The 144179-nt window shown below is 46.5% G+C and overlaps 1 protein-coding gene across 3 annotated transcripts; it reads left to right on the top strand.

Annotated features, from left to right (window-relative positions):
* Positions 1 to 50855: 50855 nt before the first annotated feature.
* Positions 50856 to 112200, top strand: LOC124231264 (claudin-14). 3 transcript variants are annotated; one of them, XM_046647950.1, is made up of 3 exons: positions 50856 to 50966; positions 73482 to 73619; positions 111142 to 112200. In XM_046647950.1, the coding sequence occupies exon 3, from the start codon at positions 111189 to 111191 to the stop codon at positions 111897 to 111899; it is 711 nt and encodes a 236-aa protein (XP_046503906.1). In that variant the 5' UTR covers positions 50856 to 50966; positions 73482 to 73619; positions 111142 to 111188; the 3' UTR covers positions 111900 to 112200. The 3 variants fall into 3 exon arrangements, with proteins under 3 accessions (XP_046503906.1, XP_046503905.1, XP_046503907.1); XM_046647949.1 differs by lacking the exons at positions 50856 to 50966; positions 73482 to 73619 and adding an exon at positions 96288 to 96745; XM_046647951.1 differs by lacking the exons at positions 50856 to 50966; positions 73482 to 73619 and adding an exon at positions 96288 to 96756.
* Positions 112201 to 144179: the final 31979 nt, after the last annotated feature.

Here is a 144179-nt window from a genome sequence, read left to right as displayed (position 1 = left end):
AAATCCTTTCTGGAACAAGGCACGGTACAATAAATAATCTATGTTTTACAGTTAAATCTGGAATATATCACAGTAAGCCAGCTAGTTGGGGCCCGGGTTTGCCACAGGTGTTCAACAGAGAACCTAGAAATGTTTGCGTCTGTGTGGTAGGCGGCCTGGTTTACAAATTTTTTTAAAAAGGACAAAATATGGTTAAGATTTTACCCAATCCGTTTGCTTTCAGTCTTTAGAGAACTCTGTTTCTAACTCTCTGGCTCCCATCTCGATCAGATGACGTCCAGAAGACCCCAAAAGGAGTCTGCTGATGGAATGCTGCAGGTATGCAGCCATCAGGGCTTCTGAGGCCTGTCTGGTCAAATCCATTCCCTTAGAAACAAAGCATCCTACTCTTCTGGGTCCACCTTCCACCAGAGCCAGACTGTGGCCCTCTGTGTGAAGAAAACCTCCACCTCGCCATTGCCTGAAGGGTGAAATTTTGTTGGAAAGTCACAAGGCTAACTTCATTCTGTGTCACCGGGTGACAGTATTACAGGGAGAGGCGTCCATGGTCAATGCCAGAGCCATGGGCACTGGGTTAGATGTGGGGCAGAAGGCAGAAGGAAATAATCTGTGTGTTTTTCAGCCAAAGCCTAAAGCTGGAAAACCCATCCATTGGTAAGGGATCCTAGGTCTTGATCATGGCAGAAAGTGGACAGTTTCATCCTGATCAACTTATGCACTCACGATGAAACAACGGAAGCAAGGGCATGGAATTCCACAAAGACAGAATCCAATGACTTTTCATCTGCCTAACCCATGCTTTCCTCCCAAAGGGCTCTAGCCTACGCCGATCCAACAGAAACACATTTGAGAACACACCAGGTACCACTTAAAACGACAAAGGAGGCAAGAAAATTGGAACATTAAGGCTTAAAATAAATGTTGGTCTGTGGAACCATTAATAAAAAACTGACTACCTTTGGCGTGGATTTGTCCCACTGTCTTATTCTGAGTTGAAAACACTAATAAAAAAATAATATAGCCTTGAATGTAAAAACCATATTACCCCAGTCCCAAAGATTTCTCCTGTCAAGAAACCCCAGGGAGTTGTCAAAAATAAATAAAATCTAAGCTGAAGAGAAAGTTATTGAGAGGGTGGGATACGGTAAGAACCTTGTCTGTGGCACTCAGGAATGCTGGGTTGACAGATGTAGCTAATTCTGAAAGAAAACCTTCCTATTTGAATAACAAGTAAAAGGTGTTTAAAGGGAGAAAGGTGATATTTTCCTTCAGCAAGTACAGCTTGTGGTGAGTGTTACATAAATAGTGATTAAGGGCCCTGTGTCATTTTCCTTCCCTCTAACAGAGAGAAAGAACATGAGCTCATCAGAGTCTTTCCTCCTCGGCTGGTCCATTGCAGAGGTCAGATTGGCCAGAGCTCCTCGGCCATATTCAGGGGAAACCAGGAATTTCGATTTTATGTTATTTTAATTCAAAAAGTAGAGGGTGCTTGTTAGTTTGGCATTTGGTTTCGCTTGCTTTTTGCAGCAGTTTTAATGATGACTGTGGGCCTGGCAGTGTTTACTGTATGTGGAGTTTCATATGTTCTTTGGGGCCGGGTCACATCACATGAGTTAATTTGCTTGGAGAATGAGTCTGGGAGAAACGGTTGACAGGAATATTTCTGCAGCTTCTGAAAGGGCAGTTGACCAGCCAGAGATGGTTAGTGCAAAACTCAATGGAGAGGCCATACCAGACAGTGGGAGGGATGACCAACCCAGGAGACCACGTGTGTTCGTAAGTCGCCTGGTCAAACTCTTAAATCTCTATCCTTTATTTCCTGCTCTGTTAGGAAGGCACAATAGTAGCTTAAACCCTTTCTAGGTAAAAGACTGCCTTATTAGTCTTTTAATACTGATACTGATAATAGTGGTGACAGTACTACTAATAAGGTAATTATACTCATAGTGTTCCAGTTCTTTTTTTTTTTTTTTTTTGAGGAAGATTAGCCCTGATCTAACATCTGCTGCCAATGCTCCTTTTTTTGCTGAGGGAGATTGGCCCTGAAATAACATCCGTGCCCGTCTTCCTCTGTTTTATATGTGGGACACCTGCCACAGCATGGCTGGATAAGTGGTGCATAGGTCCACGCCCAGGATCCAAACTAGTGAACCCCAGGCCACCGAAGAAGAACGTGCAAACTTAACTGCTGTGCCACCAGGCTGGCCCCAGTGTTCAGTTCTCCATTGCCATGTAACAAAGTACCCCAGCACCCTGCAGTCTAAAGCAATCATTTAATTATAGCCTGATTTTGTGAGTCATGAATTCAGGCAGGGCTGGGCTGGGTGATTCTTCTGTTGCACACTGTGTTGAAGGATGGAGGTCCTTGGTGGCACTCAGCTGGCAGCTTGGCTGGGCTGGAGGGACTATGGCATCTGGCACCTTGGCAGGGATAACCGGAAGGCTGGGCTTGGCTGGACTGTGGACCACAGCGCCCCCACATGGCCTGTCTCTGGGTAGTCCATTTACTTATAAGGTGGCTCAGGGCTCCAAGAGCAAGCATCCTCTGTGAACAAGGAAGAAAGGACATTGGCTTTATGACTCAGCCTCATAAGCCACAGTTTTTCTATATCCTAGTGGGCAAGGCAGTTGAGAGCCCACCCAGATTCAGGGAGAGGGGGTGTAGACTTGCTCTCCCCACCCCCGCCCCTGCAAAGGGAGGAGTGAAAAAAAATGGCCGCCCTGTTTTAAAACTACCACAGGCAATGAGAGTGAACATTTGGTGACTATTTCCTGTGTGCCAGGCCATCTCTATGAACTGTATTTGTATTAAGTTGTTTCATCCTTACCACAATCCTATCAAATAGGTAGAATAATCCCCATCCTATTGATGAAAAAATTGAAGAACAGAAAAGTTAATTAATTTGCCAAAGTCACACACCCAGTAAGGGATGGTGCAAGGATTTGCACTCTTATAAGGTTGTTTTGAAGTTCAAATAAGATAATGTGTGAAAGCCCTTTTAAAAAATATGATTTTTTTAATAACCACCTTGTCCTGAAAAGGATTTGAGGTGACTTTGTCAAGGGCAGAAAGCGGTATATGGAAGCAAGATACTACTGTCTTGCTACTGAGGCCAGAATGACTTTAAGACACATTTCTGACTCCCTCGCTCCCTTGCATACCACCCTCAACAGTTCCTGTCACCTTAACTACAAAGCTCATAATCGTTTGCAACAACACGGAGGCAACTGTCTTCCTCAGGTTCCAGGGAAATTGAGCATGGCTGACCTGCCCATGGGAACACCCCTTGGGGACAGGCAGATGGCCCAGTTGTACCTCCCTGGGGACTACGGTTGGCAGAGAGGGACATGGGGAAGACCACAAAGGGTGTTCGTGCTGTGCGACACAGAGGACACATCCTTCCTGCTGCCACACAATTTGCAGGAAAGTCTGCATTGTTTGCTGAGCCTCCCTGGCTGCCTTACATATCATTTCAACTTCCCATCCTTATACTTTTTTCCTTGGCGCACACCAATTCTTTCTCTTTTTGGACTGTCTCCAGCAGAATGTAAGATCCATGTGAGCAGATATTTTTGTCTTTGGCTTTATTCCCAGCTCCTGGAAGAATATCCAGAACATAGTAAGGACTCAGTAATTAGGTGGATGATTTCATTGTCCACTGAGTTGTTCACGGCCACAGAGGCCCTGTGTGGTTCCACAGTCTCATCAATTATTCAATGACCATAGGAAGGACTCATTGGTTAAATGAATGAGTACTTTAATGTAGGTGGATTTCTTATCCTGGTTGAGGTTCAAGGAGAGTCCCATCCTAAATTTGAAGGCAATTGAGGAGATTGAAGGTAAGATAGAAGAGTAGAGATCTTGGAGATGGCCATTCTTGGTCAAAGTTGGGGAGGATGTGAGCAGCAATGAGCATCCAGAATCAGACCAAGGCCTTGCTATGCAAAGCGTAGTCCCTGGACCCACTGCACCAGCATCTCCGGGAGCTTGTTAGGAATGCTCATGCCCCAGGGGATTTATTTGCACCGTAGAGTCTGAGAAGCACTGGGTGAAGCACTGGCAGCCCAAAAGAATCCAGCTCACAGGATGCAGGCTTTTAAGAAGACGAGAGGGAGGGAGCCAAATGCTCTGGGAACTCTCTCCTCCGGGGGAGAAGAAGGGAGAAGGGCGAGAGGACAGGAAACCTGGGGGATGGGGAAGGAAGGCGTGTTCTGCAGGAGGCTGGGGAGTGAGACGGCGCAATGAAGCTGCTTTAGGTTGAGGCAGGCGGAGGAGAACACACCCAGGGCCCTAGGTAATAGTTACCTAACCTGGGCCCTCTCTAGTATCCTCCAGGCCTCCCTCCGGGCGCCTTCTAGGTACCTCGAACGTAAAGCCGTCCATCTGCCACCCTCCCACGCACCTGCTTAGAGCAGGGACCTGGCCCTGCCCTCTGCAGCAGAAGCTCGCCTTCCCTATATTTCTTCTCCTGCCTCCTTTCCCTCCCCATCTCCTAGCAAATTCTATCCACCCTTGAGGTCTCCACTTCATGGGTCACCTCCTTCAGGAAGAGCATCCCCCAACTAGTTAGCTCCCCTGTGACATGGTCCTAGAACTCTGACGCCTGGAAGTACTCATCACACATGAAATTACATGTTCGTTGTGGATACTTCCTCGCTTTGCTGGAAGCTTCAAGAGAGCAGAGACTATATTCCCAGCACCCAGGGTAGGGCCTGACATAGTCGAGTTCAACACATATTTGTTCAGGGATTGAATAAGTGAATGGATGAGTAGTCCATCAGACTTTGCTCAGTTGGTAAGTTTTGGTTAATAGGAAAATAACACTTTTTCATGAGCACTCTGGCAGATGTTTGGTTCCTCGCTTTCTTCCTGGCTAATAGAACACCAGCTCTGTTGAGTGTTGGGCAAGCCCAGGAGAGGCCCTTGCCCAGCTCCAGGGGGTGAGTCATGACAAGGATCCCAGGCCTCTTTGCAGCCACTGGCCTGGTGGTGAGGGTGTGACACAGATCTGGTCGGAAGACATAAGGGAAATGTGCTGGGGCTTCTGGAGGAGATGTCTTTCCCCACCGAAGGAGGGCCATAGGGTGACCAACTTGTCCCAGTCTGCCTGGGACCTTACAGAAATCTCCCCTTCAGTCTTGGGCATAGGGGGCTGGTTGGTCACCCCAGGCATTGACCCTGGGCATTCTTTCCTGTTTGAGACATCCTTGTGTCTGCAGCTACAGCTGCAGAGGCATCTTATGACCATGAAGTGATGAGTTGAAAGATGAAAATCTAACTTATTGAGAAGACCTGAGCAGAAGAAGAGTTCTCAATGATATCACTGAGCCACACAAGAAGAACCATGGAATTTTCTACTTCTCACTTCTTGTTACACAGCACAGTCGATTGTCTTTGTGGCTTAAGCCACTCTTGGCTAGGTTCGCCATTACTTGCAGCTGAAAGCAGTCTAACTGATACAATCCATAAACTGCAGGGGAAATGCGCCTGCAAAAATAAGACCAGTGGAGTATAAGTAACGCAGAAGGCAAGGTCTCTGCATGCTCCAAGTTCTATAAACATTATTGGCCAACAACGGGACACATTCGGATCCGGGTCTCAGGCTGGAAACCACTCGGGCATCTCACTGTCATAGGTGCTGCCACACACACCATCTGTTCAAATATTGTCAAACAGAGAAATCCTGTGTTGAAAAACTCCAGCACAATTCAGCTACACGTTTTACCTGCAGCAACAGGCAGAGCCATTATTTGAGAATTTCCACTAAACAAACAAGCCTTCCCATTTCATTTGGTAAGCCATGTGTGCGACGCGCATGAAAAGCAGAGTCACGAGCATTATTTCGCCTCCTTGATGTGCACATTTTTCATGGCCCAATAGAGGTGTGTGTGGTTTGGCTCCACTAAAAATTCTCTGCCCTTCCCCGTAAGCTTCAAAACAAAAGTGCTCTCTTTACGTGTCTTTCAACAACCTTTCGTCTGCAGCCTTCCTGTGAGCTGGATTGACTGACTGCTTGGAATTTCAAAGGAAGGCTCCCCGAAACGCGCTGGGACCTCCTGCACCTCCCTTCACTTTCAATTACGCTGGGTGTCCTGTGCCTTTTGGTGCCTCTCCAAGTTAGAAGTCTCCTGCGGTTCTTCATTCCTCTGGAACAGTGTTGGCAGCTCCCCCGGGTAAGGAAGAACAGCTGGGGGTCTCAACTCACAGTTGAAATCAAGTAGATCCATCTAGCATCTAGAGGATGCCCTTGGTAACACATTCCTAACCGTCCCACAGACCCTAGCAGGGCACTCATGCTCAGCGCTGCTGACATTTTGGATCAGATAATCCTTCGTTGTGGGGGACTGCCCTGTGCACCGTAGGACGTTTATCAGCACCTCTGGCTTCTGCCCGCTAAGTGCCCGTAGCACATTCTCCTCCCAGTTGGGACAACCGAAAATGTTTCCAGACATTGCCAAATGTCCTCTGGAGGGCGAAAATCACCGCTGGTTGAGAACCACAGGTTTAGGGGAACACAGGAGTTATAACAGAAGTTACGAGGTTCACGGACGCTCACCAACTCCTATTCTGGGGCTGGGGATGCGCATTTGGGAGAGCTTGACGTGAGTGACGACATGGGCAGGATGTCAAATCGGCTCAACTTTCAGTGACTGTGGGGAAAAGGTGGAGAAAAGGAGAAATCAATTTGCAAGTCGTCCACTGTGTTGCATGAAAACATCCCCATAAGTCCCAACCCATTTATTGCATTTGATTTTCAAAGAGCTCTTCTGAGCCAACCCCCCATGTAACGCTTGGCACAGAGGAATCAGACACCAGTCACCGTGAGGCTCAAGTTCACCAAAGCCTCTTGTTAGGCTGGCTTCGGGAGCCCCACATGCGTCAGAGTCTCAGCGGTATGGGAGCCTGGGGGGTCCCTGCAGGTTAGAGGAAGGCCTGGAAGTGAAAATAAGGAAGGCTGGCTCTGATCAGTAAAGGGAGTAGATTCCAGTGGGCTAAGCACCATTGGAATGCATCTGTCGCCCAACCATTCTATCATCCAACAGATGCACATACTGAGCACTGTGTGAGCGTGATGTGACCCTAGGTGCTTGGCCCTAGACCAAACCAGGAGCCCCTTGGAGTTCACAGGTTGGCTGGGGAGCCAGGATACAGAAATGAGGGGAAAGCTGATGAACTGCAAACGCAATCAAATGGCACTGAGGGCAGGCACTGGAGGAGTTTGGAAGGGAGGCAATGGTGAAGCTGGAGGGGGCTGGGCAAGGATGCCCAGAGGAGGGGGGAACTGAGTGAGTGAACCCTGGAGGCCGTGTAGAGCTGGAGAAAGTGTGAGTAGGCTGAGGCCAGCAGGAAGGCTGGGGCAGGGCAAGACACATCGGCCAGGCAAAGGGACTGAGTGGCGGGTGGCATTGTCCTTTCCAGAAATGGTGGCAGCGCTTGAATGCAGCAGCGTGTCAGTTTGGGGGACTCACGGGAGATGAAATGGAGAGAAGGAGCAGGGGTGGCATGGGGGAGCCTTGAATGCCAGGCCAGGAGGCCAAGGTCCTGTCCTGTGGTCAGGGAGGGAAGCACGACGGGGATCTGCACAGGATCAGGGATGCAAACACCCAGTGAGTGACTGAGTGAGTGGGGTCTGGGCCATATGGCGGGGGTCCCACAGGGGGCCAGGCCCGAGCTCAGTTGACACCAGCCCACTGCCTCCCTGAGGAGCCAGCCCCTGCCCCCCATCAGCCCCCACACACTCCCTGGTGGTGTTCCTTTCATTTTAATGGCCGTAAACAAAACCCTCCTCCACAAAGGCCCAGTGTGTGGAAAGCGAGGGCCTGCACGTTTCTCAGCGTCACACCCCATTTATCCCACACGAGAACTGCACCCCCACCTGGAAGTGGGGAGTCGGGCAATTATCAAGAGAATGTGATCGATGGAGACAACCAGTTGGAAATAATCGAGTCAAAAGCTCCTCTGTTTCCTAAAGGACCAGTTGGCTGTGGCTGAGTTTCTGCCGGAATCATCTGGAGATCGACCAGGACTCTGCAGTCCCCTGGGCGTGGTGTGGGTGGGCCTGGGAGCCCACACAGACCCCCTCGGCCCCTCCTAGCTCTGGGGAGGCCAAGGTGGGGCCTCTGAGGGCGGGCATTCTGCAGGACAGAGGGCTGGGAGGCAGCTCTGCTCCGCATCCAGGAGTCGAGTCCTGGGGGCCTGTGTGGAAGGCATCTGCTCTGTGTCCTTCCTCCACGTCCCTGGGCCCTCAAGGTGCTAGGCTGGTGTGAGCCAGGCTGGGGCCTTTCTCTGGCAGCAATTTGGGGTTTCTCACAGCCCCTCACTGTGGTACTCGGTGTGAGGGACAGGCAGGAGGGCACGTCGGTGGGACAGGTGCCCAGGATCACCTCTTCCTCTGATGCCCAACTTTGTGCGTCAGATCAAGAGCAGGTGGTCCCTGATTCCCGTGTAGGAGACGCTTCTTTCTAGGGAGGATGTTGAGCCCCTAGTGCTCAACCCTACTGGCTCTCCAGATGTGAACCGAGCAGGGTGGGCTCAGTCTCCATTCCCTGGGACCGGCTGTCTCTGTTGCAACCATGTGGAGAGGATCTCCTGCCTGGGGACGGAAGCCATGCTTGCCAGGCTGTGGGTTTGGGGGGTGTTTGCTCTGGAATGCCCTCCTGTGAGCAGATGGGCCGCCTCCTTAAATCCTCCTTATGCAAAGCAAAGGTTTTAGGGCCCAAGGGCCAGACAAGGCCCTAGTGGCTGGGATATGAAGACAACTGAAACACAGCCACAGGCCTCTCTGAGTGAGGAATGAAGTGGGAGAGAGTCGCGCACGCTAACAAGAAGCCATCATGTTGGCGAGTGCTTCACGGCTCAGGGGAGCATCCACCCACCTGGGGAGTCAGAGCCAGCACCCGGAGAAGCAGTCTGCAGGCTGCATCCGAAGGGAGGACAGGAGTCTTCCTCACAAAGAAGGGGGCATCGGTGGAGGAAGAGTCCAGACCTCACGTAGCTGGGAGAGGGACTGGTGAGTGCCTGGAACCGTGTGGGGTGGGTGGAAGGGGAAGAGCAAGGAGAAGGGGCCCAGTGTCCATCCTGGAGCCTCAAAATTCAGATTTGCAGAGAAAGACTCCAAGGGGCCAGCTCTGACGCATCCTGTGCCCAGGATGCTGGTTACTTTGACCAGCAACCGAGGTCACATGCATAGGTGAGGGTGGTTTCCCAGGAGGAACAATCCAGAGTGCTGTTGGTGAAGGGGGGAGGTGGATGGAGCACTGGTCCTGGTGGGGAGCAGAGAAGGAGAAGTTTTGTCCTCCAGTCTAGGTTGGCCTGAGGAGCGAGAGGAGATAGAGAGTGGGCAGCCCTTGCCCATACCAGCAGGAGAGCCCAGGAACTAAGGAGGCAGGAGCCGCTGGTGGGGGTGGCAAAGGCCTGGCTCTTCCTGGGGTCCTCCCCTCAGGGTGGCTGTTGGTGTTGACTATCTTTTACTGGGAACAATCTACTTTGCTAAGGGGCTTTCCTACACTGGCCTGTGATTCTTCACATCCCCCGAGGCAGGTGATATTTCTTCATTTTATGGATGAGGAAACTGAGGCCCAGAGACTCCTAGTTCCTTGCTTAAGTCCACATGGCTCTGAGGTCCCCTTGACCCCCACGGTCCCTGCTGAAACTATGGGCTGCTCCTCTGGGTATGCTCTTTAACAAACAAATCAGTAAACTCAAATGTTTCTAAAAGTTTCATGATACCCTTTACGGGAACTGTGATGGGTCCAGGCAGTGTCTTAAAACCAGAGCCAGGACACACCTCATTGGCCAGGGGCACTGCTCTTCACCATGATGCCCAGCAAGGCCTGTGGGTATCATCAGCACCGGAGTCTCCCCTTGGCCAGGACAGAGGAGGAAGATCAAGCAGGTGGCCACGAAACTCCGGTGGGCTGGAGATGCAATAAACAAACATCATCCATATTATATTTTTAAATTACCTTTTTTTTTTTCTTTTTAGTCTGGGTACTACAGTCACATGGTTTAATAATCAAAAGAATACAGAAGGTACAGAGTGAAAATTTGGCTCCCTCCCGCCTGCCCCCTCTCCTCTCACTTCCTACCTTTGTTGAGTATCTTTTCAGAGTTCCATTAGAAAGCATCATTTACAGACTTTTCACATTTGCCTTCACGGCTGTCTATCGCCCGCTCAGGAAACGCAGCGTGTTTAGTGAATGTCGAATACGCTCTTCAACTCAGAGAAAAATCTCTCTCTGAGCCACTTGAAGGAGTTTGAAAATCCTGTTCTGAAGAATCTTTGCTCTGAGGGAAAAACATCAACTTCATAGCTTTGTACATCGGATAAATTAAAGCAAGACCCAAACTCTCCTTGAAAACATAATCTATCATCTAGGAAGAGATCCTGTGTTTCTCTGGCTTGGAAACACTGCTGCTTTGTCTAACACTCAGAAAATACGTTAATAAAGCCCCAGGGATCCTTTGCATCTGGAACTGCCTCTGTGATAACAAGATCCCCAGATGCCCTGTCTCCTTTGTCCTTGGTGTTGAGTTAGACACTGGAGCTGGTCTTCTTGGGCCACTGAAGAATGCACCAGAATGGAGGAGGGCATGAGCGCTCATCAGGCGAGAGATTGTTCTTTTCTATAAAGCCAAATGAACAGAATCTCCTCTCTCTGCGTCTCCACAGGCTTGGCATTTGCTCAGCAAGAGGTGGTAATAAAACCTTCTCCAGTGGGGCCAGTTCCTGAGAGTTTATAAACAGCACATCAGAGAGGAGCAGATTTCCACCAGGAGGTTCTGGATTTTTAACGAGCAGTGGTGTGCTCTGAGGAACTTACAGGGGATGAGGAACGGCCAGTCTTGCCAGCATTCAGGACTTGGAGGGCCCGGCCCTGTGGCCGAGTGGCTAAGCTTGCATGCTCCGCTTGGACGGCCCTGGGTTTGCTGGTTTGGATCCTGGGCGTGGACCTACCCACCACTCATCAAGCCGTGCTGAGGTGGCGTCCCACATAGACCTAGAATGACTTGCAACCGGGATATACAACTACGTACTGGGGCTTTGGGGAGAAAACAAAAAAGAGGAAGATTGGCAACAGATGTTAGCTCAGGGCCAATCTTCCTCATCAAAAAGCATACCTTAAAAAAAAAAATAAAAGGCTTGGAGGCCACTGTGACTGCAGAGCGGCGGAAGCGCCCGCTGACTTCCTCTGGATGTAAAAGTTCGGTTCGGAAAAGCCCCAGAGGCCCAGCCGGGGACATGGAAAGGGAGCCTGTGTTGTTTTTCAGGGACTCCAGCAGGAAAGCCTCTGCTCTTTCAGATCCCTTAACCTCCTAGGCCAGGAGTTGGTGCACTCTGACCTCTGGGCTGAATCCGGCCTGCTGCCTAGTTTTATCAATACAGGTTTATTGGAACACTGCCCACATACTTACTGTCATATTAAGCAGTTGAGACAGAGATCCCCATATGGCCTGCAAAGCCAAAAATATTCACTATCTGGCTCTTTACGCAAAAAGCTTACTACTGTTATAGGCAGCAAAGAGGGGCATCGCCTGCAAAGGAAAGACATGAGACATCTTCCTGGGCTGTGAGTTTACTCGAGGAGCATGGACAAAAAGAAATATGGTAGGTCGTTTCCACAGAAATAGAGAGGAAAGGAGGCAAGAACACAGCCCCACAGGCACCCCCCCCCCCCCCCAAGCTGGGCTGTTGGAGGAGCTCCAGCCCGTCGGGGCCTGTGGTTGCCAGCGTTGCCCGGACGCCGGGGAGGGAGTTGGGAGTTACAAGAAGAAGAGCTGTCTCAAGGACACCTGGATCAGAGAACCCTGAGAGCTGTCAGGTCTCAGCGGAAACTCTATGATATGTGGTCCTTTAGTTCCAGCTGCCTGGGGGTCATCAGAAGATGGGGTGCTTAGGTACCAAAGTCTCGGGCAAGGTCGGCCATACACCATCCCCAAACAAGCAGCTCCTCGTCCGTCCAGAAGCCTCAGAGTCTGAGGGGACACTTCTCACCCACAGCTGACCGGGGGTCTCTGAGGTTTCACCCTCTGCCTGGTAAGGAGGAGATGGCCCCTTAGGCAAAGAGAGGCCAGCAGGCGTAGCCTAGCTCTCCCGGGGAGGGAGGACACACCGCTGAGTTGATGACCCCCCCGGGCTGGGTCTTCCAGCTGTGAAGACCATCCCCTCCTGGTCTCACCCCCAGTCTCAAGCTTCTCCTATTTGAATAGTTACAAACTCTCTCCTTTTCCTTTTTTTTCCCCTAAAAAATTAACTATATATTTATTTAATTAAACTTTATGCATAGCATTATTACCAGGTGCCATGCACTGTTCTAAGTGTTTTACTGAAAAATAACTAAATCAATCCTCTTAACCTCAGGGTGAACAGATGGCGTTGTCTCTGCTGTGGGATGGGGAAGGGGGAGGGCGGCAAAGAGGATAAAGCGAGAGAGAAAGGACAATGAGGGGTACAGAAGAGGAGTGAAGAGGAAAGAGTGGAAGAAACAAAAATCCATAAAGAGAAGGGGGAGGGGAGGGAAAGTGTGTGCTTTTCACCAAGGGCAACCATGAGACCCAACTGTGAAAACTGTGAAAACTCTCAAAACCACAGACGCCATGATTTCTGACACAGCGAAGATCTTTGGTTATGAACAAAACAAGATACAGTCTTCCCTCCATTTATATAGTTGTTGCATTCCTGGAAAATATAGTGCCAAATTCACCTTACACTCACATGGAATTAGTTTCCAGGCTCAGACACTCATAAGCAGGTTTTCACTTACATCAGCGGCATGTGGAACAAAGGACAAGTTTCTGTTGAGAGCTACTGTTCTGTGCCTGGCCTTGGCTTCTGTCCCCTGGATGCCAGAAGCCCCGGTTGCCCACTCCACCCTAACCGTGCCAATCCAAAATGCCTCCTTCAATTTCCAGAACAGCCCCTAGGGGGCAGTCCCACCCCTGTTGAGGACCACGTATCTATTGGATACTTACTCCTGTGCCAGGCGTGTGCCAGGCTGTGGAGGCGGAGGGGCCTGCGAGCAGAAATGAGTCAAACTTGGAGTCCAACCCCACAAAACATGTCCTTTCATTAAATTAGGGCTGTCAGACTTAGCAAATAAAAATATTGCGTGAGACATACTTATGCTACAAATTACTCGTTTATTTGAAATTCAAATTTAACTGGATGTCCTATAATTTATGGGGAGCCCTACTGATTATACAAAGACCATAGGAGTCGTGGTGGGTGGGCTGGCATAGGGACTGAGGGCACTCAGAGGAGGATCTGCAGGAGGGGGCTTGTTGGCTGTTTCTGGCACTGGAGTGGCCCCTTCCATTTGCAGAGTTCTACATAAGCAGCAAGTCCCTGAATGCTCACACGATCCATGGGTTGGCCATCATTATCCCCAGCTGGCCAGTGAGGCCATTGAGGTGCTGAGGTCATGTGACTCCCCCCCAAACACGCATCCCATAGAGGCAGGAGAGGGGAGGCTGACATAAAGCTCCCCACAACTGTCTGCAGGAGGCCCCACACCCTAGGGTTGGCTGAGGTGTGTTAGGAAGGGCAGGCGTGGAGGCTCGTGGTGGGAAAGCCTGCCGCCAGGTGTGGCCTTCTCAAGGGAAGAACCCAGTGTCAGAGAGCCTGGTTTAGATCTGGGGTTTAGCGAGAGGGGCTTGGAAGGGGTGACGGTCTGCATGGCTGCAGAAACCAGAAGCTGCCTGGAGCGTGAGGAGAAAATTGTTTGCAGGTTTTCTTGTACCAGGGAGGCCGGCCCACCTGGAAGGGAAAAGGATAAGAGATGTGTACTTGTTCCAAGGAAAAAAGCGCAGGCCTCCCTTTGGCACATGGCTCTAGCCCAGCCCAGCACCCACAGTCCCGCACACTCAGCATCCCGGCCCTGTCATCACCACCTTTGAGCCTCAGCCTCAGGACTGTCCAGGAAGCCACGGACCTGCTGAAAAGTTTGTCCCTTCTGAGACCTGGGTCTACAGCTGGCTCCTCACCAACAGGGGTGCTCTTCCAAGGGTGAGGTGAACAGGGACGGGGGTCCCCACTCAGTGGGGTGCCCAGTGGCCTGTCTTCAGGACAGGGAGGAGAAGGCCCTGTTAATGCCCAGACACATAGCGACACACGGCGAGAGATGACAGGAAGACGCTGGACGTGGCAGGCTTCATTCTTAGCTTAGGTGTGTTCTTATTTATACATGGCTTAACTGGACCGGTTTTCACTGAAACTCAGATTCCATATCTTTGGGGGATGAGTTCACAATTGGTCATGGAATAGTCTCTCAACAAACAATAGCAGAGAGGCTGGCCTGGGACCTGCTTCGTGGAAACCCTTTCTACGCCCGTGGGAGCTGGAGGCCGAGTTCTCCTGCTGGGAGCAGCCTGGGTAGGTTGCTCAGAAGATCGTGTCCTGTTGTTTGTTATTAACATACACACAGTTTATATACAAACAGATGCAAAGCTGGTTTTAAAAGTTTCTTGAGAACGTGGATGTCTCCTTTTAGTCTCTCCTATGAATTTCCTTGTTAAGCCTTTTTCTTAATAGATGACCTAAAAGTAAACTTAGTTCAGCTCTTGTTAAAATAATTAGAAAGTAACAAGGTCTTGGGCCAGCCCCGGTGGCCTAGTGGGTGAGTTAGGCACACTCTGCCTCAGCAGCCCGGGTTCGGTTCCCAGCGCAGACCGACATCACTGGTCTATCAGGGGTCATGCTGTGCAGCAGCTCACATACAAAATAGAGGAAGATTTGCAACCGATGTTAGCTCAGGGCGAATCTTCCTTGGCATTAAAAAAAAAAAAAAAAGCAATGAGGTCTTGTCTTGCTGTATGAATCCTAATGCAAGGCTGGATATTTCAAAAACAGATCCAAAGTTGCACATGACCAGGTTGGGAAGAGCTGGGGGTAGAAAAAGAAGCTAACTAGTAGTCATTCCTCAGCTTGCAAATGTTAACTGACAGGCAGGACATTTAAACCTCTGAGCCTCAGTTTCCCTTTCTGTGAAATGGAGGGGTGTGATGCATCAGCATCTCCCACCTGAGGATGTCCATTAGAACCACCCTGGGGAGCTTTCTAAAATACTCATGTGGGGTCCCCACTCTGGTCCAGTGGACCTCGGGCAATTGTGGGATGGGGAGACAGGGATGGGTCTTCGGTATTTTTAAAAAGCTCCCCAGGCAGTATGTCCTGGAGCGGCTTGTTCCAACTTGAGCCAATTTTTAAATTTGGGGGACTTTTGTGAGCTTGGGGGTTAAACAGTCACTATTAAGAATTTAAAAATATAAACTTAGAATTAAATGTTATATTTAAAACAGACGTAATAAATCCTCAAAACTCATCACTTCCTCATTATTGTAGTATGTTTCACTGCTACCTGTGCTCAGAGGTTGTTTGTGTCTATTGTGGCTGTAGAGCGGAAACATTGTATAATGCAGCAGGCTGCTTCATACCTCTTCCCAACTCCCCCTCACTGAATCACATGGTAGCTTGAAATCAGCAGCTGTGGGAGCGTTTACACCACAGAAATTGGCAGATGCTACAAATCCGTGTTCTTTCCCCTGGAGGATCCAGCTGGTAAACACGCCCCAGCACACCACTGTCCCCAGTGTGGTGTAGGGTTAATTCAGACCCCTGATAATACAGTGATTACTGGCTCACTTTTAAAAATTTTGATCTGAAGATTAGGCTGCTGAACTTTCACTTGCTGAGATGGCAGCACCTCCTGGGGTGAGTGGCTTTGTGGCCACAATGTCTCTTTGGCCACACATTTCTTTTAAAGGAGAGACTGTTTGCTCTGCTCTCCCCTGGCGCTGAAGAAGCAGGTGTGTTTGTGCAGGTCTTTAAGGCATCGTGAAAGCAAATAGGCTTGATAAAATCTTTTCTTTCCTCTTTTCTTCATTCTTCTGTTACTTGTATTGATCCAGGTCTTTTCCACAGGCAGAGAGTAGGCTGGCTGTGTTTGTACATTTCTGCAAATAGTCGTGGAAGCCTATTGTATAGAAACAGGCTCTGTTGCAACGAACCACAGCCAAGCGGGTGGCTGGCAACTTCCTCTCCTTTGAGATTTTGGTGTTTGGAAGATTTTCACTTAAACTTTTTTCCACAACTCGGCCTGGCTCCTTTGTTGCCTTATTTGGAATGCATACCAGCTATCGGCAGGGTAATAATACCAGCAGAGAAATCAATTCTCTCGCTGGCCTTTCATGGAAAGTTCAAGCTTGCCTTGGGTTGGGCCCTCTGCTTTCCAGCCTCAGTATGTTTTGTGGCATGTTAAGGGAATGAGGCTGATGTGAACAGATTGTGTGTAAAGTGCTGAGAAGTTAGTTGGTGTTAAAAGTGAGCCCTGTGGGCTGCTGAGGTCTTCGAAGTGCCCAATAAATGGCACGCTCTTCCTTACCAAGTTCCCATCCAACTGAGAAATGAATTGAGGGAGTAAGGTGTCCCGAAGATCGTAACTGGTAAAGTCTAGGTGGGAGGATATGGCTTATATCTGCAGACAAATAAGCCCCCAGACACCGAACACCGAAGCCCACATTTAGGCAGAAGGGTGTGGTGGACCTGGGACCCCACTCCCACCCCCACCCCCACCCCCACCCCACAGGGAAAGCCCATCTCTGGGGGTACAGGTCACTCCCAAGAGGAAACCGACAAGCAAGGGCTCACCGCTGGTAAGCTGTTTCCCCTTTCAGACGTACCAATCAGGAAGGAGGAGTGAGTGATGGGCAGAGAGAGACGGGAGTTACGCTAATGAGCTGCCCCCTAAAAGGAATCCTGAGAGGCTTCTCACAGCTGCCCCAGCCTGCCCCAGCCAGCAGACACTGCTAACACGAATCCTTGTCATTAGTAGCTCTGGAAAACTCCTTTGTTTGAAAGCTGAGCCCTGCCTGTATTATAGCAGGTTTACAGAATGGAAAAGAGAGACCCATCCCATGGTCATTTCAGAGTGCTTTCAGGAGGGAAACAGGATCCTATAGTTGTCTGTCCTCACAAAGTCAAAAGTTCTGGCGCTCTTTACCCTTAAATTACTATCCCAGATTGAGAAGCATTCTTCCAAAATTCATGTCCACCTGGAACCTTGGAATGTGATCTTACTTACAAATAGGATCTTTGCAGATGTCATCAAGTTAAGATAAGGTAATCCTGGATTAGAGTGGCCCTAAATCCAATATGACTGGTGGCCTTATAAGAGGAGGAAAATGCAGACACGGAGACTCAAGGAGAACAACGTGTGAGGACGAAGGCAGAGACAAGAGTTACCCTGCCATAGGTCAAGCAATGCCAAGGATTGCCAGCAAACAGCAGGAGCTAGAAGAAGCAAGCAAAGATTCTTCCCTGGAGCCTTCAGGATGGCAAGGTCCAGCACGTGGCCACCCCTGCGGGCCGCTCCAGGCTGGAAGAGGTAGATTGTCCTTGCTGGAGAGAAAATGAAGGAATGGCAAAACCCAGATGTTGTTGGACCAGTACAGGTGATGGCAAGGATGGGGTGCCCTACGGCTTAATGTCTAGTGAGACCCCACATCTCCTAGATGCTCACCTCCCCCTCGACCCCCATAGTCCATTAACCGAATCCCCAACTAGAGCAATTCCCCACCCTCTTCCCAGGCTTCGCCTTTGGCAGGAAACAAAACCTGGCAAGCAACTCTGTAAGCAACCCCACCTCACAGTGGGCTGGGAAGGGGCTGTGAGGGAAGGCCCCATGTCGGGCAGTAGGGTTTTGGGATCTTTGGAGGGTCACTATAGGATGCCCCTGTATCCTTCCGGATGCTGCTGAGGAGCTGACAACTCCTTCAAGGCCTCAGCCAGGTACTCTGCTGTCGTTCTTGACATCATGGAGGGCTGGGGACAGGAGAGCTGAGCTGCAGGTCTTTCTATGTCATTACCAAGCTTAATTTTCAAGATAATGGAATGTACTGTAATGAGAAGCTCCTGCTCCTGGAGATTTAAGATCCTTTCCAGGTGGTACTTTGTTGTAGGTAGAACTTGCATCAAATTCCCGGTTTGAGGCAAAGAGGTGCACATTGGGTCCAGAGTGGAGATTTAATGGTACACCCTGGCAGGCCGATGAGCTGCCTCATGGAACCCAGTCCTTGTGTAGGGGTGAAGCAGAGAGCAGCAGACTGACTCTGACCTTGGACATTTGCGTTCTCAGCCCCCAGCACTGGTCTGATTCTCATCTCAGCTTTATCCTTTCTCCTCCGGGGAATCAATGCCTGCCTTTGGCATCTGTTCTCCATCCTACTTCCTGACCCCTGAGATTGAGGCCATTTATTAGGTTTTCCCCCAAAAAATGTCTGATTCTACTGCTGAAAAATTGCCATGGCCATTCTCAAGGAGGATATAGTCCCTGTGCGAGTTCTTGCTTCTTTTAGTTCAAGAAGAAAAGTTGCATTTTTCTACCTAATCCTGTTGCGGTATTTTTTCCTTCATTCAATGTATTCATTCAGATAACAGCTCTCAGCCTTCTCATTTCTCATTCCTAATCTTTTCTTTCTCTTTTCTGAGATTTATAACTTACATATGCATCTGACTCTCTCTTTAAATTTATTACGTTGCCTCATTTTCCTTCCCATCACACCTCTGCATTCACCTCCCGCCTGCCCGCTGTGGGTCCTTGGTGGAGCCCAAATGCACCTGATGTGTGCTCTGCTGCACACTCTCTTCCTTTGCCCAGTACATTCCATCGTTCTCATCAAAATCTGCAGCCTTCTAAAACGTCTTCACTCTGCTCAAAGATGATGTTCTTTTTTTTTTTTTTTTTTTTTTTTGCTGAGGAAGATTTGCCCTAAGCTAACATCTGTTGCCAATCTTCCTCTTTTTGTTTGAGGAAGATTCACCCTGGCCTAATATCTGTGCTAGTCTTCCTCTATTTTGTTTTTGGGCCACTGCCACAGCATGGCCACCAACAAGTGGTGTAGGTTCATACCCAGGAACTGAACTTGGGCTGCTGAAGTGGAGCATGCAAAACTCAACCACTAGACCACGGGGATGGCCCCAATGTTCATTTTTTTATTCACAACTTCTGATGAGGATTGAAAACAGCAGATTCTAATCTTCGTGAAAGAAAAAACACTTGCTTTTCCTGCATCTCTAATCAAGGGTGTTTACCTGAAACAACAAAGAGACAATGATCTTTGCATAGAGACTTTTTTAGAGTATTAGGCAACTCAGCAGTTTCACCATCACATCTCCCATTGAATCTGCAATATATGTTTCTCTTTAAGACTATTCAATTTTGTTAGAGACTGTAAGAGAAACGAGTAAGGAGGACAAATGAAGCCATGTACAGAAGCAATTAGCTTGAGATCCGTCAGCATAGATAAAGGAAGTACAGTGTTTGTGGGTTGAACAGAGTTAGAAGGGATGGAAGCAAATACACTCGAGGAACTCAAGATTCACGAAGTCTTAACTCAGCCCCCATTGGCGCCACCCATTCTGGCTCCACAGGTGCTCTGCCCAAGAAATGTAGATGTGTGGGTTGACAGCCCCTGGGTCTGTCGACCATCAGCTAAGACTAGCAATAGGAGGGTCATTGTTGACATGTTCATGGATATTTACAGAGGACCTCTCAAAGGTTGTCTTCCCTTAGGAGGGGCCGCTGGAGCAAGTCACCCTAAACATGTACTCTATATGAGGAGAAAAATGCTGGGTAGTTTAGGCGTATCTTGTCTAAAATGTGAAATAGGGAAACTTGGCACATGTCATCTCTTGTCTAGAAGCTTCTCTCTCCTTTTGCCCTCTGGGGTCTTCAGTAGGCATGCTTAGGTCATTCTCACCTTCACTGGTTCTCAACCATAGTGCTGCGTTTTAGTGGAAAATTCTTGATAATAAAAGCTCCTTTAACGTCCGAAGAAATGGAACCATTCTAGCAGAAAGACTGGTCCAGAGTTTGATGGTCACCTTATCTAGTGGCAACTCACTGAATGAGGCTGAGGAGGAAACTTGATCAAATCACCATTCTCTCCAGTGTTGGACCACCGGCCAATGCTGAGAACAGATGTAAGAGACACCTTTTGTAAGAGCACTGTTTCTGCTCTAACAGAAGCATCGAGGACATTGTTGCATCACATTTTATGAGAACGTTCATGGAACCCTGTCTGGGCTAAGTGCTAGCAGTGAGGTAGTTCTGTTTTCCCTGAGTTTATGGACAAAATCTTGTATAATTGTCCAAGTTTCCCTTTGGGTGTTGGCTGTGGAAAGCTTAGAGCAAATTGGTTTTCCACTGCCACAGGTTGAATTATGTCCTCCCAAATTCATATGCTGAAGCTCTGACTTCCAGTACCTCAGAAAGTGACTGTATTTGGAGTTAGTCTTTAGAGAGGTAATTAAGTTAAAATGAAGTCATTGGGGTGGACCCTAATCCAAAATGACTGATGTCTTTACAAGAAGAGGAAATTTGGACACAAACACACACAGAAGAAAGACCATGTGAAGACACAGGGAGCAGACGGCCATCTAGAAGCCAAGGAGAGAGGCCTCAGGAGAAACCAACCCTGCTGACACCTTGATCTTGGACTTCCAGCCTCCAGACTGGGAAGAAATAAGTTCCCATGGTTTATACCACCTAGGCTGTGGTACTTTGTTATGACAACCCTAGCAGGCTGATATGCTGACACATAACCGTCATATAGATATTTAGTTTGCTTGTGTTTTCTCCTTTATGCTTAGTTTCGTTTTATGTCTCCCACACTTGCATTTTCTTCTTTTTCACCTACTTTTTAACTTAGACTGCTCAATTGTGTTTTAGTATCCTTTTACACTTTCTGGACTCAGGCACATTAAAAATAAATTTTAAAAATTCTTAAAATATATCTACTGGGCATCTCTTGTGTTTAAGTTTCTGTCCTGGGTACCAGGGAGATCCAGCTTGGCAGACTGGGATGTGCTTAGCAGAGTGCCTGGTGTTAATAAGGTCTCAATAAATGTTGGTTATTATTACCAGCTAGGAGTTGCTGTACCAGTTAGCTTTTGCTACGTAACAAAGTACTTCCAAATTTAATGGCTTAAAATAGCAAACATTTATGATGTCTCATGATTATGTGGACTGAGTGAGCAGTTCTGGTCTGAGTCAGCTCAGTTGGGGCAGGGTGGTCCAGGATGGCCTCACTCCCATTTCTGGGACCTCAGGTGGAAGGTCGGGACGGCAGAGGCCTCTCTCCACATGGTCTCTCACCCCCCAGGAAGCTAGCCTGCGCATGTTATGTGGTGGCTAATGGATTCCCAGCAGTGGGAAAAGGCAAGCTCCAGTACACCCACCCTTCAGATCTCTGCTGGTGTCACGTTTTCCAATGTCCCATTGGCCAAAGCAAGACACATGGCCAAGCTCAGATCAAAGGATGGAGACATAAATTCCACCTTCTAATGGGAAGCTCTACCATGTACACTGCGAGGGCATGGATGCAGCGAGCAGGGAGAATTGGGGGCTGTTTATGATTACTGAGTCCAAGGCACTGTGCGAAGTACTTCACACCTGTTCTTTTACTTGATCCTGCAGATATATCCAACCTCATTTTAAAGATCAAAAGAGAAACTCAGAAAACATGTGGTGCTCATGCAAGGCCACGCAGTTAAGGAGTAGCAGAGCCGGGATTCAAACCCAGCCCTGTCCACCTCCAAGACCAATTTTCTTCCCAGTCAGCATGCTGAATTGCCCTGGTGCCCTGGACAGAGTCTTACGCACTAGAGGTGCCAGTATGCATTATATTGTTGGTCAAACTTGAATTGAAGGGGAGGACAGACTCTGTGAGGAAGGAATGAACAATGGACTAGGAGGAGCACACCAAGCTTTAGGGTAAGCTCTAGAATAATGTAGGGCCTCCTAGTGGGCAAGATACCCACTTCTAGACCCCAGGCTTCAGCTGAACCCTTGAGACCATAATGCCTGCCTGGTTTGCGTCAATTGGATGAAGCCCACATGGGAAAATGGAGGTGGATTTTGAAAAGTTACCTGGGCAGAAAACACACGGAGGGAAGAAATTTCTTTTCTCTTCATCTTTCCCAGACAATAAAACAATTTTAACCCTAATCTTCAAGTTCCTTTTTTTTTTTTATGGTCTTGTCTTTTTCTGGCCTTTACCTTTCCTTAAGGAGTCACTTCTGTATATATTTCTCCTGGCCTCCTGGCCTTCACCCTCTGGCCACCTCTTCCCTGTCCTCTGCCCTCCTCCCAGGGCCTCAGTGCTGGCCTTCCTGCCATATGTATTTCTTCCACGGCCCCTCTTCATGCTTTTCCTCGGAATATCTTCCTGTCTCCTAATGCTGTTCTTTCTCTGGACTTTCTTCTGAATTTGAACACCAAGAGGCACCAGCAGTGACCAGCAACAATGAAGCCTAAGAAAACAGGTCATTTGAGCCGGGAGAGACGTCAGTGAAACCATCTTAGTATTTGATTGGCCTTTTGTTAAGAGAATAGTGACTCTTTAAGCTGCGCCCGAGAGACACTGGCCCCTTTTTAGAGTGGACAGAGTTGGGATGGCAGGTACTGAAAGGGCAGCGTTGATAGCTGAAACTAGGTGTGCCAGAAGCCTGGACTGTGGCGACAGTTGAGAGACAGCCACACAGGAGCGAGCTGGGCACCAGCTGAGAGTCCAGCGGCCCCAGGAAGGACGAGCAAAGTGAAGCCCAGGTGAGGATTCAAGCTGGAGGAAGCTGCTGAGGCAGCGCACTCGACCCAGCCAGACAACAGTCAGGAGCCAAGGGGCACCTGGCAAGAGGCTGAAGAAGATGTTTAAGAGGAGCCCAGAAATGCTTTCAAATGCAGCACCAGACCACACTGGGGACACATCAACACGGTGAGTTGCACTTACGCTTTGTAAATTACGTACCTGCTTCATTTTATCTTGAGGTCTGCGTCTCTGCCAACCATGGAAGGTTTAAATAATTAGACAGGCAGGTGAGTTGGGAGTAGGATGGGCAAGGAGGTAAAGGAAGGAAAGAAAGATGGAAAGAAGGAAAGGATGAGAAATTTCTACACTTCTTAACTAGTACGTTGGGTGGTCAATGATTAATTGACCAGCTTGTTTTATTAAGTGACTCTCACTGCCTAGAAGCTAGACAGATGTATATATTTGGACTCTAGAGGATGTCAGCAAAATATATTCCTATTCTTACCTTACTGCAGTAAGAAGGGATGGTTTGTATGCTTTTGAATCATTGAGTACATGGAAATGGGATGGTAATTTTGAGATTCACAGACTGTGTGCTCCTGTAGCTTAATGGCAAGATCAGTTTCCATTCCAAAGAAAGATAAACCCCAGTGCATTTCTGGACTGTGTGGGGGTCTCCAGGAGAGCCACTGAAGAAATGTCATATCATTCTCCATTAAGGGATTCCAGGCAGCCTTGTGCTGTCTGTGAGCTCGTCTCACTGGAAAGGTTGGTGATGTTCTTTATGGTCCAAAAGCAAGATGGCTGCTTCTAGGGAGTAAGTGAAACCAGGTATAAATCCAGAGGAACTTGATCAACAGCTGCAATGTTATAAAGTTCAAGACCATAAACGTCTGTGAAATCTATGAGATTTGGGTTTGGGAGGGTCTGTCTATGTCAATAAATAGTGTCCGTGCTTCCTGTGAACAACGGACCCACTCCCCAGACTGTCTTCATTATCAAATACCACACACACAGCAGCAGCATCTGCTTATGGTTTTATTTGTCCCTTTTTGTTAAAGCATTAGTGAGGTTGCATGAGATGGTGGCTAAGAACATGGACGCTGGGGACGAAGCCCCTGGATCCAGACCCCAGCTCTTCCACTTACTAGATATAAGTTACATAAGCTTTTTCTACCTCAGATTCCTCAGCTCCAAAATAGGCATAAGGATAGTCCTACCTCCTAGGGCAGTCGTGGAGATAAATATTAACGTAAGTAAATACCTGGCAAGTAAGGGTCAATTCACATGATCAGTTATTCTTGGCTTATTATCACCGTTCGGCATCACTAAGCATCAGGATCAGTTAGAGCTGATAGACCCAAGGGAGAAGCCAGGAGTAAACAAAGGGGCCCCTGCACATTGCCTGGTGGTAAATGAGACAACAAACAGACAGAATGACCGGCATTAGCAATCTGGGTTCATTTGCAAAACAGAAACTTCAGTTCTATTAAGAAGAGAATACGATATAGAGAATTCCATTACATAATATGTTGACGTGCTCTACCCACTTTTGTCCTTATCGAGAGACGGGGATGTCTGTTTTTCAGTTTGATTTTTCTTGCTAAATATGAGTTTATTTCTTAAAACTGTCTCTACCAGTAACTAAAGATGAAGGGGTGGGGAAGGGATGGCGGGGAAGGAAGCAAAACATTGGGAACTGGCTTTAATTTAACAGGAACATAAAAAAAAAAATGCAATCAAAGCCTTGTCATTTAGGTTAAGTGGAGAAGATAGTTTCTTTGTTAGAAATTATTCTGCCACAAACAGTACAAAGTATTCTATTGTTTTCACTACTCAAAACAATTTCATGTGAAAAGAATTCTAAACATTTAAATAGGGCTACAGTTTGAGAAGTCACGCAATATGATCCATACGGTAACAAGACACGTATTCTCGAAAAAGCATGTAGAGAAAAGCAGAATAGAGGTAGCAGGAGAGCAGTTCGCTAATTAAGCATTAGTTTAATTAATAATGATTCATTAATGATGACGATAATTTAAAATTTTTCGTTTCTTATTTTAAAATATTTTATTTAGATATAATTAACATAAATACAATGTACAGATTTTCGGTGTTTGGTTCAGCAAGCTTTGAGGATTGTATATACTTTGGTAATCACCACTCAAAACAAGATATAGAACATTTTTTATCACAGAGAAATTCCCCTTGAGTGCTCTCCAATCTCCTTTCCCCCATCACTTTCTGACTTATTTGTAGATTTATATAGAGAGATTAGTCTTGTCTTTATTTGGATTTCCTATGAACAGAATCAAATTGTTTGTACTCTTTTGAGTTTAGCTTCTTTTGCTTGACATATTGTGTTTGAGAATCTTCCATGTTGTATCTATAGTTCATTATTTTATTTATTGACAAATAGCATTCCATTGTATGAATATGGCATATCCAGTTCTAGCAATATTTATTACAGACTTTTCTGTCTCCATTAGATTACTTTGGCACCTTTGTGGAAAGTCAATTGACTGTCTATGTGTCAGTCTATTGATCGACTCTCTATTTCATTCAGTTGATTTCTGTGTGTATCTTTCTGCTGATGCTCTACTGTCTTGACTACTGTAGCTTTATAACATATCTCAGAAGCACATAGTGTAAGTCTTCTGAGTTTGTATTTCTTTTTCACAATCATTTTGGATATTCTGGGTCCTTTTGGAATCAGCTCACTTATTTCTTCAAGAAAAGCCTGCTGGAATTTTCATAGAGATTGTGTTGAACCAGTATGTGAGTTTAGGGAAAATGGACATCTTAACGTTATTGAGTCTGCCAACTGATGAACACGAAAATATTCCATTTATTTAGATCTCTTTCATTTTTCTCAGAAATGTTTTGTAGTTTGTATGTGGAAGTCTTACACACTTTTCAGTAGATTTATTTGTTTGAAGTTTTGAATGCCTTTGTAAATGGTAGTGATTTTTAAATTTCATTTTCAAATGTTTGTTACAGGCATGTGAAAATGCCACTGATTTTTGCATATTGACTTTGTATATTAAGACCTTGCTAAATTCATATAATTCTAGTGATTTTTTTTTGTATCTCCTTAGGGTTTTCTCAACATAAAATAAATAATTCGACAAGTTAAATAGTAAATAAATTAAGAAAACTAGCAGCAATAGTTTTAACCATCTATTAATATGCCTTGCTTCTAAAGGTCTTATTCCTGTGGTGGTGGTGGTAGTTTCAATGGGGAAGATTTGTACAAAGGAAAGTTGATAGAGCAAATTCTTCATATCAATTGAAAGATTTCAAAACCCCATGCAGTTAAGCTTCTAAATAACACCCAGACACACACGGGCACCAGGACTTTGTAACTATTTATAATTCACACCTTTGTCTATACACCTTTCAAACTGCAATGACTGCAGTCTTAATACCTAGTGCTGTCATTTTTTCTCCGATTCTTACAGTGTATTTCCTGTATATGTATAGTAGACAGTGTTTTGAAATCCCCTCTGATTGTCATTTGGTAAATCACATCCTCAGTTCTGGCATGGAGCAGGAAGGAGAAAGATTGGAAATTATAATAGCTATCTTTTAGGGAGCACGAAATATACACCAGAAACAGAGGTAAGCAATCTATATGCATCACTTCATTCATTCTTCACAAAGACCTTATAAAATTAGAATCACCATTAGACCTATTTTACAGATGAGGAAACTGAGGCTTCGATTCAGTTGTTCACCAGGTCACACAGTTAGTGAGTAGCAGAGTCAAGATTTGAATCAAATTTCTTGACTTTGGAGCCCACAGTTTTGACCGGTTTCTTCCAAAGCATTTGTTTAAAAAGCAATCGTAATTCTTTACACTCACTGGGTAGAGAAAAAGGAATGTAGCCGGGCTTAAAAATTCTTAGGCTGATAAGAAATGATACCAACTTTTATTTATTACCATGTAATGGTTGAGGGGTGGTAATAAGTCTCCAGTGCAGCTAAGTGAGATGCTCAGAAGTCCAAGCTCTCCTCTTCAATCCCTGGTCGCCATGTGGAGCCGTGTGACGGGTGTGGAGCTCCATGGCTGGAGAAACAGCACCAAGCCCAGCCTCTGTGAGGGCACGTCGCCCACGGCGCTGTATGCGATGGGCCACATCAAGCTGAGTTAGGAGGCTGCGTGGTGCACCTTGGGGTGCTCCCTGCTTTGAGGAGCACATCCAGTTCACACGCACGCACACAACCCACAACAAGCCCCCTGTACAGATGCAGACGACGCCAGGGCTGGAATTACATAGCGACCCCCAAACAAAACAAAACAAACCCAACCATGGGCAGTAAAAGCCTGGGATAACAAGCCCAGAGAGCATCGGCACCAGCATTGCAAAAGATTCCCCAGTATGCTGCGGATTACGGAACCATAAAGGGATGCTTGTAAAACAAAGCCTGTTGTGCTTCTGCGCCAGCCGAACTTGGCAATCCCATTGCTATATCTGATTTCATCCAGTGAGGAGGGCGCCTTTAAGATTAAAATGGGCTCGAGATGATTCAATTGGACTCCATCCTTTGCAGATTCTTCTCAGTTAAATCCACAGCGATGTTTTTATGATAATTTAAATTTTCTATATGTTGACCTTTACCCTTCATACCTTAGACACGTAGGCGTGGGGAGAGTACTTTATAACTCCTGGGGACATTCCAAGAAAATGTCACTCACCGGTACCAGCACTATCCTGGAATTTCCAGTCTGCAGAATGGAATTTGGCAGGATCCCTCTCCATCAGTCAGGGCACCTGGAGGTAACGGTATGTTCCTCGGCTCCAAGCGGCATTCCATGCCAAGAATCTCCATCTCCTCAGTCTGCGGTTGGGTTAGAAATTCACTCCTTTACAGGCTTCTCCCCCTTTAAACGCTGGAAACCTTCCAACCTGAAAGCCTGCTCTGAACTCTGGGGTCCGTAAACTTAGATGCGGAGAATGAACACTGCTCGTCTCTAAATGCTGAAGGGCACATTCTCCTGGGATCTTTTATGCCGCTCTGAACACCATTGACCATGTGGTGGACAAAGAACATAACATAGAAACAACAGTTAGCAAAGCTTCTCATTTCATCGAATAAACTCCGCATCTCGTGCAAGAGATTGAGGAAGAGGTTTTAAAAGCACTTTAATTGTGCTGCCTTTTGTAATTTTAACCACACTCAACACAATTACTTTTATGAACATACTGCAGTAAGGATGGTATAGGGAGCATGCTGTGCATTTCTGTTCTCTGAATGGCTTATTTTTCCAACTTGAATTGTTTCTAAACTGGCCCGGTAATATCATCATTTTCACAACCCCCCCGAGCCTATGCGACTTTCTACACAGAGCCATTAAAATACTTGGTTAAAAGTGGGTGTATTCTCTAAACGTTTTCATCTAAAATTTTTGTCTACCACGATCTCCCTCTTCTACTTTATATTGTGAAAATTTTCAAACGGACAGAAAAGAAGAGAATATAGTATAATGAACACTCACCTACTAACCATCCAGATTTAACAATTGTTAATATTTTGCCATATTTGTAGCTATCTGTGTTTTTGTTGTTGTAATTTAAAATGTTATAGATATCACTATGTTATGTAATAGTAATGACACTATGTTACTATGTACATTAGTAAGTATCTCTAAAAAATGAGAAAATATTCCTCCATAGCCTGCACCGCATTCCTTGTCTTCACTGGTAATCCGCTATCCTCTATTACTTCCTGTACACCGGCAGTTACATCTTAAGGATTGGTTAATTTCGGGTTGAACGGTTTCTGCCAAGATACCTTCCCTGCTGGTGCTGTGCACTCCATGTTCCATCACATCAGTGCCAGGTTGTCCCACTGCTAGTGATGTGCAGATTTATGCCTGGGTTAACAGGGTATACTTGGATCTCTCTCTCCATTATGAAGTTATCTCTCCAGTCTTACAAGCAACGAGTCATTTGCGGGGCAAGACTTTGTATCTGTGAATTATCAGGTTTCCCATCAATTCTTCCCTGAACACTTCCAGCATCCACTGATGACCCCGATCCACTCAGTTGCTTCATTCAAGGTTACAAAGTGGTGGTTTTCTAGTTTGATCACTTATTTGATATTTATTAGATAATATTCTTTCATAATGAAGAGTTTTCCCTCAAAATCGGGGCTATTTTATAACCCTGATGTATGGCCTAATACTTTCCCTTTAGTTACAAATTTTTAGAGTAAGTTGCTTAATATCTGAAACCTTGGAAATAAAATAATTCGCTGTCCTCTATTGTAAATGTCATATTATTTGTGATTTACTAGTGTAAATGGCTTTAGCATGCTAATATAACTTCAGGTCTATAAGACACCAGAGCACCAGTAAACTCAGTAGAAACACTTAATTCAGCAGTAAACAAAAGAAAACGTCAAATTGGCTAATCGAGTAGGTTGATTGACTATTGGCCTCAAATGACAGAACTTCCATACAATGGCTTGTCCAGTAGCATCATAGTGACACAGGCCCAGTCTGAATTTTTAAAGGAAGAGTAGGGAGGGTGTGTTTGTGAGGAAAGGAGAGAGAGTATAGAAAGATAGATTTCGCCTCTTTGTTTCTTTTATTAGGATTTCAAAACTTTTCATTGTCATCAGCCAAAAGCATTTGAGTGGCCACTCAGTCCAAACTCTCTCCACCCCCATGCCAGGGGAGCCCAGAGTGTAGACTGTCTATTAGGGGAGCCCCAAGTCAGGTGGCAACGCCTGGGAACTTCTGCCTTCTTCCTGCTCAGCCGTTGTCTTGGGCAACCCCAAGGACAGCATGACCTTGCCTTGAAAGCTGAGGAGACCCAAACACAGGGCAGTGAGACCTTTCTTGAAGGGGGTTTGGAGCAGCGCATCCCCTGTGGCATCCTCGGCATGTAGGACCCTGTCTACCTCACCAGCACCGCTCCCACCACCCCGTGCTCCCTCCAACCCCGGGCCACCTGCAGGTTCTCCAAGAAGCACAGTTCCCCCACACGTCCAAGCTGGCTCACCTCGTCCACTCACTAAACCTTCACTTGTCCTTTAACATTTGGCTCCAGGGTCCTCTCATCCTGGAAACATTTCCTAGAAGCATTTCCTAGCTGTCTTTTCTCTAGGCCTCCAGCTCGACTGTAATTCCTGATTTTCTCATTGTCTCCCCTATTAGACTGCAAGCTCATGTGAAAAGGGGGAATCTTATTTCTCTCCAAACCTCTCTTGCCTAGCATTGAGCTGCCACATAGGAGGGGCTAAGGAAGTGTCCTCTGAGTGAAAGAAACGGATGAGCAAGAACAATGAATGACTGTGGTTTATCCCAGGGCATGCATAGATTTCCCTCCTTCCCTTTTCCATCAACGAAGTGGTGAGCTGATTTCGCTCAAACCACGCTGAGTTAAATACACCTGGGTTGGAGGTGCATTGAGCCTGAACAACTTCAGGCTCAACGAAGAAAATGTTTTGCTTATTAAGAGTAGCCATGGAGGATATAGGTGGGACTAGAGAAGTGAGAGGCAGAAGGGACTGGATGGGAACTGTGCTCAGATTACGAAATGCTTTCACCAAGAGCATTGTTATAAAGAGCTAAGTTACCAAAGCTCAACGAAATAAACAGACCCCCCCCCCCACCCCCATCCTCCCAAATGAAAGTGGTCACATAATCGTGCTGTGATTAAGGAATGCCGTGAGTCAGATGCTTCAGAATATGTGAATAGTCATAAATCAGCGATTCCCGGCTTCGAAAGAAGCATTCTTGAACATCCATTAATCTGCGGTTGGCTCCTCGCGAAGCTCTTGGGCCCCTCTGGGCTTCTCTATCTCTTAATTGAAGCGGTGTGCCTTGGAGAATTATTGCTTTCCTGCATCAACTTTCCCTTCCAAGGGTGGATTGCAAAACAAACACAGGAAAAAGAAACTGGATTCAATTTCAAGGCAAGAACCTTCTCTGAGTGCGTCTATGTGGACGCGCACGCCCTCGAAGTTCCATCCCGAGGCAGGATGGGCTCTTCGATCAGGCGTCCTAATTGTTGCTGAGTACAAGATGTCAGGCTGTCTTTCCCGGCTGACTTAGAGGTATATCGCAGTTGATGAAATCCAGGGCTGCAGATCAATTCACAATGGGATGAAGATGTGCTCTGGAAAATGTAGCTCCAGCATCTTTAATGTCCGCCTGCTCCTTTCATGCCAACCTTCACACTCCTGGGAGCTTAAGTGTTTGTAGTCAGCCCAGTGGCTGCAAGCACCTCCTTCTTCCTGCTGACAGACAGATGTCTTCCGGCCTCCTTGCCCATCAGCATGAGGCCCCTGATTTACAATCCTGAATCCAATGAGCAGGGCCTGCCGGGGCTAGACCATCACCTGCCTTTGGAATTAATCTGAAAGGGAACATGGCCCAGAATGAATGGGCCACCTCATTTAGGTTTGTGGTGTGCGAATGAGAAAGTGCTTTTGCACATGGCAGCCTGCTGGTGCCCACATTTGGAAGGGGTGGAGCCAAGGCCATTTAAATCATACACAGAGAGCAGCTGCATGAAGCAGCACCTAAACTGTAATTGCAAGAGCTTATAGGGATGGGCTGAGGCAACGGTACGGCTGTAGGAGCCCAACTTAGAGGACAAAGTCACTCTGAGTGTTGAGTTTCACTGGAAAAAAAAAAAGCTTCCGTAAAAAAATGCAAAGGAGAAATTATCTGGTTAGGCTGGGATTTGTGTTTATAGTGGTGGGTGATATTTAACTTCTCCCAACTCGAAGACCTCTTAAGTTCTCAATTTTAAAAAATAATAATTATTTGTTTATATTTGTTTAACACTGTGAGCCTAAGTGCTTTATAAATATTAGCTCACTTCCTCTTTCTAACGATCTTATGAGGTAGGTACCATTATCACCCTTCTCATATACCTGATTGCAGGTCAATGGTCATATTGTTAAGTACACGTGATATCTCCAATAAGTGTGTTAGAATTCCACCAACAAACTGATTTAAGCATTTCATACCCAATTACTAACTAATGGGTCTTAGGAAGGTCAGAGATAGAAATGAGACTTACTGGTTCGCTTAGGTATGATGGATAGAAAATGAGACATGCTAATATGATCAAAGGTCTCTTAAAAATTTCCCTGAGAATGATGGTTTCAAGTTTCAGTGGTTTTCAAATAACCTTATGGAATCAAACTAGACTGAAAAATAACCATAAAAAGGAGAAAGGAATTACAGAAAGCACACTCCAGAGTTAAAACTAGTCTTGACCACTGGTAACCAGTGTCCGTAATCAACTTGTGGCCGCTGTGACTCTGTCCTTTGTCTCTTCGGAATTTCCATTGGTCTTCAGCAGCTGCCGCAGGGGGATGAGGAAATTTAGTTATAGGATCAGCTGTAAAAAGTTCAACTGCTTTGAAAGACTCCACAGAGTGGTTTATGCCCAGTGCCAAGCTTCTGCACGTGTGCCGTGCTTTCTGAAGGCCTCGGGGCTCTGCAGTGAAAACAGTCCTCTTGGGGTGTCCAGACATTCTTCGGCGTGCACTGGAGCCTGCCCAGTCTGGATGGTGGACATCTCTTCCCACCACCGCATTCAATGACAGTAGGTTGGTAGCTTGACCTCAGTTGTGGTGGCAGCATTTACACCACAGAAATTGGCAAATACTATAGCAGGACCACTTTTCCACCCCCAGAACCGGCTGACACCACACCACCGGGGAAGGAAGTCTGAAACTTTATGGATCTTTCCAACGAAGCAGTATAACAAAGAACTATTAGGAAAAATGGAAACCATAGTGCTCTAAGAAGATTGCAGAGTTGCTTCTGAAGAACCAGTGGCGCTGGTGTTCGAGATGGCCATCTTTCAGAAGACCCAGGGAGAGTGCGTGGGGTCTGTCCTTACCAGCCACAGGAAGAGAGACAAAACCGCTTACCCACTCACTACCTCCATTCCGTCCTGAGCTTGCTTTTACGCACGTGCTGGGCATAGCGACTTCTGCTCTAAACCTCTGTTCCCACCTGACTTGCTACAATTCTGAGAACAGCAGAATTAATTATTTTGTAACTTGTGTCAGTCAGAGGAAAACACTGAGGCAACTGTTAGTTTCCTATGGCTGCTGTAACAAATTATCACACGCTGAGTGGCTTAAAACAACACAAATTTATCCTTTTATGGTTCTGGAGGTCAGAATGGGTCGGCAGGGCTGCATTGCTTTCTGGAGGCTGCAGGGGAGTGTTCATTTCCAGCTTCTAGAGACCGCCTGCTCTCCTTGGCTCATGGTTCCTTCTTCCATCACCAAAGCCAGCAATGGCTGGTCCAGTCTTTCTCAGGTCGCATCACTCTGACATTGGCTCTGTCTCTGTCTTCCGCACTTAAAGAGTCCTAGTGATGACAGTAGGCCCACCCAGATAATCCACGATAATCTTCTTATTGTAAGGTCATCTGGTTAGCAACCTTAATTCTGTCTGCAACCTGAACTGACTCTTGCCATGTAACATTCACAAGTTCTGGGGATCAGGACGTGGACATCTTTGATGGGAAATTATTTTGCTTTATCACAGCAACTTCACCTAAGGTCACCTAAAGTCTTCCATGAAACACCCTGGAAGTGACTTCAGAATTCCATCTATCTTTTTTGGAGGGACTTAACCAAAGTGACTCCTCCCTAGCCTCTCTCCTCAGTGATAGCCCAGGAAATGTGGGGTGAAACCATATCTGTTCTAGATACTGGGAGTGGGTTTTTCTGCTGTTTCTGTAGTCTTAAGAACCAAGATTGGAGGTGCTGGTGTTTTCCTTCCCCAAATGGTTACTCTATCCGAACTCCTTAAAACCATGTCCTTAGTTCTAGCTCTGCTTGGCTTAGATATAACGGGAAGTTCTCGGGTGCCTGACACCCTTGTACACATGCTAAAGCCCAGCACACAGCAGTACGCCTCACTTAGAGAATCAGGCATCCTTCTTGACATAGACCATGGAGTGTGTGATTGAAGATTTATCTATGAATGCAAAGAAGTTTAATTGTGCCGACCTCAGGGCACTTAAACACCAACCTGGACTCCCCCGTTTTGTGTCAGGCTTAGCCCTCAAGGAGGTATGTTCCCAACTTCGCATTTCCAAGGACCCCACAGAATGGGGTGCAGACAGCTGGGGAGCAGGGAGGCCAGACTTAAGAAACGTGGACTTTTAGGTCATCAGATGCGCTTTCCTGCCAGGGAAGGAGTATGTTGCCTTAGAGTTTCGGGGACCGGAATTAAATCAATATCTGTCTTTTGATAACATAATTCAAATGGAGTGTAATTGCATGTGGGGGAGAGGGAGTGGATTTGGGAATAGGTCCCAGAGGAGCCCACGCAGAGGGAGACCCAGCCCAACAAATTGCTGAACCCCTTTGGGTTTGCAGAGCCCTGTCAAAGGGCCCTGAGTGTCATCCATATCGTCACCCCCCCCCCAACATAAGGCCTCCCCACTAAACCTCTAAGCCACCATGTGAGCCAACATTTTCTAATAATCATTTCCTACATAAAATCAACAAGGGGGAAAATTCCTCTTCAAGCACATGTCTAGATGGTTCCATTTCTCTTTGACAGAGAATTATCAATGACGGCCCCATGGCTCACAAGACTGTAGCGATTGTAAACCTCTGATTAATGGGGTAAGACAGATTGTTGATATTCGTGGAATTCAATATTCTAACCTCAGACCCATGTTTATGGCACAGGGACTTGCAACTTTGAAAAAAGCTCTACTTTTCTCTGGTTATTAAGAGAGAGCTCTAGAGCAAGAAAGCCAGGGCCAACAAGACTCTTTGGGTACCCTAACCCAGACCATGCTTTTTATGCAATAATTTAGGATTTAAAATCCAAATGATGCGTAGAGATCCTCTGGCCACAATATTTTTCCTATTGTACCTGTAATTGGGCCTCAAGGAAACCCTGCAAAATCCTCTAGGATTAACTTTTCAGAACAGTGTGACACTTTTCTCATTCTCACAAGCAGCAGAGAATGTAACTCACGTATCCCAGGCTGCCATAGTTTATTTTTTTTCTTTACTTCTTTTATTTCTTAAAAAACTTAGTGTGTAAGACACAGAGCTCTTCACGAAATGCGACTCCTCTGAAGAATGATAACATTTCATTTTGAATTTGTGCGGCACCCAAGTTCATGGTGAGATGAAGGTGACCACTTTCATTTCCATCATCTTGTTATGGCTTCAAAATCATGCTGTGTTATTATTTGCCCCATTTTGCAGAGCAGCTAAATGAGGAACGGAATGAAAAATGTACCCCAAATTACCCATGAAGCCAGGGTTATTAGAATTCCCAGGTCACTGGGCTCACCACAAAACTACCCCACTTGATAAATAAACGCCGTGAAGAGAACAAGGCAAGCCTCCGTCCCACACGATCACTGGCTGCTCCTCAGGCGGGGAAGAGGCCAGATGCAATTTGTTCCTGCAGAAAGAGCACAGAATGAGCAGGGGGTCATTTGAATATTTTAGAGATAAGACAGAAAGTATTTCTTTAGAGGTTACCAAAAATTATTCTTTCAAGCAAAACTGACGAGTAAATCATAAATACAAGGTGACATGTGGATTGGAAGTTCTCCACTATGGAGAACTGGTGGGGCTTTATACGAGGGAGGAAAATGGGTCTTTTTCTTCAGGAATACTCCAGAAAAGTTATTGTCATGTTTTTAGAGCCAGAAAGTGGGAATAAGCTTAGTATTTGGCTGAAGGATGAACTGGAGCAGAATTGTGAAGGGGATAAATTTATCTTTATTCTTTTCCTATTTCCTCTTGGGTTCCACTTCTTTGCTGCAGCCTACTTCCTGTCTCTGGATTGTCCTGGTGACTCATGCGTGCTAAAAGGGCCCTATGATGAAGGCTCACCAATCCCTACCGAAAGCCCCATGGTCCCAGACATCCCACTCCCATCCAACATTATCCATCCTAGTCTCATTCCTTCAGAGTTTCTGTTTTCCTACATGCAAATGGATGTGGGTGGGTTTATCAGAGAAATTATCCTTAGGAATACATTAGCTAGATGGTATGTCACCTCTCGTAGATGGTGGTGATGATGATGATGACATTAGTAATAATGGTAATAATCTTCACTGCATTTTCATGCATCAGGAATTTTGAGTATCATGGAAGGAATGCACAAAAAGTGAAAAAATAATATTTAGCTTCTGTTATTCAAAATAGGATTTTGCAGCAAAAGAACACACTTGAAAATCATTGGTTTTTGAGAAAAAGGATTTCCTCAGTTCTTTTCTAGCCACTGGCATACCCAGAGCCAGGAGGGGAGGACTTAAAGCGTAGAGTTTTACATTCAGAAAGAAAACGAGAGTGGCACCTGCTCCTTCCAGCCCTGGAGGATTGTGGGATGCAGGCAGGCAGCCAGCAGAAGGAGATAGTGGTGAGATGTGTGGGTCCCAGCTCACGTCTCCAGAGAGAGGGAAGTGCATTTACTAAGTCGAAGAAAATATACAAAGCAGAGGGGTTCATGTTGTGCTCTCTATTTGGGGGACATCACTCTGCTGAATGGTTCCTCACCAACTTAGAGGGCCCCCGAGAAACCGAGAGGATGGAGGGCACTGTCTGGCAGAGAGAGTCTTGCGGCACTAGACTGAGGCCACCAGATAGCTAAGCTGACTCATAGAGGGTCTGCCAAGTGGCCACCCTGGTGGGCACCACGTGACCTGCACCAGAGGATGTCTAGAGGTAGATGGAGGCCACAGCAGAATCCCAGGGGGACCCCTGCCCTATAGGACAGGGCACTTAGGATGGAGCCATTTGGACCTAACTTGTCAAGACGGTTTCATCATCCATGGACATCAGCTGGCCAACTCGACCCCAAGGGGGGACAACCAGGCCTACCCACAGACTGTATTCGTACCAGGTTGTTTCCCCCCAGGCCCCCAGAGCACATAAACCCTCTCCTTCCTCCATTTGCCCAGATGCCACCCTGGAGGGGGCAACAGGATGAGACTTGGTTTTACACCAGACTAAATACATTTTTTCCCTTCAACCCAGTGACTAGAGACTTGTAGAGGAAGATCAGATTCGTTTTGGAAAAAATAAAGAAGCAATATTGCGACATTTCCTGCCCCTCTGAATTGTAATGAGAATTAATATTTTCCTGTTTTTATCCCCACTGCATCTTCCAAGTCTTCCTTTTGTCCCCCATCCCAGGCTGTGTTCATCCCCAGAGGGCCATGTCCTAAGGGTAACTAGTGTGGGGCTTCGACACAGACAGGCTGCAAAGGTTGACTGTGAAGATGTGAGAGCTGGCTCAGCTGGAGGAGAATGTTAGAGGACCTGAGGCTGGTGTCCCAGCAAAGTGCAAATTTATGGAGAAACCAAGTTCTGAGTGTAGGAAGCTTACGTTCCAGGGCAATGTGATGGTGATCTTGGCCTTGTCAATGGCGATCATTTTAAAGATAAATATCTGTTCACAGATCCCATAGAGAAAAATCCACATTTACAAAACCAGTGCACTATAGAGGAATATTTTTGAATTTTGAGGATGCTTCACTTTCAGATAGATCTATTTATCTCAGGTTCCCTTAAATAGTGACCTCCCCAAACATGTGCAAGTCACGTGTGGGGGATAATTAGCTTAATTACCCCTGAAGAGAGGGAAAGCATAAACACAGAGCAGGAGCTTCTTCAACTGAAAATTGGTCGGAAACAAGGGAGATATTTGTCCAAAACTGGTGTAAGTCAATGGGCAATGAAATTGCATTTACTGAGACTTTTTTTTCAGGCAGACAACTGTGGGTAAAGAGAATTCTTGGTAAGTGGTACCTCTCCTTCCTGTGATGCTGTGCTCAGTACTTTCGCAGTGGTCATCCCCTTTGATGCCAACAGCCAACTACTGAGGCCAACATTACTCTCAGCTCAGAGAGATGAAACCACAGAGAGTTGAGATAGGGAATCTCCCTGAGGTCACATGTCTGGAAGGGGCAGAACTGAAATTCCAAACCCATACATTGTACTCAAAAGCTGTGATCTGCCAACCACATCCGTAGCCTGTTGGCCATGAGACCTCAAGAAAAGGGACTCAATTGAGGGGACCACAGGGTCCATGGCCACATGGGCAGCACCCTCACTTGCTTTTCTGTCTAGGTGTAGACTTCTGACTTAGGTCACCCCTGACTCTGGGCGAGTGTGATACAAATGGAAGCTTTTCGTACCTGTAATGTAGGCCGGTTTAACTAGAAAATACTGGAGGACACACTTTGGCAATTGAGGACTCTAGAGAAGTGAAGGACAAGTCCCTTTGCTCTGAGAACTGCAGACTGGAAGACGAAAGAGTCCCAGAGGCTGAGCTGTAGCTGCCCCTCTCATCCGCCAGCCAATAAACAAGGGGGCCACACTCAGCATCTGGAAGAGAAGTAATAAAGTTACTCACCATCAACCAGAAAGCTCAGACCCCTGCAAAGGGCCCTTAGAGGAACACAGAGATTTAGGGCTGACGTTTGCTGAGTGACTTCTCTGGGGATGCTACTGGCGATGCAGGTTGGGAAATGATCAAAGTGAAACTTCCTAGAATTCGTTATCCTAGGGAAGTGGAACCCAAATCAGATTTACCGTGCAAAGTGACTGAGTACACACACACCCACATGCACACACACCCCTACAGAAAAGTAGAAGATCGGCCGCGTGTGTCCACATTCGCAGTCTCAGAAGCTTCCGTTAAATCTAAAAGAATGCCAGGTGGGACCGACAAATCTTTGGAGAGTGTCACGCACACCCACTGACCAGTCTTCACTTAGGAAAGAGAAACCCCCTGTCTGTGGCCCACGGAGTTGTAATGAGCTGGCTTTTAAGCCGGCCTGGAAAAGCTCCTCACAAACTGCACATATATCCATCACCCGAGCGAGCCCCAGTGGGCTCCTGCACTCTCCGTTTTACAAAACATTGGAAACGTTTGAACCTCTGAGAAAACTTACGACCTTGGAACACGTTACCTGTTTTCTTACAACTTAATGAGACTAAATCGTTGATAAGTTCTGTTTTGAAGCCCAAGAGTGCACCCCCCCGGGCGGAGCTGGGGGGGCCGCGTGCTCCTTTCCAGGGATGGATTGCTGGGCTGAGCAGCGTGCGGGGCCGTCAGCCTGCAGCCCCCTCCCTTGCCTCGTGGTCTCCAGTGATTTCTGGCGAAGCCAATGCGGTTTTAGGCTGTTATAGCTTGGCAATTTGTCTGAAACCCCTCCTAATATATTCCAAATACTGGAAGAGCAGCACTCTCTAACTCAGGGAGGGTTATTATGGGTATTCTAGCACAGCAGCTCTGTGAGCATCCTCAGAGTTAGGCAGAGCTAACGGCATCCATTCCTTCATTTGCCAAATAAATGATGGCTCGTGGCCTGCCAGGGCTCTGGCTGGCCCGGGGGAGCCCAGGGGCTGTAAGAGAGGTTTAACTTTGCTCTCAGGGGGCCCCACAGTGTGCTGGCATGCCCAGCAAATGAGGAAATAGTTCTATGACCATTAAAGAGCTGGCAAAAGGCATTTGTGGCTGTGATTCGGCGGAGACTTCAGAGTTGGGGGGGTTATGAGGAGACACATCAGATTTTGCAATTCCCTCCCAGGCCGCCCCAGGCCCCTCAATCCTGCAGAGGAAGGGGCAGAACACAATCAGTATTTGTTAAGTACCTCCTCCATGATAATCCATCCTGTGGGGATCAAAATATGGTCCTCTGCCCTCCAGGAGCTTACCACATATGAGGGAGGTCAGTCATCCTTAGGCCTGTATGGCTGGAAACACTGTCACATAGTGGGTAAGGCACCAGAACATCGGCTCTCTCCTCAGATCTCAGGTTTGTCTCTCGGTTCTGCGACTTTGGGCGAGTTTTTAACCTCTCTGTGCCTCCCTTCCCCCTTTGTGAAATGACAATAATAACAATATCTACTTCTGTGAATGTTGTGAGGAATGAGTAGGTAGAACCCTCAGAATGAGGCAGGTCTGATCCGCGCTCAGCCCTTCTTGTGTGTAGCCATTTATATTATCACCCTGGCCTTTTCTATGTCCCCTCTCTGCCCCGTGGGGCACCTGTAACCCTGGATTGCAGTTCTCTGTGCACAAGTCCATCTTTCGGGGCAGGGTTTGTGTTGCTGGAGTGCCAGGGACCAGGAAGTAATCAACAATCTCTGAGGGAAGGACTGAGCAGAAGGAGGGCTGGAATGACCGTGATAGGTGGAGAGAGAGGGTCTGGCTTCAGTGGAGAGGTGTATTCTGGCCACAGCGCCTCGCCCTGGTCAGGTGCAGGTGACTAACTGGGACCGGAGTGAGAATCTTGTCTGCTAGGTGCTGTTGACTATAGCAGGGTCCTGCCAGTGGCTAACCACTGAGGCCAGCGTCCCGTCCTTGGGGAGGGGAGGCTGACTGACCACGAGGAGGAGAGGTGTCCTGCTTGATCACCTCCCCTGGCTCAGCCAAGCCAAACCTGGCCCTTCCTGAGGAGTCACCAGGGCGGGCCCATAGTGGGCACAGGGCTCTGGGGAGGGTGGGGGCAGGAAGCGGACAGAAAGGCTTGGGGTGCTGAGGTTGGATTTGGGGCTCCCTGAGCATGGGCGCGGGAGGGGAACCCAGCAGAAAAGCGTTGGAAGGTGCGTCCTGTGTGAGCCCACGAGCAGTAGCTGGGCTGCAGACCCACAGGTGTCTGTGCCATGGAGGGGGCCTCACCTGGCTAGAGCTGCTGGCCTCTCCCGTGTCGAGACATACCCCCCTTCCCACCTGCACTTCCACCTTCCTCTCACCCCTCTTTCATCAGAAAGCAGGAGTCCATGGAAGGGACTAAGACCACCTGAGGCACTGTCAGTTCGCTCGGTCAGCTCGAAGGGAGTCCTCCATCAGAAGGGTCCTCCGAGGCCACAGCAACCTCCTGACGCTCTGTCACAGCTCAGCAGCCTCTAGAAGAGTCAGTGCACGTCCTACCCATGCAGGAACGGCTCCCATTTGTCGGGCGCTGTCTTGTCAGGCCTGTGCCCAACGCCTGGCGTGTCCCATCTCAGCCAGCTCCTGGGCAGCAGCTCAACCGAGGTGTCCTCCTTACAGACGAGGACAGGAGGGGCCTCTGCACCCCCAAACCCGGCAGGTAAAACAACACTCCCGGGAGCCAGCCGGAGAGTGCCAGAATCAGTAGGAAATCCCAAAGCGGGGGGCGCTCCAGCTCAGAGCCCGGAAGAGGGATGAGCAAGGCTTCGTTCCAGAGGGAAAAAATCGAGGTTTCAGGCAGAGACGGCGCCGCTCGGCAAACGACGGGCATTCGATACACTCATTTAGGAAACGGAGAGGCCCTTTGCAGTTCAGTAAAGAGTTTCGTTTTTGCCTCATTTTGTGATAGGGATTCAATTTAGTTTACTTCCTAAGTCAGTAAAAACTAGTTTGGCCAAAAGTAGCGGGTTTTGGCTCAGGTATGAGGCTTAATCCAATTCAATCATGGCCATTTCTAGAAGGCCCGAGTGAGAGTGTTAGAGGCAATCACTTCCAGCAAATATCATTAGCGACCCTTTTAGGATAATGAGGCCTCGAGCAGGTCATCTCAGTTCAGCCATGAACGTGACCGAGCGCCCTCAAGGCCCACGAGTCCAGCCACTCGACACAAGCACCTCCCTTTCCCGCATGGGACATCCTTTAACAAGGACAGGGATTCAGAAAGCCCACTCGGCTGTTAACATCGGCAGCCAAAGCACAGGCATCTTTGCAGTTGCTAGAACCATCCTTATTTTATGGTCATTATTTTTAAAGCAACACTGGATGTTTTGCTGCTGAGTAAAGCAACTACTGGTCTCCATATCTTTTTTATTACTTGGGAGAATTTTTCTTCTGAACGTGTTTCAGAGGTACCTTCTGGTTTTCCTGCATTTGGCTCATGCCAGCAAGTCGCTTACGAGAATCCCTCATGACTCCGTGCCAGCTCCGAAGCACGTAATCAGTTGCAAATGTTTCGAGGCGGATGACCGATGAATGCAGTAACTTTATCACTTCTCGCATTTTTTACTGTTAGCAAACTGTAGAAATCTCACAGGAGACAACCTCCTTCCCTACTTCCTCCCCCCTCCACAGTCCTTTAAAAATGATGAAAACAGCAGCCAAGAAGGATGGCTTGTCTGCAGCGAGGAAGGGCAGGACTGACAGGGTCACGCTCAAGGCTCATCTCAGCCGACAGGACAGAAACAGTTGAACGGAGCTGCGGTTTGTCTCAGTGATTGCCAACAGCGAGTGAGAATTCCACTTGACGTTATTTTTCTTTTCATGTGAAATCTGTCCCCCTGGTGTGGTCCTGCAGCACCGTCAGCTGAGGGATCGCGCGTGGCACAGCTGGGGTCTCTGGGAGGGGCTGTGATGACAGAGCTGGTTCAGAGGCACCCGCCCCCAGGTTGTGTCTCAGACCCAGACCAGAAAAGCAGCTTCGCTGATGGCTAAGACCCGTCTCCGCTGTAAATAATGTGCAGGCTACAATCCAACAGCGATTTGTGGCGCCTCCGCCCCGTGCCAGGCAGTCTGCCCAAAGCCGGGAACAAAATGATGATGGAGCCCCCCAAAGAGCCAGTTTGCGGGCTGAAGGGGGAAGTCAGACAAGAAAACTGGGCAGTTAGAAAAAGCGCTGAGTGCTGACGTGGGACTAGACCCAAGCTGCACTGGTCAGCTCGTGCGAGGATGCAGCTCTGGGGATGAAGCCTGTCTCAGCATAAACAGCGTGTTTGCTTGGCAGTCTCCCTGGGTCTGCTCCTTCCTCCCAGCCGAGAGCCCCGAGGTCGGCCGGGGCATCCTGTCTGCGTGAGTTTCCTAAGGGCTGGTAACAAAACCACAGCCTGAGCAGCTTAAACAACAGAGAGTTATTGTCTCACAGCTCTGGAAGCCAGAAGTCTGACATCATGGTGTCAGTAGGGTTGCTTCCTTCTGGAGGCTGAGGAAGAGTCCCTTCCATGCCTCTCCAGCAGTTCCTGGTGGTTCCAGCAACCCTTGGCTCTAGCTTGTAGATACGTCAGTCCAATATCCGTCTCCATCCTCACGTGGCCCTCTCCCTTTGTGTCCCCATGTGTTGCTGTGTCTCTACAAAGATTTCTTCTGAGGACATCAGTCATATTAAATTAAGGGCCCACTCTACTCCAGTATGTCTTCGTCTTAACTAATTATATTTCCAAACAAGGTCACATAATGAGGTTCTGGGCTGACACTTCTCAACCTACCACAGTCTCTGTAGAGAGCTTGGCTGGCCGCACGTGCGTCTCTCACCTAGCACAGTGGCTGTTGCTGGCGTAAGGAATCAAGCAGAGAGAGAATTTGGGGGGATGCAAGTTGACTCAAGTGGAGCAGGGACCTCTGGACAGCTCACCAAGAACTCGAGAAGGCCAGGAAGAAGGACCGAGCCCCACAGAGTGGAACTTGGAAGAACCAGGAAGTGGGGGCAGATGATCCAGGCCCATGTTGGAGACAAGTTAAGAAATGGCGCCAGCTGTATATAACGGGCAGAGATGGAACAAGCACTGGGCACTCAAATGCCATGGGCCTAACTTTTCAGATACCACCTGAGAAATCCTAGCAAAGAGATGGTTAGGCCATTCCCCTTTGACCTCACTTGATGGGATGACCCTTAGCAAGCCAGTTCACTTTAGGGCCCCTCAATTTCTCCATTAACTCATAATTATTAAAACTCTGCCCTGAAGCGCTTTGGTGTAGAATAACTGTAAAGTGAAGCCTACAGAAGTCTCTATCCACTTCCACACCCATGAAGGGAAAAGAGTTTACCCAACCTTTTGCATCCCAGTGAGAGGACCTAAGTGGAAGTTGTTGCTGTGACAATGGTCAAACTTCCCAATGCAACGGCAGCATTTATTGGCTCTCTTGGGGTCACTTGAAAACCATGAAAAATATTTTCAGAAGAAAATTACTTAATTCACTGAAATTTAAATATAGGTTGGGACCCCCTAGTGCATCGGGGCATTTAGAAAGGCCATGTCTTAAAATGCGTCAGAACACAGGGCAATCACCATTCCAGAAGGAAATCTTTGATGACTCCCAGTTCATTCATTCTCTCGGCCAATCGCTAGATACTGATTTCAGACCGTGTAAGTGCAGGCAGGTTCTAGACACCAGGTTACAGTCTGGGGAGGGAGAGAGAGATTAGAGAATCGGCAGCATGCACTGGCTTTGGAGAGCCCTCCGTGCTCAGGAGAAAAACGATGTACAGCAGGGGTGGGAATGTGGGGGCCATGAGGCCAGGGAGGGATTGGATGTAGGAAGCTGGCCAGGGGAGGGCTCCTGGAGACGGTGACACTTGAGTGAAGACCTGAGGAGGACCGGAAGTTCTCCAATTCATGTCCCTCCTTGGCTTCAGCATCCTTACCTGGGGCAGGTGACTTCTTCCTCGAGCTGCGGCCAAGAGCCTAGAGTCCCTCCCCCACCTCCACCCCGCCCCCGGGGTGCTGCTGTTGGCTGGAGATTCTGAGAGCAGCCTCTCCTTTCCCCACTCAGCCTCGTGGCGGGTACAACTCCCAGAAGCAATTCCCGCTCCACCTCCCCTTCTTCCAGGAAGCATTCTAGAGGACATTTGGTCTCTGCAGAAAGGGAGTGAAGACCACTGTCGCTCAGGGCCTCTGCAGGGCTCTCCCAGACAGACCCGCACACCTGCCAGTCCGTCTTCGGCTCCGGCAGGGCCCTCTGTGTCTCGAGGGCGGCTCGTTTTACCAGGGAGCCCACGCATTACTCCTCCTCATCAATTCACTTTTCAACACCAAATACATCTTTCTCGTTTTACAGCATTTTCTTACACTTCTGCCACTTTTGGCTTCAACGAGAATTCTCAGTAGCTGAGAGGTATGTGTGTGTGTGTTTAACAAACATCCAAAGGAATATAAAAATCTTGTTTGAAGAAAATACCCTTTCTTTTGGTCTCCATTTCTGCTCATGCCAACAGAAATCATGGCAACATGGACAAGTTTAAATTAAAAAACACCAAAAATTAATTCTCTGGGCATGGTGACATATGATAAAGTAGGAAGCTGATTTTGTTAACATTTACTGAGGACCTTGATAATTGAGGCTTTGTGCATTGTTTGGGGATCAAAAGGAAGAAAGTAAAACTGACAGTCCTTGCCCTCAGGGGGCTCACAGCCCCAACCGGACACATAACAAGGTCACTATCACCATCACGTAGCAGCTGGAATATGCCCAGGGCATTATGAGAGGCCAGAGAAGGGGCATCCAATGCAATCTGGGGTCATTGTAGTCAGGGAAGCCTCACTTTTGTAGAAAGGAGAACCCCTCATCCCTCTCCTGTGTCATCCTGGAAGGATTGTCCTGAAGAATCTCAGCTCCTCTTCCCATGGGTTCCCACCTCTACTGACCAACCTCGGGAGGTAATTAATTCATCACTTCAGCACCAATGAGGTCCACCTCACTCCATCAGGACCAGGCAGGAGAGGGGAGAAATAGAAGAAGCTGAGGGGTGGTCAGGGCAGTGATCCAGGTGAGCTCTGTCAGAGATCAGACCTGGCCACACACAGGAACCCACCCTTGGTGAAGTCACAGAAGATTCCACGGTGCCCAGGCCCTGTTTTCCTACATCTTGGAGGCCCTGGTGCTCCTCCCATCTGATCTGCTCTTTCAGGAGAGTCTTGACCAGCTTTTGGAGGTGCACACCTCTGAGGCAGGGCCGTTTCTATTACTCATTGGTCACTTGGTCAACAGATACTTCTTGATTTCCAAGAATGTGCCAGGTGCTGCTCCAGGATCAGGCAAACAAATTAGACTCAGATCCTGCTCCCATGGAACTTATAGTTCAGCATGGAGACAGACATTTATCACATCATTGCACAAACCGTAAGAAGATGCATCTCTCCAAATGCTGGGAGAGAGAGGTCCCAATGACCTAATAGGGGAGTCAGGGGTGCTTCCTGGAGGAGGTGAAGCATGTGCAGACATCAACCAGGAAAGAGGGGAAGGAAGAGTCTGCTTGGTAGAAGAAACAGCATATGCAAAGGCCCCGTGGTTGAAGGGAGTGTGGTGAATATTAGGGACTAAAACAAGGCCTTGGGAGCTGGAGTTGAGAAGGCAGGGGGGTCATGGAGGAAGGGAGAGGTGGGAGGGCCTGTGAGCCTACCCAGAGCAGCAGCCTCTTTGCCAGACCTATTAGAGAACTTTTCTCTGCGAAAGAAGCAAGGGGCCCACCTCACTTCCATCACCACTTACAACTCATCACGGCTGTCTCCTCTGGAAGATCAGGGCAACGGCCAGTGACTTCCCTGGGGCACGTGGCCACTAGTCGGCAGAGGCAGGACTCAACCTCGGAGCCTGGGGCCACTCAGGGCTGCAGGTGCCCCCACCCCTCCCTGCTTTCTGAGCTAAGGGCTCATTAGTGTCAGAGGCTTGGCATGGGGACCGTGTCGTTTTCCTTCGTTCTCCCACAATTGATCCATCATGCTGGGACCAGACAGCCGCCCCTCTAAGTGTTTCTGATTCACTTAATGGCCCCTGGGCTCTGCTGTGCTGCCCTTGGTGTCTGCCAGACTCACCGTGCTCTGGAAAGCCCTTTCAGAAGGTTCTTTTTGGTCTCCTTACCCAACCATTTTAAAAGTGCTGTTTTTAAATAATAGTTTTGTGTTGTCCAATTCTTTGACAACTGTCATGTACTCCATGTTATTGAAATGTACTATTTCAAGTACATAACACACACACAGTATAAAACATAAAAGACACGAACGGGGATATGGTAAGTCTTTGTCCTGCTCCATCCTCCAGCCACGCAGCTCCCCTCCCCAGACACAACCACTGTTAACCAATGTCTTAACTGGTGTTCTAGCCTGTGTACCATGATTTCACTATTAGCCACCAAACCTATTTAGAACACTTTTCAACTTGAAAATGCCGGTTTGCTTTATTCACGGTTTGCTTTATTCTCAATTTCCTAGGAATATTCTAGCTTGAAAAATGCTCCTTTTCATTTAGCGCAAGGTTTCTCAACCTCGGCACGATTGCTGTTGGGGCCGGGTCAGTGTTTGCTGTGGGGCCATGCTGTGCATTGCAGGATGCTGAGCAACTTCCCTGACTCTACACACTAGATGGCCAGGTAACGCTGCCCCCCTCCCCCCCCCCGCCCAGTTGTGACAACCAAAAATATCCTCAGATGTTGCTAAATGTCCTGGGGAGGCGGGGAGGAGGGCAAAATCACCTCCAGATGAGAGCCACTGACTTATTGTGGTTACTTGGAATGTACTCTCCATCTCGTTAGAAAAAGGACCTGAGGACTTGCAAAGATTCAAAACTCCAAAAGGAGTAAAAATAAATGTTCAAGATCGACTCTAAGTTGAACATGGTTGAAGCTTGGGGAGGGGTATAGAAGAGTTCATTACAGTACACTCGTTCTTGTGCATGGTTGACATTTTGTATAAGAATGAAGATAAATGTTTACATTTTGTTTGAAATTTTTCATAGTAGAAAAGATAAGTGTCTATGTGGAGGAAGTGCGAGAGAGGAGGACAGCAGAGCCAGAAATGAGAAGACGCGCATAGAGGGCCTGCGCTAAGATCACGTCCATTTTGCTAGCGGTGCATTTGATCTGAGATTCCCACAGTCAACCAGAGATATAATGTGATCTGTTAGGAGCATCAGTGTCTAGAGATAAAAAATAAACCAGCTGCTCAGCACAAGCACGGCTCTTCCTAGCAAAGGGACCTGCAAGATACGTTACAGGGCAGTTGCCTTGATGCACAGAATCAGCGAGGGGCAGCTTTCTAGAAACGCTGAATCAGACTCTAGGGTGGGGCCGACAGTGTTTTCTTAACCAGTTTTCTTTAGAAGTGGGTCACTAGATAAGACGAATGTGCTATTTAGTAAAAGCAATTCAGCAAGGCATGAGAACAATGCACCCATGTGCAGATCTCCGAAGATCTAGATGAATCCAAGAATAAACTTCAGAGTCGCTAGAGGTTGGACGGCCTCAGAAATACTACTTCTCTCCGGACTTTTAGTAAGTCCTTGTTATAACCCCTGACTGTGCCCGTTCAGGGAAACCCATTTAGGCCGGCCCCGCCGGCTCTCGCTCTTGCAGCTGGAGCGAAGTCTTAAGGTCTCTTGGAAAAACTGACCATCCTCAGTGAGGTCTGGCATCTGAGAAGTGTTCAAGGTGTCCCCTCCCACCCCTCCTCCACTCAGCCTCCCAACAGGGCCTGCCACACATCTCCTGGGGACGTGCCAGCAGAAGCAAACTTGGTCCTTAAAACTCTGAAAGTTCAAGGCATGATCATTTTAGTTGGAAAAACTGCTCATTGCAACTATAACAACACTCCCATAAAGTGCCAACAGCAGCCCCAAGTTTCATAAATGCAACATCTTGCTGAGATATAGTTAAATATAGAGTGGAGGCAGATACAAACGTAGTTCAAAAAAATACTTTGGCCTATTTTTTTAAATATTTCAGAAAGATTGAAAAAAAAAAGAAGCTTGAATAATTGAATGATGCAAATCCTTGATGAGCTGGGCAACTTGAAGAGAAATGTAGGCACAAAGAGCCTGCCTCCTTAGGGAAATTACAGTGCTTTGCATACCGGTGACTTATTGAAGCTGACGTGGTTGATGGTTGTCTTTGATCTTCTGGAGGGATAAGGGTCCTTCTTGGCTCCAAACAACCTGCATTTCCCCCTGATACCAGGGAGCAATACCTAATTTCTGATGAAGAATCGTCTCTAACAAGAAGCCCCCAAAAGGCTCAGGGACCCAGAGACTGAAGGCTCTTTACCCAACCCAAGAATGGGTTCCTACCTCTCCTTATTACCTCACTTCTAACCGTTCAACCTCAAAACTCCAAGGCTCTTTAAAACACTGCATTTGGATCTCTACTTGTTAAAACTCAATTCTTAAGCCTCCAAAATCTGAGTAACTCCCGTCGCTCTAGTTTAAATGGAGAAAGTGCAAAAGGTGGTGGAGAACCAGAGAGAATCATAGCAGGCGAGGGGGCCCTGCTCCATTCCTTTTTTTCTCTCCATAGGTTTAAGAAATACCTCAACCCCCTCGGGCCCTCTGCATTAGTTTGAGGCTGGAGAGTCGCTCACTTTTCAATTACCAAAAGCCATGCACTCTTTTTCGCTTGATGTCCACAAACACAATGACACTGGCCTGATATTTACAACCCCTCCAGCAAGCAAAATGCAATTGGCACACGCTGCAGTAGCAAGGATTAATAGTGGAGAGCATTGTGGTTTTGTTATTAAGTTACTTTCAGCAATTAGTAAATTTATTGTCCTAATTGTTTTCACATGGCTGCTCGATGCACATGTCTTACTTCACCGATGTCCTTACAGTCTTGGCCCTGTCATCATATTTCAGCGTGATCGCTGCCCGTCTCTCCAAACTGTCCAACCCCATCAAAAGCTGATTTGCAGTCAGGTCAGCAGGAAAGAGGAGTAAGAGTTCATTCCAAAGTCCAAGGCATCTTTGGATAAAACCTAGAGAAATTTCGTTTTGGCTCACGGGGCGTCTGAGAGCGTGCTGCGGGGGAGGGAAGAGCTGCCTGTGGTTAATGCACAGGAAAGTCCAAATTCTCCCCAGCCTCAAATTTGCTGCTCCTTCCTAATCCAGACTCCAGTTCCTCTTAATCCTCCTATGGAAGCAGTCAGGTGGTGGGGGCAGGGATGACATTCTGGGGACTGGGAGAATTTTGTTCCAGTCTCGAGGTCTGAGCAAGATTTCTAGGGTGCCCAGAATCCAGCCATACCTGCCCTGTGGATGGCGTCTGGGTGCCTGGGAATCTTGGCTGGTTCCGCACTCAGAGGCTTGATTTCCCAGTACCCTTCTGCCCGGGAATGGTCATTACTCTTGGTGCTACCCTCCTTGCAAAGAGGGGTGATGGCAGCAGAGTGGGGCCCAGGGTGAGGAACTCACCAGGGCATGGTGTGATTCTGCCTGTCTCCCACTGGTTCCTGAAGGGCACCCACTACCCGCCCAGCTGGCAGGCAGCACCCCTGTAATGAAAACCTGGTTAGTGGGAGCCAGGAGCTGGTGTGACTCTTGTCTTCTCAAGTGTCACCCACCGGGTCCCCAAATTGAAACCTGGCCACTAGTATCACAGCCAGAGCAGGTGCAGCCCAGCATAGCAGGTGGAATCAGTGACACAGGTGCTCTGGCTGCAGGCAGCCTGGGGGGCCCCTTGGATGACTCAGTTTCCTCACCTTGTAAATGGACCCTATAATCATGCTCACTTTAGGAATCAACTAGAAATTTCGACAAGAACAAGGAGAAATCCCAGGAAATGGGGTGGCCCTTGACTTTCCATAGTGCTTTTATGCAGATTAGGTTATTTTTGGCCTCATCACACATCTGGAAAGAACGGAGAAATATATATATTAACTATAGCACAGCGCTTCAGAGTGGGGCCCTGGAGCCAGCTGCCTGGGTTCAAGTCCTGGCTTGATCATCCATTAGCTGTGGCCTTGGGACCCATCGCTTCAATTTCCTCCTTTGTAAAATGGGCACAATAAGATCCATGTCACTAGGTTGTTTTGACAATTACATAAAGCACTTATCATAGTGCTCGATAAGTGCCATCAGCAAATAGTAACATAGTTATTAAATTATAGCAAGAATCTGAGAATAGCTGGATGGAAAGGCACCTCTTGAGCATCTTGAGTAACTTCTCCATCCCTCTCCTCACCCTTGCCGGTAACTGGGCTAATCACAAATCCCTCCACCCGCCACTTTGTTATTTCTCTATTGTCTGTCTCCCCCGACCCAAGTGGAGGCTCCATGAGAGCTTTGTTCTGTCCACTGCTGTATCCTCCCACCTCACACCGTGCATGGCACAAAGGCTTGATACATATCTGTTGGGAAAAAATGAATGAAAAAAGGCAGAATGCTCTCTCTGAGCATCTCTGGCTGGAAACTGGGGCTCCCTACACCTCAGAGGACAGCCCCGGCCCCAGCAGATGGGTCTCTCTGCCTTCCCTTGGGGTGGGGGGCTTGTTGCAGCCTGCTGGGGTTTTCACACCCCTGCTGCCAGCCAGGAGGGGCACATAGCCAGGTTGTGCTAATTAAGCCTCTGTTTTATGTGCACACGTTTGAACCTGACCCGGAGTATGCAAATGTGTTCCCAGCCAGAAGGCAATGTGTTCTGCTGGTGCTGGCACGGGTGTCGTTTCTGAAGAGAGCAGTGCTCCCCGGGGTAGCAGCAGCGGCAGCCACAGGACAGGCTCAGCTTCGGGAGAGACCGGAACCCGCAGCGGTAATTCCACTCCGCTGCTTCGATTTGTCAATTATTCATCCCACGCTGCGCAACGGGCGTAGCGCTCTGCGCGGCCACCTGCGGGCCACTGAGGCCCCAGACCGGCTCAAGGGGCTTCCAAGGAGAGAAAGGGGCGCCGCTGTGCCTCGATGAGCGGCCATGAGCTGGTGTGAAGCCGCCCACGAGGGGTGAGTTCACGGGTTGCAGGGCTTGGCCATCCCAGGGATGCTTCCAGCTCAGCCAGGGGCGCTTCTTTCTAGTCCCAGCCTCGGGGACATTTAGAATGGGCTCAGGCTAGCCCCAAGGAGCTGACAGTGCTCGGTTCCCCGGTAAGTAGGTTATGAGGTAAGAGAGGCCTCCCTGGCTGCCTGTCACAGTGGGGTGGGCTGATCAGGGGGCAGAAACTAAGGAGTTCTTGTTGTCTTTATTTTCATCGTGATGTGAACAAGATCTGGAAACCATTGTGTGAGGCTGGTTCTCCCAAAGAAGTGGAGTCAGAATTTTCCAGGCAGGGGGAGGGAGCGTGTGAGGTTTATTAAAATGTCTTAGAAAGTCTGCAACTAACTCTCAGATGGTTCACACACACACACACACACACACATCCACACATCCACAGAGAGAGGAAGAGAGGATGGCAAAAGAGAGGTGCATCCTGAGACAAAAGAAACTGTAGTTCACAATTAGAAGTAAAACCAAAGAAAGAAAGACACAGACCTGTGCTCTTGACCCATGCCCTCTATGGTCCACACTACTGGGCATTTGGGCCATCGTTTTTAGACTTCGTATAGAAGGCCTTCATATTTGCTGTAAAATTGTCACTGACTGAACTTTTTGCCATTTTGGTCATTTGCTCTTAGAGAAGCTATGTAGTGATAAAAATGCTTTCAAAGTAGAGAATAAGGACAGTTTTATTTCTCCATGTAAGCCAGCATGCTTCCTGTTCTTAAACAATTAGCTCTATAAAACTCACATTTTCCTTTTTGCTTTGGCTGCTGGGAAGCTCAGAGCTGTGTTTTTCACTTGCATTGTAGCAGCTTCTTTTAGAAATAGGACTAGGATGTGATTACTTCCATCCTTTTGTTACTTGGTTCTTATAACATACACACATGCGCACACATACTCCTTTTCACTAGTTTTCTTGTACCTGTGACTTTTATTGCAAGCTCTTTCAAGTCGTCTTTAAAAATAATATTGTCAAGGCAAAAGTGCAGAGCTTCATACATAGTGAACCCTCAACAAGTACCAGGTTGATTAACCGACCTACCGAAAGGAAGGAGGTATTTTTCAAAGATGCAAATCTCTGTCTGAATGCTTCACTTCAATCTTCTCTACACAAATCTGTCCACTTCTAGTCATCATCCTCCTGTCTACCTCTCTCCCTAATTGACGCCACTGTTTGCTTAAACCAGAAATCCAGAAGTCACTCTTGGTTTCCCTTCTTTTCTCAACCCTAACGTCCAACCCATTAGCAAAGCCTGTCAATTCCGTCCCCTTCTCTCCTGCTCCCTGGTCACTGTCTGACGGTGAGGAATATATGATTCCCTTGAACCACAGCAATAGCTTCCACTCCTGCCCGCTTGCAATCAACTTTCCACAGGGGGAGGTTTTAAAACCTGAGTCGCATCATGTCCGTCCACTGTATAAAATGATTCAGTGCCCTCCCATCCACTTAGAATAAAGGCAGACCTGCTCATTGCCACCTACAAGGTCTGGCCCCATGACACCTCTGCAGGTGCATCTTGGGTCATTCTCCTCCCACCCAGCCTGGCCCACCTCATGCGGTTTCTGCACTGGGTGCTCTCCTCCCCCTGCTCTCATCCGCACTGGCTCCCTCCTTCCCTTCCTCTGGGACTTCACCTCAAGTCACTTCCTCAGAGACCCTCTCCTCAAACCCCCACCCACCCCCGTTCATGGCAGAAAGGGGCGGGATTTCAGAGGGCGGTGCTGTCCGATGTCCCCCATCAGAGGGAGAGATAAATGCCACCATTCAATGTGCCCCTTCACTTCCTTTCCAGAACGCATCCATTTGTAATTAGATATATGTATATGCCTAAACACACACACACATATATTTGTTCTTTTGCTTGTTTCATTACTTGTATCTCCCACTAGAGCTTGGACACCATGAATGCAAGAACCTTGTCTGATTTATTCATAAGTGTATGTTCTCATCTGGTATGGTGCCTGGCACATCGTAGGTGCTCAATAAATGAAGGAAGGAATAAGTGATTCAGAGCCCCTTCTCGGCATCCCTTGCATTGATATGAGTAGCCACAGAGACTCTCTAGCCAACGGTTTGGGGTGGGGTCCATGTAAAATGTCTGGCTCTGAATCCTCAGTTCGAAGCCCAGGTGGAAGAGGGTTTCCCTGGTCAGGTGTGAGTAAGAAGCTCTCTGCGTGGTGGGTGGAACCTGGAGGAATGCAGCTTTCGAAGTGGGGCTGGTGGACAGGTGACAGGGGCTTTCCACTGCCTTTATTTCGGTCCCTACCTGGGTTGGGTAATCTCCACGGTTACAGGAGGAGGTCCGTGACTGTCTTGGTCCTGGCTAGGTTGCATGTGTGTGATACCTCTGTCCACACAGACTATGGAAATAAATAGGGTCTAATAGAGGTGCTTCACTTTGAACTGTAGCATCCCACGTGCCTTGATGGACCACCGGAGAGGCAGCCAAGTCTAGCCATCGCAAGTGAATACAGAGAGCCTGGAGGGAACGTGGCAGTTTTCTCTCTAGTGGACATTGGGCAGCACTGCCCTCCAAAATCCTGTCCCTCTCTGTCGTGCTGCTCCACGACCTGCCCGCCCCACACACTGTGACAGTAGTAAAATTGTGGTAGTTATCGCTTTCCCTTTTTCTTGCTAAGCTTTATGACTTGTTCCTTGAAACCCATTAATGTTTGCCCCAACCACTTAAGTTGTTTGGGGCACAGCTGGGGCTCCAGAAAATGGTGTGCCATCAGGTTTACTGTATCTTTGGTTGATCTATACTATAAGTGTTGGACTTTTGTAAACCTCCGCCCAACCTACTGTGGAAATTGTCAAACACACAGCAAAGATCAAAGAATAGTACAGTGAACAACCAGAGACTGTCAGCCTGGACCCAGCGATAGTTATATTTTACCCTGTTCATTCTCTCTCTGTATATATATAATATGTAGACTATATATCTATGTAGATACACATATATGTTTTGTTTTGTTCTGTCTTATCCATTTAAAAGTAGATTGCAAACAATCGTGACACAATAAATATTTCATTCTCCCAAGAACATTCTCCTATAGATCCACAATACCATTCCTACATCTATTGAATTAACTTCAATTTAACATCATCCACCAGCCAGTCCAGATTCAAATTTTCCCAATTGCATCAAAAATATCTTTTAAATCTGGGTTTTTTTTTTCCTCCAACCAAGAACCAATCAAAGGTCCACATGTTGCTTGTTGTGTCTCTCTTTTAATCCAGAAGTCTCCCAGCCTTTTTTGTTATGGCTCTGACTTGTGAACTGCCCGGTCCCGTCGTCTTCTAGAAAGCCCTGTATCTGGATTTGTCCTGGCTGTGGATTTGCTTTTGGTTAAGCAAGGTTAGCAACCTGGTTTAATGTATGAACTGTGCTCTGCCAATAGTTAATTTCTTCAAGATATGGTGCTAGGCAGGTTTATTTATAAACTGTCTACTGCTGAAAAGAATTTAAAGCAGTTTACAATAAAATAGAAAGTCTGTTGAATAAAGAGAAAATGTTTTATAACATGTAGGAGGATGGGAGATGGGATGAAGGGGCAAATATGCCGTAAACATATATTAATGAGGTTTGTGTAACTAAACCTGAGATTTACCCCAGAGTTTTCTGGCTGCCAAAGCAAAAGTCAAAATTAAAAAGTTAAAAAATCATCTTCGGGAAAGATGAGCTTTCCTTGCACTGGATATAAAAATAATTTCTCCCATGGATCCTTAGACAAACAACATCAAACAAAATAATGAGCAGCTTCGTAAACAGTTTCAAAAATGATTCAGGAACATTCTTCACTGAGCTGCTTCTGTAATATAGAAGGTCACCAGCAAGGGCACAACATTAAAATATAACTCAGTGAAATCATTTTTTAAATGAGTCCAGTGTTGGGAGGTTGATTTCTGCATCTAACCTGATGCGAGGACAGAACTGGTGTCCCCTGAGGATGGGGACACCTGGCCCCGACTCTGCTGTGTCTGCTGGCCTCCCCCGGACAGGTCCTCAGGAGCAGACAGGTCCCAGCTGAAGCTGGATGCTGGGACAGAAATAGAGCAAATGCAAGGCTGGCCCCCAGGGAGGAAGCTGAGAGAGGCTGAGCAGTGGGCTCCCCAAGGCAGACAGACCCCCATCCGACAACCTGTCACAAAGGTGGCCACGAGTGAACTTGCAAGCTCTGCTGAGATTTTCTCATAAATATTTGCTCTCTTTGCTTAAGTGCAGAACCCAAGTTCAGAACAGCACAGCCGTGCTGCCTTCCTCCCTCCCCTGGAAAACATTTCGAGAAGGTGTAAGAGTGAGAATGGGTTCCTATTCTCCATGAGGGAGGACCTCAATCTGGCACCCTTCGTGCCAGCCTGCCTCTGCCTCCAGGCAGGCCACCGGGGTGAGTTAGCTGCAGACGGTGCCCCTTGCAGCCTGCACAGTTTAGCATGTCCATTCAAACTTTGGAAAGTGTCTGCCAAAAGACAAAATGCATGCTCTTTCACATAATAATTTTTCAGTTATATATTATATATGACATCATAGAAATTTTGGGCATAGAGAAAATTGATGATCCCACCACTCTTGAAAACCAGCTAAGTCAGTTGCTCAGAAAGGCTCTGGGAACAAGGGGTGGGAACTGCCCTTTCTGTCAGCACACCTGTTTATTCCCTTCTGCAACAGAACTTGCGATTACACATGTATTTATATTCAGATGTATACATGTACAAACACGTGTCTATATTCGTATTCCTTTAGTCTTTACATTTTTTCATATTTATAATCATAATTTGTATATAATTTTTCACAGCACGTTTTCTCACTTCATTTTGTATCATATGCTTTGTTCCATTGCTGAGTAGTCTTTACAAAGTCATTTTTTAAAATAGGTGTAATTTTCCATTGAATGGATGTCCTGCAATTTAATTACCCACCGCCAGAGTTGCGGACAAGTCTGGTGTTGCACCTCTCCTTTTCATCCCACATCAACCGCACTCCTGGGGCTGTAATGATACAATGAGATCACGGCTCCCTTTCCTGGCTTGCAGTGGCTCAGTTTGGCCATCACCGCGGGGGAAGGCGGTTGCCTTTTTTCTTGCTGTGGCTGGGAAACACGCAGCCAGTTCCTCTAAAGTTGTGTCATGTTATTGAAATGTGAGTGTTGGGAGAGAGGTGAGGACACGGCCCTAGCAGGAATGAACCGAAGCTGGGTGGCATTGTGGAAGCGGGGCCCTGAGGCTGGCCCTGGCGGCTTGCTCCTGGTGGAGGACGTCGGGCAGATGTGGCCAGGCCTGCGCTAGGCCGGGAAGGAGTCCGTGCGTCGTCGTGGTGGGATAATGCTGTGGTGATTCTGTCCCCCCAGCCTCTCTCGAATGCATTTGCCCTAAAGCACAGTGTGTGTTCAAGTGGAAGTGATCTGAAGGTCTCTGGGTGTCAGCCGTGCTGGAGGCTGTGGTACGTGAGTCGTCCGGAAGCCGTCTGTTTTCATCATCCTGTCCTCGTCAGAGAGCTTTGAAGTTCATGGTCCTGCTCTGGCTCCCTCGGGGGCTGTCCTGTGCCTCTACCATAACTCTTTTCACAGTCGACCTTGGGGTGTATTCAGATGCCACCCCCTCAAATCCCCCGGGGACTCCAGGATTCCTAAAAAGCAGGGATTATATCTTTAAAAGGATTAACTTCCATTAGTATAACGCCCATTAATATAATATAAAATTATTCATTTCTGTTAATAGAATGAAAAATTTTTAAAAAGAAACACTTCACCCAGTAAACTGAACTAGCACTGTTTTTCTGTGTTCAGCGCTGGCCCTGGGCTGCATGCAGGTCAGGTCTTAGCAATTTATTACCGTGGTATCGTTGCTGCCCTGTGTTCTGTCTACTCTCTGTCTCTGGCTTCGTCTGACCATCAGTATCTTCCCATGTTGACACAATGTCTACATACCCATCCTTTTTAAAGGCTCTGTGATAGCCCAGAGATGATGGGCCTAACCTAACTCTCTCCAGTGCTGGCCACAGATGCTGAGTCCACGGCTGTAAGCTGTGAGCATCTTTAAACACAGGCCGAGTCTCAACAATACAGTATCTAGGGGGTGAATGGCACTGAAGCTCCCTCCCGACCACCTGGAAACAGAGCAGACCCCTCCCTGTGCTCAGTGCCCCTGTCCCTCTCTGGCCAGCTGGACTCTGGTGCCCCCAGTTCCTCCTTCCCACGCTTGCTGAGGGAAGGTGAAGCCAGATGTGCGGTCCCGCCTAAGCTGAGCTGTGCTCAATTACCCACCAGCCCCTCTGAATATGGTTTCTATACAGTTCGTTTCTACGTTCTGGAACTTCAGACCATGCTGAATTTACTTGTTTTATGGCTCGGAATTTCAGGAGCAGCATGACAGATGTTAAACGTGTGAGTCTCTCAGTGCTGGTAAAATAAACCTTAATCAAACTGGGGTGTTGTGACTCAAAGAGTTAGATAGCCCTTAATACATGATGTCAATCACCAATACAGATGTTGCAAGTTGAGTCATTTGGTAGCATAGTAACTTTATATGGTCAGAGAGCCAGCTGTGGACATTTAAGGGGGAAAACCCTTTTTATTTCCATACAAATATATTTCTGATCATAACTTAAATATTTTCTTTAGGCAAAATACTGATTTCTCTTTCTCACCATATTCTGTAGGGAAACTTGATATCATTTTGTTTTTCCACTCCACCAAACTAGCTTTCGAATTAGAGATCCTGCAAGACTTCAATTAGAATCTCACTTTAGAAATAAGTTTGAAGCACGTTTTTTAAGGCTAGTATTCTATCCTCGAGGATTAAAGTCCCACCCTCGCTTGTTGACAAGCAGTAGTGTTTCCTGAGGGCTCGGAAAATCCCTGGTACTAGGATGGGGACCTGAGGTTGGCTCATGTCAAGGTCACATGGTGTCTTCTGGGCACAACTCATTCACTTGACTCCCGACCCAGTTACTAGCATGTTACACTCAAGCATTGTCAGAATAGTGTCCCCTTTGCAGAGAAAATGACTTTTATGGTTGGGCCATACTTAAAGACAACAATGAATTTTCCATGAATTATTGTACATATTTCTTCCTGTGTCCATAAACAGAAAGACCATGAGAAACCCACACGTCCTCATTTGTGAAGAAGGGAATCAGACGAGGTGAACTCCAGGTTTTATGGATCAGTATTTCCATTTCTCCCAAATCCATTTGACTTTGAAATACCAAACCTCGATGCAGACAGACACAAGGTAATATCCTTAAGTGCCGCACGTTATAATGAAAAGTAAATATTATTGATTAAATTTTTAAAAATATATTCTAATTAGGTAGGTAGTACAGAATATATTCTCCTTAATTAAAAAAATAAACATTACAGAAAAGAACTAAAGTCCACTCTGACTCCCACCCCCATCCTAACACCCTCCTGCCCCTCCTAGAGACTATTATTGGTTTGGGGGTGTACCTAATAGAGACCTTTAAAAAAATGCATTTACAGACACATGCCACTATATATGTGTGTCTGTATAGGTATATATACCTGAAAGATATATAGCATTGTTTTTTAAAAAAACGTAATTTGTTTCACATCTTGGTTTTTCAGTCAACCATGAGTCTTGTAGATCTTTCCTGTTTATAGAGGTAGCCCCCGTTTCTTTATCTGGCCTCTTTGAAGATTCTCTTCTGGTCTCCCGTCTCCCCTCCTCCAACCATCCTCCTTGACCCCACCAGGTGCATCTAAAGCATGACTTCCTCCTGCTGTTTGAAAGATTTCCCCTTTTCTGTCTGTTCATTCTTCAGAGCCCCATCAGCCATCATCCATGCGGGGGCTCTCTCCGCCCCCTACCTCTGTCAGACGTCATCCTTATCTCCCCTATCTCTGTAACCTACATTTGTATCTGTTATCGCTTGGATTTCGCTTATATTTTTATCACATGGACTTCCCTTAATCATCAATATAATTAACCTAACCCTCACCTAATAAAGGCTTGTTTCTACGGCTGTCTCTTTTACCAGACTACCTCTGTGAAGACGTGGACCACATTTCTGTTGATCGATCCACCCTGCATGCATGCACAATGTCTGGCTCATAGCAGGTGCTCAGTTAAGGTTGGGTGGTCTGCCCGAGGTAGGGCACATGAGCTTGTCTGAGGAAACTTCTGCCTAAACGTGAGGGCAGAGGGAAGGCGGAGTTGCTGCAGACCAGCCTGTGGCCGGGATTGTTGTGCAGAGGGGACCGCCCCCTCACACACATCCATTTGGGAGACTCGAGGCTACTTCTGCATTTGCAGGGCACAGTCTGTGGCTGAAACGGAATTTGCAAACCAGCTTCCCACAGTGCTTCTGTTCCTGTTAAAAATAAACCCAACTCCATCCATGAGGGTTTGTTTTCTTAAAATAAAGAAAATACTCCACATCCCTCCCAAACCTGCCTTTGAGCTAAAACCTGATGCAAAGACTTAATCTTTAACTGAAATGCAGGGTGAAGCATAAACGAATACTGGCAATGCTAGCCTTTTGAATCGTCCTATGAAAACCCACGTCCCTGGGAATCGCACACTTGGGTATCTGTTATGCTGGGTCCATGGAGGGGAACAGAGTTAGCAGGCCTGCTCTGACATTAACATAATGTAAAAACTATACAGCAGTATTTTGTTCTGCATAAAACATTTCTTCAGCTACATTAATTTCATATGTCAGGTAATGCTAATTTTTTGGACTAAGAAGTATAAATAAGGAATAAGAAAAATATCATGGGAAAATTTCCATAGCTCATATTTCATATATCAAGGGATGCTAATTTTTTAGACTAACAAATAGAAATAAAGGATAAGGGAAAATATTACGGAAAAATGCCCGTAGTGGTTCATTCCTCGTAACTTCACACAAGTTATCAAGGAAGACCGTGACTCAAAGGGTGCATATATGGAATAAGGATTTGAATTTTCTGCTGCAGGGATGGTGGGCAGGAGATGAAGAAAGAAAGCAAGCCGTGTGTTCTCTCTGTTAGAAAGCGCCATTAGCTATAAGTACAGGTTGGGGAAAGTTTTTTTCGATTTGAGAAAATTCTTTGTATGAAAAGACACATCCTTTCAAACATGATTAATATGTCTTGCCTGTGGCTTTCTGCTCAAATTATTTGTAATTCTAGTGAGGAGGAAGCGTTTCTTGCTAGCCAAAACAGCCGTCTGGATGAATACAAATGAGTTTATAAAAGGCTTGAGTTCCTAATGGGGTAGACTCCGTGCAGGTGACCTTCATTCGAGTTCTGTTGCTGAACGCTGTTAGCCACAGCCTGGCTTCATTCTCCTTGGGCTTGGTGGATGCAGGGCCGAGGCAAGGTTGCAGCTCGCTCTGCAGCAGATTCTGCCTGTGGTAGACATGGGGAAGAGGAGGAGGGAGGAAGCTGTTTCCAGAACCTTCCACTGCTTCCAGAACCTTCTGCACCTTCCATAACCTTTTGATGCCTCCACATGCAGACTGTTTCACTGAGCAAAGTCGATTTGCTGGGCAACCTGGGGCCCAGGGTGAATCACTGGTCTCCAGGACAGGAACAGATGCTCCCTGCATGGAGGGACGGCGCTAGGGACCACAGTCTTCAGGATCTACTGATGGGGAAAGAAGCCCAGCCCAGCTCCATGGCTCTGCCCTCCAGTGAGGACCAGGCAGGAAGAGACCTGCAGCCCAGCGGAAAGAGCAGAAACTGGGAAGTGATCGAGTTGCCTTCTTTCTGAGAAGGGGAAGGTTGGGATGTTCCAGAAAGAAGAATTGCCCAGCATTTGGCTTCCCCAGTGCACAGAAGTTAAAAGCTTGAAATCAGATTTGTGGGTTCAAATCCCTCTCAGGCTGTGACCTGGGCAGGTTACTTTTCCTCTCCAGCCTCACCTGCCTTCACTGGAAAAGGTAATAATAACATCTGTCCCAGAGGACAACAGGGACAATTAGATGACTTAAGCGGGGAATACTCTTCCCACACTGCCTGGCACACGTTACGGGTTAAGGAAATGTTAGTTTTAGGTATGCACACTTATTAATAAGGCTATCATTGTTACTTACTCATCTTTAACAATAATTAAAGGGAGTGACAGCTAAAGAAATTTACCTCCAAGGGCGAGACCAGAGAAGTTGAAAACCAAGAGTGATCTTAGAGTATTGGCAACATCGTGTCAAACACTGAAGAGTAAGAACTAATATTTTAAAAAGTAAAAGTTTTAAAATGACTTTGAACAAGAATTAAGTGAGTTCGAGTCAGTCCAGATGATGAAACTGGACTTTTTCCCACTAATTTTTGCCACCTTAGCTCTGCGTCAGACTGGTGTCTAGAAAAGGGACATCCCGGTGATGTGGCCAAAACTAGGGTGTCTGAGGACCCCTCTAAAACTTGAGCTTAATTTTTCCCAAGTAACAAAATAAAAATATGCAACAAGGCAAAAATGAAATTAGGAAGTTAAGTTTAGAGGTGCTTCTGAATGCCTGAACAGCGACAATTTCGTTTTCCTGCCAAACACGGTGAACTGCTGTTTCTCCTATTTTCTCCCTTGGGAATTAAGAAATTATTGCACGATAAGTCATTTATCTTTAGTGCAGGTACAACAAGGCTATAACCACATATTACCCAAAATGGGGAATTCACGTCACATTATTTTCTATCAGTGAGTAATAGACGGGAAATGGGAAATGTCACCACAAGGCTGGCTGGCCATCTGGTCAAAGCTGCTCCGTGCATACAGCAGCTGATCTGCATGGAAATATTAAAGCAACAAAGTCTGAATCTGTTTGGCTTCTCCAGGGAACCTTAGTTCATGCATGGAAGGAAGGCAATAAAGTCCAATTATTCTGGACAGGGCTGCACAAGGCATATGAAAATTATCTCATGGAGGGTAACTCTAAAGCTAAGTATTTTTTAAAACAGCCATCCGTCACTCCAAGTAACAAAATCAAACAAACTGATCAATCTCTGAGGAACTACCCATTAATCAAAAGATGGTGGTGAAATGTTGGCAATTTTTCATCATTCCACGTGTAATATTTTAAATCTGACATGCTGACAGGGTGGTCCGAATATATGAAATTATCAAGTCCTAAAGGAAGGATAAGGAAGCTGCTTAGTGTGGGACCATTTGTGCATTGTCTGTTTATTGTGGATCCCCAAGATTTCCAAGAAAGTGCTTGCTTTCTGCTTATTTGGGGCACACAGTACCTGTAGTTAAAAACGACAGTAATAAGAGGCTCTTACTGCGGAGCATGACTGAATCATTGGGGATACCCAGCGCTTTTCCAGCACTCCCAGAGCCAAGCTTTGGACCGTGGAAGCCCCACGTCTCAGGAGGTCGGCGTATTGGCCCCACCTGTCTGTGCTCGCGAGCTTTCTCACACCGGGCAGAGTGGCTGACTGCAACAGTGGAGATGGATTGTGCTACTCAGTGGGTGATTGAAAGATTAGCTGTAGTTAAACTGGAGTGAAATTTGTCACAGGTGTTATTGCCTGGGCCAGCCTCGCAAGTGTAAAGTGCTGGTAGTTGGCTGGCAGGATTGAAAGTTTATTTGAATGAACACACTTTAAAAAAATAATAACCATGTTCTTCGTCTATTTTTATTTTCTCTACTTCAGTGAAAACACAAACATCCCAACAGGTCCTGCTGGATTTTCAGATCTCTGAGTCTTGCCCGGCACCACACTGTGCCAAGAGGAATGAGCGGTGGTAAAGAGGGAACTTAGATTGAGGAACTGGCATGCTGAGTTCCGAACCTGGTTCTAGATGCTGTATAGCATTGGTCGAGTCAGAGCATCTCTTGGGGGCTCAGCTTCATGGTCTATAAAATGAGAATGTCGAACACTAGATCAGGAGCCAGCAAACTATGACTCATAGGCTGGACCCAGCCCTCTGCCTGTTTTTATAAATAAAGTTTTATTGGAACACTGCCACACCATTCATTTCTGTATTGTCATGGAGGCTTTTGTGCTACCGGGGCAGAGTTGAGCAGTTGCAACAAACCTAAAATATTTACTGTCTGGCCCATTACAGGAAAAGTTTGTCGACCTCTGGACTGGATGAGCCCCATCCAGGTTCCTTCCAACTCTGAAACCTATGGTTCTAGGAAGAAGGAAAGAATATGAGACCTTTGGGTACCTGAGTGGAAGGGACAGCACTGAGGTGGAGAAAGGATCAAAAAGATGGGGACTGGATGGGCCAAAATAAGTGCTTTTTATTTATTTATTCACCTTTTCCCCTCATGGTGTTGCTTCCCCCTGCCCCAGGGGCCGTGCTTTGGGGGCCCACGATGGAAGTGTGATGGGCTGGGAGAGGGGCCCAGCTCATGTTTTAAAGACGCAATAACCCTTTAGCAGCACACGATTCCCAATAAGAAATTGATGATAGCCGTGGCTCGTTGGCGCCATTCTGACAGCCTGACTTTCCACAGGCAGGACAGTTGAGTAGCTGGTGGGTCAGATCTGGTCGGTGGTCTTCATCAGGCAGCACCTGATGCCATGCAGAGGGCATCTGCTCTCGGTCTGCCTCGCTCCGTGCAGCCCACATGTGGCTGCCAGACCCATCCCTGCCCTTCCCAGCCCACCAGTTGTCCACTTGGGAAGTCACCATTCGAAGCCTCTGCCGAGGTGCCGAAAGTCCCCCTCAGTCTGGCCTCCCTGAGCCCTCCAGCTCATGCTGGCTCCTCTGTCCTAATCTGCTCTCCCTGCCTTGACTTTTGGGCTCCCTCCTCCAGTTCTCCTCTCTGACTACTGTGCTGCTCCCGGGCCCTGGAACCTTCTCTGTCTCCCCACTGTTAGCTTCCACCTCTTCCTCCTTCTAGACTCAGCTCAGCGTTCACCTCCTCCATGAGGCCCGCTGGCCTCTCCTTCCTTGGAACTCCTCTAGCATATTTCAGCAGACAGACATCTGCTCGTTCCGTGCACTTCAGTTCTGGCCCCGTGCCACACATCCACACGTCCTTGATCTCAGGGTCCCCGTCTCATATTCCTCTTGTGGTTGCAGGATTGGGCCTTGACTAGGGACTCAGTGCTTAATCGATTATCGAGTGGTTTGGCCAGCCCTGCTGAGGGGGCCTTGGCACTATTCTCCACAGGAGGTGGAGACTGGCGTATTTCACAGAGCACCTGCGTGGGGTGGAGGGTCTGCTCAGCTGTATCAAGGTCCGTAGAGCAGCTTCCATGGGCAGCAGGAGATGGAGAAGGCTCTCAAAGGGTCCTGAACTCCAAGGCCATCAGTCAAGGTGTCCTAGGAGCCGAGGGCAGGCAAAAGTGGAAGCACCGTGCATCTGTGTGCATCCCTGCATGCACCAGAACGATCTGAGAAAAGATGCACGTCCCTGGACCCCCACTCACCCGAGTCCCAGGTCAGTCCCACTCCCACACTGTGTCACGCCTGGTGCAGAGGATGAGGCAGGACATCTCCACCCGGGTCCTGTTTCCCCTCTTAACAAATGCTTACCACTCCTGCTGGAACGTGACTAGGTGGCTGTGTCTGAATGTCACATTTGAATACCAAATGGCTGCATTCGCCCTCATGGGCCCAGGTCCGAGAGGGTCTGATATATAATCCTGGCTCTCGCGTGGCACCCACACTGACCACTCCCCTCGTTTCTGGGCCTCCACCATGGTCATGTGGAACCTAGGCCATCTGCCTTGCTCAAAGTGAGGAGAGCCTAGCTTCTCCCTGTGACTGACTCTCCCGATTTCCCCCATGTGGATTAAAATTCAAGGTAGACAAACACTGCCAGCAGCTTGCACTGTTGCAGGGCATGGATCTCCCTTGTTGTGCTCGTAGAGGGCACCAGCCCTGGTACTGAGGTCACTCGTCTCCCCATTCTGCCATGTCGCTGCTCCACAGTCCTGGGCGCTGGAGGCAGGGTTCTCATTGCTCATGACAGTCACCAAGGCAGACATCCTCACTGTCTGTAGGGCACACACCAGAGGATTGAAACAGGATGGGAAAAAGCCATCTTGCAGTAAAACTTACACTCCTCTCCAACTTACCTTGAGCACAAAAGGCCAAAGCTTGGGAAAGAGAGAAATGTCGATACTTTCCTTCAAATCTGAAACAGTGGTTTGTAATTTATGTGTTAACTCCAGGGACAGAAGCATCTTCTTGCAGCGTACTTGGGTTACCCTCCCCCGCACATCTGTATCCTGTTCTCTGGAAGGAACCATATATCACAGCGTCCTCCAGATGCCGGCACACGGAGTGTGTGCAAAGGAGGGCAGCGGGAAGGGGCAGGACCGAGCTTCCGTCTCCAGAGGGGCTGGGGTGGGGGCGGGGATGCTGGGCTCTGTTCCTCCCGCCTTTGCCGGGCTAGGAGCAGGCATCTTTGAAACCCCCCGCCCATCCTGGGGAGCTTCCCGTGCCTCCTCAAGTTAATAAGTGAGGACAAGGAAAGACGTGTGCCAAGTCAGGATACACGATTTGGGTCTGAGTTATTCCCCTGGGGTTCTGATTCATTTTATTTCAAGAAAGGCTCCGAGCCCACCAGGGTAATGACATGTATTCTTAGATAAAGTAAAGTGGGGTCTGGAGTTGGAGAAAGAGAGGCCAGATGAGCTGAGTGTCGGGTGTGGCTGCCTTGATTATACTGGACATGAAAAGAAGATGAATTTTATAATAAACGTAGGTGCCAGCGAGCCTGCTATTATCTCAGTTTGGAAATCAGTTCAATCCACAAAGAGGAGTGCAAAGATTTTGCTTGGAGGTGCAAGTCTATTTTTAAAGTTAAGGCATTGGGCCGGCCCGGTGGCACAGCGGTTAAGTTTGCACGTTCCGCTTCAGTGGCCCGAGGTTTGCCGGTTCGCATCCTGGGTGTGGACCTACGAACCACTTGGCAAGCCATGCTGTGGTAGGCATCCCACATATAAAGTAGAGGAAGATGGGCAAAGATGTTAGCTCAGGGCTAATCTTCCTCAAAAAACAAAAAAAAATAAAGTTAAGTCATGAATAAACGTCATATAATAACTTGATAGGGATTTTTTATCTGACATTTTGCCATTGAGAGAAAATTCTAAAGCCCGAGGGTATCATATCGGCCTCTGACCTTCATGTCTGAAATACTAAAGATTCTCCAACATGATTTTTAGTTAGGAAATCACAATGCTGACATTTCTCTTGAGAAGTAAGGGGCAAGGAACCAGGATGATAAATGCATTCCTGAATCCTTATGCTGCTGCTCCCCCATCAGCCGGCCTTGGGGCCCCCAGCCCAGCACGAGCTCTGCATCAGGGACCCAGGTGCCCCTCCAGTCTGCATTCTGGTCCCCCACCCCCAGCAGTGACCACCAGCTTTGGGCCTCACTCTGTGGCTCCCAAGACATCTGCCCACACAGATGCACCTCTGATGTGTGGAATATGACTTCCTTGGCCAAAAAAATTCCAAGCCATCCACAGGACTCAATTTCAGGATTTTCTTGGAATGTTGAGAAAATCTGTGTCTTTGCCATGGGAACATTCAGAAGTAGAGGTTTGTGTGGCTCTAGTTACAAGGCGGTCTGTCTGAAGCTATATGACTGTCTGACTGGCTATTCGGCAGCCCACCTCACTCTCCTCTCCTGAGCATCAGTAACCCGGGAAAGAATGGAAACTACCTTTAGAAAATCCTCCCATCTACTTCCTATCCTTATTCTCTTTCTCCATCTCCATTCTTCCCAAGAGGATCCCAGAAGGGACCATGTGATGCCTCATGCTTCTCCCGGAGCAATCCGCTGGCCACTTCCGCGTGGTAGCTCAGATGCTGCCAGGAGCCCGCTGGATGCCTTGGTGGTTTAAGAAGGAGCTGAGCTTTACAAAACAGCCTCCACTTTCAGACGCTTTTGGACATAGCCAAGTTTTTAAATCTTTGATACTCAGTGCCTATCGGAAAAAAAAAAGGAGGGGTTTTTTTTTCCTCCTTTCTGAAATGACAGCTTTTTGAAAAAGTCTGGCCTGCCCCCAAGCCACTGCCATTTGGGGCTGTCTGCTCTGCAAAGCTCACAAATTGAAGCAAGCACCCTCACTGCAGCCTGAGCTATGACAGCATCCCGCGAGAGTCACTGCAGAGCAAGGAGCTGGCTCCACGGGGTGGTGGGAGGAGGGCAGTGTTTTAAGAGACATGCTGGCTCACTCCTGCCAAACATCTAATAAAGATGGATGGCTTGTTTTCTCTTCTCCGCCCAGGTGCCATGGGAGGGCCTCTGTGATGGCCGCCGTGTGCACATGAATGCACGCAGGGCAGGGCTGGACAGGCTTGGAAAGAGATGTTTTACTTGGGGTCACTGTGGCTTCTGGTGGATTGTTTAGAAGTATAGAGTCTGCATCTTTTGTGGGTTGAACTGTGTCTCCCCAAAAGAGGTGTTCAAGTCTTAACCTCGGATACTTGTGAATGTGACCTTATCTGGAAATAGGGTCTTCGCAGATGTAATCACGTTAAGATGAGGTCGTACTGGAGTAGGGTGCACCCTGATCCATTGACTGGGGTCCTTATAAGAAAAGGAAAATTTCTGATGCACAGTCACAGAGGGGGCAGAGGGCCATGTGAAGACAGAGGCAGATAATGGAGGGATGTATCTACAAGCCAAGGAGTGTCAAGGATTATGGACAACCCCCTGGAGCCTTCAGTGGGAGCGTGGCCCTGTGACACCTTGATTTCCGACTTCCAGCCGTCAGAACCATGAGCCAATAAACTTCTATTGTTCTAACTTGAGTTGTTTACCACCCAGTTTGCGGTAATTTGTTACGGCAGCCCTTGGAAACTAGAATACCAACTCTGATGTCTGTGGCTCTTGCCACTGAACCACATGTCCTCACACAACACTGTGAGATCTCATACAAGTACCGAACTGAGTGGCTGGAAGTAAGGGAGACGCTGCGCTGGCCCATGGCATCACGCTCAGCAGGCTCCCTTCCCTGGCGGTAAGAAAGCAGACTTCACTGGACAAAAGGCTTTTGTTGCAGTAAAGCATGAGGTGGGAAAATGAGAATGGAGGTAATGGGCAATTTCCACATTTTACTTTCCGTGCTACCGAATGGTTTACACCTTTACGACGAGAACATAATAATGCAGTTACTTTGCGTGATTGAAAAGTAATGCAAGAAAGATTCTTTAAAAAAAATAGCTACATCCAGGTAAAAATGGGGTGTGTAACCAATGTGGGCAAGATCTTCTTTTTCAGCGGCTGAATTGGGTGAGGTCCTCAGCGTGGAAGGGTGACGGAGCTGAGAGATGAGAATCTACACCGAAGGCTTGTCTCTAACTGGACTTGGGTGGGAAAGCAGAGAAGCCTGTGGCTTTTACTGATACTGATTGGGAGAGAAATAGCCCAGAAGGGAAAAGGAGAAGAAAAATAAAAATACATTTTGCCAGTGCCAAGGCTGTGTTGGTGGAGTTATGGTCTCCTCCTCCAGGAAGCACACCCACAGGCCTGATTTGTAGCTCTGTGTTGCGACTTCTCAGTGCCGGCCTGCTGTCCACGTTGACTGTGTACCTCTTGGTCTCTGTCTTGAAATTTTGGGTAAATTGGGGCATAGATGATATCTTGTCTTTGCATTCCTCTCTCACTGCGTCTACCAAATGTGCCACCAGTGTTCAGTTAACCTCTACATCGTTGAATTAAAGTCAGAGGTGCAGAAGTGTGAGAGAATTTTTTTATCATTTGATAAGATGAAGTTTGCAGTTTCATTTCATTTTTAACATTTTTAACATTTTGAAATTTGAAAAAGAAGTGAAATTTGTAAAGCACAGGACTAGGCGGACTGAAAACTGCTTTCAGACCAGAGACTGAAAAATTTGGGTAATTGTATTAGTCAGCAACAGAACCCACAGGATGTGTGTGTGTGTGTGTGTGTGTGTGTGTGTATTGCGCCTTCCTCCCCCAGCCCCCGGCAACCACTCCTCTTTTTTCTGTCTCTATGAATTCAACTATTCCACCTCATATACATGGAACCATACAGTGTTTGCTCTTTGTGACTGGCCTATTTCACTTAGAACAATGTTTTCAAGATTCATCCACATTGTTGTGTGTATTGGAACTTCATTCCTTTTTAAGCCTGAATAATATTCCATTGGGTGGATATACCACATTTTGTTTATCCAGTCATTCACGAATGGGCACTTGGGTTGCTTCCACCTTTTGGCTACTGTGAGCACGGCTCCTATGAACGTTGGTGTACAAGTATCTGAGTGCCCCTTTCAATTCTTTGGGATATGTATCCAGGGGTAGAATTGCTAGGTCTCACGGTAGTTCTATGTTTAATTTTTTGAGGAATCTCTGTGCTATTTTCCACAGCGGCTGCACCATTTTACATTCGCACCAGCAAAGCACAGGTTTCGATTTCTCCACATCCCCACCAATACTTGTTGTTTTCTGTTTTTGTTTTATTTGTTTTGGTTTTTGTCTTTATATAATGTCCACCCCACTGGGTGTGAAGCAGGAAAATGTTTAAATGAGATCTGACTTGAGCATTTGCAGCCCCCCAAGCCCCTTCATGTCAGTTTAAGTTCGGCAGATCAGTTTGACAGCCAGAGCTGGATTTTCTACCCCCTCTCTGAGTTTGTGATTTAAGAGTAAGTGTTCTTCGACTTCCCTCCAAGAGGTGAGCGGGGTGACTGATTTCAAGCTGGAGATGAGACCGGGAAAGGAAACACACATCTCCATGCAAGGGCTGGTGTTCCGAGCCCACGTGGGAGCCGGCCAGGCCCTCTTTAGGATCAGGCTGAATGAGAAATCATCCCAGTCCCTTTGCCTCTCTTTCTCTCTCTCTGGATCTCTCTCGCTCTCCCAAGCAACCACAATAAGTAAGACTTCATTTCCCTGTTCTCCCTTCAGGGCCCCAGCTCCAACACTGCGAGAGCTTATCCTGGTTTAAAACATTTTAAATCAATAGCAGTTTGGGGCCACTGGAGTTTAATTCAGGTAGACTCCTCTACAAACCAATCGAAACCCGTCATCGCTTCTGGGGCAAATCCTGGTGGATCCTGGGCACACCTGCAGTGGGCCGTCTCCCAGCCTCTCTCGCCTCTTCCCCACTGCACAGCGGCTTTGAGACCCCACTGCTGGCCCCACCCCACACTCCCTCCAGCTCTCAGGAGGCTGCTGTTCCCCTTTCCCACTCCCCCAGGAGAGCTGTGGGGCTTCCTACTCCAGGGGAAGGTAACTTCCATCGAAACAGCCTTCCATTGGGCTGGCTCCTTTGGCCTCCCAGGGGCAGCAGCTCCTGCCTCTGTTAGGAATTCGGATCACACACCGCAGGGTCCAGACTGAGTGGCCACTTGTCTGATGCCTTCCTACATCACACTGGCAGCCCCACTTACCCCTGAGATGGCAGGGGGATGAGTGTCCCCATCTCAGGGTGAGCTCCCTGCCTCCCCAAGGCTCCCTCTCTCCTCCCAGCCACAAAGGGCTCATGACCCCTTCTCCATTCTGCAGTGTGTTCTAGTGCCCAGGGGGCATGGTCCTGAGGACCCAAAGGTCCCCTCAGATGTGCCCAATAGGTTTGAGGCCCCAGACAGGGTTCCTGCTGACTGGTATGTCGGTCAGGATGCATTAGCCCACAAGTAATAGATAATCCCACCTCAACAAAAAGAAAAATGTGTTCTCTCATTGGAGCAGAAGTTCTGAGGCAGGGCAGCCACAGGGTAGGTTGATTCAGTGGCCCAATAATGTCTTTAAGGACTCAGTTTTTTCCATCTTTCTACCAGCATTCTCAGGGTCTGGCTTGGTCCCCAGGGTAGCTCCCTAAGACACAAGATGGCTGCCACACTGCCAGCAATCGCATCCAGATGCTGAGATATCCAGTAGCAGGAAGAAGAGGTGCTTTATCTTCTTCATTCTTCTCTTTAAGAGCAAAGAAGCCTTACCCAGCAGCCCCCTGGACATCCCCTTAAATCTCACTGGCCCTGACTGTATCACATGATCAGCTCAAGGAATCACTGCACAGGGATGGGCGCACTCTGATTTCACGTTTTCTCCAGGTGTCTCCTGAGACACTTGTACCCATTCCTGAGCAAAACTGGGCTCTGAAGACAAGGAGAAACAGAAGTTGCAAAGTTTGTGAGACCGGCACCCTTACCTTTGGGGTCACCCCTTGGTACCTATCATGTACTTACTTCGTTGTTGTATTTTTCACTTTTTTCCTTTTTCACATAAGAAATACATAAATATTTTCTGGCTCTAAATAATTTATTCAGTACAGACGTATATGCAGTAAAAACATGTCCTTCACCGCCCTCCCCAACCTCACTTCCCTCCCTAGAGGGAGCCTCTGTCTCTGTCGTGGTGTGTCCTCTTCCTGTCCCCTTTATGCATGTGCATATAGGCACATGTTCATACACACACAGATGCTTCACTTTCATTTTGACATAGATGGCATCTTGTTTTGCTGCTGGCACTTCTCTTCTTAGCTCTCAGTACTTACAGATCCATTTCATTCACTTTAATGGCTGAACATTATCCCATAGGGTGGATATTCCATTGCCTTGCATTTTAACTAGCTTCTCAATCTTGTGCCTCATCCCCCTAGCTAGGTTATAAACATCCTGAGGGCATACTTTTCTTTCTATCTCCAAGCACTTAATACGATATTTTCCTACAAAGGGAAAGTCAATTACTAGTTATTGATCGGAGAGGTCCTCTCTCCCCTGGCCCCATAAGCGTTGTCTTAGCACTTCTGACTGCCTGAGGTGGAGCCATTCTCTGAGCCAGTGGAAGGCACACAGCACCATAGTCTGTCAATTTGTCACTCTTTTGTGTATTGACAAGAGTGAGAAGTCAATCTACTAGCAAGAGATAGGTGATAACTTCCCACTGTTCCTTTGGCGATGTTTTCTGGGTTCAAGATGGCACACCATCTTGGTGTCCCTGAGCAGGTTGTCACTCCAGAGTACTGGCTACTTGCAAAGTTATACATTATCTCGTTGTTCGACTCAGAAAGGACCATCGGGGCAGAGTTATTAACAGCCTGTGCTTCCTGGAGAACCGTTTCAAGGGCTACTAATGGTGTTCACAGACTATTGAGCTGGAACAGTTATCCATATGCTTAGACACACACTTAATGACCCTTTCCAGGTTTCTTGAGGCAGTCACAACTGCATAGAATAGATTACAACTGGAGGTCTTCTAGACCCTTTTAGTGGTGAGAAATTCCTTCAATACGAGGCTATCATCTCAAAACAGACCAACCAAATCTGGGGCTGGGATGCAGTTTTCAGGGCAATCACTCTTCAAGCAGATGTTGGCGATCAGACCTGCTGATAGCATCAATGAATATCATCTCAGGCCTTGGTGGGGCTCCTTGTACTTCTGAATCTGCTGAGCTTCCTGTAGTAGCCAAAGCAATTACCATTGTGAAGGAGCAAAGAAACAGAACACATGTCTCCCAGATGTGCTCTTTGCATTGGGGAGGACTCTCGAAATTTGGGCCCTAACAGGAAATCTGGAACGATGAAAAGAAATCAAACAATAGGAATAAGATTGAAATTAGCTTATGTCCCTCAGCTGATAACACACAAGGGGAAACTTTTTGATCAATCATTTTAATTAATATTGATTACAAAAACACTGGTCCCTACTACTAAGAAGTCTACAATTGAATTGGGGAAATATAGCATCCGCATAGGAAGGATTGGAGTACGATACCAGACAATGCGGGATCAAGACTAAGTAAATGCCTATTATGGGTTCAGAGGGAGAATCCATTGAGATGGCAATGCTGTGCTTCCAAACAGGGCTGATAATCTGCCTTGACACATCCTGAAAAGACTGAGCCTGACCACGCCTGCTCACTTATATAAAAACACAAGCACTTGTCTTTGGGACCCAGCCTGAATTGCTTTGCTGACTTGCGTACCACCGTTTGTGTCTTCATTTGTAGAGGTTGGAGGGTTCCCAACCTGCCTCCCTGTGTTTCTACCACTTCCCTTACCTTGAAATAACCATGACCATGACCACTGAAGACCTTGATTACTCTTCTCGCCTCACCTACACCCACCCCCTCACCCTAATTTGTTGAGAAAAATATTGCCGGCTGATAGAGAAGATAGAATCAGGAGAAAACCTAGATACCTCTTGTTAAAAAGGGTTAAGAGGGTTCATAGTAAGTAGGTTGGAACCCAACTTGATGGATTTGGCTGGGGGTTACCATACAGGCCCCACCCCTGTGCCCTGGTACCCATGTCCCCAACATTCTAGGTGGGTGTTTCTGTAGACAAATATTTTTTCAGGCCAACATTGGATTATATGGCTGCAGCCCTGGGATTTAAAAGGGAAAGATGAAACCTTCACAGCACCTTAGAGTTTTCTTGCAAGGGGAGTTTTCTCTACAGAATGTTTTGTTTTAACTGGTAATTAAAGATGGGCAAAACACTCCTGGAGAAATAGGTTTTCCTCCTCTCCAAGCCCCTTTCTCCAAGAGAAACAGGCCAAGGCAGGGCCACAAGGCCCACCCTCCTAACCAGGGCCAACTGCTCCCAATAGTTTATGGTCTGGTCCACTTCAATTTCTCATGTGTTACCTTTCTAGGAGCTGCACGGCCCAGCAATCTGGACACAGGCCAAGGAGTCAAGAACTGTTGACATCCAGGTCTCCACTCTCCCACTGACACCAGCGACCATTCAGCCCCGGCAAACCATATGGCCCCTTGTTTTCCTGATGTATGAGGTGGGTAGAATGCTTTCCCCCTAAAAGAGGACTCCAAGGGATTAATTAGTTAAAATCTGTAAACATGGATCATTATAATTATTATTCCAGTTTCTAGTTAAAAACTGAACTGGCCAAAAGGAAAGAAAAACCTTTGCTTTTCCGGTATTTCCAGTCTGGCTGGTGGGAGACTGTCCCGGGAAGCTCGGTGCTTGCTGGGTCTGGGCCCAGAGCTGTGCTCACCAAATTTGGGGAGGAGGAGGCCAAGAATCCAGTTGAGCCCCAGATATAACTGGGCTCTGGGTGTTTACACCATTTGCTCCAGCAAAGGCTGGACATCTCCCCTGAGACCCAAGGGGACATGTCTACAGTAGGGCCCTAAGCCTTTAAGCTCTTTGGGGATTGACAGGCTGTGTAGGTGACTGGTAAACTGCCTTTTGGTTTCTAATGTGTCAATCTAAAACCAGTGCGTCTTCCTCAGGAGAACCTCTGGATTTCTGACGTTGTTAGAGAAAATGTCTGTATACTAGGAGGGGCCCCCACCTCAACAGTGACTCTTTCCCCACCATATTTATCTTCTTCGTAGCAGCCCCTCTATAGACACCTCAGCCAACACACCACAGCTCCCCTTCTCTAGGTCTAAAAAAATCCCATCCCATCCCAACTTCTGCTTCCATGTGCAAAGCATCCCTTCCACTTACCGACCCTTCTCAATAATTTAGCCCAAAGACAGACCACGGGCAACTCTCTCTGCCGGGTTCCGGTCTGAGTGTCCGCCTCTTCCCAAGACGGCCGACACCGGCAATGCCCTTCACGGAAGGCAGCTGTCTCCACCCACAGGGCAGGGCCTCCTCCTGCTCCACCAAGAAAGTCAGGACATAACACCGTAAGCAGAACAGCCATGCCCAGGGCCAGATGGAGACAGGATAATAATTTGACACTGTTTAAACGGTGGTTGTAAAATATTTGCTCAATATTTACTTAGAGGAAAGACTTAGTGCTCTAAATAAACAAAGGAAGGTCCTGGAAGGGGGAAAGGGCCCCAGAGGGTGGCCTCAGCCTCTCCCCCACCTCCAGAAAATTCATTTCTGGCCCCAAATGTGCCGCCTCCTCTCAGCAAAACAAAAGCAACACAGTTAAGGGCACCTTCCTGTCTCAGAAGGCAATGTCCTGGAGCAGCTCCCTCGGAACCCCTCCTTCCAGGCCCTGTTCACTATTCCTTCGCTCTCCTCGCTCTTTCCGCTGAGGGCAAGTTCTGGAAAAGACTCCTGTCTCTCTAACTTGCTACTGTTTTCCGCAATGTTGCAGCCATTCACCTGGCCCACCCTGTTTAAAAGGAAATGTAGCTTCTTTCCAAATGCACTTGGAGGCGTAAGGACTCTGGTCTTCCTGTAAGGGGGCTCTGTGCCTGCATCCCCCCTGCCCACCACTCCTGGCTCCCCGGGCCCCCCAACGTATCTGTCAGATGGGCCATGATGTAGGAGGTGCACAGAAGTTAAGAGGGATTGCCCTTTGGGTCTTTATTTTCTTTCTTTTTCTTTAAAAAATTTTTTTAAACAGTGATTTGGTCCAAGCCTACATTTTAAACATAGAGAATTAACTAATTCCTTGCAGAACACGCTCAACTCCAGCTAACACTGAAAATACTCATTACCAAGAGTGTTTATAGTGCAGTGTGCTGTGCTGAAGGCCCCAAAATGGACAGGGAGCCTCCCTCCCCAGCTCTCATCCTCTGTGGGTACAGACTGCGATGTGTGTGAGTGTATATACATATATATGTATATGTATTCATATGGATGGATGGATATGGTAATTACATACAACTTTCAAAAAAAGGTTTTCCGAAACCAATGGTATCCTAATGAATTGGCACTGAGCAGGGGAGAATGAAACAGGAAATGTGTGTGTCCAATTTGTTAAAGTTAACAGCACTACTGGTAGCCAAGACACTCACTCTATTTATGAAGCAGGGCCAGGCAACCCTTCTTTTATTTAAGTAACCAACCCCAAACCCCTTTCTGCCCATTCCATTTCTACAGAGTAATTAAATACTCAGGCGGTTGCCTCTGGGTTTTCTCACCTAGTGATGGCTGTGATCTCTGGAAGCCTGGGGTCCCTTGCCACACGTTCCACTGGGTTTTATAGGGTCCCCCGAGCCTGGTATGGCCTGTTACTATAAATATTCACCAGCTATGGATGAACGCAATCTAGGAGTTGTGGTTTTTTCTTTGTTGATGTTTCTTGACTTTAGAGCATGACCCTGTTTTGTGCAACCCCTCATTTCAGATTGTATCTTTGGCTGACTGATATTTGTTGCCATTGCTTGTACCTCTTGATTCTCTGCAACAGGCCCTTTGTTCCATATTAAATTAATGCATATTTTTACTTTAAAAAAAAGTACAGAAGGATGTGATGTTAAAAATGAAAGTCCTGGGGCCGGCCCGGTGGTGTAGTGGTTAAGTTCGTGTACTCCGCTTAGGTGGCCCTGGGTTCATGGGTTCAGATCTGGGGCGCAGACCTGTGTACTGCTCATCAAGCCATGCTGTGGCGGTGATCCACATACAAAATGGAGGAAGGTTGGGAACAGATGTTAGCTCAGAGCCAATCTTCCTCACCAAATAAAATAAAATAAAATAAAATAAAATAAAATAAATGAAATACCATCTCCCCTGTCGAGACTCTTAGCTCCACTTCCCAGAGGTGACCCCTGTGGACAGATACAGCTTTCGGGAGTGTTCTGTGCCTGATCAAAGTGCGTATTCTCCTTTTTGACACGAATAGGATTATACGGTACCCATTGTACTTCACCATGCTTCTATTACTTAAAATTGCGTCTTGGAACTCTTTCCACATCCAGTCTTTCCACTTGTCCAGTACCTGCAGAAGCATTTAATCTTTTAACGGTGCATACTATTCCATTGTGTGGGCTGCCTTAAGTTAACTAGTCTCTTATGGAAGGACATTTAGCTTCTTACTCAGTTTTTTTCTCCCACCGAGTCAATGAGTACTGGATGTTGTATTATGTGTGTCTTTGCTTGTTGTAAGAGTATATCTGTAGGGTGAATTTGTAGCAGAGAAACTGCTGGGTTAAAGAGAATTCACAATTTACATTTTGATAATTATTACCAAATTGCTTTCCAAAAGGTACCAACAGTAGCATAGTGCAACAGGGCATTTTTTAGAGAAGCCAAAGTGCCCATTTAGTTATCCGTAAATGGAAATCCGTGGTGCTTTTAGCATCCCTTCCATCAAAGTCAGCTGATTCGGGCTGGATGGAGCCAGGAACGAATTTAACTATGGACTTCTCTCTGTGTTTCTCTTCTGAAGCTAAATATATAAGATTTGAGCGATTCTGAGTGGTTTTGTATTTTCTTTTCACTGCAGCCACCTGAGTCCCTCTTGTTGCAAGGTCAGTTTTAGGCTTGCTTTTGTGTGTGTGCTCTGGACAAGGGGAGCAGCTCGGGGGTGACAGGGCGAGGTCTCTGGGCCTCTTCAGAGCTAGGGGTGCTTCTAGGGTGAGCTACCGACTGCAGGCTCAGAGGCTGGGGCTCCCCGAGCTGTGTTGTTCTTAGAATTTCTTTTTACCTCTCCAGTCATCCTGTCCTTCACCATCCGAGTGCCCCTGTTCTTTGGCCCTTTTCTGCCTGTATTGTCCAGTAGAAAATTTTCAAGAGGTTCAAGAGGGACGTCATTCCAGGGTTGCCCCCTCTGCAGCTCAGGGTGGGAGCGTCTCCCAAGGTGTCTGGCATGAAAAACTACTTTTAAGAAAAATTTCTAAAACCTGTTATGGACCGATACTTTTGTAAAATACTGGAAATACCGCATTACTAGAAAAAGGAAATAAGAAATAAAGACAAACAAAATACAAACCTAATTTCTTTTTACTAGATTCAACAGACATAAAATTACTTTGTTATTTGGCTATGAAGGTTTTGAAATATTTTCTCTCTTTCTGTTCTCATCTCATTGGAGATGGGGACAGTTTGAGTAGCATTGCTCTAAGCGTGTCTCCAGAAGCTTCTACAGGCTTCGTTTCCGCCCTAAGGCTTCTATCATTTTGCTGGGAGAGCGATTCTCATTAAACAGGGGAAGTCGTCCAGGTTTCAGCCGTGGAGGCCGGGGGTCAATCCCCAAGGTTAACACTGGGCTTGGGTTGAAGTCGGGGCCCTGTGCCATTGACCCTGCTCCCCCCTCCCCTCAGCTCTTCCTGTCGTGGGAAGCAGTAACGCATGTATGTGGGGTATCGTGATCTGTTGTCTTCACATCAGAAAATATCATATTCTTTCCTTCAGGTTTTACTTTTTATTTGATTTAAGTCAAACATCAACCTTCCTCTTACTTTCTCTTCTCTATAGCCCACTGCAGACAAGCAAAATGGGAACCCTGGAGTTGTGGATAAAAGGGAAGCAATAGTACCTTTTCTATCAAGCCATTAAAACTTTTCAATTCATTTTTTAAATAATTTTACATTTTGTGAGCTAATTCAGATAGGTCTTAATACAAGGAAAATAACGAGCAACAACCCCTCAAAATGTGAGATGTTTAAGTTTTTTTGTCTTTAAAAGGGGTGGATATTTCATTTTTAAATACTTGGAAAAAGTTGGTTTTCAGAGTGCCTTTGGGAACCTGAAATAGCAGGTCACAGCGGCATCTAGTGGAAATTAGTGGTATAACAGTTGGAGTAGACGGCAGAAAAATTAAAATACTGTAATTTTGAAGTAGTGCGTTTCATCAATTATAAGAGAGATTTTTTCCTGTTTTAAACATTTTTTTAATTCAAATTTGGCTTGTAATATATGGCATGTCGTAGTTTAATTAAATTTTTTTCTTTCTCAGTGATACTTCATCTTGCAATTGATGACATCTTAGTTTCAAAATATGATTTGTCATATGAAACTTCATATGATGTTCATTGTTATCCTTTCTTTCAGTAATATTTGTTGAGCATATACTTTGTATCTGTAACGTAGTGACTTATTGTGTGTATTATACTCGTTCCATGTATTTTTATTGCATTATGTTCAAAACTCTCAATTGTAATGCATAATGTAGATCTTTCTCCTTTGTGATACATTAATGCACTGATATTACTCAGGACTAATTCCATGAATTTAAAAATGCTCATTGCCTAGGCCCACTAGTTCTCAACGCTGGCTGCATTAGAATCACCTGCAGAGTTTTCTAAACTGCACCCGGCCAGACCACGCTCCTCAGACATCTGATCTAATTGGTCCAGGGGGTGGGGCCCACACATGAGGAATTTTTACAAGCTCCACAAGCTTCAAAATTCTAATGTTCAGCCTGGGCAGAGAACTTTCTCCTTCATTCGAGTCAGATGCTTTCAAGATTATACAGATTTTGGGGGCCCGGTGGCGTAGCCATTAAGTTCACATGGTCCGCTTCTCGGCAGCCCGGGGTTCACTGGTTTGGATCCTGAGTGCAGACATAGTACTGCTTGGCAACAGCCATGCTGTGCTAGGTGTTCCACGTATAAGGTAGAGGAAGATGGGCACGGATGTTAGCTCAGGGCCAGTCTTCCTCAGCAAAAAGAGGAGGATTCGCAGTAGTTAGCTCAGGGCTAATCTTCCTCAAAAAAAAAAAAAGATTATATAGATTTTTTAATAGTTGAGAAATATTTGGTATTTTGTTTTATAGCAAACAACTCGTTTCTTATAGCTATCATAATTATGAATGCAAAGGAACTCTACTTATTAAAGCAATAACAGGTAACACTGAAACCCTGATATTCTAGAAAAAGTAATTCCTAAAGACGTCATCATTTAGTGTGTCATCAATAACGGGCAACTTGCATTGGGTTCCTACACGCTCATTCGCACAGCATTATTTGAAGGGAACACCACAATGAGATCAGGAATGCTGATGAAGTGTGGAACAGTAGCTATAAAATTTACGAGATGTCACAGTCATTCATATATCTTTAACACACCATAACCCTCTCAAGTAATGTCTACCCACTAAGGAAAAAAAAAATATCTAAGATATCATTTCCTTGGAATATTCTTTTCTTGGCTCAGAGTGAACTCTCCGAATTCCAACACCGACCCCTAAGCACACCACAAGGATGGCATCACTGCTCCTGACCTTCTGGCTGGTGCAGTAGTAGAATGTGATACCACATCAGACCTCGACAGGGATAAGAATAGTATTTCATGGGAGACAGCTTGGAGAAGAAAGGACCGTGTGCATTTCTGGGCCCTCCCACTCGCTAACTTCGTGATCTTGTACAAGCTACTGAACCCCTCAAAGCTTTTGTTCCCCAAGATGCAAGCTTGGGATAACACCAGCAACTCCAGCTCTCGCAGGTGTGAGGGTTAACGTACGTAAACACAGAACACGTAATGGGCAGCCGATACAGTAGCAATTACGGCTGCTCACAGTAGTTTCTTCTTACTGCTTTTAGCTCATCGCAAAAAGTCAGAAGACTGAGTTTTCCAGCATATTCAAGGCAGAATAATACCATTAACACCTTCCTGCCTCGTCCAGCCTCTACAAACTGTGGTGTGCAAGGCCCAGGCATTGGATACGTGTTTAAACAATAGCTCAGCCCCTTCGGGGTTCCTTGGATTTAATTAATAACCGGGTTTTTTAAATTCATAGGACTCTTTCTTCTATCCAGTATTCTCTCATGGCAAAATAACAAAGTCCTAAAATATTCCCACTTCAATCTTCCTCCTTCCACCATAAACAACCCCTACCAGGGGCTGGCTGGGAGCCTGCTACGTGGCCCTTCAGAGAGAACCACGGGTCCATTAACTAAGGCCCAGGCTGCTGATAAGAAAGGTTAACAGAGCCTGCAATCGCGATCGCTCCATCGCAATGGTGACCCTATGGGTATGGGGCAGGAGGACTGTGCCCATGTCAACACAGCAGAAAACAGAGAAGAGAAACGGTAAGAAGGGAATCTTCAAGTAGGAAATTGGGGAGTTCCTGGGCCCATTCCCTAAAACCCATAAGTTCCAGTTTAGTTTTACTGGTTCACCCTCAAATGTCCCAGATTCCACCCAACACCCATGCCTTTGAGCATCACCCTCCCTGGGTAGGATGACAGTGGCCATATCCCAAAGGTCCTAAAGGATGTTAAACTGTTTCTACCACTTACACTAGAGAATCTCAATCATGCTTTTCACTTTTGTACAAAAGAAATGTGCTATGGACAGAATCTCCCACTAATAATGTATTTTAATGTCCTGCAGATATGTCAGTATAAACCAGCAACTGTCCTTGATTTTCATTTTGCTCATATAAACTGGGTAGATATGCCTAATAGAAATAGAGGCTAGACTTAGGTGACATCTTTCAGTTAAACCTTTGCTCCTTCCTTCTTCAAAGCAAAGAAAGAAGCTCCAGGCTGAGGTAGGTCATCTCCAAGCAGACAGCATTCACATCGCTGAGGAGATGGGCGCTGAATTGCAATCCCTGCTCCCCATTTATCAGCTGGGTCGCCCTGGGCTACTCACTTCACTTCTCTGCATTTGTTTTCTCATCGTTAAATGGGATCTAATAGTATCCACTATGTAGAGTTTTGCGCAGGTTAAATGAAATGATGTAAATGGAATAGCTGGCTCAGGGATGGCAGTTATTATTAACATGTAATGTGGCATCTATTTGAAACTTGAGAGTAAACATCAAAAGGGATCAGCAGTTTACTATTGAAAGTTAGTTGAATTTTTAAAAAGAAAGGAAAATATGTAAGCAAAACAGAGCTTAAAAAATAGAATACATCTCTTTCTTGAGAAAGAATCCTTTAGACGCTATTGTCGGGCAGGCAGAGGTTAGACGTGTCACCCAGCCCAAGGCATCAATAAGAGGGCTGCAGTGACAGGTCGGGGGCTGCAAAGTTTGAGGCAGCCTGCTGGCCAGTCTGACCTCGGGTTAGCGCCAGGCCAAGAAGGCAGGGATGGGGAAGCGCGATTCAGCCCTCTCAATCTTTCATTTCGTTTGGCTACCCCCCAATTCCTGTTAGACATGGTGTTGGGCTCCTGAATATGGGGCCGTGTGCTAACTTGCAATAAATAGACTAAAAAGGGGGAGCTTTGCAGCTAAGCCAAGTCAAACAGCACTGAGAAAACCTATCCTGAGTTGCCCTGAGGTGTTTCCAAAAGCAAAGCAAACATTATAAATGAACAGCATGCTCTAATCCCCGCCTCCAGGGAAACCAGCAGGGAAAGACAGGTAGACTCTGTTTGCTGCTGGGGCAGGCTTCTGGGCTTAGCACTGCCCACGGGGTCACTCCAGAGACCCCCCCCCAGATTCTCCCCACTGGCCCCTGATTTTGTGAGAATGTCGCTCTGCATCGGGAGACCAAGCAGCATCTGCATCGGGAGACCAAGCAGCCGTCGAAGCAATTGATCACCCAGGAAGCAATAAATCATTCTGGCTTTGCTCTCGCTGGCTCTACGAGCTATAAGAAGTCACTAGTTTGTCTTCGGCTCTGCAAGCGCATCTAAAATCAATATTTATTGTCTCCATGTCTAGATCTGTGCTTCTCAACTGTACCACGCATGGAATCACCCGGGTTGGGGCCGGGGCTGACACAGAGTCACGATTCCCAGACCCGCCTCCTGATGTCCAGATTCAGTAGTCTGGGTCGCGGCTCTGGAACCTACACTTTAACGAGAAACCCTGCAATGCTGAACGAGGCAGACCACAGGCCGTCCTTTAGAAACTCCAGTCACATATAAAACAACCCAATTCTAACCCCAATCTTGTTGTATTAACATCCTAAACCAACTCAATCCTTAATCAGAAATTCTCTGTCGGAATCCAGGGCCAAAAAGCAAAATGGCTACACTTGTGCACATTATAAGTGAAAACTTATTGAGTGTCCTCAGTCTTTGGATTGTGTCACGGGGGCAGAAGCACAGATAGGTCACGGTCTTGGCCTTCCACAAGCCCAAACTCGAGCCGAGGAGATGGCTTGTCAGTGCAACACCAGCGAACTGGAGAGGTAGCGAGTAACTCAGGGATGGAGGGGTTCCACCACACGGTTGCTCTCAGGTGCTAGAAACAAAGGATATCGGAGTGGCTCATAGTGCTTGGGAAAGACCATGGGGAATCCCATTCAACGGAATGAGCATGAACTGAGACCTACTGCGTGCCAGCACAGCGCCCGGTGGACAGTAGCTGCACTGTGAGGAGGATGATGGGCAGGCTGGAAGGGAGCAGGAGAGCAGTCTGACTGGGGCATGGCGGGCTGAGGGCAGAGAGGGGCAGGGGCTGGGATGTGGGGCAGGTGGGAACCACTTGCATAATAGGATGATCCAGGCTATGGGGTGGGGAGAGGTGTTGGAAATTCAGGTAGAGGAGTTTAGACTTGATTAAATAGGCAAAGGACAAATGGATTTCTTAGTAGAAGCATAATATTAAAAGAAGGGTTTCTTCTGGATCAGAAGAGAAAACTGCTGGGACAGGCACAGTCAGAGAGGAGATGAGCTGCCAGGCTAGGGTCTTCCATGATGAATTCCATGGAATTCCATGGCTTGAGTTCCATGGATTTCAGTGTCAGTGGAGAATGCGGGTATACTGGGTTGAATAGTGTCCCCCTCCCCAAATTCATGTCCTTCCTGGAACCTCAGAATGTGCCCTTATTTGGAAATAGAGCCATTGCAGATGTAATTAGTAGAGTTAAGATGAGTTCATACCGGAGTAAGGTGGACTCTTCATCCAGTATGACTGGTGTCCTTATAAGAAGAGGAGAAAAGACACATAGACACAGAGCGATGATGACAGAGGCAGAGATTGGGGTGATGTGTCTGCAACCCGAGGAATGCCAAGGATTGTGGGCAACCACCAGAAGCTAGGAGACAGGCATGGACAGATTCTCCCTGTGAACCCGCAAGAAGGAACCAACCTTGCCAACACCTAGATTTTGGATGTCCTGCCTCCTAGTCTGTGGGAGAATGAAGAAAAGAAGATGAGGCCAGGTCTCTAGGGAGTGAAGGATGGCAGGGCAATGACAAAGAGTCCACTGCGGGGGGGGGGGGGGGGGGGGCGTGGCACGGAGCCCAGGGAGCCCAGGAGGCATCAGCTCTCCGTCCAACAGTGTCCAGAAGACAGAGTTAAGTCCTCGGAGGAGGAACCTGGTAGACACAGCAGCTCCCCCGCTCTGCACTCCCTGCACATCTTCTGATCCCCTCGTCCACATATTTATTTCCTAAACAGGTATCACAGTAGCCACATGCTTAGTAAAGGTTTCTGAGCCTCCTCCGGAAATTAAAGGATTTTTCTGGTTATTAAATTCATACCAAATGATTGTTAAGTGGGCCTCGTTTTTCCATTTCGGTATTGGGTTGTTTCAAAGAGAAGACACAATGCTCCCATTTTCCTCACTAAATTATAGCCCTGGACTTCCCCTATAAATTCAAAATTGGAGAAAGCTGAAGGCAGAATGGCCCCATTCACACAAAAACTCTAAAGGCTAGTTTCCCATAAGTTGAGCGGTTCATTGGCCCCGAAACCCATGTGTATTATGTCGCTTACTTCTCAAGGCTTACCATCATTGATACCATGTCTCTCTCCCCCTCCCTCAATGAAATTTGCTAAAAGAAACCACACGAAGGTGGTCCTTCTGTAGTATCAGGGCAACTCATGTGCACTGAGACTGTGCAAATTGGAAAAAAGTTGCCTCACCCAGGAGGATGGATTGCAAAAAGACATACCTGTATGGGTGGCCAAGGGAGCCGCTTAGAAGAAATGGAAATGGCCCCACGGGCAGGTAACAAGGCATTGCCGGCCAAGACCCAGTTGGATTTCAGCCCCTACGAGACCCACGTTTGCCTCCGGACAGACACAGCAAGCCGGGTCCCAATTCAGAACCAAAGCTCCTTTGAGCATCCCTTAAGTGGAGCTGAAGGACTCTGCTAAGGGCTGCTCCTACCTTCCTGAAGACTGCTTGTATGCATATGTCTTTTCCTGGATGGAAGAGAAGAAAGCTTTGCCGTCAGTCTCCGTTTTCACCTACCCATCACCTAACACAGTGCTCGGTCGCAGCATCCTCTCACAGTATGTTTGTTGAACTTGAAGGCACGTGTCCAATTTGAGACTTGAAATCCCTCCTTTTATTCAACCAACCTGTCGCCATGCAAGTATTTTTCCCATCGGCTGCTCTACTGGTCTTTAATAGCTACATCCAGACAACGGATGTAAAATAAAATTCTGTGTAGAGGGAAAGGTCAACTTTTAATCCTCCAGCACTGGAGAAAAGGCATTATTATTATTTTATGTTTTTCTTCTCTCCCCGCTCACACTTCTCTGGGCTCACAGAAGCATCCCCTCCCTGTCAACAACGTCACTCTGTGCCGTCACCACGAGGGGCTGAAACTGAAGATTGACCACCATGGAGAGCCATCACTTCCATCCATTTCCTTCCATACAACCTTGAAAGCAGCAAAGGAAATTAAACCACAGCCCTCGTGAGGCCTCCCGGCCGTCGCTCCCCTGGAATAACATCCTACCACTGGCAGCTGATCCGGGGCACGGCTCGTAACTCAGCCCTTGCAGGTGTCTCGAGGCGGTTGGGACCCCGGTGGGGGCAGTTAAGGTGACAGATGTGACCTGCAAGGGGGAACAATGTCTCAGTTACATGGCGATGAAATAAGGAGTGATTTCTCAGCCTCGTTCTGGCTTTCCTCGGCTTAGGTCAGGCCTTTCAGATGATTTGTGCGAAACTTTTGAAGTTCGGTATTTTCACAGCTCGAGCTGGGCCTGCTTGAGTTTGCTGAAAGATAAGAGTTATTGGCGATATGAAACATCGATTTGAAGAGGAGAGAAAAGAAAACAGACTCAGAGCCGCTTCCTGTTGTAAAGCAAAGAAAACCTGTGTTCTCCCTGCCGTCTTTTCCTTCCTTCCCCACTGGGTGGGAGGGAGCCCTGTGTGCACTGTGAGCCTTTGCTATTAGGGCTCCATGTCAGATGATTTAAACTGGGAAGGGGGAGCAAGGGATGCTCCGTGGACGTGTCCCGTGACCTCTTGGGCCCTGAATTCCCCACCTGGTTCTAAATCTGGAGGAATTTTGCCCCCAGGAAAAAGGCTTCTAAATCCTCTTAGACTGAGCGCGGTCCTTCAGAAACGTTGATTTCTGTAACGCAGTGTATTTTAGCTTCCTAGGACTGCTGTAACAAAGTACCACAAATTGGATGATTTAAAACAACTGAAATTTATTCTTTCACAGTTCTGGAGGCTAAAAGTCTGAAATTAAGTTGTCACAGGGTCCTGCTCTCTCTGAAGGTTCTAGGGAAGAATCCTTCCTGCCTCTTCCAGCTTCCAGTCCTTGCCAGCACTCCTCGGCATCCTGTGGCTTGTGGCAGCATCACTCCCATCTCTGCCTCTGTCTTCACATGGTCTTCCCTCTGTCTCCTCTCAGCGACTGTGTCTAAGGACACCAGTCATGTTGGATTGGGACCCACCCATCTGACCTCATTTTACCTTAGTTATCTCTTTAAATACAGTCACATTCTGAGGTCCTGGGGTTAGGGCTTCAACATAGGAATTTTGGGTGGGATGCAGTTCAGCCCATAGCAACCATCCTTCTTCTTTTTTTTTTTTTTTGAGGAAGATTAGCCCTGAGCTAACATCTGCTGCCAATCCTCCTCTTTTTGCTGAAGAAGACTGGCCCTGAGCTAACATCTGTGCCCATCTTCCTCTACTTTATATGTAGGACGCCTGCCACAGCATGCCTTGCTGAGTGGTGCCATGTCCACACCCGGGATCCGAACCAGTGAACCCTGGGCTGCAGAAGCAGAACATGCAAACTTAACCTCTGCACCACCGTGCCAGCCCCATAGCAATCATCCTTCTATGCCACAGTGGTGAGGACTCAGATTCATGTCCACCACTCAGGTGTGCCAAGGCCACAAAGCTTCTCTAGTTCTCTTCCTTGTGAGCCCCTCTCCCACGGTAGCAGAGGGGACTTTAATTTGTCATTAATATTATCTCCGCCCTCTCTGGTTGAAACAATCACCTTTGATGGAACAGGCTCCATTAGGAAAATATTTATCGGTAGAGTTCAACTCTTATCAGAGCTGTTTCTCTCTCCCCACCCTTATATCCAAGATGGCAGCCAGTGCGCTGGGAAGTTCATGGTCCTCATGGAGGCGGGGACAGGTCTGCTGGCCTTCTCCAGTCCCTGCCCTGGCCTCTTCTGCCAGGAAGCTGTGCTGGTCCTGGTGAGCGTGCCTACTGGCAGTCACTCAGGGATGTGTGGGCTGGGTATGCCTTTTGGGCACCCAACTGATGTCCCTGCTAAAGACAAGGGACTGAGGGCATAGGCTTGGGGGCTTTCAACGTGCAACCAAGCCAATGTGGAGACCCCCCAAGGTCTGATGGTATGCCCACTCCATCCCTGGCCAAGGTGGGCTCCTTGCAGCCATTGGCTCCCAGCCAGACTCCTGGCTGCATGCTGGTGCTTCTGGGACATGTGAGGGTCCCTAGGTCCCCTCTGTGCTGCAGAGGAGATGAAGACACTCCAGATTCCTGACTTGAGATCATCCATCCCACTTTCCTGCAACCACACTGTGCTCCCCAACACCCAAGCACCCCCATGTTGGGAAATGGTAGTCTCCTCCAAGGATTCCAAACAGGGAGCAGAAGAAAACCCCATTTGCTTTGGGCTCCCCCCAGAACATTCGATGTGGGGGAGATTGGGGCAAATGTATGTGACGACTGGCTTCCCCTTCCTCAGCATTCCTTTTCGTCCTTATCCACCAGGGCTGGAAGAATTGCGCTTCCCCCATTCCTCATGGCAGAAACTTGCGTGTAATGTCCTGAGTTTTCTGGATTATAAGAACCTCAGAGAGCAAATCTCCAGGCCTGAATCTTTATACGGTAATACAAGCTAAAGGAATTTTGAAAATTCTCTCTCGCCAATGCTTGGCTTTCAAGAACACTGTCTTTCTGAAAATATAACAACCTATATTGGATAAAAGAAGCCAAAACCTAGTTTTTCTTGCTCTTTCTCCTCCATGCCTCGCCTCCTGGGGCAGCCAGAAGGGCAGCCCTCTCTAATCACATATCCCCAACTCAGCTGGGACTTTTAGGGGGACCTGCCTCTCTGTGGAGCTGACCTGAGACCAAGAGTTTGGGACACAGGCCCCTTCTCAGAGCCTCTTACCAGCTGCTCACTCCAGGGCTGCCCTCTTTCTTCCTTGAGCCCAGGAGAGTCTCCATGTCTCCCCAGGTGGCAGGAAAGCAAACCAAAAATCTGGCTCCACAAGGATTCTTTCAAGATCAGTTTTGTCCTTCTCCTGGACTTCAACTCCTAACTTTATTAAAGGCCAAGAATTTGACCAAGTCCTTGCTCTAATATGCCCCATCTCTCCCAGCCTAAACAGCTCCCAGCCAGAAAGGGGGCTGTATGAGTTTCCGGTGGCTGCCATAATAAATCCTCACAAACCAGGAGGCCAGAGGTCCAAAATCAAGGTGTCATCAGGGCCATGTTCCCTGAAGGCTCCGGAGGCTGTAGGGGAGGGTCCTTCCTTGCTTCTTCCAGCCTCCAGTAGCTCCTGGTGCTCCTTGGCTGGTGGCTGCATCACCCCCATCATGGCCTTGTCTTCACATGACCTTCTTTCCTGTGTTTCTCCTCTTTTCCAAAAGGACACCAGCCATTAGATTTAGGGCCACCCTAATCTACTAGGACCTCAATTTCATTACATCTACAAAGACCTTTTTTCCAAATAAGGTCACATTCTGAGGTTCCAGGTGGACATGAGTTGTGGGGGAGACACTATTCAACCTACTGCAGGGGCTCATGGGTTAATGCTCCGTCATAATATTCTTACTCCCATAGTAATGGGTGCTCCGAAGACAGTGGTGCCTGCTCCTCCTCACCCATCCTCCCCACATTTACCATATTTATTTGAAAGCTCTATGTGTTTTCATATAGCCTTACACATACCTTCAGAAGTCGGCAGCTCCTGCCGACAACAGCCTGCAGCCTTTGCTCCGGGCTCACCCACACTCTGCCTTTCCGAAACAGCCCTCCCCCGTCCCTGATCTTTTATGACCATTTACTTATTTGTTTATACCCCTTCTTATTCCAAAAAGGATTTCAGGCAGATGCCTTTTATTACTGGGCTAAATGAACACAGCAAAATCCTGTAGCAGATACAGTCTTCTCCGCAAACATAAATTTCCATGAAACCAACATGAAAAAACCCAAAAGCACTTGGAAATGAAAATGATCGTGTTAAGCTTGACATTGGGCTCCCTTTCATAGTTTCGTTGACTCGCTGAAACAGATTCCATTCCTTGCATTCTGCTTTCGCAAGCTTTGTGTGTTCCTCCTTGTTCTCTGGTTAACCTCTTTATGGGCGCTGCCTCTGGATGAGAAGAGAGACTCCAGATTGTTAGGAGCTGAAGATAGTGATAAAAGTGCCTTGTTTTACGCCACGAACCTTAGAAAGGTGATTGTGAGTGAAGTTCTTTAGGACATCTGGGGAACCCTAGTTCATGGACCAGAAATGTACCCTGCAGTCCATGTGACCCTAATTGGTTTGCTCAGGGGAGCCACTGACCAATGTTTTGCAAAAATGGAGAAGGGCATGCAGCCGCCTGATTTAACGATGGAAAGGAAGGTCTTTTTCGGGCTCGAAGTTATTCTCCTTTTTACCTTATTGACAGAGAATTAGAAAGCTTTGGCTTTGCTGCTGCCAAAAGTCATTTCAAGAAAAAATGTGTATGTGGGTGTGTGTGTATGCATGTGTGCATGTGTCCATGTGCACACACGTGTGCATGCGTGTGTATGAAGGGGAGGGAGGCAGAAAGCAGAGGTGGAGGGGAGAGCACAAACCAGCATCGCTCCACGCGTATCAAATTGAATCTTCAGCGTTTCCCTCGCCCTTTGGAAAACGGCCTGAAGGTGTCTGAGCATGTCTCATCCAACTGCTATCTGATCTGGGCCATCCGAGCTATTTTGAAGGTATTTCAAGCTAGGACCCAGCAAAGTTATCCTGGGCCCTCAGCTGCAGTGGACAGAAACCAGGATTGGAAGTGGAGAAAAGACCTTTCAGAAAGTTGTGCTTGTGGGGCTGGCCCCGTGGCTGAGTGGTTAAGTTCGTGCGCTCCACTGCAGGCAGCCCAGTGTTTCGTTGGTTCGAATCCTGGCTGCGGACATGGCGCTGCTCATCTAAACCACGCTGAGGCAGCGTCCCACATGCCACAACTAGAAGGACCCACAACGAAGAATATACAACTATGTACTGGGGGGCTTTGGGGAGAAAAAGGAAAAAATAAAATCTTTTAAAAAGAAAAAAAAGAAAGTTGCGCTTGAGACCCACAGTTCATCCAGTGAATCCTGAGTGCTCAGTGCCTATTTGTGGATCTCCACCCTCAACCCACTTGCTCATAACAAGCGCCCTTTCTGACAGCTGGAGGGAGGCTTGGCCACTCTGGGCCAGCAGCCTGTGGAGGAAAGAACTTGGGGCTTGGACAGGAGGCCCAGGGCAAGCTGTGAGGACTGGACAAGATGCCTGCTCATGATAACAGCTGCCTCACAGAGTCATCCCTAAGAATAAACAACAGTCAACGTAGACGCACTTAGTAAATTACAGGGCGTGAGGCACCCAAGGTGTGACATTTGGCGTCAGTAGACCTTCTACGTGTTGAGGGGATCGCGATCAGGAGGAGCCCAGATGGGTTAGGCTTTTGTCCAGAACAGCAGGTGGATGAGCTGGCAGTCTTCTCCCGCCCCACCTGACGCTGTGCTGCCCACCAGGTCCTGCAACAGGCTACGCGGCTGCCTCTTTGTGTGATAGCCGGGCCTGCCCACACCAGGCCGAGTGGCCTTCCCCAGGATCTGGACTTGGCACTTGGCTTTCAGAATTAGCTAGAACAGAGACAGGAGGAAAGCTTTATTTCGATTAGTATCTGAGAAAATTTATTCCAATGGAACTCCTTACACATAAACTAATAGACAGGTACAAGACCACACTGGATGGGCCGGCCCAACTCAGAGTGCCTCATATCAGATCAGTATGTTCTCTCTTTATATATACGTACGTGTGTGTGTGTGTATCGCGGTAAAATACACAGAACATAAAACTTACCATTTTAACCATTTTTAAGTGTACAGCTCATTGCACTGAGTACATTCACACTGTTATGCAACCATCACCGCCATCCATCTCCACAACTTTTTCATCATCCCAAACTGTGTCTATGTCCCTGTGAAACACTAACTCTCCATCCCACTTCCCCCAGCCCCTGGTGACCACCATTCTATTTTCTGTCTCTTTGAATCTGACTACTCGAGGCATCTTATATAAGTAGATCATATAATATTTGACTCTTGTGACTGCTTATTTCACTTAGCGTAATGCCTTCAAGGTTCGTCCATGTTGTAGCATGTGTCAGAATGTCATTCCTTTTTGAGGCTGAGTAATATTCCATTGCATGGATAGCCCACATTTTGCTTATCCATTTATGGTTCAATGGATATTTGTGTTGTTTCCACGTTTTGGCTATGGTGAAAAATGCTGCTATGAACATGGGTGTTCAAAAATGTGTTTGAGTCCCCACTTTCAATTCTTTTGATCTCTTTATATTTTAAGACATAATTTTTTGGCTGTCACTTATCAGATGATCCCTGGGCACCTTGGTTGGGAAGTTACTGGTATCCATCTCATCCAAAGGTTAACTCTTCCTGTGTCCAGAATACAAAAGGGCAGTCAGCAAATACAGGATCATGTCAAAACGGCTGTTGCTGAGATTGTTGTCAGCTAAATTATGGGCACCAGATAAATAAAAGTGAGGTCATATTTCACAAATGTGTTGTTTGAATTTCAGAAACTTCTCATTTAAACCAACTGACCAGCATTAGCCTGCATATTTATGCACTGACAGCACCAAAGGAGCCCAAGCTGAACTGAGACATACCTAGCCCTGGAGAATGAAAACATAAACAGGAACCTATTTAATTCATGTCCCCACTGGTCTCCTCTATTAAACACCTTTGCCATCAGTTAACCTGTCTATTCTCTATTTGGAAATATCCTTGCTAAGTAAAATTCTATCTGACTGTCTAAGCAGACTATGAAGCGCTATTAACCTTAGTTATTTGGGAAGGATCATCGCAAGAAACAGGCAAATATTATAATTCATAGTCGATGGGAAATGAGGGGTTCTCCCACAGTAGGCTGAGTGGTTTCTGGACAGTTACTTGGTTTGCCTTTATTGTCACTCTGTTGTCACTTATCTCAGGATGAGAGGGTATCCCAAGGCGGCCAAAGGGGCAGCTTCAGAAAACAAAACAAAGCATCAGATTAGGAAGGCATCTTGCTTTTGCTTTGTATTCGGAAATGAACTTGACTTCTGCGGTTACTGTGTAGCATCCTTCACTCTATGGATTTAACCTGTATTCAAGTATCATTGTTGACAGATGAGATTTTCCCGGTCCTAATGAAAATCACAGCCTCACGCCACATAATAGAAATAGTAATAAGTAACTAGTGAGCCACTAATTGTTATGGGTTGAATTCTGTCCCCCCCAAAAGATATGTTCAAGTCCTAAGCCTGGTACCTGTAAATGTGACCTTATTTGGAAATAGGATCTTTGCGAATGGAATCAAGTTAAGATGAGGTCATGGGGGAGGAGGGGCTAATCCAATATGACTGGGGTCCTTATAAGAGGAAAATGCCATGTGAAGAGAGAGGCACACAGGGATGAGGCCATGTGACAACAGAGGCAGAGACTGGAGTGAGGCAGCTGCAAGACAAGGACACCAAGGGTTGACGGCCACCACCACAGGCTGGAGGAGGCCAGGAAGGATTCCACAGAGGGAGCACAGCCCTGCCGACACCTTGATTTTGGACTTCTGGCCTCTGGAGACAATCACTTTCTGTTCTCTTAAGCCACCTGGTTTGTGGTACGTTGTTACAGCAGCCCCAGGAAGCTGATACGCTGGCCAAGTTTTGAGACTATTTACTTAGTGAAAAGTAGTATCCTCTAAGTCTGATTTTGCAATTCATTCTTCATCTCAGAAACGATGATCCTAAACCCCCAAATATGGGGCTTTCCAATCCAAAACCTAATGGACATTCATATGTAAACGACCAGATTCTCTCCTTCTTCCTACCTCACTTATCTTTGGGGCCGTTCCATGGTATTTTCCTAAAGAAAGTATCATTTTCCCAAAACAGCCCAGGGCCCCCAATTCTAAATCCTCAGACTGTGTTCGGGCAAGGGTGGTCTGGCTTGCCCCCACCTTCCTCCACCCTGGTGGGTCAGCAACTTCTGAGCCCTCCTCAGTGAAGAGACGAGACTGCCCATCCTGCAATGGATATGTCCCCCTCAGCCCGTTGCAGGGCGACAATGGCTCTGAGGTTGGTTGGTTGGTTGGTTGGTTGGTGCAGTTGGGCTGCTCCTGGCTTCTCGTCCCACCTAAGCCAACAGCAGGCAGGGAAGGAGTCTTCTCCATCAAGATGGTCCCTCCCCAGTTAATGCCGTCATCAATGCCAGGACCCCGAAAGGTCCCAAGCCCCCAGACCAGCACCTTAGCAATGTGGCACCCACAACAACTCTCTCCAGAAAGGAGTGATGAAAACTCTCCTTCAGTGATCCCTGTGATGGACAAGGCACCATCCATCAACTCCTTCAACCAGACCCTTACCAAACCCTGAGCCCCCTATTGCTTTAACCAAAATGGGGGCTCCCTTTCCAAGGATGACCCATGCTCCCTAGTTGCCGTGAGCAGAGAAGAATCCCCTTCTCCTTCACTGTCTGGCTCCAAAGATGCTCAGAAGGGACAGCTGCCTTGAGCTCTGCTCTCTGGACCTCACATGACCTCTAGACCTCCCTGGACACTGACACTGGGACCCCAGACAAAGGGTTAGGCACACTTCGAGGCCCAGCCAGCAGTTCCTGGGAAGATGGGTCCATGGTTTGAAAGTGAGTGATGTGTCTGTGCTCACGGTGAAGCCCCAGGGCTATGAGATGCAAAGCTCGTACAGGACTCAGCTCCTTCCATGGGTCCTCTGATCCCTGCTGAGATGGAGGCAGACCTGAATCAGAAACGATTCCGCCTGTCATCACGGGCCGGTAGCTGATGCTGAGCTGTGAGGGCTGCAGCAGGGTTCAGGCAGAGCCTGCAGCAGGCAGCTCATTTCAGAGATGTGATATCCACAGTGATATGAGCCCAGACACTGAGGCCAATCTGCCTGGGTTCAAATCCTGCCTCCACCACTTAGCATGACCTGGAGCAGGTTATTTAACTTCTCAGAGCCTCCGTTTCCCATCCCTAAATGGAGCTAATAGCAGTACCTAAAGCAAAGGGTTGTTTTAAGGAGTAAATATATGTAATGTGCTGAAAACAACAACTAGCACACATGAGTGCTATGCTGGTGTTCAGCCCCATTGCTGTTACCGTTATTATTAATACGAGGAATCCACGAGTCAGACCTCTGCAAAGTTAACATGAAACTTTGAATAAACTGAGCAAGGTCAGGTTTTACAATGGCTTTCACCCCAGCAAGAAAGACAGAGCCCGCTAATTGCAGGCTCTAGTTGCTTGTGTGTCGCTCAAATCAAGAGACCCAAAACAGTAGCCCAAAACCACAGGCCCGCTGCAAACATTACCTCCCTTTCATTCATTCATTCAACAAACTTTTACTGACTTCCTAATGTGCATCAGACCCTAGCCTGGCTCTAGGAGGAATCAAAAAACGAATCAAGCTTCAAAGACCAGCTGAGATCAGAATAAAGGTGATCTATTCATCCATCATCTATCCGTCCATCCATCTATCTGTGCATCCGTCCATCCATCTAATCTGAAATATCTACTGGCTTCCATCACATCCATAAGGACAGAGGTTGCTGTAACTCAATGGAATGATTTTGGGGTGTTAGGAAAATCCTTACGACCCTCCTTCCCCAAATCCTCTTTTACCTCCTGATTGGTGTTTGAAATTTCACTATTAACTCTTTATCCCTTAGACTTAAAAATACCTCCTGGGAGGGATAAAATGTTAAGCCATTATGAGTCATTTACACCTGAGAGTTTAAAAAAAGATCCAGTGGCAGGTGGGAGGAAAGAGGATGAGCGTCCTTGGTGGGAGAGAAGGGCTGGAGCCCCAGCCTGACCTGTCTGCTAATTGTCCTGGTGCGGCTGGCTCTGTGCACCTGCGACCCCCACACTGAGAGGGCAGGGCAGTATCTCTCTTGCTCACACATGCTGGAGGTCAATAAATATTTGATGAGTGAAAAGTGAATCGATATCTTTATACTGAGACTGAGTCACACAGTGTCCCTGTGACTTTGCTCTCTGGCCCAGGAAAGTCTCTTTTGTCCATCAGGAGCCACCGGCCAGGGCCATGGGCTTGGGAACTTTCCCACTTCAGCCCATAACAGGAATGAATTGTCCCAGTGAAAATCAAGATGAATAAAGGCTTAACGAAAGTCTACAAAACATAACATTATGCCCACTTCATGCATTGTTAAATGTAGTATTCCTAAAAGTATCATAATATTTTAAGACAATCTGGGGTTTGCATTTTCTCTCTCTGCAGGGTTTCCCAAGAACACACGAGTGCCAAGAATTAAAGGCAGTTGTAAATTAAATGTATTACTTGTAGCCAAATCACTCCAAAGGCAAAATTACAAAAATTCCCCAAAAAAATCCCAGCATAAAATTATAGGTAGCGTGGGCACATTTTACTACATATGATATTTACTAACTAGAAAAGGATCTCGATGTAGGAATGACCCTGAACTAAAGAAGATTTTGTTTATGACGGTCACTTCCAGAGAAGAAACAAACAAACAAAACAGCTTTTTGGATTTGGGTTGTGGATCAATCCATCACTAATACTTAACAGACACTCTGAACTCCTGCCCCGGGTTCCCAGCACTGTCCCAGGACGCTCCCCTCCTCTGCCGTCACCATCCCGTTGCCAAGGACACAGGCACAGGCTCTGGTTCACGCCCAGGGCCATTTGCCCACACGAGTTCCTGTGCTGGGCCTTTTTTAAAGCACCAACCAAAGCCACCCGGATGGACGAGCGCAGAAGTCCAAGTCCCTGCCCTTGGAGAATCTCCATGGAATCCATGAGGAAGGCACAGGCACACATGGCAAGTTAAACCATGGTTCTCAGCGATGCTGAGTCCCAGAAAGGCCAGCAGCACACCTGAAGGGGCTGGAGGCCTCCCCAGCACGGCCCAGTTCCCTGGGCCACCTTCAGGCACTGTCCGAACTGTCAGAAGAACTGTGGGACTCTCAAGCGTTCTTCTCACATGTCCCAAGAAAGCCATTTCCTTCACCATGTCTCCTGTCTCCAACTAGTAACAAATTGCCCCTCGTTCCACCCGGGCTCCATGACCCACCCAGCTCCCCACTCTACCCACAGAAATCATTCAACTGCCCATATCTGCACTTGTAACCCCCCCAAAAAAAAACAAAAACCAAAAAACAGTTGCACGTTGATTGAAATTCCCTGGCATGCGTCCAAAGCCCACAGCAGCCTACAGGTTGAGAAACTCAGAGTTGCCCAATATGATAAAAGTCCAAAGTAGTATGGGGACAACAGCCAGGTGACGGGCTCAGAGGAGGACAAGAGGTCAGGGCAGCAGGAGGGGATCCGCTGGGGGTCTTTAGCCATCGGCAGGAATTGCACCGTTCGCTGGGGAGCCGTGAGCAAGGACGTAGAGGACTGGATGCGCACAGCCAATCGCCCGGTGCAGGGAGCGAGGGCAGATGGGCCGCGCTGGACTGTGCACGGCCGTCAACGCCGGGCTGGGCGGTCAAGGTTTTATCTTGCCAGCCCCTGAGAGTCACCAGAGGGTGTTTTAGGGAGGCGGTGACTATGCTCAGATGTATCAGGCATTTTTCCAAAGTGCAGATATGACATTTCTGGTTGGTCCTGAATGTCTGCCTTGGCCCAGCTGCCTCCTGTCGTCCACGGGGCAGTTAACCATCCAACCAAATGACACATGTGCCCACACAGGCCCTTCTCAAAGAACACAGTAATTGTCTAGACACTTTTTCTCAGTTACCCTGGCCTTGAAGCTTCCAGTCGGTGGAAGCGGGAAGACAGGAGGGCAGCATCGTCCCTGCAGAGTCCTTTTTTCACACAGGCCAGTGCCCAGCCGGGTTCCAGAGCAGCCCCACAAGGGGCTCAGGAGACGGATGGGCCTCTGCACGTGAGTTTGGGGTGAGGCTATGAGTTGGGAGGGTTTGGGGTTGACAGTCGTTTGTGTTGGGGCTGTGAGGCCCCCGCCGGTCGGGTCTGTGGGCAGGTGAGAGTTCTCTAGACGAGGTGGTCATAACCCCTTTGCAGAAAGGCGGCTGCAGCTGGGCCTGGGGGTCCCGTGGGACCCAAGCAGCCGGGTGTGAGGGAGCCGGGCTCCTAATGAGCCAGGAAGGACAAGAATCCGGTTCCTGAGTGTTTGGGCAAAACTCTTTCATCGCTGGCCAGGCCTGGGTCTGGGAGCAAGGACTGAACCTGTCGAGTGTTGGGAGAGAGCGTCAGCTTGGGGAGCCTGTTGTCACTGCCCTCTGTGTGCCGTGAATGTTCAGAGTTTCCAGACTTGGGAGCCCCCCGGCTCCCCACCAATGCACACAGACATCGGCAGGGGAGAAGGGGAGGGCAAGTTAGAGATCTCTCTTAATAAGGGTAAGAAATGGTCCTGAAGAGGGGAAATTGCCTGCAATTGGATACATGAGTTAGTCCTTCAACCACCTCCAAGCCCACATCCCCAACAGCTGCCACGGTCTTCGCAGGATGGGTGGGAGGGCCAAGGCCAAGTAGACAGAGACCCTGGATTAGCGCCCTGAGTGGGTCCTTGGAGCCACTCTGGGCACTGGCTTTTGGTTCCACTTTACCACCACGAGATTTAATTCCTGCAGTTCTCAAGGCCAAAAATCTCTTAATCACTAGGGTTAGTTTTGAAGTCTTGGGAAACCAAAGGCTAGCCCCATCATCGCACTCTCCCAGCATCTCAGCTCTGGGTCTGGGCTCAGCTCTGGTGCCTGCGTTGGCTTCAAATGGAATCGGGAACAGATTTATCTGCAATGATGATAAACTTCGGTAGCACACACCTTGCATTTGCTGGGTGTCCTTCCTTACAGGGATCACAGGTTTTTCCATGTATTATCTTAGCATCTTCCAGACAGCTCTGGGAAGCAGCTGTTATGATGTTGACAGCCAGGTGACTCATGTAAGGCTGAGCTGTTTGCCCAAATTAGTCAGACTTGCAGCCAGCCTCCATTCTTATCTGGCTCCATCTGCTTTGCAAATCTCTTAAGCTTACTGTGTTTAACTTACCCATCTCTGTCATGCATCTCTTCTTAAGCATCTGCAGAGAAATCTGTAAAAAGAAAGAAACTAGTTCTTTCTTTAGTGCCATGAAAATGTTACTATAAATATTTCCCATTTTCCAGTTAGCATTTTAAAATTAAAGACCAATAAAATTGAATGTCAATTTTTGTTTTCAAAAACTCATTTTCTCGAGGCCGGCCCGGTGGCACAGTGGTTGAGTTTGCACATTTTGTTTCTCGGTGGCCCGGGGTTTGCCAGTTTGGATCCCGGGTGCAGACACGGCACCGCTTGGCAAAAGCCATGCTCTGATAGGCGTCTCATATATAAAGCAGAGGAAGATGGGCATGGATGTTAGCTCAGGGCCAGGCTTCCTTAGCAAAAAGAGGAGGATTAGCAGTAGTTATCTCAGGGCTAATCTTCCTCAAAAAAAAAAAAATCATTTTCTCTCTTGTATCAGAGAATATCTTCCATTACACAGAACAAGAAGTCTAAAGGCCTGTTTTCAAGGCTTCCAGCGATGTCGTTTTTAAAATGCAGACAGTCAATCTTGCCAGTTCAGGAGTGATTCTTGGCACTTTTAAACCCAAACCTTCCTCCCTCCAGCTGATCTTCATGCTCCTTACTCAGGTAGCAGGTCCTCACACCCTTTGCAGGACGAGTGGCTGCCAGGACCACAGGCTTTTCCCTGGGTGGCCAACAGCAGCAATGCACAGGGAATTTTCCACTGGGGGTCATCTGCTGGGAGGGTGCCCAAGACTCGCCCTAAGAGAGCCTCTGTTGCAGAGTGACTCTGTGAAAGGAAAGAAGGGAGAAGCTGGGACTCAGGACCTTGTCTGCTTCTCTCCCCGGGGGCTGAGCCCTGCCGGAGAGCAAGGAGGCCTCAAGCAAAGTCTCTAGGGTGAAGAAGCAGGCCACCCAGAGGCGGCTGTTCCCTCCAGACCCAGAGGCGGCTGTTCCCTCCAGACTTGGATGCTCACACCCACGCCCACGCACCTACAGCCTCCCTGGAACAAGAGAGAAATGAAAACTGAGGTTTCGAACACCAGGTCTGTTTCCACTGGCGGCCGTTCTGGGGCACAGGAGACCAGCCATAGCTTTGTTTTCAAAAGGCTCCTCCTTGGCAGCTATTTACAGAGGCATCTGGGCTACACTTAAATGAAGAAAAAATAAACATATGAAACCATATTTTTTATTCTGCAGAACACTGCAAAAGTGTCTCCTATTCCTTTCAACATTTAAACTAGATGTACTCATTGGTTTAGGGGAGGAAAAGTCCCAGTGTCTAGTTCCTGGGTCTGTCCTTAACCGGCAGGGCAGGCTTCACGGGCCCGCACCCTGTGGGGTCCCGTAGGACCCTAAGCTCAGAGGGCCCTGCGCTTGGGTGAATGCGCTGTGGTCGCCACTTTGAAATTCTTAACTTCTGAAGAAGGAGCCCCACATTTTCATTTTGCACCAGGTTCTGCAAATTATGTAACCAATCCTGAGAGCAAGGGTAACCAACAGCACCATGTACCCTTCAGAGAAAATGCACGATGTGGCCCTGTGCATATGTGTGAAGACTAAGCTGGAAACACCTCGCTATTTCATCTACAGGGCCTTTGCTTTTACGAGGACTTCTGCTACCCGAAATCTCATACCTCACACAATTAATTCTAAACTTCTTAAATGTTTTAAAAACACGTACATCAAAGTAGCACTGGCCTCCCCCCGAGGACTGACCTGGTCATGTTCTTTTTTTGTTGTTTTCTTTTAAAGATTTGATTTTTCCTCCTTCTCCCCAAAGCCCTTAGCTGTGCATTTTTAGTTGTAGGTTCTTCTAGTTGTGGCACGCAGGACGCCTCCTCAGCATGGCCTCATGAGCAGTGCCATGTCCATGCCCAGGATCCGAACTGGCGAAACCCTAGGATGCCGAAGCGAAGCGCGCAAACTTAACCACTCATCCATGGGGCCGGCCCCTACCTGGTCATGGTCTTATACTGCGAGTATCACTGTGGGGGCCACGGCCAGGAGGGGTTTTGTTTTCAGGGGCCATCCAGGAAAATATCAATGCCTGCAGGGTAACTTCTTGGCCAAGATTAACACATGAGGTGGGCCGAGTGCCCAAGAGGGGCTGGGGTCCCAGAAAGAGGACATGGCTGGTAAGAACAGGCTTCTGGGGAGGGCGCTGGAGGGCAGGAGCCAGATGGCAGAGGGGTGAATAGGGAAATTGCCTCTTTCTAGGTGCTTGGCTGTCAAAGAAGAAGAATGGGGGTAGGTGGGGCTTGGGGTCAAGGAAGGGCAAAGTATGGGACTCACACAGGTAGGACGTGTGAATGGAGAAGGGGATCTGAGGCAGACACAGTGTGAGGGCAAAGGCTTACAGGGAGAGCCGAAAACACTCTGGGGACAGTGAGAAGACCAGTCTGGGCACAAGTGTCCCCACATTGGGAGAGCCCAGAGAAGGCCCAGAGTCAACAGGCAGAGCCCGTGAGTGGAACAGACATTTGTACTGTGACTCTGCTAAAGAGTTTCAAACTCTTTTAAGGCTCCTGGTAGGACCTTCCCAAGTCACATCAATGAGGACAGTGGTTCTCAAACCTAGCTGCCCATCCAAATCACCTGGGGGCAGGGCTCAACAGTGCCCATGTGTGGACCCCACCCCAATCAATGGATCATCCTCCCAGGGGTGGCCAGGGCATCGGATCTTTTTAAAGCTCTCCAAGTGATGCTGACACATTGCAGGGTGGAGAGCCACTGGATTCAGGTTACTGTACTTGGCTGGAAGGCACAGAGTTGGGGGAGAAGGAGGGTGAAACCAGAGCAGAGCAGCCTCCAGCCTGGGTGAGGGCCAGCTACCTCTCCCCACCCACACACCAGGAAGCTCCCTTCCCGCAGAGACTGGCCCCGCAAGGATGAGTGAAAGAGGAGAAGGAGAAAAGCAAAGAACTTAAATCGTAATTTATTTCATCTGTCGAGTTATCTGGGGTCACACATCCAAGAATGTGGTCTGTGCATTTCCCGGCGCAGTTCAGATATCATTTCCCCACCCCCAGTGTCTTGGATCCTATCCTCCAAAGTGCAAAGCCATAGTCCTTCGTTAGCCTCTCGCTCTACAGAGAAGTACAGGTGTCAGATAATGAGGAAAGAGGGGTGGCTTATGAAAAAAGAAATTGAAAGCTAAATTCTAGGAACAATATGTTTTTCACATGGCAATCCAGTGAATAAAAGACATAAAGAGCAGAACTAAGACCTATGCCAAGATTTGCTTGACCATGAGCAAGCAGAGTACTTAGTAGACATGCACACTTCTGTGCCGGTCCTCTTTCCAGCCCTGTTTCTCTTTCTCTCACCTTCACAGGCAGAAATTAAGTCAACAATCAGGGAAATGAAACCTCAAAAACAATGGTGAAACAATCAGATTACAGATTGTCCTAAGTAATTCGCGGTGGCTCTATGTCCACGGGTGGTCCTTCCCACCAGCTTCTCCACCTCCTCTCCTACCAGCCTTTTATTCCACCCTCCCCGGTGGTCCCGGCCTTGCCATGGTCTTACTCTACTGCTTGCCATTACCCACCATCATCGCAGTGATGAGCGTGCCAGTCTCCAGCCACCACCACCTGTCCTTCCTGCTCATTCCTTCATGTCCTCACTTCCCCCCTTCCCAGTGTCAATTCCACCATCCACCGTGAGACTCACTCCTCTGTATACACACTCATCTCCTTTCATCATTTTCTCCTATAAAAGTCCCAACTGAATTCAGTCCAGCCCTTTGTCCTCTTGGGGCCCACACAGTGCTGCCGACTGTGCTGGAGAAGGCAGCTGATGGTCTCGTTGTACCCTCGTGACCACTTGCCTCCCACAGGCACCTGCTGCTGACCTTGTCTGAGTCCAAACGTGCTGCTGCTGTCCTACGTGCCCAGGAAAGCCCTTCTCTCTCTACCCACACCTCCAACACCTCCTTCCCCATCCTCCTTCCCAACACATCATCGTGCTTCCTATTTCCCTGAGGATACTGGAGCAATCTGAGCACACCCACAGGTGCCCACTGCCACATCTCCAGGCTCCCTGCATTGGCCTCCCTCCTGTCCTGGAATGAACAGTCTGCACTTGGTCTGAGCCAACCTCTCTAGTTGCATCCCAGAGTCCCTACTGTCCTCCATTCAAGAACATCTCTACCACATCACCAATGTCTCCCTTCTTACTGGATCATCTCCAAAGGCCTTCAAACATGCTTCTCATCTTCAACAAATAACAAAACAGGACAAAAATCCTCCCTTGACCGGACATCCCACTGGCAACGGTTCCTAACTCTTTTGTTGGTTTTTTTTACTGATGTTGCTGTTTACTGGACTGGTTGTTTGTTTTGTCCTGGGTCCCTTTGGCAATCTATTGAAGTCTTATGTATCTCGTCTCCAAACAATGCTTTTAAGTGTATAAACTAGTACACAGGATTATAAAGGAAGCCAAGTGCCTTGAAATACAGTTAAAATATTTTAAAACTATTTTGTTCATAGTAATTTATGTGTTCCTGTATTAATGGATTATATTACAAGACCTAGCAGGGGTCTTATAACTACCGTCATTTTGAAATCATAACAAAGGCAAATGGTCTGTCCAGGTATCTGCAACACCTGTAATGCAATACCATCTCTCCGTGATTTCTATCGGTGATGAAGTTCTAGGCACTGGTAACATTGCTGTAGATGGCTGCCCCTATTCATAATACAAGGAAATGCTAATTTTCAGTGAGAGGATGATGAAATAAAACATGCAACTTCTTTTTCCCACCCAAGTTGACAGGTACCCTGAATTAGATGGGCCCTGGACCCCAGATTAAGAACTCCCATCCTACAACAGTTGCCTCATTTCCTGGTTCCCCTTGATGGTCCAAGTCCTTGAAAGAATTCTCTGGGCTCATGTACCCCTGTCCTGATTCTCTCTTGAACCCATTCCAATCACTCCACCGAAACTATGCTTATCAAGGTCTCCACTTGCCTTCATCTTGCTAAATCCAATGATCATTTCTCAGTACTCAGATTACTTATTTATCTGATGTCTTGACACAGTGGATCACTCTCTCCAACTTGGAACTCTGTCCTCACTCACCCCTCTCCCTCTGGGTTGCCTCCTTTCATCCCCCAGCAACTCCATATGCCTCATGGCTGGTTCCTCCTCATCACTCCAATCTTTGATGTTGGAGGGTTGCTGGAGTCACCGGTCAGGCTCCTGCTCTTCCCTGTCTATACTCACTTCCTAAGGGTTCTCATCCAGTCTCACGGTTTTCAATCCCATGTCAATGCTGTTGAGTCCCAAATAGACTTCTCCAGTTCAGTCCCCTCTCTGAACTCTGCACTCACATATCCAACCATTGGTATCCCCACCTGGGTGGTGACAGCCATCTTAAACTCAACACATCCACAGCAAACTCTTCTTTTCTGCCCTTCACCCTCCAAACCCAGATCTTCCCCCCCCCCACCACCACTGTCTTCATACCCTCAATAAATGGCAACTGCATTCTTCCAGTTGCCCAAGACAGAAACCTTAGGGCTGTTTTTGACACCTGTCTCTCACAGCCACAGCTAAACCATCAGCAGACCCTGCCAGTCTCACTTCAAATGTTTCTAGAAACCAACCTCTCCTCAGCACCCACGTTTGTCATTGCCAGCATCTCTTACCTGGATGATCACAAGAGTCTCCTATTTGTTCTCCCTGATTCAGCCCGTGTGTGACCTCGGACAAGTTACTTAACCTCTCTAAGCCTCAGTTTCTCCATCTGTAAATGAGGACAACAACATGCACATTATAGATTTGTTAAAGGATTAACTAAGTCCCTACCAAAGGAAGCACTTAGCACATATCTGACATATCGTAAACATGCAGTAAATTTAGCTGTGATTGTTTTTACTCTTATCATTAATAACTAACAGCTTCTGTGCACCCGGGCTCAAAAGGCTAAATTTACAGAGAATGAGCATTAAACATCCCTTTTAACTGCTTCTTAGTTAGCATTAGCAAATTTTGTCTTAGGTTTTCATTTGACACCACATTTTTAATCACCGCAATATAGTCCCAGTTCAGTGCTCAAATAAATCATTTTCACAGGCTTAGAAAATTCCGAGAAGAGTTATCTTATTCATGGAGGTTTCCAGCCCAGCTGGGACAATGTCCTGCTGCTTGTTTTCATTTCTGCTTTGATGGAAGACCCAAAGGGAGGCCCCACTGAGCTCAACTGGATTTCCAAGGGAGAGCCTGGGCAGCTGTCTGAGTCGTCTTATCCAAACTTGGCCTGCACCCCAAATTTGGGTTTTTATGGTCTATGAAACCAAGACCTGTTGATTTAAGAAGACCAGACATCTAGCCTGAAAAGGCCAGCCCACCCAATTACATACAGACTGGAGAACTGAGCCCCCCAGACTCTTTGAGGAATCAATGGATTCATACACTTTTCCAATCTGGAGAAGCCAAGTCATTTGATCGCCGTATGGGTTGCTTACTATAGTTGGCACTTGTTCTTGAGTTTTCGCAAGGACAGAGGGCCTTCCAAATTCTTCCTTCTCCATGTCCTCTAACCTCCCCCTGGATTCTGTCCTCCACACTTTGGGACATGAAGCTAACCACTGCTTTGTTGTTTTCCACAACAGATGCAAAGCCACTATACTGTTCTCAGTGCCTGTTCTGGAAGGGGACCGACTTGCCCTATTCAGACATGAGTGCTTTTTTCACATGAGTAACTCCCCATGCTGCCATTCAGCTAGTGCCCGTCTTGGTTCCCTAGGGATGCCATAAGAAAGTACCACAAACTAGGTGGCTTCAAACAACAGAAACTTATTCTCTCCCAGTTCTGGAGGCCAGAAGGCTGAAGTCAAGGCGTTGGCAGGGTTGGTTCCTGCTGAAGCCTCTGAGGGAGGCTCTGTTCCGTGCCTCTCTCCTAGCCTCTGGCGGTTGCTGGCAATCCTTGGCATTCCTTGGCTTGTAGATGCATCACTCCAATCTCTGCCTCCGTCTTCACATGCCATCCTCCTTATTTCTCTGTTTTCACATGGCCATCTTCTTATAAAGACACCAGGCTTACTGGTTAGGGGCCTACCATACTCCAACATAACCTCATCTTAATTAATCACGTTTGCAACCACCCTATTTCCAAATAAGGTCACGTTCTGAGGTGCTCGGGGTTAGGACGTGAACATATTATTTTGGAGAGACACAATTTAATCCACAACATCCCTTATAGAAAGCTTTCCCATAGAACATCTTAGCTATTAGTCATCTAAACATCATTTAAGACTTCAGAAAATATCTTTATAACTCATGTTTTTTCACTTTTCTAATATTTCTCTTGTATAGCAAGTTTTTAGTCACCTGTACCTTGACAAATGAAAACAATAACACAGCAAATCTACGCTGCTGTCTTGTCAGGGAAAACGGCTATGCAAAGGCACCAGTGTATTTTAGTAAATGAAACTGAATAATTTCATTTTAAAATGTGTGATCTACGGCATTGTTAATGCATTCTAATGAAATTTGGTGAGTTGAAATTAGAGAAATAATGCCTCCTGGGAAATGGTTTAGAATTCTTATGGCCGTGGTACCTTAAACTTGTATTTTTCACTAAACCAATAGCTTGTGCAATCTTGCTGAGTTGAAAATGGCCTCTGCCATTATTTAACCAAATACCGTGACTTTCATTTGTAATAACACAGGCTTTTCCCACAACCAGTTCTTGTTCTGAAAAATAGATTTTTCTTTACTCATCCAAAAGAGAGGGGAAACATTTAACCTATAAATTGTCATTTCTATATGACTTGGGCAAGATATTTCACATTGGTCTTTCTGAATAAGACCAGCAAGCCCTAACCATCAAGGTAGGAATAAGTTGGCCACACAATCATTCTGTCTCTGCCTCTCAGAAAGACTGAGTTTCTTCTGCACTGGGTGTAGACAGCATAGAAGTTCTCATAAATTTAAAATACAGATGCCTGCCAGTCTGGAAATAACCCAGGGAAAGTTACAGAAAGTTTGGAATAGTAAAGAAGGAAACTTCATTTTTAGAGCCAAAAAACCCACAGTTTTTAGGATGCTAAATGAATATGAAATGGTTTTTCCAAGGTATTACTTGATGACTTTTCATAATTCTTATATATTTGTGTAAGACGGACTAAAATAGTGCCTCCAGAGTATACTTAAGCTTCTAGGAAAGAGGTCCATTTGCTTTGTACATTATTAAGAAATACAGTATCCAGTAAGTATTTAGGAAATGCCAATTGGAGTTATTTCATTCTGATATAGCATAAAAGTCATTTTCTTTTCTCATGTTGGGTATTTTTGCTAATTTATCTCATTTAGGTAAATCCAAATCTACCTTGCATTTATTCTTAGTTTCCAAATTCTAGCATTTATTAAATATCTACACAATAATGAAGAGGCAGTCTGGTTGGGGTGACAGCAAGGACTGACAGTTTTTTGAAACAGACATTATTCTTTTTCTTCTTCTTCTTTTTCTCCCCAAAGCCCCCCAGTGCATACTTGTATATTCTGGTTTTCTAGTTGTGGGTCCTTCTGGTTGTGGCATGTGGGACGCCGCCTCAGCATGGCCTGATGGGCAGTGCCATGTCCATGCCCAGGATCCGAACTGGTGAAACCCTGGGCTGCCGAAGTGGAGCGCACGAACTCAGCCCCCTCAACCCCGGGGCCGGCCCCAAAACAGACATATTCTTAAATTGCTGACCATCTAAGCTGAGGCAACTCTGCATTCTTTCAAGGTCCAAGGACCATGTCCGTTTAAAGGCAGCTCTTCATTTTCCTGAGAAAGCTCTAGGAAGCAGAGTTTTAAGCTGTCTTCACAATGGCGCCGACACCACTTCAGCAGCCCTGGGGGCAGACGTGTGTGCCCTGGCCCATTGCCAAGTGCTCCAAATCTGCTCTGACTGCAGGGTAGTCAGAAGCTGAAAAGAGGCTCGAATGGCCAAATCGTCTGACTCTTCACCCAAACAAGAGTGCCCCGGGTGGTTCTGGGTAAAGAAACTTCTAACACGCCTGGCTCAAGCCCTGCTTCCCCACGTACAACCTGGACCGCTCCCACCCCGGGTCTGACATTTCCTTCAGCACTGTGGGTGGAAAAGAGCAAAGGAGCTATGTGTCCACAGGAAAGCTATTCATCGTAGGGGCCCAGGGACACTGAACAGTGAGAAAGCAGGAGCAGAGGCTAGGCCAACAATACATCTGTCCCTTGTCCTGGCCAGGCTATCCCCACTGGCCACCGCTGTTGAAATGATACCTAATTCAAAAACAAAGCTCCAGAGTTGACACAGCTGGGGTCCAGGTGGGCTGGGAGGTGAACTCGCTGGAGAGAGCTCTACCATGTGCTATAGATTCCTGCCTTTTAAAAAAATTATTATTCTTTCCTTTAAAAAGAATATAGCTCACAGACAACAGAGGAAGGAGACAACATAAAAGTTTATATGAAAAAAAAGAAACCCTTGCCTTTCAGATCGGGTGCTCATAAACCCAGATCCAGTTGGAGGGGCTGACAGCAGCTTGGGTGTTTTTCGCAGCTGCCCTTCGCAGATTTTCACATTGCTTTACATCCCTGGGGTTTTCTGAGACTCTGTTGGGGGCAAATCAGAGCGTCCTGTTGGCACTCCTCTTTGTGCTCATTCACTCCTCTCGAAAATCAAACTGTCTTTTTTTATAGCAACCCCATCACATTGTTGCTCCATTAAACTTTCAAGGGACTTGCATCCTCTAAGTCCACTTGCCGAAGGGGTTTGACTTCAAGTTGTCTCTTGGGAAAGTGGGGGGAGGATGTCATAGTCAAATAAGTTTAGGAAATGCTGCACAGGAGACTTTTCTGGATGCACATTTGCATATTACCAGCAACCAGAAGTCCTACAGTTACTAGCTTTTCACAAACCTACCTAGCATTTATATCTTCCACACCAGGCAGCCTGCAAATGCAGCCTTTCAAGAAGCATTCCGTGGCAAACACTGCCCTAAATCCTGCTTGCACAGGCAACTAAGCCACCTACTGCCCACCCAGGAGGGTGCTTTGAGGGCTCCGTGAACCCAAAGGCAGGACCCAACATGTATTCCTGGAATGCCTCATCTCGTCACATTCAGCCCCACCCACTCAGCCTGTCAAGGTCTTTTTGGAACTTGATTTTTAGAACCATATTTGTCTTGGACTCACAGCTCTCTAGCAAATGTTTCCACAAGTACACACGTCTGCAGGAAAAGGGGCGCCCATAGGTGAAGCCACCTGCAGGCCTTCAGCACGGCCAGTGGAGCCCCACACGCACTGCATCCTTCTGGGAGGCCATGCCGGGGCAAGTTCCTTCCAGAGCATCAGGGATGAGTTTTATGTGGTTTCCAAGGAGATGCGTTCCTTTGACGTTGTTTTTCCATCCACTGGCCCCAAAGTGAAAAGTGGTTGTTGGGAAGGTGAATTATGACCTGATGCCAGTAGCAGCTGCTGGAAACTACAGGGGAAGGGGGTTGGGGGGCCAGTGTCTGGGAGTCGGGGGCTCATTAACACTCACTTCTTAAATTAGCAAATCCTTCCAGCACAAGTTTAAAAATAGCAACCTAATGGTTTCTAAAATTAGCAGTCACTGCTCTCCATAAATATTTAGACCTCCAATAAACCTCTGGTCCACTTCCCTAGACTAACGGGGTCAAGCAGCCCTGGCTCCTACGCCGCATTCTTTAGGATCAGGATACTTAATGATTGACCTTGACAAGCAAGAGCTGTGAGAAGCCTCAGAATGCCCTGGACCAGGGACAGCCCGGGCGGCCGTCAGCCCTGGGGGCAGCCTCAAGCAGGACTGGATGGATCTCAGAGCCATTTGGAGAAATCGGCAGCCTCCTGGCTACCTGGAGAAACCGACCGTGCTGGTTTGCCTGGGACTGTCCCAGTTTCAGCACTGCCAAGTCCCCAGTGCTGTGCAACCTCTCAGTCCTCAGCACACGGGGACACTTGGCCACCCTGGCTACCTGAACCATTGCAAAGGGATCCAGGCCAGTGTTCTGAGACGTCTTCAGGGAGGAGAGTCCACTCTCCAGAAAACATTGATGACAGCACTACTACGCCCTCCCTCTAACTTCAGTCCTACCTGCTTGAGAAAGACAGAGTGTGAAGGAGGAATTAAACCACGGAAAATACTAGTGAGCCTAGGCATGGAACTTTCATCCCCTGCACTCAGTTTCCCCATCTGTAACACAGGGATGGTGACAGTCCCCACTTTACTGGGTTATTGTGGGGAATACACCGGGCAGCATATGTCAGTGCTTGGCCCCTGGCATCGCTCAGGCCTGATAAATTGGGCTCTCGGTGTCAGCTCGTCTCAGATGCCCGGTGCATCCAGTAGGTCGGTGGCAGGTGCTCTGGCCCCACACATCAGAGCGGTCCTCCTGTGAGCCCTGCCTTCTCCCCGACAGTGACCCCAGGACAGCCAGTCCCTCCCTTCCCTGGGCAGCAGGGACTGTGCGGGTCTCCCTAGCACCTGCACAGAGTGAGTGCTTACTGAGCAGGGGAAAGAAGACTTCATGCGGAGTCTAAAGCCAGCATTGTGACAAGATGCATGAGGCCAATCAGCATGCAGCGTGCATGAAGAGAACTGGGTCCTGAGCAAATAATCATTTAAAACATCAGCAAAAACCCTAACCTCGACCACCCCCTCCCCCCCAAGACCACTGCACGTCCTGTCCAGCACCAGGTTGTCACCTAGTTTTGTTTGTTTGTTAACCAGGACAGAACTAAGGATTACCTCCTACAACGCTAAGACATTCAAGCCCTGTGTATATTTTTAAATCCAGTGAGACGATCATGCAGGCCCCCAGTGGAAGCATCACTTGCTTTTAATAACCAAACCCTTCCTCGTGATTTCATAGCGGATTTCTTTACAACAGACCCAGGATTAAAGACAAGAAGGCCTGGGGGCCCCCGAAGACATCACCATGAGCATCCGTGTTGCGAGGGAGACGCCCTGCCAGTGCAGGTTTTGCTCCCTGCAGCCTTCCCACACTTAATTGCAGAACATTCCTCTGCAGCCTACTGAATTCTTCGCTGGTTTGGGAAACTGAAGTGACTTGTCATCAGTAGAAAAGGCTCCCTTTTCTCCCTTCAGAACGAGAAGATGCTTTGGGGCAATGAAGTCCAGCTCTCTCGTTTTAAACAGGAGGAGCTGAGCCCCAGAGAGGGGCCCCCAGTCACCCAGCAGGTGGGGGCGGCACCATGCCCAGGATGCCTGATTCTCTGTTTTTTGCTCCTTATCCTGCCCCAGGCAGGAGAGAGGAGCTAGTGGTGTCCACTCAGGTATTTCTGCTCTCCCTCTCTCCCTTCCATCCTTCCTCCCTTCCTCCTGTCATTTTCCCTGCCTCCCTCCTCCCTCCCTCACTGCCTCTCTCCATCCTCCCTCTTAATATTTCCCCTATATGCCTGGCACTACATAGGTCTGGGGTCTTTGCCCCTAAAAAGTGTTCTGGATTTTGCCATAGTTAGAATTTTTTAAAATCTCTGCAATAGCTCCGAGTTCCCATTTCCCTGAAAGCCAGTGGCAGCCTTTGATTTGCAACAAGCTCACCCTTCTGCAGAGCAGCATGAGGGGAGGCACCCTGCCCAGAGGCGGAGGGTGGTTGGTTTGTGGTCCTGGTCGCAGCACCTAAGGAGCTGGTGACCTTGGTCATTCCTGCCCCCTGGCATCAGTGGACAATCTCTAAGTTCACATCCAGCTCTGGGATTCTGGAAGGCAGCATCTGACCTGCCTATGGGGGTAAACCTCTCCCTAGCTCAGCGCATAGGGAAGTTGCCCACATTCAGAAAACATTTCATGCTGACAGGCAGTCTACATCTATTTCGTAAGTCTTAGGGGCACACAGTTTAACACTTGTCAGTCCGTTTGTTGATTTCACAATTGAACCCATGACTGACCAGACAGAAGGAAATGAGATTCAAAGGCAACAGAAATGTTTGAGGGCAGACATAAGGTAGAACTTCCCACGCAGTTGGTAAGTGCTGAGAGACGGGAATGCGGGCTCTGGAGTGTCCTTCCCTGGGGTCCTTGAGAAGGGCAGGCCAGCCAGATTTCTGCACATCCCTTCTAGTTCTGGCCTTCCAGGGAAAGTGTCTTAGACAAGCAGCTTATTCTTTCACCCAATGAAGTCTCCGAAACTATTTTAAAAAGTATGTTAATTGTGGTACCAACTGCCTATGGAAAACTCAGTTTCAGTGGCAGAAATAAATGCATTGAGATAATATTTAACCCATTTCCTTTCTCTCCCTGCCCCGCCTCCCCGGTTCATTAGGACTCCAGCAGGTGCCTGAGTGAGCGCGGCAGCCGGCCTGCGGGGCCATGGCCAACACGGCCGTGCAGCTCCTGGGCTTCCTGCTCAGCTTCCTGGGCCTGGTGGGCACGCTGATCACCACCATCCTGCCGCACTGGCGCAGGACGGCGCACGTGGGCACCAACATCCTGACGGCCGTGTCCTACCTGAAGGGGCTGTGGATGGAGTGCGTGTGGCACAGCACGGGCATCTACCAGTGCCAGATCTACCGCTCGCTGCTGGCGCTGCCCCGCGACCTGCAGGCGGCCCGGGCGCTCATGGTCATCTCCTGCCTGCTGTCGGGCGTGGCCTGCGCCTGCGCCGTGGTGGGCATGAAGTGCACGCGCTGCGCCAAGGGCACGCCCGCCAAGACCACCTTCGCGGTGCTGGGTGGCGCGCTCTTCATCCTGGCGGGCCTCCTCTGCATGGTGGCCGTCTCCTGGACCACCAACGACGTGGTGCAGAACTTCTACAACCCGCTGCTGCCCAGCGGCATGAAGTTCGAGATCGGGCAGGCCCTGTACCTCGGCTTCATCTCCTCGTCCCTCTCGCTCATCGGCGGCACGCTGCTCTGCCTGTCCTGCCAGGACGAGGCGCCCTCCAGGCTCCACCAGGCCCAGCCCAGGGCCGCAGCAGCCACGGCGCCCGCCTACCGGCCACCCGACGCCTACAAGGACAACCGGGCCCCCTCGGTCACCTCGGCCTCGCACAGCGGGTACAGGCTGAACGACTACGTGTGAGTTCCCAGGGCCTGGCCCTCCCTGAGCCCCGAAAGGCGCCAGGACCCAGACTGCCCCCTACTGCAGGGGTCCCGTGGCACTCAGTTTACTTTTGGGCTGCTTTTGGTCCAAAGGAATAATGTGAACATGAGGAGATGGAGGGAAATGTGAACAGGGAAAGAGGGAAAAAGAAGAGAAAAGCTCTATATACCAAAGACTAAAACAAAGAAAATCCTTTCTTTTTGTATTTATTACTATATGTATTTATGTGGGTGATTTAATTAAAAAGTGACTTGGGGGGGGTTGGTCAGTGGGGTTTGTTTGCAATACAGGAATAAACCTTTTGACGTGGTTGTTTATGAAATAGCGTTCGTCTCTGTTTCCAGACTCTTATTCTGTCTGCTAAAGGTGCTGGTAACCATAGTCAGTGCATTGTCGAGGTTCGGCGTCACAAGGCAATGGGGACACTCCGGGAGTGACCACGACCCACGCGTGCCGGGAAAATCAGAGGAGGGCCGGGCTTGAGCAACACCCACTAAACACAGTTGTGGTATCCTGGCTTAAAGCCAGAGGCAGGGCAGACGTACAGGGCTTCCTTGGGAAAAAGATAATTGCCATAAATCAGAAAGTAGAAACAATGTCATTTTCTGCCACTGAGCTGTAGGCTCTCACTAGCAAGAAAGCAAAAGTCAGAAGAAAAAAAAGACGACGCGGACCGTGCCTGGTGGCTTGACTCTCCAGGCATTGGCAGGAAGCCCAGTTGGAAGCACTGCTCGCTCCGGTGGGCCGAGGCAGGACGTCACTGCCTTCTTGTCTCGGGACAGGACATGATGGCAGCTGCCAACTGAGCAGGTAGGAGAGTCTGTCAACTGTTCCTTTAGCTGGAAAGATGGGCTGGGAGGGCTGGATGATGTCCACACTTTAAGAACACTGATGATGCTCTCTGGCTGTGATCTAAGTCACACGATCAGAGAGCTGTAAGAGGTCTCACACACCCACAGCCCACCACTAGCCCAGGGAGCTTGGTCCTGTGCTATATCCGTCCATTTCACAGTCTTGCCCGTGATGTGCTGTCATGGTGTCCTGCTCCTGCCTTTGTTCTGAACCTCAGGCTCTGAACGTGGGGGCAAATACCTTGCTCTGTGGAGGACTGAGCCTGAGACTGACTCACAGAGCGGCTGTTACACAAAATCCCTCCATTCTCGATGGGTCTTGGAGTAAGGCCACCAGGGCTCCAGCCATCACTGTCTGCAAGGAAGAGAGTCACCGTGGGTCAGTGGCAGACATGGATCCAGCGGGCCAGGCTTGCTGGCGTGGCCTGGTGAGGCCCAGACCCCAGGACGAGGGAGGCAGAAGAAGAGGCTTCTAGAGAAGGGTTAGGAGGCCGGGGGGTCACAGCCCAGCACCCCTGGATCCACAAGGCTGTAGGTCACTTTATGCTGCCCTGACTTCATGCTTCCTCCTGATGGGGTCCTCCAGGCTCTCAGACCAGGCCGTCGAGATGGTGGTGGGAACCCCAGCCGCCACGTGCTTCTCCTGCAGGCAGAGACTCTCGCCAGTAACCAGTGTGCACTGAGCGACCCTCTTCTGATTCTGTAGGCTTCACCTGTTACACTTACTAAACTACACCATTGGTGAGATCTAGCAACATGAAAACCATCTAGCAACATTAAAAAGTGGGAGTTTAAGGAACAGTCCTACACACAATTTCCTTTCTATTTTCTGCTGACCTCTAGATCCCAAGCAACAGATGCCACCTTTGTTTGGGACGAGGGGATGCTGTGCATTTTAGCCTTTATTTGACCACAGTGAAGCTAAGAGGGTTGAGATGTGCCGTTCCATTTGGCTAAGGATTTAGATCAGAGAGGTCATGATTTATTTATGATGAAACAAGAAATTCAAACCTACTCTTTAAATTATAAAAAATAGGTAAATCTGGGGGCTGGCCCCGTGGCCAAGTGGTTAAGTTCGCGCGCTCCACTGCAGGCGGCCCAGTGTTTCGTTGGTTCGAATCCTGGGCGCGGACATGGCGCTGCTCATCAAACCACGCTGAGGCAGTGTCCCACATGCCACAACTAGAAGGACCCACAACGAAGAATATACACAACTATGTACCGGGGGGCTTTGGGGAGAAAAAGGAAAAAAATAAAATCTTTTAAAAATAAATAAATAAATCTGAACCAATAAAGAAGAGAAATAAAATCTTCTAAAAGCAGAATCATACCTTGATGGGCACCATCTAGGATGTGTTTAGTGAAGTTACTCTAGTTAATAGGCCTATTACAAATTAAAGAAAAGATAAAGTAGCTTTTTTTCAAACTCTTCCTCTTAATTCCGTTATTTCTAAAATAAAAGATGTCCCTGTCTCCTACTTAGGTGAAAAACTACTAATGATAGTGATCGCCATTTATTGAGCACTTCCTACCTGCCAGGCACACTAACTCGGTCCAATGAGATAGGTGAGACCCAGTGAGATAAATGCTATTCTTAACCTCATTTTACAAAGGAGGAAATTAAAGCACATAGAGATTAAGTTACTTGCCCAGGATCACAGAGCTAGTGGGTAAAAGAGGCAGGATTCAAAGCCAGACAGGTAAGCAGGGGGCAATACATGAACTCAAGTAGAGGCATGACCTATAGTCTAATTACTTTTAGGTCCAGACTATTTCCAAATAATTAAGAGAATTATTTCATGATCAAATTGGATTCTTTCCAGAACCATCCCTCCACAGAGCTTCTGTTAACTGGGTTCTCACTGGACTAGATGAAACATGATATCAGACCCAGAGTTCTGAGTTTGAATGCCCTTAGAAAGCAGAGAAGTTGATCCGAATAAGACCTTGATTCCCTCCCTCAAGTAACTCTAAGAACACAATTCCCAGTCTCCTCTTGCTCTTTGCTCTTGTCACTCCTGAGACAACAGCCTCAGGTCCTTTGATCCCTTCTTTTGCAACATTACCGCCAAGGCCATCAGGTAGATGCCTGTTTCTGCCCAAATCCTAAGGACTAGGCAGTCTTAACCAAGGTTGTTTTGACAAAAAGTATGGTCTCCTTGAGGAGGTACACCATATAACCCCAAATTTCAGAATGAAAAAGACACATGCGTGAGACTCTGATGTTTTCCAGGAAACCGTTGTTATGGATATAAATTACACCATGACCCTCATGGGATAACAAATGCTATATTTCTTTGCTTCTCTAAATCAGATCAAATTTGGCTCTGCTACAGAGCTGTCTAAAGCCAGCCACGTCTTCTGGTTCTTCCCCCTGCACTTAGGAGGTCTCAGGGCCCCAGTACTAATAAAGGGCCTCCCATTGCTCCTCCCAGGCCGTGGCCCATCCATGTCATGTCCCAGTCCCTCCCTGGCCCTCTGTATGAGTAGGCACTGGAACCTTCCACCCTCCAGAACCCTGGAGAGAAATAACCTTTGTCCCAGGCCCAGTCTCTGGGAAGCCACTTCCTGAGATGGAGCCACTCTTCTCCCATATTTAGAGCACCCGAATGTCCCCTCTTAGATAACACACCCTAATTTCTTTCGTGGGTTTAACTTTGTGAAATCAATGGCCCCTGAAATTGCCCAGAGAACCCTGCTTTCACGTCAGCCACTGTTGCCTTAAATGGAAATAATTTGACAACTAATAATAGTCCATTACTTAACAGTAGTAAACTGAAGACGGAGCCAGGATTTGCAGCCTACATGCCTGGCCTCAAAGTCCCACGCTTGGCCACCATGCCATCCTGCTTCTCCCTGCCTTGGTCCCTCCTTGCTTTCTCACTGCCAGGCAGAGAGAATAGCATAAATGGTGACAATCCCGGCCAGAGACGTGGGTGTGGACCAGGCAGCAGAAGAGATCAGGATGTGCCTGAAGGCAGAGCTGGTAGGATTTTCCGATAGCTTGGTTGTGGGGTGTGAAAGAAAGAGGCTTGAAGGATGATGCCAAGATTTGGGGCTGGATCAACTGGAAGAATGGGGTTACTATTTTCTGAACGGAAGAAGATTCTGGAAAGAAAAGATGTTCATCTAATAAAGTAGATTAAGTTCGTTTTACATATGTTTGGTCTGAGTTTGCCTCAAGTGGCAATGTCAAGTGGGTTCATAGATATATGAAGCTGGAGATGAGGGAGAGATCAATTGGGGACCCGTCAGCCAGGAATGTTATTTGAGCCCACAGCTAGAAAGGATCCATTGGAAGTGAACATAGATGAGGAATCAGAGGCCGAGAGCTGAGCTGCAGAGCAATTCACATTCAGGGGCTGCGAGAACGAGGGACATCCACAAAGCAGCCAGATGAGGAACGCCCAGTGAGTGAGGAGAACCAAAAAGAGGGATATTCTGGAAGCTAAGGAGAAGGGAGCAAGCAGCAGTGTTTACCTCTGTCAGTCTTCACGGTAACGTAGGCCTTAGGCACTGTGATGGGCTTCATTTCACAGAGGAGGAAGCTGGGCTTAGAAAAAGTAAAGGAACTTGCTGAGGACTGCCAAACAGAAGGAGCAAACTGCCTGGTGTGGAGAACACTCACACGGAAATTAGAAAATTCTTGTTTCTAGTTCAGAGGTTGCAATAGCCCTTAAGAAAAAGATGCCTGTGCCTGCTCTTTCTGCATAAACATTAGGGCCGACCTGGTTACAGATTCGTCCCTGGATAACAGAACAGGGTCCCCTCTCCAGGTTTGGTACTGTGCACCCCTAGAGCAGTTTGTGATTATGGATTCCACCTCAGATTAGTACTCTTAAATAGAAAGAAAAGAGATCAATAAGATTTCAAAGGGAAACCAATTATATTGAAATATGTTATCAAAATATTTTAAAAGTATGACATAGTAATATTTACGCTCCTTTATTAATGCACTAAATGACAATATACAGGAAGGGATCTAATAAATACTGCAATTTCAAAGCAGTAATAAGCATAAATGATATTTTAAGAAATTTGCAACAACTGTAATTTTATGTGAAAATATTTATGATTTCCAGTAGTGATAGTCACAAGGGCTGATATACCAAAAAAAAAAAGTAAAGAAATTTGCTCACTTGACTTGAAGATACACTTCAGGCCCCTTCACATGACAAGATGTTCATGCAACCAGAAATTCAGATTATCTTTTGCACATAAGTGATAGGTCATTGAAATACGCCCTAAGAGCTACCTGAGGACCCCCCGGAGGGCGTTATGTGTGTGTGTCTGGGCGTGGCTGAGGACACCGGAACAGCAGGGTGGAGCTGGGCACCATTCCCGAAGACAGCAGAAACCTGGGTCCATCATTAATTCTCAGCGTCCCTTCCCCAATTTGTCCAATGAATACAATGATAAACCTAGAATGTTTGATGTTTGCACAGTAAGAGCCGTCTCAATGCCCTGAGGGGAATGCATCCAGTGCTCCCAAAGGCAGTATTCCCAACTGTTATAAACAGTTAAGGGAGTTCCCTGCAGAGACCAGAGGAGCACCAGGCTCAGACACCCAGTCATGGGTTTCAGTCCAGGTACCACTGGCTGTCATCTGCATATTCCACAGGGAGGACGGTGGGGGAAGGAGGTGGAGTCCCTGGGAGGGGCTTTGCTAAACCAAGTCAGGCCAAGAGCAAAGGCAAACCCATTGCACATTTCTTCTGTAGGAAACATCAATTTTAGACAAATGAAATTAGAATTGACAATGTTCTGTAGCTTAACAGTCACTGTGGGGAGAGGAGGAGCAAGCAGAGAAGCCCCGGCGGGGAAGGACAAGTGAGTGAAACAGGTTTGCCCAAGACTTCGAGGACTGAAAAAAAAACCCACCCCACATCTCTTGTTGTATCCTCACCCCTTTATCACCTAAGAAAAGACACAGGGGTGTGTGTGTGTGTGTGTCTGTGTGTGTGTGTGTGTGTGTGTGAGACAGAGAGAGAGAGATTGAAATCTGAGGTCCTGTGTATTTGAAGCCATTTCTTGAATCAAAAAGCACAAAGCCAATTACTGGGCAACAATCCAAAGGAAAACACAGAAATTTCATTCTAGTAAATTATTTTAAAATACTACCAACTGGCTTGTGCAGGTGTGGGTGGCAGGGGGAAGGCATTAGCAAACAGCCTATTTCCTGCTTGGGAAAGTCCAGTGAGGTCGCCCCATAAATCTGGGAGGGCCCAGCCCCCAGGGGGAGATCACCCGCATCCTCCTTACGCCTCTTGCTCCACCAGCTTCGCCCAGGAAAGCCCAGCACAAGATACACTTTAATTCCTTTCTCACGAGGGGCTTTCTGTTTAAAAGCTCGTCACCGTGCCATCCCTGCTAGGTAAATGATTGACGGCTCAAGCTCTCCATCCCACCAGGGCAGCCTACCAGCTCCTGCCAGGAGCATCAGCTGCCTCCAACTCTGGGGAGGTCTGGGATTTTTTAAGTCATCTCAGGCATTTTTCCAAAATAAAGCATTTGCATAGATTTCCCATCCAGCATAATAAATAGCAAGAAGGCAGGATTTAACAGCCAGGAAAACATAGGAGAGTTTTGGTCTAGTGGCTTCAGCAGGTGGCCAGGGAAGCTGGTGCCTGCCTTGGGTAGGAGCTCACCATGACCTTGGTGAGCACAAGTTGGAGGCAGCCGGGGCCCAGGACAGTGAAGAGGGTGTGGGAATGGGGAGCCCCAAGTGCTACACTTGGGGGTCTTTGGACCCGGCCAGCACCTGATTCCCAGCCCTCTCCCCAGACAACCCTCTCAGGAGGAGGAGTAGCCTCTTTTCCCATCCAAAGCTCCATAGATACTTCTGTTAAGAAATTCATAATTCAGCTTTGCAATGGTTATGAATTACTTCATAATGCCCAGGTGTAAGAATATCACATGCCTTCATTTTTTTAAATCCATTCTGGTTCTGATTAGAACCACAAGGAGGTACTACTACACGCCTACTAGAATGGCAAAAATTTGAAAGATTGACAATATCAAGTGTTGACAAAGAGGTGAAGCAGCTACAACTTGCATTCCCAGGAGAGGGAGCATAGATTGGTACCATTCCTTTGGTAATTGGGAGGGGGCACTGGGAGGACTTCTGGTTGCTGGTAATGTCCCCTTTCCTGACATGGGTGGTGGTTATATAGGTGTATTCATTCTATGATCATTTATCCAGGTGGACACTTACAACTGGGCTATTTTGTTTCTGTTTTTGTTTTCTCTACAGCTCACCCTGTGCTCATCTCTTTTCCTCACCAGATGGTGAATGTTTCTGCTCTAGTCACTTTTTCATTCCCACTGCCATGCACATAGTAGTTTCCCAACAAGTGACTTGTAATAGAATGCGTGGCTTTGTGCTTTACATAAGAACGCCACCATTGAATCTCTTTAGATATACAACTCCTCCTATATATTTTACAGATGACTTAGTTTATTTTAAAAACTCCATTGGTACTGACCTTCCCAGGACCACACTGTGTGGAAAATAAGACCTCCTTGCACCACAGGCCCCTCCACTATCGGAAACTCCACTATAGGGCAGGGGACTTGATGAAGGCTAAAAGGGAGGAGAGAATGTAGGGTGATGCATTTCGTATGGTGCCCAAGAGTTCACCCCTTTCCCAAGTGGAGGTTGAACTTCATTTCACCAAAAGACTCAAAAAATAGACAACAGAGAGAGACGCATTCCCCTACAGGGTCCAAATGTGATTAGGGTTAGGGTGAAACCAGGGTCTTTGGGGAGAAGCTCTGAAGTACGATTCCGGTGCTCTAAAGCATCTACATATCTGCTCTTTCGTGCACGAAATTCTTTTAATGAAAGCAAAGGCCTTCCATTTATATTTAAAGAAAAGGCTTTAAACTTCCTCTCTCTTATCTCCGAATCCTCACGCTTACTTGAGTCTATTCCCATCTTCTCTTGCTCTCTCTACTCCTCTCCCCTTGAAAAACCTTCTTCACACAAGTTGGGGTCCCAACCCCTCCAGACTTCTCTAGACTACCTCCTTGACTAATTCTCTCTGTCCTGTGTTGTTCAATTCTTTGGTATCCTTCCTGATTTTTCTATTTGGTCTACCAGTTGTTTTTTTTTTTTTTAAAGATTGGCACCTGAGCTAACAACCGTTGCCAATCTTCTTCTTCTTTTTTTTTTTTTTTGCTTTTTCTCCCCAAATCCCCCCAGTATATAGTTGTACATTTTAGTTGTGGGTCCTTCTAGTTGTGGCATGTGGGACGCCGCCTTAACATGGCCTGATGAGCAGTGCCATGTCTGCGCCCAGGATTCAAACTGGCGAAACCCTGGGCCACCAAAGCGGAGCATATGAACTTAACCACTCGGCTGTGGGGCTGGACCCAGTCTACCAGTCATTGAAAGAGGAGTATTGAAATCTCTGACTATAAATTGAGGATCCGTCTATTTCTCCTTGCAGTTCTGTAACTTTGTACTTCACATACCTTGAAACTTTGTTATTAGCTGCATAAATTAGAATTACGTCCTCTTCATGTAAACCTAACCATGTCAATAATCTTATTAAATGTAAATAGTCTAAATACCTCAATTTAAAAAATAGAGATTGTCAAACAGGATAAAAAAGCAAGATTCAATTATACAATGCCTACAGAGAAATCCACTTTAAAAATAAAGACAAAACAAGTTAAAAGTAAAAGGATGGAAAAAATGTACAATGTTAACACTAATTAAAAAAAAAAAAGATGGATTGTCTATTGTGGGAGATCATAATTGGTCACTGCAAAATGTGTCTCTTTTGGCACAAGGATTATTTTGGGCTGCTTACTTTTAAAAATGGCAGACATGAGAAAAGCTCTGAAAACCAAGTAGAAGTAGAAGCTACCCTTTGTAAGAGACATTTACATTTGTAAGGGGAATCTCCATTTGTAAAGATGTCTCCCTTTCTATACCAGGAAGAGGGGATGACCTTATCTCTGGAAACTGTTATCAATGTGGAAGGCAAGGACTTAAATCTGCATAATAACCTTATTCTTGTTTACTGTGCTTTCTTGGTAATCTCCCATAACTGACTCCCCCAAGCCCAACATCCTCCTTTGTCTTTAGCTGAAGATAGTATTTAAGGTAACAGCCTCCTCCATTTTGGCAAGTGACCCAGTTTTCCTGGGCTTCTCCCATGTATACATGTTATAAAGCTTTGTTTTATTTTCTCCTGTTATTCTGTCTCATGTCAATTTATTTCTTAGACCAGCCAGAAGGACCTAGAATGGGTAGAGGAAATGTTCTTTCTACTCTACACTAAATTAATATCAGACAAAGTAGATTTCAGAGCAAAGAATATTAACAGGGATAAAGAAGTTAATTTCATAATGGTAAAGTGGTCATAACAAATCTGGACAGTTCTGGAATACTCCCTCTGGCTTCCTTTTGACAAGGCCTGTTTACACCAACGACACTCCCTGCCAGCTTCCTTATTGCTTTGTGCTTCAAAGAAGCATAAGACATTTGAGGAAAGTCTTCAGCATGAAAGAAAGAAATGATAAGGAGGAAAAACTGACAGTAGAGGAAACAGATAGTTGAGGGAACAGAAGAGAATGTTTTAAAATCTCTATTCTATATTCTCAGAGAAATTCAAGATCTTATTTCATCCATAAAAAACAGAATGCTCTGGAAAAATCAGAAAATGGATAAGGCTCTTAAATTTTTTAAAAAATAGAATATTTAAAAGTTTTAGATAAAATAAATTTTAAAAATTAAATAGAAGGATTGGAACAGGAAATAGAGAAAATATTCCAGAGCATAACAAAGACTAAAATACAAATAAAAGGGAACCATGGACTAGAAGACAAAAATAGAGCATTATTATAGGAGGTCAAACCTTTGATGAACAGGAGTTCCTGAAAGGAATAGAGAAAATGGGTGAGTGGGAATAATCTTTAAAAATGATGAAAAAAATTTCCCAGAAAAAAATCAGCACAGCATCCACTTCCCTCACAGCCTTTCTTAGAATATGTAATTGTTTTATTAATTTGTTAATACATTCTTTTTGACTCCTCCATTAGACTCCAGGTCCTTCAGGACAGAGATTTTGTCCATGTCCTTCACTATTCTATATGCAAGACCTGGCACAGCCCTGGGTTAAAAATAGGTCTGCGTTTTAATTGGAGAAGAAGCGGGAAAAGCAGGAAGCACACATTCCACCTTGGAAAGCTAGCAAACCAGCTTTGATTCATACTATGGTGTAAATGACTGCTACCTTAGCAAGTTCAAGTGCCTAAGATAGGAAGGGAAGGGGCACAAAATGGGAAAACTGGGCACTAAGATTAACTTGGGTCCTGCACCACCTGGCAGTCTACACAACTAAAGAACATTCATTGGAGAGCCCTCAGCCCAGAAGCTGCCTTTGGAGCTCGGGTTTAATTCACTCCAAAGTTAACCTGGTTTACTAGAGCATGAAGTCGGGGGTAGGGCGGGTTGGGGCATAGGGGTGAGGGCAGCAGGATGAGGAGGAAAGTTTAGGAGCCCCAGAAGTAGCAGCTGGGTCTTCAGCCTGTCCTGTCCGTCTAGACTCCACCTTGCTGCTCAGGCAGGGTGACTCTCTATGAACAGCAGACACTCTGGTCAGACCCCTCTGCCAAAGCCCCAAGGCCACAGGACCCCCTCCCTCATGGGCCATGGGTCTCATAGCAATAACTCTCACTCTGCAGCAGCTGAGGCTCCATTGGAAGCTAGAGTATACAGCTTCATCAGTCTCTCTTGCCCTTCCATGTTGGCCAGGCCACATTGGCAGAGAAATCCCCCTCTTTTATGTACTCTTTCCATTTCAGCTGCCTACTTTTTCCACTCCTGAAATACCAGAACAGTGTGTGAGGGCCCAGGTGTTATGGGATTAAGAAACCCTAACAATGTGTACCTTGGAGTCCGTGACTAGTTCTAAGGGAGAATTTCAAGTAGGTGAGACTAGAGAATTGAGAAAGTGTGAAAGGATGGATGGGAATCCTACAGGAAGCCACAGAAAAGAACTTTACCAACACATTTTGAACGGTAGAAAATCCTTCTAATTAAAATGTAATAACAACCCAGCAATTCCACTCCTAGGTATATATCCCAAATAATTGAAAACAGATACTCGTACATGAACGTTCATAGCAGCATTATTCACAATAGCCAAAAGGTGGAAACAACCCAAATGTCCATCAACAGATGAATGGATAAACAAAATACAGTATATCCATACAATGGAGTATACTCAGCCATAAAAAGGAATGCAGTACTGAATACATGCTTTAATGTGGATAAACCTCAAAGAAAACATGCTAAGTGAAAGACACCAGACACAAAAGGTCACACATTATATGGCTGAATTTATACAAAATTGCATAATGTCTTCAAGATTCATCCACATTGTGGTATGTATCAGAATTTCATTCCTTTTTATAGCTGCATAATATTCCATTGTGTGGATAGACTGCATGTGCCATATGTGTTCCCTGCTGGACCAGCCCAGTCAGATTGGTGGTGCCCAGGGACTGGGAGCGGAGAAGAACAGGGAGTGATTGCTTGATGGGTATGGGATTTTCTTTTGGGGTGATTAAAATATTTTGGAACTAGATAGATGTGGTGGCTATACGACATTGTAAATGTACTCAATGACACTGAATTGTACACTTTAAAATGGTTAATTTTATCTTACCACAAGTTTTCAAAGGGTAAATTTTATATTATATGAATTTCATCTCAATTTCTAAAAACTATAATAGTAGATGGTTCTCTATGGCTGTTACCAGGGAGGAAAAGGGGAGCTCACAGCCTGAGGCTGCAGCCAGGTGAGGCAGAAAGGATGGCAACAGCCCTGCTGCTCTACTCTGACCACGCACAGAGAGGAGAAATCTCCAAGTGATGGCACCGAGTGAAGGGGAGACCTAGAGAACCAAACATCTGATGAGGACTTTTCAGCAGTTTCCAATGGAGTGCAAGATAGAACTCCCTCCTATGTCCCCTACCAAACCTTCAGTAAAATCTGTACAACCACTAATGCTTTCTGGCAACTGGGAATGTCTGGAGGGAAACTGAAGAAGCACTGAGTTCTATGTCTGGACTGGAGCAAAAGGACAAAAGGGCAACTGATATCCGGGTTCCAGGAGAAAGAACACTCCAGTTAGGCTGAAATTATGAAAGGCCCCAACCTGTTACTATAAACTTCAAAGATCATGGTCCAGATAGGAGTGAGAAAGGATGTAGCAGGAGCACACACACGAACACCCAGCTTGTGAGCAGAGTGAGTGTTATCAGAGGAAGAGAAGGGAATTCTGAAAGAATCTGCCTCTCCCCACAACGTCCCCTGGCTTGAAGGAGGTGAAGGCATGGGTGGGCTGGGGAAGGACAGGAAAGCCTCACTTAGAACAGTTCCTCCATTGCAGATCAGCAGGTGCAGCAAGCCTTAGAGAAAAGGCTTTCAACTGAGCAGCATCCAGCTTCCTCCAAGCTCTGGGCTTCTTTGTCTACTGTTCCTTCTACCTAGAATGCTCTCCTCCTAAATCTTCAAATGTATTGTTCCTTCCCTTCATTCATGCTTCTGCTCAAATGTCAACTCCTTGTAGAGGCCCTCCTTTCCTAACTGGGAAGGTCTGGAGGCTGCAGACAAGTGGCAACTGTTACATAAAAGTAAGTCCTAGTATACAAAATAAAAATCTTACAAGCCAGGTTGCAAGGCATCACTCCCACTCAACTTCTCACACCAATGCAGAGAAACCAACTAAAGTCCAAGGGTAATCCCGTGTACACAGAACAAGATAAGACATCAATCCAGTTTCCCATGGAATCAGCAAATTCAGAGAGAGACCACAGGGCCAGAGGTTCCAGAATGCAGCTGCCCACAGCCTTGTTCCTCCTCCCAAACCCTCAGGCAACTGGAGATCTAAACAGAGAACAGAAAATATTAACCTCCCAGAATAAATGCTAAGGGGAGGATTTAAATAGTGCTCGAGAACAAAGGAAAGGGAAATTCCACCCATATTATTTTTGAGGAATCAAAATAACAAACATTTCCATCATCTCCAAAAGCTTAGTCATGCCCCTTTGCAATCTATTGCTCTCTCCACCTCCATCCCCAGGTAAATACTGTATGGTTCCATTTATGTAAAACTTTAGAAAATACAAAGAGTCGTAATCATACTTTGTTGCTTCTTATCTTTATGGCTTTTATTCCTTTTTCTTGCCTTATTGCAATGTTTGTAACCTCCAGAATCATGTTGAATAGAAGCGTCAAACGTGAGTATCCTTGCCTCATTCTCAATCTCAGGGAAAACAACTCAGTCTTTCTACCATTTGGTATGATGTTGGCTGCCATCAAGTACATTTTAGAGAAGACAATATGAATGATATAGTTCACGAATTCCTGACAATTGGATAACCTCTTTCTGTTGCCTTGTCATGTGAATGATAACTTGGCCGAGTATGGAAAATTGGATCATAGAGTACCCTTCAAACAAAGTCTCCAGTAGTCATTGTTCCATTTTCTTCTTTCATTTAAAATTTCTGGAGCTGGCCTTGTGGCTGAGTGATTAAGTTTGTGTGCTCTGCTTCAGCAGCCCAGGATTTTGGCAGTTTGGATCCTGGGCACGGACCTAGCACCGCTCATCAAGCCATGCTGAGCAATTTAATAAAATTAAATTGCTAAGGAGAAATCTGAAGTTAGACTGATTTTTCTTTAGTAGATAATTTTATTTCTGCCATATTCCCATTAACCTTGCCTTTCAATAATTTTACTTGGAGCTTATAGTTCTTTATTATTTTTGTCCTAAATAATAAAAGACTCTTTAATGTACAAATGTATGTCTTCCTTTATTTCAGAAAATTCTGTTTTTTATTATACCTTTTGTTTTTCTATTCAGTTTACTCTATTATATTTTTTAGGTCTACAAAATTAGGTGTACATTAGATATTTGGGTTGCCTGTCCTCCGTATTGAGCACTGCCTTTCCTTAGATGGAAATGTTTGTCATCTTGATCACAGTGACGGTTTCAAAGGTGTGTGTGTTTGTGTGTATGTGTACGTAAACTGATCAGATTGTAAACTTTATATACGCAGTTTGGTGTACTTCAAATATGCCTCAACACACTGAAAAAATCTACTGGAAGATATGATCTGTTTGAGAGATAAAATTAAAATAAATAATTCAGAAGTGGAGAAGTCATAGGATGAAAAATCAGCATTGAGTATTGACTCTATTAAATATAAATCACAGCCAAATAATGCAGAAATTCTAATTACAAGAATATAATTGTTATAACTCCTGGGAAAGAGGGAATTATTTTTAATTGACAATAGTATAAAGTAGGACCAAAACTCCAGAGTAGGCGAATAAAATTGGGGAAGGGAGAATAGGTGGTCCAAGAGTACTAATTTTCTCGTCTTTTATATGAGAAAATAAAGAGGGGAGGTTGTGTTACTGAAATTGATGCTTTGTGAAAAAACAGGCTTACACATGTTATTTAAAGTTATAGAGGTAAATACTAGAACCCAAACAGACTACATGCCTTCTAAATTCAAGGGAGAAAAAGAGCCAATAGGGGAAAAGGTAGAAACAGGAGAAACAGCAAGGAAGTATTAAAAATACACACATGCACACACACACGAAATTGGTTTCAGGTAAAAGTAGTCAATTATAATATAATCAGATAAACTTAATAATTTAAATTTCTTAAAAATTCTCATTTTGGATTGAAAAAACAGTAAGTATATGCTGATATAGTAAAACAAAGTGACTTAGAAAAGCTGAAAGCAAAATTATAAGCAAAATGGCGGGTAAACTGGTGGATTAAACGACAGTAAAACAAAAAGAAAGCAAGGGAGGTGTTTAATATTAATATCAGAGAAATCTGAATTCAAGGAAAACTCTAAGTTATACACAAGGGTCACATCCTCATGCTGAACTTTATAATCCACAATGAAAATGCATCTCTCCTGAAATGGAAAACAAGAGCAGAAACACATTAACAACAAGATATTTTAACTTACTTCTTAGTTTCTATCATCAAGTAAGACCAAAAGCTAACAAAACACAAAGAAAACAGATATAGATAGTCTGAGTAATAGAACGAACAAGATTTACCTTATGCATGTATATCTAATTCTGTGTCCTGAAGGAGAAAATACAGTACCCTGTCTTTTCAAAAACAATAGAAGACTACGCAATTTTACAATATATCAGATACAAAGAAAACCTCAATAAATTCCAAGAAGCAAAATAGAAACCACATTCTAAAGCTATAATAAAACTAAAAATAATAAAGTTGAAGCAAAAAAATATATGTTAATACCCAAACTATCGGAAACATAAAAAAAGTCTGTTTTTCCTTGTTTCAAAGAGGAAATCAAACTAGAACTTCAGCCTATCTAGGAAATTACAATAATGAGGATGTTATATATCAAACCTCGTGCGATAGGGTCAAAGCGGAGGCAAAGTAATAATCATATCCTTAAACACTTCATGCAAGAATTAATCAAGCATTCTAGAGGGAAAAAAAACTAGAAAAATTAATACAAAACTTAAAGAAAACATAAGGGGAAAAAAACCCGGAAGAATTGATCATGAATTCCAGATTTAGGGTTTGTTTTTTTTTTTCCAAAAAAAACACAACAAAGTGGAAAGAGCACAAACTAGCTTGATCACTTAAAAAAAAAAAAAAAGACAGGGATGGGAGAGCACAAATACCTAAAATTGGGATTAAGTAAGGGAAATAATTATAAAACAATACTTTAGGCAACTCTATGTCAATTCATGGTCTTCTGGGAAAGTATATCTTACTAAAACTGGACTGAAGGAAGATGGAAAGGCTAACTCAGTAATTTGGCTAAAAATTGTAAAAGCTAGAGGTGCCTCTTGCTCAGATGGTTTGATGGCAGTTCCTTCAAATTTGGAAAGAGCAGGTGCTTTTGAGGCTATTTAATCTGTTCAAGGGCATGGAGAGGGAGGAAAGCCTCCTGATTGTTTCAGGTGCCAATGATTTACCTACCGTCTCTCGGGTCGAAAACCTGTGGTCAGCTAGATATGGGGACTGGGACCTTTCTGCCATTCAGATTCCAACAGGAGGTGCTAGAGGGAGATGCGCTTCAGCAGCTGCCCCTGGTCCAGCCTCCAGGTTCTCCTGGCTCGTCCTGTGCCAGCTTCACTGCCCTCTTCAGTGCCATCGGCCATCAAGTAACGCCCAGTATTAAATCCCTCTGACACGCCTTGTATGGCTTCTGTTTTGCTGGCGGAACCCTGACTAACACAAACACTGATAGCAAAGCCAGTTCAAACGATCACACACACACACACCAAACAACAGGCCAATCTCAGTATCTCAGTTATAAATATTGACACAAATGTGTAATAAAATGTTAGCAAAGAGATCTCATAAAGACAAACATACCCTATAAATAAGATGAGTTCATTCAAAAGAGATCAAAAAAAGAAAAAGTATGTTGAATTCTTTCAAAATAGATCTCAGTAAGTCAAAGAAGAAAAAAAACAGGACCATCACAAGAAGAGCCGTTAAAATGTTTGAGAAGCTTCCACTGCCTTTTCTAAAACAAAGAAGTCACAACAAAGCTCTTTATATTTGCATTTGCGTGAAATATCTCTGGAAAGACACACAAGAAACTGATAACTGTAGTTGCCTCTGGGGAAGGAGACTAGGGTAGGATGATTTTTTATTACACCTTCTTATTATAGCCTCTTTGTAGCTTTTCAATTTTGAACCATGAGAATGTATTAAATATTCAAAAACTAATAAATAAATTAAAGGTTAAAAATAAAAATGTTTTAAAAGTTGAAAAATTTTTTAGTAAAATAGGATTCGATTAATATTTCTTTAAAATTGTCATTTATTTTATGTACATATGTGGGTATGTGCACACATTTTAGATATAAAACAAGGGCACCCACCTCTGTTATTGAACATTATTCTGAAAGTATTTGACTATAAAATTGAACAAGAGACAGGCCGCCCCATGGCCGAGTGGTTAGGTTGGCATGCTCTGTTTCAGCGGCCCAGGGTTTCGCCGGTTTGGATCCTGGGCGTGGACATAGCACTGCTCATCAGGTCACACTGAGGCAGTGTCTCACATAGCACAGCCAGAAAGACCTACAACTAGAATATACAACTATGTACTGGGGGCCTTTAGGGAGAAGAAGAAAAACAAAAAGTTGAACAAGAGAATCAACAGGAGAAATAAGTGGTTGAAAATAGGAGGGGAGGTTCACTGGTTCGGATCCCAGGTATGGACATGGCACTGCTTGGCAAGCCATGCTGTGGTAGGCGTCCCACATATAAAGTAGAGGAAGATGGGCACGGATGTTAGCTCAGGGCCAGCCTTCCTCAGCAAAAAGAGGAGGATTGGCAGTAGTTAGCTCAGGGCTAATAGTCCTCAAAAAAAAAAAAAAAAAAAAGAAGGAAAAAGAAAATAGGAGGCGTAGTTATATTTATTTCCTGATAATATGGTTGAATGACTAGAAAATCTGTTCAAGATGGCTAGTTAGAGAATAAATAGACAGATGGTAGACAAGTAGGTAAGTGGATGGATGGATGGATGGATGGATGGATGGATGGATGGATAGATGGTTTAAAAACTTTCATGTAATAAGCAATAATGATCCAATTAAGATTAGGCAGGATCCAGTTAAGAACACAGAAACTGTATCAGTTATTATAAGAGAGAATAATTAATATAAGGAATTAGTTAAACAGGTATTGGAGAATGGAAAAAGTGAAAAGGGGTCTGGGGTAGACAAAAGAAAGCCCCCCTAAGATGTCCACATCAAAATACCCAGAACCTGGAACCATGTAAGTTTCCATGGCCAGAGGGAATTGAGGTTGCAGATAGAGGTAGGTTGTTAATCAGTTGACCTTATAGTAGGAGAGCATCCTGAATCATCCAGGTTGGTCCACTGTAATGACAAGGGTTTTTACGAGTGGAGGAGGGAGGCAGAAGAGGCACCAGAGAAACGGCAGCATAAGGACTCGGCTCAGCAACGTTGCTGGCTTTGGAGATGGACAAGCGGTCATGAGCCAAGGAATGCAGGTGGCCCCTAGAAACTGGAAAAGGCAAGGGAGTGGATTCTCCCCTACAGGCTCAGAAGGAACCAGCTCTGCCAACACCTTGATTTTAGCCTAGGGAGACCGGCATTGGACTTCTAACCTCCAGAACTGTAAGATAAAAACTTTGTGTTGTTTTAAGCCCCTACATTTGTGATAACCTGTTACAGCCGCCACGGGAAAGCAATCTGGAGACACTCAGTTAATACAGACAAAGTAACTGCAGGAAGCAGCCCTCCCCTATAGGGTTGGGAAGCACGGGAAGAGCTGAGAGGTCTGGAAGCTCAGAGGACCGGTTTGCAGAGCTGGGGCCCGACCTCTGGGGCTGGAGTCAGTACTCTGGAACCTTGGGGGAGCCCATGGGGGCTGGATCAGGGAGTGCAGACTGGCACCCACCACCCTGCGAGGGTGAGGGTCCTGCAAAGCGCCACCAATAGGAGAACAAGCAAAGGAAGGTGCAAGTTCGCCCTTCTCCACCTCATGGTCTCCCTCCAGGCCACTGGTAGTGGAATTAACGTGTAATCAGCTTTCAAAGCAGAAATGTAAGAGTGAGCGTCCTTGTCCTGTTCCTGATCTTAGAGGAAAACCTTTCAATTTTTTTCCATTGAGCACAATGTTAGTTGTGGGTTTCTGTATATGGCCTTTAGTACTATTTTAAAGTATGTCCCCTCTATACCCAATCTGCTGAGGGTGTTAATAATGAAAGGATGTTGTATTTTGTCAAATGCTTCTGCTGCATCTATTGAGATGATCATGTGCCTTTTATTTTTCATTTTATTAATGTACTACGTGTATCAATTTGCATATGTTGAACCATCGTTGCATCCCAAGAAGGAATCCCACCTGGGCATGCTGTATAATCCTTTGCATATGTTCTTGAATTGAGTTTGCTAATACTTAGAGAATTTTTGCACCTATACTCATCAGGGATATTGATCTATAGCTTTCTCATGGTGTCCTTATCTGGTTTTGGTATCGGGGTAATGCTGGCCACGTAGAATCAGTTTGGAAGTGTTCCCTCCTTCTCGATATTTTGGAAGAGTTTGAAGAGGATTGGTCCTGGCATTTTCTGTGTTGGGAGGTTTTCGATCACTGATTTAATCTCTTTACTCGTTACTGGTCTTTCACCACTCTTACTCAACATGCTACTGTTAAGTCTTCGCTAGAGCGATTAGGCAAGACAAAAAAATAAGGCATCCAAATCAGAAAGGAAGAAGAAAAACTGTCAGTATTTGCAGATGATATGGTTCTGTATCCAGAAAAATCCCAAGGACTCAACCAAAATGTTAGAACTAATCAGTGGTTTGAGAAAAGCTGCAGTACACAAAATCAACATACAGATATCAGTCGCATTTCTATACACTAAGGATGAAACATCTGAAAAAGAAATAAAACTATTCCATTCACAATAGCATCAAAAACAATAGAATACTTATGAATAAATTTAACCAAGGAAGTGAAAACTACAACTTTGCTGAAAGAAATCAAAGAAGACACAAACAAATGGAAAGACATTCCGTGTTCATAGATTAGAAGAAATATTGTTAAAATGTCCACATTACCTGAAGCCATCTATAGATTCAACGCAATCCCCATCAAAATACCAATGGTGTTTTTCACAGAAATAGAAAAAACAATCCTAAAATTTGTAGGGAACCACAAAAGACCCCCAATAGCCAAAGCAATTCTGTGGAAAAAGAACAAAGCTGGAGATATCACACTTCCTGATTTCAAACTATACTACAAACCTACTGTAATAAAAACAGTATGTGAGAACAAAGCTGGAGGCATCACAATCCTTGACTTCAAAATATACTACAAAACTATAGTAACCAAAACAGCACGGTACTGGTACCAAAAAAAGGCACACAGATCAATGGAACAGAATTGAAAGCCCAGAAATAAAACCACACATCTATGGACAGCTAATCTTCGAGAAAGGAGCTCAGGGCATACAATGGAAAGAAGAAAGTCTTTTCAACAAATGACGCTGGGAAAACTGGAAAGCCACATGTAAAAGAATGAAAATTGACACTCTTTTTCACCATTCACAAAAATAAACTCAAAATGGATCAAAGACCTAAAGGTAAGACCTGAAACCATAGGCTTCTAGAAGAAAATATAGGCAGTACACTCTTTGACATCTGTATCAAAAGGATCTTTTTGAACACCATGTCTTCACAGACAAGGGAAACAATAGAAAGAATAAACAAATGGGACTTCATCAGACTAAAGAGCTTCTTCAAGGCAAGGGAAAACAGGATTGAAACAAAAACACTGACCACCAATTGGGAAAAAATATTTGCAAATCATATATCTGACAAAGGGTTAATCTCCATACTATATAAAGAACTCACACAACTCAACAACAAAAAATCAAACAACCCGATCAAAAAATGGGCAGGGGAGGCCAACCCCGTGGCTGAGTGGTTGAGTTTGTGCACTCCACTGTGGCGGCCTGGGGTTTTGCTGGTTCAGATCCCGGGTGCGGACGTGGCACCACTTGTCAGGCCATGTTGAGGTGGCGTCCCATGTGCCACAACTACAATATACAACTATGTACTGGGGGGATTTGGGGAGAAAAAGCAGGCAAAAAAAAAAAAGATTGGCAACAGTTGTTAGCTCAGGTGCCAATCTTTAAAAAAAAAAAAAATGGGCAGAGGATGTGAACAGAGATTTCTCCAAAGAAGACATTGGGATGGCCAATAGGCACATGAAAAGACGCTCACCATCACTGATCATCAGGGAAATGCAAATCAAAACTACACTGAGATATCACCTTATACCTGTTAGAATGGCTAAAATAACCAAGACAAAAAATAACAAATGTTGGAGAGGTTGTGGAGAAAAAGGAACCCTCATACACTGCTGGTGGGAATGCAAACTGGTACAACCACTATGGAAAACTGTATGGAGATTCCTCAAAAAATTAAAAATAGAAATACCGTATGACCCAGCCATCCCACTACTGGGTATCTATCCAAAGAACTTGAAATCAGCAATTCAAAGAGACCCATGCACCCCTATTTTCAGTGCAGCATTATTTACAATAGCCAAGATGTGGAAGCAACCTAAGTACCCATTGACTGATGATTGGATAAAGAAGATATGGTATATATATACAATGGAAAACTACTCAGCCATAAAAAAGGATAAAATCATCCCATTCACAACAACATGGATGGACTTTGAGGGTATTATGTTAAGTAAAATAAGCCAGATAGAGAAAGACAATCTCTGTATGACACCACTCATATGTGGAAGTTAAACACATGGACAAAGAGAACAGATTAGTGGCTACCAGGGGAAAGGGGGCATGGGGGTGGGCACAAAGAGTGAAGTGTGCACCTACAATATGAGACAAATAATAACGTACAACTGAAATTTTACAAAGTTGTAAACTATCATAACCTGAATAAAAAATAAAATGAAAAAAAAAGTATGTACTGGCATAAAAATAGACACATAGACCAAAGGAACAGAATAGAGAGCCCAGAATTAAACCCCTGCTTATACAGTCAACTAATATTCAACAAGGGAGCCAAGAGCACCCAGTGGGGAAAGGATAGTCTCTTCAACAAATGGTGCTGGGAGACTGGATAAACACATGGGGAGCAATGAAATTGGACCCGTATCTTACACCACTCACAAAAATTAACTTGAAATGGAGCAAAGACTTAAACATTGGACCTGATACTATAAAATTTCTAGAAGAAAACGTAGGGGAGAAGCTCCTTGACATTGGTCTTGGCAATGACTTTTGGATCTGACACCAAAAGCACAAACAATAAAAGCAAAAATCAACAAATGGGACTAAGCTAACTTATAAGATTTTGCACAGCAAAAGAAACAAAGTGAGAAGACAACTTACAGAATCAGAGAACTTTTGCAAACTGTATATCAGATAAGGGGTTAACATCCAAAGTGTATAAAGAAACACGTACAACTTAATAACAAAAAAACACTCCAATTGAAAAATGGGCAGAAGCACTAAATAAACTGGTGCAACCACTATGAAAAACAGTACGGAGATTCCTCAAAAAATTAAGAATAGAACTACCATACAAACCAGCTATTCCACCGCTGTATTTATCCAAAGAACATGATAACACGAATCCATAAAGATATATGCACTCCTATGTTCATCGCAGCCTTATTCACAATAGCCAAGACTTGGAAACAACCTAAGTGCCCATCAAGGGACAAGTGGATAAAGAAGATGTCGTATATATATATATATATACACAATGGAATAAAACTCAGTTATAAAAAAGATGAAATCTGGCCGTTTGTGACAACATGGATGGACCTTGAGGGTGTTATGCTAAGCAAAATAAGTCAGAGGGAGAAAGCCAAATACTATATGATCCCACTCATAAATAGAAGATAAAAACAACAACAAGAACAAACAAACACATAGACACAGAGATCAGATTGGTGGGCACCAGAGGGGAAGGGGAGAGGGAGGAAGGGGAAAGGGGTGGCTAGGCACCTGTGTATGGTGATGGATGGTGATTAGTGTTTGGGTGCTGAACATGACATAATCTACACAGAAATCGAAACATAATGATGTACATGAAATTTAAAATAATTTAAAATAAATAAATAAATGGTATCATTACTATCTCAAAAATAAAAACATAAAAGTTGTTAACGTATATTATTAACATATAGGAGACACGTCTTGTTCTTGCCACCAGCGTCTGCTCACCCTTGTCTTTCTATTCTGGTAACACTGCCCACTTTCCCTTGGTGCAACCGTGCTCCCCCATCTCAGCCCAAGTCCTTTGGGTGAAGCTGACCCCCCCACCTGCATTGACTCAGGCCCGCCCAGGGATAGGCATGGGATCCAGTCAATGCCAATGAGAGGCAACAGGGCTTATGCTGCAGACAGAGAGAGGCATGACGGACTTGAGCCTAAGAAGACACGGGCCTTGTGTCACTGACCTAGATTGAGAACAAAGTCTAGTGATGAAATAGAAAGCATCTTGGTGATGTTAGCACTCCCTTGTCTTTTCAGTTACTGAAATCAATATATTCCCCTGTCGCTTAAACCAGTTTGAGGTGGATTCTCCATCACTGGCAACAGATACACACCCTAACTGACACGTGAGTCTGCAATAACTAAAACAATATGGTGCAATTTAGGTATCACCTTACGCACATTAGAATGGCTGTAATCACCAAGACAAAAAATAACAAATGTAGGAGAGGTTGTGGAGAAAAGGGGACCCTCATACACTGCTGGCGGGAATGCGAACTGGTGCAGCCACTATGGAAAACAGTATGGAGATCCCTCAAAAAATTAAAAATAGAAATACCATATGATCCAGCCATCCTACGACTGGGTATTTATCCAAAGAACTTGAAACCAACAATACAAAGAGGCTTATGCACCCCTATGTTCATTGCCACACTATTCACAACAGCCAAGATGTGGAAGCAACCCAAGTGCCCATTGACTGATGATTGGATAAAGAAGATATGGTATGTATATACTATGGAATACTACTCAGCCATAAAAAAGACAAAATCATCCCATTCACAACAACATGGATGGACTTTGAGGGTATTATTTTAAGTGAAATAAGCCAGACAGAGAAAGACAAACACCATAGGATTTCACTTGTTTGTGGAATATAAACTTAGAGACAAAGAGAACAGTTTAGTGGTTACCAGGGAGAAGGGGGGTGGGAGGTACGGGGTGGGCACAAAGGGTGAAGGGGTGCACCTATATGGTGACTAACAAATAATAATGTACAACTGAAATTTCACAATGTTATAAACTATTATGACCTCAATTTAAAAAAAAAAAAAAAAACCAGTATGGCACCAACCAGGCAGTAGACAAGTTAATAGATAGATTCAGGGGACAAAAGAGAAGGGAGAACGAATTCATCAATATATGGAAATGTATTAAGTAATAATAGTGATTTCAAATTAACTAGGGAAAGATAATTACTCCAGAAATGGTGTTGAAGCAACTGGCCACCATTTGGAAAATAAAGCTTGGCTTTCAACCTCACTTCTGACACCAAAATCTCATATAGATCAAAGATTCACTCAAACTATAAAACTTAGAAGAAAAGGAGCGAACATTTTTATAATCTTGGGATGACAAAGGCCTTTCTAAGCAGAAAGGAAAAAAACAAGAAATTTATTATAAATGTAGAATTTAAAATTGGCAAAAAAAAACCCTTTAAAAATCAAGATAAACCATAAACTGGAAAAAAGTTGCAATACATATAGAGTTCTGATAAATCAACAACAACAAAAAGAACAACTTAAAGGAAAATTGGGGAAAAGATATGAATACAAATGGCCAATAAAAAAAGAAATTCAAATGAAACAAGATCTTTTTCAACTACCAGTTTACCAAATATTTAACTTTGCGTCACACTGACACATACCTGTTGGTGGGAGTGTAAGTCAGTATAACCGTTTAGTAGACATTTGACAGTACAGATTACAATTTAATATATGCATACCTTTTGATTCAATAGTTTCTAGGCCTGACCCAAAAGAAATACTTTCACGTGTTAGCAAAAAATACATGCACAAGATATTCATTGTAGCACTGTCTTCATTAGCAAAAAAGAAAATGAAAAAAGGAGAGAAGAGAGACGACTCAAGCGTGCATCGTTAGAACAGCTAAATGAACTGTGCTAAACCCACTAGGCAGCTACGAAAGCTCTTCTCAAATGGGGGTCACAAACGGCCTCTACTTTGCCAAAACCATTGATCCGTTTTCTGTCCTCATCTTATTTTCTGTCTCGGTAGCCATGTCACACGTAGGACCACTCCCTCCTGGGACCCCTTCCTTAGGCCTGGGGACACTACGGTCGGCTCATCCCCTCCCGCTCGCTGCTTGCCCTTGTGCAGTCTCTGTTCTTCTTCCTTCCCAGATCCAGCTCTCTGCCCTTGACTTTCTTCTCTTCCTTGCCTGGTGATTTCATCCAGTCCGTGACTTTAAAATTTCATTCCTATGCTGCTCTCGCTCACATATGTATTTCGCCGGAGCTCCGGGTATGCGAATTCCACTACTGCCTTGATTTCTCTACTTGGAAGTTGCACAGGCATCTCAAACAACAAATGGCTAAAAGAGAAGTGTTGATTCCCCAACCCCAAGTTGCCGCCATCTCAGTAAATGGTACCATCAGTCTCTCAGTCCCTCAGCCCTAGAATCTAGCTGTCATTCTTGTTTCCATCTTCCTATAACAATTATTAAGACACTGGGAAGATGCTACGAGTTGTGGACTTCTATCCTTTCTGCCATTTTTTCTTACTAACAGAACTCCAGTTTTGTTTGGGGGTAGCAATGTACCCAGATAAAGGCATTTATATCTTATAGCCTCCTTTACACACAGATTTGGGCCAAATAAATATAAGTGGAAGTTGCTAAGGATTCCAGGAAATCATTTTAGCAGCTTTTTATCAATGCCTGGAACATAGATATGATGCTGGAAGTGTGTAGCCACCTTGTGATCATAAGGCAGAATCCATAATATATGTTGATTTTTATGTTTAAATCCTTCAACTATCTGGTATTCACTTTAATATACATAGTGAGACGCCTTTTTTCAGAGCCACAATTTGGAGTTTACTCAACTAGTTATCATTTGTCCAGAAGACCGATATTAGCCATCCTCATGTTACTGCATTCCGGGTCTGGCACTGGCTCCTCCTAAATTGGAAATTAGTTGCAAACAGACTTAAAGATGTCCCTTCAGCTCAGCAAACTGTAGGATCTTCTCCTGTTCCGTTAATCTTCCTGAATGCTGGTCTGCCACAGACCCTTCAACTGTTGACACCACCTCTGATCCCCAGACTGGAAAACAGGGAGCCAATAACAGACGGATGCAGGAGGAACCTCAGCTGTGACCGGTGATGAGGCTCATCGATGTGCACATCCGGGCACCCGGTGAGATCGGCTGCAGTGCTGGTGTTTCAGAATGTCATCGCAAGTGGGGCCCACTTGTAGAAACACTTGCCCACTGAGCATTAGCACTGCTGAGAAGGGCCTCTGGGTCAATCCCTTGGACTTGTTACAAGGGAACAAAAAAAGAACTTTTCGAATAGGCGTTTTATTGACTTTTAACACATGCTGGTTACACTCTTGTGGTTTTTTGCATTTCCGCTGTTATTTCCTCTCTTTACCCCATTTTTTATCTCCAAAGGTCCATTTTTTCTAAATGGACTAAATAAATAAGTCTGCGAAAGGCCGAATCCGCAGCAGGATATGAGGGACGTGGCGGCGGCGGGGCGGGAAATGTACGGGCCCGGGAGTCCACAGAGAAATCCATCTTTTGAGGTGTGCTTTTGCATCTGGGAAACAGCCCGAGTTTGTCTGGCAAGAGGAATAAGCTTCAGCAGGCCCAGCCCTCTGCAGGATGCTTCCGTGCAGACACAAGCCTCAGCAGGACAGCCGAGAAGGTGTTAGTGATACGCCGAGGGGCTGCAGGCAGGAGAGCCCGCAGTTATATACGACTCTCTATCCCTGGAACTTGTCAGGCCCTTCAACCACCTGGCTCGTTCTCGGAAACCTCTCTCTCCCGAACCAGAGTTCTGGCTTCTATTTCACAGCGGATTCTTCCAGAAGGGGCTATCAGGGATAAGATAAGCCAGTGCAAGTTAAAACCCCGGATGCCATCGACGTGACTTATTCAACAGATGTCGTCATCCTTGTGTTTAAGGCACAAAGAAAACAATCCTTTTGCTCCCACCTCCAGGGCATGCATGAGTGTGGTGTCAGGAAGGGAAGGCCCCCAGGCAGCCATACTGTGACCCCTCTGAGGCTGTGCTTCTTCCTGGCAGGGTCCCCTGAGTCTCCGGCTGGATGCTGGTAACAGTAGCTCCTGGCTCAGGTGGACATTAAGATGCTGGGGCTCAGGTTTCCTCCGCAAATGAGGGCTCCGACAGGGCGGCTCTGAAGTCCTGGCCAACCGTCAACCTTGTGTGGCTCCGAACACTTTCTATTTCATCCTGCTGGGGGAAGAGAAAAGCAAGCTCCCAGGGTGCAGGGAGCAGCTCCAAGGGCCCTTTAAGACAGCCCACATCTCTCTCTGTGGGTGGGAGAGTTTCAAGCACAGAATCACTGGGTCCAGACAGACAGATCCACAGGCTGATTTTTGGAATAACCAAACCTGCGTCTGGACCTGGGCCTTCCTGTGTCCCCAGATCAGTGAGATCTGGAAGGAAGCCTCAAATCTCCTCATTGTTTGAGTGCAGGTAGGCTTCATCTTACAATGCCTCAAATGGGAACCACCCTTAGGAAACTACTGCTATCCCTGGCAATACCCAGAGCCCAGTGGGGGCCACATGATCATGACTAAGCACCGGGATGGGTGAATGGGTGGGACGGAAGGGTGGGTGGTGGGTGGATGATTGATCAATGGGTAGGTTGCTAGTAAGTGAATGGGTGTGTGCTGAGTGGTAGGGGGGTGGGTGAAGGGTGGATGGGTGGGTTGGTGGTAAATGAATGAGTGAGTAGAAGGTGAGAGGTAGATGAATAGGTGGGTGGGTGGTGGTCATTTGGTAGGTAGATGGTGCCCAGATGGATGGAACTTGGTTGGAATGGTGGGTGGGTGGATGGTGGGTGGTGATAGGTGACTAAGTGGGTGGATGACTGAGTGGCTTCTATAAAGAGGCTACTTTTGGGGCCAGCCCCGTGGCCGAGTGGTTGAGTTCGCACCCTCCGCTTTGGTGGCCCAGGGTTCGGATCCTGGGCATGGACATGGCACTGCTCATTAGGCCATGCTGAGGTGGCATCCCACATACCACAACTGGAAGGACCCACAACTAAAATATACAACTATGTACCAGGGGGATTTGGGTAGAAAAAAGCAGGGGAAAAAAAATATTGGCAACAGTTGTTAGCTCAGGTGCCAATCTTGAAAGAAAAAAAAAAAGAAGCCACTTTCATAATAGCTTTTAGAGAGCAGTGACCACTGTTTACAATGATTCCAATAAATCCTCTGGCTAAAGAGCAGTTTGAGAGACAAGTGTTCTTCATTGGTTTAATGTTTTCCAGCTTGTGAGTTCAGTCTTCACAGAACATGGATCTTCAGCAAAGTTTTTTGTGGGTTTTTTTGCTGAGGAAGATTTGTCCTGAGCTAACATCTGTTGCCAATCTTCCTCTTTTTGCATGAGGAAGATTGGCCCTGAGCTAATTTGTGCCAACCTTCTTCGATTTTGTATGTGGGACACCACCACAGCATGGCCACTGATAGACAGGTGGCATAGATCTGTGCCTAGGAACCAAACCTGGGCCACTGAAGTGGAGCACACTGAACTTAACCACCAGGCCACGGAGCCAGCCCCTTCAGCCAAGTTTTATCACTTCCCAGCTGTCATTGTATAGTTGCACGATGTGCCTTTCTTACCTTAATGGATAACTCATTCATCCAATAGCTCTTTATTTGTGGTCTAGCTTTTGTCAGGCACCATGGAACATGTTGGTTCTAAATTTTTTTTCCAAATTAAAAAGAAAAACTTACAGTCTGCAGTAAGCAGATAAAAAGCATACAAGCAAATGAATTTATAAGCATAAATTGTGATCAATGCTATGAAGAAAATGAGCATAGAGTACTGAGAGAGAATGACTGGTCCCAGCTGTAAAGAGAGGTCAGCAAAGACTGAAGCCAAGACCTGAAGGCCAGGAAAGAGACAGTCAGGAGAAGAGCAAGGTAGGGGCTCCAGGCACAAGAAACAGCCTGTGCAAAGGCCCTGCACAGGGAAAGAGCTGGATATTCAAGGGCAGATGGGAGGCCAGTATGGCTGAAGTGTGATGACCAGTCTGACCTCACATCCTAGTATGCTTAGAAAAGTCCCACGTGACATCTGTTATCCCAATCTATCTCTCAAAATTGTCCTAGTTTGGGCAATCTAGTTCATGGTCACCCTGATGATAAGAAGGAAATGGTAAGAAACAGGTTGGAGGGGAGTAAGGGAGCAGACTATGCAGGCTGTGCGAGGAATTCTGGAGTTTTATACTCACTGAGAAGCCACGGGATGGGGCTCCTGTAACGTTCCTGAGGTGCTGTCTGTACTTAACGAAAGCAGCTGGGATGTTCAAGACTAGGGATTTCCATCTGTTCATAAATCAGAACAGCGGGCATATCAGACATTATGCCATGCACTGGGGATTTAAAAATGGAAAACGAAAGATACACCGATAGCCAATAAGCACATGAAACGATGCTCAGCATCATTAGTCATTAGGGAAATGCAAATCAAGACCACAATGAGATACCACTACACACCTACTAGGATGGCTAAAATTAAAAAAAAAAAAAGGGGGGGTGGGGGACAACAAGTGTTGGTGAAGATGTGGAGGAACTGCTGGTGAGAATGTAAAATCGTCCAGCCTCCAAGGAAAACAGTTTGGCAGTTCCTCAGAAAGCTAAACATAGAATTATCACATGTATTAGTTTCTTAGGGCTGCTATAACAAAGTACCACAAACTGAGAAAGTGATCGTCTCACCGCTCTGGAGGCCAGAAGTCCAGGATCAAGGTGTCGGCAGGATTGGCTCCTTGTGAGGGCCATGAGGAAGAGTCTGTTCCAGGCCTGTCTCCCAGCTGCTGGTGGTCACAGGTGTTCCTTGGCTTGTAGATGGCCATCTTCTCTCAATGTCTTCCCTCTGTGTGTGTGTCATAGTTTCCTTTTTTTTTTTTTTTGGTGAGGAAGATTCATCCTGAGCTAACATCTGTTGCCAATCTTCCTCTTTTTTGGCTTGAGGAAGATTTGCCCTGAGCTAATATCCATTGCCAATCTTCCTCTTTTTTTTCGCTTGAGGAGGAGTAGCCCTGAGCTAACATCTGTGCCAGTCCTCCTCTACTTTGTATGTGGGATGCCTCCACAGCATGGCTGATGAGTGGAGTAGGTCCATGCCAAGGATCTGAACCTGTGAACCCAGGCCGCTAAAGTGGAGTATACAGAACTTTAATCACTTGGCTACTGGGCCAGGCCCCCAAACTTCCTTTTTTCATAAGGACAGAGTCATGGTGGATTATGGCCCACCCTAAAGACCTTATTTTAACTTGATTACCTATGTAAAAACCCTATTTCCAAGTAAGAGTACATCCTGAGGTCCTGGGGATTAGGACTTTAACATTATCTTTTTCAGGGAATACAATTCAACTCATTATAACATATGACCCAGTAATTCCAATCCTAGGTATGTGCTCCACAGAATTGAAAACAGGGACTCAAATAGATGCATGTACACCAATGTTCACAGCAGCATTACTTACTACAGCCAAAAAGTGGAAACAACCCAAGTGTTCATCAGTAGATGAATGGAGAGACAAATGTGGTGTATCCGCACATGGAATATTATTCTGCCATAAAAAAGGAATTAAGTTCTGACACATGCTGCAACTTGGATGAACCTGGAAAGCATTATGCTCAACCAAATAAGCCAGTCACAAAACAACAGAGACTGTATGATTCCATTACATGAAATATCTAGAATAGGTAAATTCATAGAGACCGAAAGAAGAACAGAAGTTACCAGGGACAGAGGGAGAGAGAATAGGAAGTTCATGCTTAATAGGGACAGAGTCGCTGATTGGAATGATGACAAAGATCTGGAGAAGGATGGTGGTGACGGTTGCACAACAAAATGCCTGTAATTAATGCCACTGAATTGTATACTTAAAAATGGTTACAATGGTAAATCTTATGTTATATGTTACTGCAATTTTTTTAAAAAAGAGAAGGATGCAGTCCCTGCTTTCTGTGTGCTCACAGACTGGCAGGAGTGGTGGGGGTGATGGACATATGGACAGGGGAGGGGAGCTCCTTGCCCTCCTTCCCCTCGGTGGCGGGCTTGGTGGTGGCATCCACCCAGGACAGGGGCTGGAAGGGGGAGGCTCCCAGGGGCCCCTGGAGACTCTGCTGGAGTTGATGGGCGGGAGCCCCAGGTCTGGGCAGAGGCTGGGTCAGCTCCAAGAGAGATCGAGATGATTCTTAGATTTCCTATCAATGGTTTTCAAATTTAAAAACAGAACAAAGCACTGACAGTCAATGAGCGCCTGCTCCATAGAAAGCTCTGCACTGTGTCATTTCATCCTTAGGAACCGAGGGGATAAGAGCTATCAGTACCCTCATCTCTCCCAGGGAAACTAAGGCACAGAGAGGCCAGTAACTTGCCCAAGGCCACAAGCTGTTCAGTGGTGGGGCCAGGACTCCAGTCCAGTTCTCTGCCCCCTTTCCACCAATGGAAGCCCAGCAGATCCATCACAGCAGCGAGTTGGGGGTGGGTCTCTGGCCAAGACAGGCAGGGGGTGGCACACTCAGTCTCCCCCTTGTCATCCCACTGGCCGGCCGTGTTCAAGGCCCTCCACAGAACATTCTGGGGTCTGCAGATCACACGCCAGCACCTCCATTGGACATTCCACCAGCGCTAAGGCCTAATGTGGGCACATCCCGGGACAGAAAGGAGACTCATGAAGTCTCAACGTCTCCAGCGTCGCAGAGCTGAGCCCTGAGGACACACGAAAAGGTGCATGTCCAGAGCAACCAACTGCCCCCTCAAAGGCTGGGGTCTGGAGGTGTCTCCACCGAAGCTCTGTTTCAATTCTCTCATGTAGTTAAGCACAATTGACAACCCCACGTTGCATCGCAAAACAGAACTCGGATCGTGCAATTCCCCCACGCTGCTGAGCAGGTAGCGCAAGAAACCAAGCAGAAGAGGGAGGCAGAGGCCACGCGGTGCCCGGGACAGGTGAGAACACAGAGGTCCAGGCCCGCCCCGCTGAGCTCAGCTTCCCCCCAGCGCCCAGCTGGCTCCTGCATTTTGCACAGGCCTCTGGATGGCCAGATCGTGTTTCTTCCATCTGCTTCATCAGCCAGGAAACAGGAGCCCCTGAATAAGCCGCAGCTCTGGCCTTAGAAGTAAAAATAGCCAGTGACTCACGGCTGGAACCGATACCAGACAGACTCAGTTTTGTCACTCGGGCCAGCTGAAGCCGCCGTTTCCTCCGCTGCTAACACAGTTTCTACCACCCAGGGCAGGGCAGTGTTTGGCATCTTACAGTTTAGGAGGTCCCGCTCTTCCTGAAGCATGTTTAGCCTGGAAAAGGAAGCCCCAGATGGGGAGGTAGTGTTATCTGAAATACTGGAAACGAGGTGCGGGCTGCTCTGTGTAGCTCAGAGCACATACCCAGAGCTGGGTGTGATTCCACAGACGGGAGAACCGTCTCCCTAGGCTGAGTGGAAATGGGGCAGCCTTTCCCAGAAAGTGATGATCTCCCTGTCGCTGGGAGGGTTCAAGCTGAGGCTGAATGAGATGCAGCAGGGACGGAATGAACAGTTTGTGTTAGGAGAAGGGTGAA

Source organism: Equus quagga, chromosome 21 (assembly GCF_021613505.1).
Source record: "Equus quagga isolate Etosha38 chromosome 21, UCLA_HA_Equagga_1.0, whole genome shotgun sequence".
NCBI classification, from domain to species: domain Eukaryota; kingdom Metazoa; phylum Chordata; class Mammalia; order Perissodactyla; family Equidae; genus Equus; species Equus quagga.
The sequence above is the reverse complement of the archived record's forward strand: the minus strand, read 5'-3'. Positions and strand labels throughout refer to the sequence as shown.

Coding starts and splice junctions, on each gene's coding strand:
- LOC124231264 (XM_046647950.1), top strand. CDS start 111,189: ATGGCCAACACGGCCGTGCAGCTCCTGGGCTTCCTGCTCAGCTTCCTG.